This window comes from Orcinus orca, chromosome 8, assembly GCF_937001465.1.
Source record: "Orcinus orca chromosome 8, mOrcOrc1.1, whole genome shotgun sequence".
Classification (NCBI taxonomy): domain Eukaryota; kingdom Metazoa; phylum Chordata; class Mammalia; order Artiodactyla; family Delphinidae; genus Orcinus; species Orcinus orca.
In genome coordinates this window covers 33,625,922-33,747,817 of record NC_064566.1, presented here as the reverse complement: position 1 = coordinate 33,747,817, position 121,896 = coordinate 33,625,922, and the positions used below count along the sequence as shown (strand labels likewise).

The 121,896-nt window shown below is 37.8% G+C and overlaps 2 protein-coding genes and 1 pseudogene across 2 annotated transcripts; all 3 read right to left on the bottom strand.

Moving 5' to 3' along the window:
* Positions 1-7,539: 7,539 nt before the first annotated feature.
* On the bottom strand, positions 7,540-14,538 carry SVIP (small VCP interacting protein). Its single transcript, XM_012538305.3, has 4 exons — positions 14,342-14,538; positions 11,592-11,642; positions 10,941-11,054; positions 7,540-7,943 (listed from the first exon to the last, which is right to left on the bottom strand). Exons 1-4 carry the CDS (start codon positions 14,393-14,395, stop codon positions 7,929-7,931), a joined length of 234 nt encoding a protein of 77 aa, XP_012393759.1. The 5' UTR covers positions 14,396-14,538; the 3' UTR covers positions 7,540-7,928.
* A 7,471-nt stretch (positions 14,539-22,009) lies between these two features.
* On the bottom strand, positions 22,010-24,396 carry CCDC179 (coiled-coil domain containing 179). The gene is made up of 3 exons (XM_012536910.2): positions 24,269-24,396; positions 23,673-23,717; positions 22,010-22,153 (listed from the first exon to the last, which is right to left on the bottom strand). Exons 1-3 carry the CDS (start codon positions 24,311-24,313, stop codon positions 22,010-22,012), a joined length of 234 nt encoding a protein of 77 aa, XP_012392364.1. The 5' UTR covers positions 24,314-24,396.
* An 18,020-nt stretch (positions 24,397-42,416) lies between these two features.
* LOC101281631 (transmembrane protein 59-like) lies at positions 42,417-45,827 on the bottom strand (annotated as a pseudogene).
* Positions 45,828-121,896: the final 76,069 nt, after the last annotated feature.

Sequence of the window (121,896 nt, the reverse complement as noted above, 5' to 3'; positions counted from 1 at the left end):
TTATTGTCAATTTCCTCTTTTATAGCTGTTAGGCTTTGCCTTATGTGTTGTGGTGCTCCTATGTTGGGTGCATATATATTTAGAATTGTTATATCTTCTTCTTGGATTGATCCCTTGATCATTATGTAGTGTTCTTCCTTGTCTCTTGTAAAATTCTTTTTTTTTTTTTTTTGCCTTACGTGGGCCTCTCACTGTCGTGGCCTCTCCTGTTGCGGTGCACAGGCTCCGGACGTGCAGACTCAGTGGCCATGGCTCACGGGCCCAGCCACTCTGCAGCATGTGGGATCACCCCATTCTTTTATTTTAAAGTCTATTTTATCTGATATGAGTATTGCTACTCCAGCTTTCTTTTGATTTCCATTTGCATGGAATATCTTTTTCCATCCCCTCACTTTCAGTCTGTATGTGTCCCTAGGTCTGAAGTGGGTCTGTTGTAGACAGCATATATATGGGTCTTATTTTTGTATCCATTCAGCAAGCCTGTGTCTTTTGGTTGGAGCATTTAATCCATTCATATTTAAGGTAATTATCGATATGTATGTTTCTATGACCATTTTCTTAATTGTTTTGGGTTTGTTTTTGTAGGTCCTTTTCTTCTCTTGTGTTTCCCACTTATAGAAGTTCCTTTAGCATTTGTTGTAGAGCTGGTTTTGTGGTGCTGAATTCTCTTAGCTTTTGTTTGTCTGTAAAGCTTTTGATTTCTCTGTCAAATTTGAATGAGATCCTTGCCTGTAGAGCAATGTTTGTTGTAGGTTCTGCCCTTTCATCACTTTAAATATACTGTGCCACTCCCTTCTGTCTTGTAGAGTTTCTGCTGAGAAATCAGTTGTTAACCTTATGGGAGTTCCCTTGTATGTTATTTGTCATTTATCCCTGTTGCTTTTGATAATTTTTCTTTATCTTTAATTTTTGTCAACTTGATTACTATGTGTCTTGGCATATTTCTCCTTGGGTTTATCCTGTATGGGACTCTCTGTGCTTCCTGCATTTGGGTGGCTATTTCCTTTCCCATGTTAGGGAACTTTTTGACTATTATCCCTTCAAATATTTTCTCATGTCCTTTCTCCCTCTCTTCTCCTTCTGGGACCCCTATAATGCGAATGTTAGTGCTTTTAACATTGTCCCAGAGGTCTCTTAGGGTGTCTTCATTTATTTTCATTCTTTTTTCTTTATTCTGTTCTGTGGCAGTGAATTCCACCCTTCTCTCTTCCTGGTCACTTATCCGTTCTTCTGCCTCAGTTATTCTGCTATTGATTCCTTCTTGTGTATTTTTCATTTCAGTTATTGTATTGTTTATCTCTGTTTATTTGTTCTTTAATTCTTCTAGGTGTTTATTCTTTAATTCTTCTAGGTCTTTGTTAAACATTTCTTGCATCTTCTCCATCTTTGCCTCCATTCATTTTCCGAGGTCTTGGATCATATTCACTATCATTATTCTGAATTCTTTCTCTGGAAGGTTTCCTATCTCCACTTCATGGAGTTGTTTTTCTGGGGTTTTATTTTGTTCCTTCATCTGATACATAGTCCTCTGCCTCTTCATTTTATCTATCTTTCTGTGAATGTGTTTTTTGTTCCACAGGCTGAAGGATTGTAATTCTTCTTGCTTCTGCTGTCTGCCCTCTGGTGGATAAGGCTATCTAAGAGGCTTGTGCAAGTTTCCTGATGGGAGGGACTGGTGGTGGGTAGAGCTGGGTATTGCTCTGGTGGGCAGAGCTCAGTAAAACTTTAATCTTTTTGTCTCCTGATGGGTGGGGCTGAGTTCCCTCCCTGTTTGGTGTTTGGCCTGAGGCAACCCAGCACTGAAGGCTACGGGCTCTTTGGTGGGGCTAATGTCGGACTCTGGGAGGGCTCATGCCAAGGAGTACGTCCCAGAACTTCTGCTGCCAGTGTCCTTGTCCCCACAGTGAGCCACAACTGCCCCCACCTCTGCAGGAGACCCTCCAACACTAGCAGGTAGGTCTGGTTCAGTCTCCTATGGGGTCACTGTTCCTTTCCCCGGGTCCTGATGTGCACACTACTTTGTGTGTGCCCTCCAAGAGTGGAGTCTCTGTTTCCCCCAGTCCTGCCAAAATCCTGCAATCAAATCCTGCTAGCCTTCAAAGTCTGATTCTATGGGAATTCCTCCTACCATTGCCAGACCCCCAGGTTGGGAAGCCTGATGTTGTGCTCAGAACTTTCACTCCAGTGGGTGGGCTTCTGTGGTATAATTGTTCTCCAGTTTGTGAGTCACCCACCCAGCGGTTATGGGATTTGATTTTATTGTGATTGCGCCCCTCCTACCATCTCATTGCGGCTTCTCCTTTGTCTTTGGATGTGGGATATCTTTTTTGGTGAGTTCCAGTGTCTTCCTGTCAATGATTGTTCAGCAGTTAGTTGTGATTCCGGTGCTCTCACAAGGGAGTGAGTGCATGTCCTTCTACTCCATAATCTTGAACCAATCTCAGACATAACCTTTTAAAAACAACAGGCGTGGTATAATTTGGTGGTGCTGGAAGTCATGATAATCATTATGGAAAAAAACTAAAGTTTTGTAGAAAATAAAATCATCTTGGAATAGTGATTATTGTTATATCTTTTTATTTATTAATTTTATTTTTGGCTGCATTGGGTCTTTGTTGCTGTGCGCAGGCTTTCTCTAGTTGTGGCGAGCGGGGACTACTCTTCTTGTGGTGCACGGGCTTCTCATTGCAGTGGCTTCTCTTCTTGTGGAGCACAGGCTCTAGGCACGCAGGCTTCAGTAGTTGTGGCACGTGGGCTCAGTAGTTGTGGCTCGCGGGCTCTAGAGCGCACGCACAGTAGTTGTGGCGCACGGGCTTAGTTGCTCCTCGGCATGTGGGATCTTCCTGGACCACGGCTCAAACCCATGTCCCCTGCATTGGCAGGCAGATTCTTAACCACTGTGCCACTGGGGAAGCCCTATTGTTATATCTTTTAAAATACAAGTGATTTGATTTTTTTAAAAGATTTATTTATTTAATTTGTTTTTGGCTGCTTTGGGTCTTAGTTGCAGCTCATGGGATCTTTGTTGAGGCACATGGGATTTTCATTGTGGTGCGTGGGCTTGTCTCTAGTGGTGGCCTGTGGATTTCCTCTAGTTGTGGTGCACAGGCTCCAGGGTGCGTGGGCTCTGTAGTTGAGGCACATGAGCTTAGTAGTTGTGGCACGCAGTTGCCATGTGGGATCTTAGTTCCCTGACCAGGGATCGAACCCCATCCCGCATTGCAGTGTGGATTCTTTACCACTGTACCCCCAGGAAAGTCCCGAGTGATTTGACTTTTATGTTCCTCAACTAATATTAACACTGAATTTCTCTGTATAGTAATCAGCAGTATTTCCATCAAAACTTTTACTGTGCTTAAATTTTTCTCCTAAACATTTATGTCTTTAATAATTAAAGTTAATTTAATTAATTTAGTTACTATTTTAGTTTTCTATTCCTGATGTAACAACTTACCAGAAACTTAGTAGCTTAAACAACTCAAATTTATTATGTTATAGTTTTGTAGGTCAGAAGTTTGAGATGATCTCAATGGGGTAAAATCAATATGTCAGCAGGGCTATGTTCCCTTCTGAGGAGTCTAGGAGAGAATCCGTTCCTTTGCCTTTTCCACCTTCTAGAGGCTGTCTGATCTCCTTGGTACATGTCCTCCCTTCCTCTATCTTCAAAGCCAGCAATAGAGTACTGCAGTGATGCTGCTTCTTTGTTTACATTTCTTTGACCACAGGTTGGAAAGGTTCTTTGCTTTTAAAGATCCATATGGTTAGATTGGGTCCACCTGGATAATCCAGTATAATCTCCCCATTTTAATGTCATTAACTGAATCACATCTGCAAAATACCTTTTGCTGTGTTATATAACATATTTCCAGCATCCAGGGATTAGGATGGGACCACCTTTTGGGGAGGGTGGCGTTATTCTTTCTGCCTACACATCTTATGATGGTCTTTTTAAAATTTATTTATTTATTTATTACCTTTGGCTGTGTTGGGTCTTAGTTGCTGCGCATGGGCTTTCTCCAGTTGCAGCGAGCGGGGGCCACTCCCCGTTGTGGTGCACGGGCTTCTCACTGTGGTGGCCTCTCCCGTTGTGGTGCATGGGCCTACTTGCTCCGCGTCATGTGGGATCTGCCTGGACCAGGGCTCGAACCCATGTCCCCTGCATTGGCAGGCGGATTCTTAACCACTGCGCCACCAGGGAAGCCCTATGATGGCCTTTTTAAATGGAGCTAAGGACATGGTCACAATTGACATTGGGGTCTAGCTGCTAGCTGAATGGCACTGAAAAAGAATATGGAAAAGTGAGACTATATTCAGAAGGAAAGGACTAAGTGTAGATGGCTCTTACTCATTGACTTAGTGAAAATCACTAGGTTCTTTTTTCAAACTTGTTTTGGCTATCATAGATCTTGCATTTCCCATATAAATTTTAGATTGTTTTGTCAATTTCTCTGCCAGAGTTTGCTAGGATGTTTCATTTAATTTATTGATCAATTTGAGAATGCCATCTTGACAACACTGTGTCCACCAATCCATGAACATGAATGTCTCACCATTCATATATTTAAAAAAAATTTTTTTCTCAGCAGTTTTGTGGTTTTTACTTCAGATCTTTTACCTTTTTCTTTTTTCCTAAGTATTTTATCCTATGTGATGATACTGTATGATTGATATTGTTTTAATTTTCAGATTGTTCATTACTTGCATATAAAGACAGAAATGATTTTTTCCATATAATGATTTGGTATTCTGCAACCTTGCTAATCACCTTAGTTTCAAAGTCTGCTATATATGCAAATGGACGGTTTCAGTGGCTTTTGAGAAAGAGAAAACTACCACATCTCAATCAACTTAAAGTACATACAGTAATCATGGGCATTTGACATGCTTGCTTGGAGATGTTAAAGGAATACCTTAAATACCTTAAATATCAACCCAGATAGGTATACATATCTACCTACCTCTTACTGATCTGTTTATGCAGATATTATTCAAATCTAAAACTGACAAGGGTTACCTTTTCTTCTAAGGGCAGAGCATAATTCTTATCAGTGAAAATAAACAAGTTGAAATGTTGGAGCAGAAAAAGAAAATTCATATCTTATGCCAATTCTTCTGAGGTACCAAGGATGATAGTTAGAACCTTTACTATAGTATTTCTCTAAGAAAAATCCAGACTAATAATAGCATTTCTTTTTTTTTTTTTTTTTTTTTTTGCGGTACGCGGGCCTCTCACTGCTGTGGCCTCTCCCGCTGCGGAGCACAGGCACCGGACGTGCAGGCTCAGCGGCCATGGCTCACGGGCCCAGCCGCTCCGCGGCATGTGGGATCCTCCCAGACCAGGGGTGTCCCCTGCATCGGCAGGCGGACTCTCAACCACTGCGCCACCAAGGAAGCCCAATAGCATTTCTTTTTGGAAAAGAAACATGCTTACCTATAAATTATTTAAGATGTAGTAAAGATAAATTTTTGTTAAACAGATGGCCAAAGCCAATTTCTTATATAGGAAAATGTATATTTGTACCCTGTAAGGCAGTACAGCATTTATAACAAAACTATTAATTACATTCCAATCAGTGGAACAAAAGTATCACATACAGATGTTTTAAAAAACATGCAGCACGTTAGCAAAGGGGCTGTGTGGTAATATACAACTCTTTGTTACCATAGTAATAGTTTAATGATTAGAATGAAGACGTAGTGATTTAAGCATTTTATATCTCAACATGATAGTTACATATAAGCATTTTACTGTTTGGTTTTATTTTAGTAATTTGGTTGGGGAGTTTGGGTGACATATCAATCATTATAATGCTTTCCTATTTAAATTATGAATTATGGGAAACTGGCTCTAGGCTAAGTTTTCATCAGGAACTGATTCATAACTTTGAGGAAGATTCCTGGAATATGTGTATGTGTGTATACATTTTTTTTTTTAAGTAGTCACTTATTGGTTTCCTATCACGCATCCAGTCTCTCCTTTTTCCTTCCCCTTCCTAACACTATTCCTAACATTGAGTATCACCCCTTAGCCCATGCAACCCATGTGGTTTTGAGGAAACACGATCACACCCATGGAGGCAGGCCATGATTGGCGGGAATAGCGTATCCCACTGTTCCTAGAAAGCAATTCATCAGCACAGCATTCTTGGTTCAACAGTAAATAAGCATGGTATTTGGATATAAACTGCTATTAGAAATAGAGCATTATCCCCTAGATGTAAACCTTTTGTTTACACTAACCCAAGCTGTAATTCTCTAAGCTGTAATACAGATAAAATTGTTCTTTCCATACTAAAACAGAAGCAAGGACGTGCACAGTTCTAGGATAGTATGCTCTGGTTCTATATCCATTCATCTATTAATGTTCCTTTTCTTTTCTGCCTTGGAAAAATTAATCATGTTGAAAAAGTCAAAAATTATATTTCTAAAATATAATTCAATGGCTTCACTATCCTTTATGAACAAACATACCACTAATTCTCTAAAACTTAAAATTGAACCTGTCTATAACTACATATCTTACCTGGATAGTCACAGATATTTCATTCTGTAACAGAAGGAAGTGATTTTTCCAGTGAGGAGTCAAGAGATCTATATTCTAGTTCAAACTCTTTAAAATTAACATATATAACATACTGCAACATAACACAAGATTTGTGGGAAGGAAGAGCGAGATAGTGGTTCAGTTTCCTTTCTGTAAATCAAATGAGCTGGTCTATTTAATTTGCAGTCCCTATTGTACTTGATATTTGAAAATTCTAATTTAGGGCTCAGACTGTGGCCTTGTCATCCAAAAGAGCAACCAAATTAAAAGACACAGCAATTCTTCTATTTTATCTTATTATATATTAAAAAACTCAAAAAACCAAATATGTTATAATACATGTTACAAATGAACAAAAATCTACACAGTTTATGGCAATGTATCATATAGAATTACCTCACAATATTTTTATGTTTAAAGTAGACCTTTTTAAATACAGTACTTACATATTCCTCTTTCATATATTCATACTTGCCTTGGTAATTTGACATCTATATAAATCTTATGATCGTTCTTTAATAAATACAAAAGAATAAAAACACCTATGAAATGTGGACAAACACATTACCACTATACTTTGTTATATTTAACCCATCCAGATTCTTAGTTTAACTCATTCAATTACTGCAAAGATCTTTATAGAGCTGAATCTGATACTGTATAATAGTACATCACTGCCCTCTGATGGTACCACTAATATATAATTTTAAACTCAGCAAGCAAAAAAAATCCAAAAAGTATTATAATGTAAAACACAGTATGTTAATTTTATAAGCTACAGAAGTAGAAAATAAATTAGGGGAAATTCAATGTTTTCTACAAATATTAATTTCTTAGTAAGTTATAAAAATTTACAGTGTTCCTTCATATAAGCCCTTCAAATGATTTTTCAAGATTTTCCCTGATGATCAGTTTAAAGGCACTAAGTCCATAAGTTTAAGCAAAAGTCTTCACATATAATGAAATAAAGAGATATAAGGTTAATCGGCAAACTATAAATAGCTAGGTCATTTTATAAAGGAGGGAAAATACAAGTGCAAACTTTAATATCTGAGATGTATGCAGAATTTTTCCATGCAATATATAAATATATATTCACTATTTAGGCCCATGTTTTAACTACTAAAAAACGGCAAATCACCCACTGTCTGCAGAAGAGAAAATGTAGGGAAAATAAATATTTAATGAAAGGTCTGGCCATTTTCTAAGTCTAACAATCAAAAGCATTTTCAATATTCAATTTTGAAAAAGCACTGCATTTAAGAGCACTAAAATTACGAAGTCTGAATCTTCATTTATTCAAAGAGAAGAAATTAAATTGAGGATGTCCGCTTGACTGCAGATATTAATTATTGGCAGTAGACTCTTCCACTCGTGTTATGCTTTATGAAACTGTCCACTAGAAAAGATAAAAATATAGAGAAAAGTAAATTTTGTTTAAAGTTATGTTACTATACTCTAGTGAACAAACAGATAAGAGAGAAATATAGGCTATACAAATGTAAAATGATCTTTGTGAGTAGCAGTGATTAGTAAAATTTTACATTATAGTATGAAATAAGATACATGATGGTATAAAAATATAAAGAAATAAAACAAAATATCTGGGCAGATTAATGAGTGGTAGCTAGATTCCCAAATACCTGATAATCAGTAAAAGAAAAACAAAACATCACAAAACAAGAACAACAATGAAACTACAAAATAAAAATAAAGAAATTCTTGTTTGAGGCAGGGGAGCGAAGAAACGGTAGAAATTATTAAATAATGGTCTGGCAAAGTCTTTTCCTTGCTTAACTTGAGAAACTATTCCATTTGGTGTTCTGTTTATTAAGATTATCAAGTTTATTAAATCTGCAATAGTAAGTTCTGAAAAAGCCATTGGGATATTACCAGAGATATTTACCAGTCTCTAAAGCAGTGTTTTCCAAGTACATTCAAGGAATTTTTTTTTAACATATTTTTAAAAAATCTTTACTTAAAGTTTGAAAATTAAGGATTAATCCAAGTAAACTTGCTTTTCTTTATTTTAGAACTTCTTACAGACTTAAATAGTGTGCCTTTTTTAATCTCTAAGAAAGGAATTCAATATATAACACAATATTCAGGATTTTTAAACATTTTTACCATGGGATTCTATTTTCCACAAAATATCTCTTAGGACTAGTGTTACAAACACTACAGCAGTGATTCTCAATCTGGTTTGACATCAGACTCCTTGGGGAGCTTAAAAATCCTGATGGCTAAGTCCCACTCTCAGAGATTCTGATTGATATAAGGTCAGACCCAAGGTTCAGTCTTTTTTGAAAGCTCCTCATGAGCCACTGCTCTAGACATCTGCCACCACTCCTCTACTAGTATATCCTGAACTGATGCTACTTTGTGTCCTGATGCTATCATCACACTGACTTCGTAAAATAAGTTCTGCCTTTCCAGAACACAGTGAGCATGGCCAATGCCAAGTGTCCCAGGAAGAGGCAGCTAGTCAGGAGATGAATATGTGGAGGGCATGAACACAGGGAAGGACATGTTTTCCTCATACTATGAAGTCGGGTTAGGAAGAATCTAGCTATACCACAGAACACTCAAGGCCAGCCTGTAGAACAGGCCTGACAGCAGCCCCTAAAAGAGCCTAGGCCAAAGGGTTTGAGCATTAAAGTTACTCTTTAAAGTTACTCCAAAAATTTATTTTGAACTTCACTTTATGCTCTCAATGAGCAATGCAGGTGGTCAAAGAAAAAAGGTACTAAATTTAACACTGAGGTGTTTTTCATTTTGAGCACTTCTGAAGGGACAAGAAGAAATATAGGGCCTAATTTATTTTTAATCTATAGGCTTCAGGGCACAGAAGCTTTGGGTTTAATTAAGAAAGCCCCTTTCTCCCTTAAGAGTTCAAAAGCTGATGTTAAATTTGTTAGGTTACAACATGTTAAATAAGTACCTTCTGACTATACATAAAGTATCCCTTTTGTAACATTATATGTGACTTCAAGTCATTCAGAACTTCTTTTTCTTCTACTATGAAATAGTTGATCTCAGCATCATTTTCAGTTCCATAATTTAATTTTCACAAATTCTTTGTCTTTGAGAACTCTATATGAAGTAAACCTGGTGACACAGATCTTTATCTCAACAGAATATTGAAAGTAAGCATCTATACTTCTGATAAATATCTGACCTTGTATCTTCCAACTGTTTTACTTTACATTTATTCTATTCTATTATGGGGGTATATTAAAAAATAAATAAATAAACAAACAAACAAACACAATGGTCAGTTATTTACCTTAATATCAAAACCAATTATTTTATATATTGTTAAAAGTTAACTATAAAAAATTATTTTCTTTTAATTTCATTTATTAAATGAGATTAGATGAAGAAACATATAACGATAAAATGCACACAGATAAATCTTATTGCTATGTGATATTCCTGAGTCAGAATCATGTCTGCTCAGGATGCTCCTGAACTGCCTGCCCCACAACTTGGGGTGGTACGTACATATATGTATTTATACAGATAGTTTTGAGAGCAAAAACCAAACCAAATGGAGAAGACAGAGAATCAGCTAAACAAGTGCTCATAAATCACTGACAAATTAAATATAAATGAAACTCAGGACATTGTCCTTTTCACAAATACCCTTGAGAAATGTATTTCCTTTAAAAATGGAAGAAGAAAATCTTAATATCTGAACCATTTGCCTCCTGAGCTTTAACATGTAAAAGAAAACCTTTATAATCCTGCAAGACTGTAAAGATCCCCAAGTTCAGGGACGTTGTTTAACTTGTCCATCATTATATTTCTAGTGTCAAGAGCTACAACTGCTGCTATTGGGATGGGCATGTGTCAGACTCACCTGTGTACACCCTATTGTCCAAATTAACATTAACGTAACTATGATAATGAGTGACAATGGGAAGCTCAAAATCTCAAATCATTTAGTGAAAAAAACTCAAAGAGTTTGAAGTAGTTTACAGTATAATCCAATTTTCTAAGATTGAAGTATAAAATGAGATTAGAAATGATGTCTGTCAAAATGACACTGAATTTGGGTGATTTTTACTTTCTTCTTTGTGTCCTTCCATTTTGCTTAAGTTTTCTACACATTTAAGATTGCCATTAATCATATAAGTATGAAGTATTATGATATAGGGTTGAGATAAACAGGAAAAGTCTATTTTCATTTTGGGAAAAAGAAAGCAAATCTATTCCAATGAATGTTGGAATGTCCAAATAAGCTGACACTTCTTCCAATCTATATTGTTCATGCTTTTAAATTAATTCACAATTTTCTGACAATCCAGTTCCCGAGGAAATTATTGAACGGATTGCTACTGGAGTTTTGAAAAATTCCAGGTAAATCAAACCTTAAGTAAATTTTAATACTTACCCTAAGGCCACCTTCTGGTGGGGGTCCAGATGCAGCCATTTCTCTTTCTATTTTTTCCTTTTTCTTTCTCTTTTCTTCCACAGACTGAACGTTCAGAATGCCCCGAGATGCAGCCTTCAGGAAAATTATTAAGGAGTGTAGAAAAAGAATAAAAATTAATTTCCTGTTACCAAAAGGTGTTGTTTGTTTTCTGCCTTTTAGGTTTTTCTTTGGAGTTGGGGGGTAGGGGATGGAGTTGGTCTATTTTTGGTAACAAAGAATTAGACTATTTCTACAACAGCTTTACATACAACATATGATTTCTTCATTGGGTATTTTGCAACCATACACATTTCCCCCCTAAAGTTACTTCACATCTGTCAGTGTTTTATAAGGCACAGTCATTTCATCTCAAGGAAGAATGTTATTAAGATTCTTCCTTGGCATCTCCCATAACAGAAGACGTGTATAGAAATTTTCATACATTAAATGACATAAATGCATTAAACCAATTTATAGAAACAGAAATCATTTTGAAAATGTTTTCCTTTAATTTAAATTTCTAAGATATCAGATACCATTTTCATTAGAGAATACTAGTAGTAATAGATATCTATAGAGAACAAAACGCAAATTTAATTATCTAAGGTAGAATTTTATTTTTACTCTCACCTCCTTCTGTCTTCTTTCTGCAGCCTCTGCAAGCTTTGCTCTTTTTTCTTCCTAGGAAAAATGTGTAAGAAATATGGTTTAAAACAAAACTAAACATTATCCTTGATATTTTATACTTTTATCTTATAGGTAATATAACAGTTTACAAAAATAGTACTGGCCCCAAATGTCCTATTAAGAATGCCATTATTTATATCATTTATAAAATACTCAACTTTCTGAATTTCATTCTCCCAATCAATAAACCTTCAAGGACTTCCCTGGTGGCACATGGTTAAGAATCCGCCTGCCAATGCAGGGGACATGGGTTCAAGCCCTGGTCCAGGAAGATCACACACACCGCGGAGCAACAAAGCCCGTGCGCCACAACTACTGAGCCTGCGCTCTAGAGCCCGCGTGCCACAACTACTGAACCTGTATGCCACAACTACTGAAGCCCACATGCCTAGAGCCGGTGCTCTGCAATGAGAAGCCACCGCAATGAGAAGCCCGCATACCTCAACGAAGAGTAGCCCCTGCTCGCCGCAACTAGAGAAAGCCCGCGCACAGCAACGAAGACCCAACACAGCCAAAAATAAATAAAATAAATAAATTTATAAAAATTAAAAAAAAATTAAAAACACTCCAAATAAGCACATGATGAGACATACACCTACATCTATATCATATATATACATTATATATCTCATACACACATACATATACACACACAGAGTGGCCTATAAAATAATCTATTTGCTTTTTCAAAAAAAAAGAGCTTACAAGCTAGTCAGGGCAATAATAAAACAAATGACATTTAATAATACAAGCAGGGAAATACACGGTTTGGTACTGCCAATTAAAAAGGAGTTTGGGGCTTCCCTGGTGGCGCAGTGGTTGAGAGTCCGCCTGCCAACGCAGGGGACACGGGTTCATGCCCCGGTCCGGGAAGATCCCACATACCGCGGAGTGGCTGGGCCCGTGAGCCATGGCCGCTGAGCCTGCGCGTCCGGAGCCTGTGCTCCGCAACGGGAGAGGCCACAACAGTCAGAGGCCCGCGTACCGCAAAAAAAAAAAAAAAAAAAAAAGGAGTTTGAAGCAGGCTGGTATTTTCGGAAGAAGTTCATGAATGAAGTGAGTGAATCTTACTGAGTAGGACAGGAAGGACTAGAGGAAATTTATGAGATGTACTCTTCCATGTTGGGAAACCGTGAATATTATTTTTCTATATCTATATTATTCATAATAATAAGTTATAAATTATGTAAATATATGACAGTAAGTAGCATTCTCTTGGGAGCTGTGTTAATAATTCCCCCATTTTCCATACCACAATACATTCATTCATTCATTTCATCCATTGGATAAATACTTATTGAGCAACTGTCATGCCTCAGGAACTTTTCTAGATGCTGAAGATACAGCAGTGAAATAATACAGATAAATGTTTCCACCCACATGGAATTTACATTCCAATGAGGACAGTCACATATAATCAAATAAATATACATCTGTCAGACTGAAGTAAGTGCTTCAGGGAAATATAAAGAAAAGTATGGTCAATAAGAAACGGAAGGATGGGTGGATGGTAGCGTGGAGGATCTACTTTATGTAGGGTGGTGAAGAAAAGCCTCAAAGATAAAGTGACATTCAAGCAGTAAGCAATGTGGTTATCTGGGGCGGGGGAGAGGAGGAAGGGCTTAACAAATGCTGGCAGATTGGTATTTTATCAATAGCTAGATAAACAAAATTAAGAACATTTAAAAGCAACAGTAGCAAGAAAGACAAGGTGAACTTTCTCATATCAACTTCCAGGTCATTTTTAGTATTTATGATCAAATAGCTGAAGAGTTAATGTACTTCCCTAAACAACTCATTTCCTTCAACGAATTTTTAGCCAGATACAAGAGAGGAATTTAGGTGTTCCGTTATCAACTTCCTGTAAGGATTATTAAGGTAAAAATGCTGTTAAAAATTAGAAAGCTACAAAAAGTATAAATGTATTATACCAGAAACCACCTAGTTAAATCTGAAATTATCCAGATAAATAACGAATACTTTCTAGTACAAGTATGTCCCAAATATTGCATGGAACAAACCTACGTATCTTTTAAATATATTGTTTATCTGAAACTTCAAAGTTAACTGGGCGCCCTATATTTTTATTTGCTAAACGTGGCAACTTTACAAACTGTACACTCGGTACTACATAAAATACTTCAAAAAAAACCCTTAAAAGTGATAAAGACTAAAGGTAAATCATTAATACAATGTCCAATAAAGCGCAGAAATATACGAGACTTTATTGATCACCTTCTTTAAACAGCTGGTACAAACAGGAAGATGCACATCTCCTACAAGATTAAACACTTCAGTTCCCGGAGAAAGAAGGATTTCTTTTCGCACCCTAACTCCATCTACCGCATCGCCAGGAATGGCCGCCACAACGCACCGTCCACGTGCGCCTGCGTCCTACGAACTGCCAATTCTGCCACCCGGCTGAAGGTAAAGAGACGCTGGAGCCGCCTTTAGAAAGACACCGACGCGGCGGCAGCAGCCCAGGTCCGGCAGGCAGGACCTCAAGGTCCCTCGGAGCACGGCCACCATCTCCGCCACCAAGGTCCCCGTCGACGGGCTCCACGGCCCGTGCCGCCGCTTCCAACGGCCAGTCCTGGGGCCGCAGCTCGGGGCCTCCGGCGCGCCCCTCCGGGAACAGGTGCTCGCGGCGCCGGCGGGCGGACGCGGGGACGCTGGGAGGCGGTCTTACTTACCAGGTCCGGCGAAGGAGGCGCGGCCTCCGTGGGACAGGGAAAACACAGCCCCATGGGGATCGCGGCTGGGGGATTCTCCTCCTGGGTCCGCCCCAGACCAGGCCGTGCGAACTGCGCGATCAGACCCGAGTCCCAGTTATGCGGTGCTCGCTCCGCCCTCAGCGGGCGGCTTGGTGACTGGGCGGCTCGGCTCCGCCCCGCTCCTCTGCCGCAGCGCCCCACCAGCGCCCCGCGGCTCCACCCCCGCCCCACCATTCCTCTGGGGCTCGGCTCCGCCCCCCTGATGCCAGCCTCCACCCTGGTCGTGCCTGGACCCCACCCCTGAAGCTAGCCTCCGCCCCACTGAGGAGCCGCCCCACCCACACTTCCAGAGGCTCTGCTAGGACGCGGCCTTGATCCCAGGAAACACCTGCTGAGGGCGACATGCAGAGGAGAGGGAAAAGCTTGGCTATGGCCTCAAAGCTAGCCCAGTTGGCTAGCCCTATATAAGTGAGTGACAAGACTCTGGATAGTTTATGCTACCCCTTTTGTGAGAAGGGACTCTGACCTCCAAGAAATTAAAGCCAAGATTTCAAGTTGATGTCAGCCCCCTTTTTGTAAGTGCCACTCAGTACTACTTCAGTTAAGAGGGCAGAACGTGAAATCCATCACTGTGTTTTAGAATTGAGCCTCATGAATGCACCTTTAGTTGAGTTTCCTATTAGTTTCTGGTGCTTTGGATTCATTTATCCATTCAAGAGTAATAATAATGTTTGATATATTCAGAAATATTTACATTGAATGCTTCTTAAATTTTAATAGGCATAAGAATCACCTGGGCATCTACTTAAATGAATTAACATATGAGTTAACAAATTTCACAGCCAAATGGATGTATCATTGGAAAATTGATGCAAGCGTGCAGGGTTCTTGATCTTAATCTTCTGTTAACAGTTTTATGAAGCCACAAAGTTTTCCTTTAGAATTTTATAATTTCTTACCCAGTTCAGTGCTATGGTCTAAAAATTATCAGAAGCCTGCACCTGTCAAAAAAATCCTTTCTATGACTCCTCTTGAAGATGAAGCATTTTTTGCAAGAGCATGGGAGTGAAATAGTGACCATATGTAAATGACAAAGGACTTAAAAAGACATGATCGAAGATCTGATTACAGTGCAATTGACAAAAAAAACTTGGTTACTGCTGTGACATACAACAATTCAAGATAATTACTAACATTATGGCTGTTAACATTTTACTAAGACATAACCAGATTTTTAGGAGCTCCATATAATTTCCAGTATATCTATATTAATAACATTTACCCATACAATATAAAATAAGGTTTATCAGCACTCATTTGATAATGCTTCCCATGTAATTTAACATACCAAATAAGCCTAATTTGTTTAATATTTCTCTTTCTCAGATGCTTCGGGTATCCTCTCTGAAGCATCCTAGAGTTAGCTAGAAGTCAAAATAACTTCGATTAGAATTTGATATTTGGGAAGTTTTTCAAAAATATCGAAAAGGTTTCCAAATTCTTGGTCACATAGGATTGTATGTCACAGTAGAACAATACTTAATTACTTAACCAGTGACAATAAAACATTTCAAAAGCAAATGTCAAAAGTTGTAACAGATTACTGGTTAAAGGTAAAGAAACTTTGCAGTCAGTTATCCAAAGCAAATCAATATTTTAAGAAAACTTTGTCTTCTTAATAGAGAGAAAGCCAAATTCAGGTTTTGTACCACTTTACCTTTCATAATAAAATTAATTTACTCAATTAAATTGATTCTAATCTTTATCACTCCTGACCACACATAGAATGGCTTTCTAAAGATTCATTTTTTTTCCCCTCACAATCTTCTACAACTTTCTATATCCACATTAATTTGTCCCTTATTTTCTTTCCCATTTAGGAATAACCAGCTTTAGGACAAAATTACTTTCTTTTCCCTTAACAAAACGCATTTCCATTCTTTATACCTTCTTTTTCCCATACAAAGATGTTTTCCTTATTAATTTTTACTAGTTTTAATTACATATTTTAATTATTATAATTCTTAACCTCAAAAAACTTAGTTTCTAGTGAAAACTAAGGAGTAAGCAATTTATGAACTTGTACATTAGCATTTTGTAGATAGGCAAACTTGTGAATACTATTTGTAGTTTCTAAAAACAGGTGATTCCTTAAAGAAAATGTCTCAGTGTGACACCAAACATATTTATTTATTTATTGTGAATTTTATTTTATTTATTTGTTTATGCATCAGGTTCTTATTAGTTATCTATTTTATACACATCAGTGTATACATGTCAATCCCAATCTCCCAGTTCATCCCACCACCACCCCCACTACCCCCGCGCCACTTTCCCCCCTTGGTGTCCATACATTTGTTCTCTACATCTGTGTCTCTATTTCTGCCCTGCAAACTGGTTCATCTGTACCATTTTTCTAGGTTCCACATATATGCGTTAGTATACGATATTACATATTTATTACATATTTATCAATAGTCCTAAATATTTATCAATAGTCCTAAATATTACATATTTATCAATAGTCCTAAATATCTTTAGTTTCTCTGTAAAAGGAAACCTATGTTTGGTAATTAATATTTCAGTATCTTATTTGGAAATGATCTGGATATTCAATGAATTGCCATCATTGAACTTAATTTAGCAGTTTCAAGATACAAAAAAAAAAATCTGGAGGACCTATTTTCGATAGATATACTTAAAACATAATTATTCCTAAAGAGTTCGCTTAAAACTCTTATTTAATTTACTTAAAAGTTTCATCATATCAAGTTATTTTTCTTGCTGACAAATTTTGTAATGGGGATAAGATCTTATTTGATTTCTAGTAAACCTAGGTACAATAAAAATATTATACTTAATGTTGATGACCCTAAAGAAATGTCTGTATTAATTAAACCAACAAACTGAAACTTGTTTTCATTCATTTAAATTAAATCTATTTCATTTAATCTATTAATTCTAGATCATGTGATCCTAAAATTCATTTGGGTTACTTTCTTTTATATTTCTGAGTATTTATATAAGCACTTAATTTCCTTTAAGCCAATTAGAGTCCTTTTACAAATTAATATTGGCAATACCACACCTCTACAACACACATATATAAATATATACACACAGACACATAGTTTCCACTATGTGGACAGAGAATATAGGCAATATGTTATAGTAACTTTAAATGGAGTATAATCTTTAAAAATATTGAATCACTACATTGCACACCTGAAACTAATATTGTTAATCAACTATACTTCAATAAAAAACAGAACAGAACAAAAGAAAACTCTCTCCTAGGACTGTTTAAAGATTTTAAACATTTTGTTTAAACACAAGTCATTATAAATATACAGCAGAGGAAATTTATTTCCCCCTATTATTAAATCATAACTCTAAATCTCTAAATAAGTTGTAAATCCAATTGTAAAAATTTAAACATGAATACATCATTTTCAAAGGCTTATGCATATTATTATTTGTTGAAAAGAAGCAAATCTCAAATTACCACAGAAAAGAAAGTGGTAGTAAGATATGGTATTTAATAAAATTCTAGACCCTGTAGCTTGGATGTTAAATGGTTGCACTGTTTATTTTGCAGAAATGTCAGAGCATTGTCTTTATTTTTCAAACGAAGTCAAATCACAAAATGCCACTTGATGTTAGAAATCTGCATATTTTGTTCTGGCATGATTTCTTCCATACAGACTTCAGCTTTATGTCCACTAGAAGAGATTAAAATACACAAAGAAAAAGAAATTCAATCAAAATATACATAAGGAAAAGTTTATACAAACTGTAAGTCCTCTGGGAAAAGTCTCAGAGAGAGAAGCCTTTCTTATACAAAAAGAATTGTATAAAGAGCTAGAAATGCTATTCTAAATTAAAACAAGGTCACATTCAGATAGAAGCCAGATATGAGAAGCACTATTATCAAATAAATCATATCTGGGAATAAATATGACATAAACATTTTTTTCTACGAGTCAAGCAACAAATGCTACAAGTAAAAAGAATTTGCAGAAACCAAAACTAACAATCAGGAGAAAGAGTAAAGGCGTTTCTGAACATAATGAATTTGACAGAGATGTTAAGCATAAGGATTTTTCTTCCCAAGTCTTATGGTATGTGATTGACTGAGAAGGTATGTTGTACGCATCTATTGAGTGTTTGAAGTCTTGAAATGACCCAAAATGAAGTGAACAAGAGGGACAAATAAGTGAAAATGGAAAGATTATGTATATCACTATTAGGAAGAACTGAACCTTAAAATAATATTTCAGAATAATTTTAATATGCATGAATATTATAATTATATAATTAGGAGAAAACATTTGTTATAGAGATTTTAAACAGACAAAATGAAAACAAAAACTACTTTTTCAAACTTTTCACAACACAACTGAGTGCTCTAGCCTCATCCTGCATCTTCTGTTCTACTGGGCACAATCCATGTTAATAAAGGACTTGTACGTATGGACTCAGACCTTTATTTTCATCCCAAACCATTTAAGATGTATAAAGTAGTGTTATCCTGTGTGGTCTGGTTTTGGTGCTAATCTTACATTCATTACTACTTTGCAACAAGATTAGTAGAGAAATTGAGTAAACACTTATGTTTGTTTATAATAATTTGATATTGCCATAACATTTTGATTGTATGTTACAGAATGATCAGTCCACAATGGTTTGGAAATTAAACCAAACAAAATTTATCTTAGCCCACATTTGAGAAGCAGGGAGAGCCTGAGCTTAAATAGGAGGTATTATATATTTTGGTCAATATATAGAAGAAACACTAGGATAGTGTATACTTTGGACCTTTGAGCCCCTGACGTTCTTTTTTTCGGGAAAAGCGTGTATTTTTTCCTTTACAGAATATCAGAACTTTCATGACTGCCTAGTACTGCCAAAAGAAAATATGTGGATGTTCTGAAGATAACTCCAGAATTTTTGTATTAACGACAATGAATACTAAGTACCAGATTGAGCTCAGGCTTTTCATGGATCATGCATTTTATTTTTTATATTTGTATTTATTTGTGAGACATTTCAGTTGTCTCTGAAAGCTCAAGTGAGTTGGTGGGATAATTGATAAAGAACATTTTGTAGATATTTCTATAAGACACATCTGGTAGCTCAAGAAAGAAAAAGGAGCTTTTTAATGGAATGCCCTAAATGGTTTGGTATTGAGGGCAAGGCACAAAAGGAGGAGATCAATGGCACAAGATATCAGCACTGGAAAAGGGATAGAAAGATTAACCAAACTAGGGCTTCCCTGATGGCGCAGTGGTTGAGAGTCCGCCTGCCGATGCAGCGGACGCGGGTTCGTGCCCCGGTCCGGGAAGATCCCACATGCCGCGAAGCGGCTGGGCCCGTGAGCCATGGCCGCTGAGCCTGCGCGTCCGGAGCCTGTGCTCCGCAACGGGAGAGGCCACAGCAGTGAGAGGCCCGCGTACCGCAAAAAAAGAAAGAAAAAAAAAAAAAACACACAAAGCACAGATTGGGAGAAAATATTTGCAAAACACATAAAGAACTGGTATCCAAAATATACAAATGACTCAAAACTCAACAACAACAAAAAAAGTTAAAAAGTGGGCAAAAGGTCTGAACAGACACCTTTCCAAAAAAGTTATACAGATGCAGATAAACATATGAAAAGATTGTCAAGAGTACATATCATCAGGGAATTGCAAATTAAAACAATGAGATATCACTACACAACTGTCTAAATGGCTACAATCCCCAAACACTGATAACAAATGTTGCCAAGGATGAGAAGCCACAGAGAACTCTCATTCATTGCTGGTGGGAATGCAAAATGATACTGCTACTTTGGAAGACAGTTTTGCCAGTTTTTTTCCAAAGCTAAACACAGTTTTACCATATGAGCCAGCAATTGTGCTCCTAGGTACTTCCCCAAATGAGTTGAAAGCTTATGTCCACACAAAAACCTGCCCATGAAGGTTTATGGCAGCTTTATCGATGATTGCCAAAAATTGGAAGCAACCAAGATGTTTTTCAATAGGTGAATGAATCCATACAATGGATTAAAAAAAAGTTATCAAGTCATGAAAAGATATGAAGGAAACTTCAGTGCGTATTACTAAGTGAAAGAAGCCAGTCTGAAAGACTACATACTGTATGATTCCAACCATATGACATTCTGGGAAAAGCAAAACTATAGAGATAGCAAAAAGATCAGTGATTGCCAGGGGCTTGAGAGGGGTGAGGGAAGAGGGAAGGGATGAATGTATAGAGCACAGGAGATATTTAGGGCAGTAAACAATCTCCTGTATAATATTGTAATAGTATATAAAATGTGTGTGTATATATATATATATATATATATATATACACATATATATGTTTGTGCGGGGGAGTGTCTATCAGCTTTATTGAAGTATAGTTGACCTGCAATAAACTGCACATATTTATTTGAAGTGTACACTTTTAAATGTTCTGACACGTGTACACCCGTGAAACCATCACCACAAACAAGATAATACATACATACATATAAAGAGGCTATTTTCCTGATCAAAAAGAACCGATTCAGCAGGTGTATACTTTTCGCCCTTTGTCCTGTATCTTTTTCTTTTGGAATGTGGACACAATCTCTACCTATGTAGAAGCTTTTATGAGACAATGAGAATAAAAATCATGTGAAAAGTGTGAAGGATCAAAAAGACAGAAGGAACCTGAGACTTCTTCGATGAGTTTTGAAACCACCCTATCAACCCTAGACCACCTAGGTCAGGAGTTCTCCTTTGGAAGAAAAAATACTCCTATTTGGTTAAACCATTGCAGTTGAGTTTCTCTTATAAGGAGATGAAGTTAGAAATTCCAAACTGACATAGCTATCCATTAGCTGGGCTTATAAAATATTTTCTTTCAAAAAGAAAGCCAACAGAAAAAAAATCTTAATGATCAGAAATATAACTTTTCCCAAATCTTTCTGTAATCTTTCTATAATGAAATATAATCCTGATCCTGGAAGTTGCCTGAATAAGGCCAGGGCTCACTACTAAGGTGGAAGAGGAATGGATGAGGAAATTTGGGGATTTTCACCTTGAAGAAAAGTCTGCATATGAAGGGAAGTAACAGCTTTCTTCAAATATCTGAAGGACTTTCCAGTGGAAGGGCCATTGGATTTATGACTGGCTATTAGACGTGTAATTGGTACCACATGTAAAAGGCTCATGGAGGCAATATAACCATGTTATGTGGAAGAACTTTTAAATCCTTGTCAAAGGTATGCAAAGATGGAATATAAGCTAAGGTAGAGTTTTCTGATGTTGCCAAGGGTTCAAGCCTAGGCTGAAAACCTATTTGGCAGGAGATTTTGTGATTTATTGTCCAAATAATACAACCCAGAAGATTTAAGTGAATAACTTTAGGGAGTCAGATAATATACGCAAAGGAAAAACTGGAATCCAGAGCACTGAGGTTTCAAAGACCACACTCTTTCCATTAAACCACATCATCTCCAGGAGACAACTACAAAAGAGATTTAAATAACAGATGAGAAATTGATTAGAGGAGTTTTAAGGTATCTTCCCAGACTGCAGTTACTGATTTCTCAAAGGAAAGGAAAGAAACAAAATTTAGAGTGTTCCATAAATGAAAAATTGAGGATGCCTCTTGCATTTAAGGATCTGTTCGTTTTAGTGGAGTCTCTACATTTATTAGGAGTCCTGGTTCTGGAATAGGGGCAGGCCTTGAAAAACGTTTACTAAATTTCCTCTTCTGTTTCCTTAGGTTTTGCATACGCTCAATACGTTTATCTGTGGACTTTGGGAAAATTAAAAGGAAAGAAGACATTTACAATGTTAACAGCATAGCATGCTGACAACATTTTTGGTTTGTGTCCATAAAAAAAGATAAACACAATCAGTGCATACAGCTTACATAGAAATAGGAAAAAAACTTTTTGCAAATGTGTGATTTATAGATGAAGAAAACATTTTGGAGCCTCAGTATTCTTTTTTTTGTGGTCTTAGTTGGGGCACGTGGGATCTTCGTTGCGGCGTGCGGGATCATTCCTTGCGGCGCGTGAGCTTCTCTGTAGTAGTGGTGCGAGGGTTTTATCTCTTCTCTAAGTTGTGGCGTGTGGATTTTCTCTTCTCTAGTTGTGGCGCACGGGCTCCAGGACATGTGGGCTCTGTAGTTTGTGGCATGCAGGCTCTCTAGTTGAGATGCGTGGGCTCAGTGTCGTGGCGTGCGCGGGCTTAGTTGCCCTATGGCATGTGGGATCTTAGTTCCCCAACCGAGGATCGAACCCGCGTCCCTTGCATTGCAGAACAGATTCTTTACCACTGGACCACCAGGGAAGTCCCACCTCAGTAGAGTTTTCAAATGAAACTATTTACTCTTTATTTCCACTTCATTAACTGTGCACAATAGTGCACAATATGGACAATAGAAAACAATGTTAAGAAGAAAGAATAGGACTTCCCTGGTTGTGCAGTGGTTGAGAGTCCGCCTGCCAATGCAGGGGACACGGGTTCGAGCCCTGGTCCAGGAAGATCCCACATGCCGCGGAGCAACTAAGCCAGTGCGCCACAACTACTGAGCCTGCGCTCTAGAGCCCGCAAGCCACAACTACTGAGCCCACGTGCCACAACTACTGAAGCCCGAGCGCCTGGAGCCTGTGCTCCACAACAAGAGGAGCCACCGCGTGAGAAGCCCACGCACCGCAACAAAGAGTAGCCCCCGCTCGCCACAACTAGAGAAAGCCCGCACACAGTGACAAAGACCCAACGTAGCTAAAAATAAATAAATAAATTTATTTTTTAAAAAAAAGGAAGAATAAATCATACAATGAATTTTGTGTGATCTTATGTTTATAAAGTTCAAAACCAAGAAAAACAATATCCTTTTAGAAGCACGTATGTGATAAACTATTAAAGAAAGAGATTAGCTTGATAAAAATAAAATTCAGGGTAGTGGTTACCTCTGGGAGAGACACAGGGAGGTCGAGTAAGGAAGCGGCTCCTAGATGAGTTCAAGGATACTCATGTTTTCTTAAACTGGAGGTATATTTTGTTACCCTGCTGTAAAATTATGTATGCTACATATATCCTTGTGTATGTATCACATGTTACATTAAAAAAAGGAGAATATTAAACCATTTAGGTTATCCTAGTTAAGACTCATTCTGATAGTAGTCACAAGATCCTAGAGTCTCAAGAAAGATAACACAGAAGGGTCTAGCTGATAGAACTTTTGTCCTATTAGGGACGATCACACATAAAGGGACAAGATAAAGTCACACTTTTGAATTAACCATAATTATTTATTTAAACATTACCTGCCTTTCAGTGACGTCTGAAGGATAATGCCATTTTGAGCCTTCCTACATAACATGTAAAATTAAAAAATAAAATAAAACTCATGAGCAAACAGAAAAATCAGTTATTATAATAGGAAGCCTATGCTACTGTTTTCTATTTATGTAATAGATGCCTATTATCCCAACTGCAAGAGGCAGGATCAGAATAAGAGCATCAAAGTAAACATTGGGGTGGAAGATGAGATAGTATTTTGAGAAGAAAGAACCTGCTATGAACCACATTACCGGGACTACTGAGATTTATTCTGGAAGGAAAGGATGTACAAGAAATCCAAAAATTCATGTTTCTGTTGGTACTGAATATTGTCATGCTGGGTCAATAAGTCATTCAACAAACAGATGACTGCACGCGCCTGGCCCCCAGCAGGTGCGAGGTGGGGCTTTTCCTCCTCCCGGTGGGTCCTGCAGCCCAGAAATTAGTCTGCCTCCTTCACCCGGGATTTCCCAACCCCAAAGCACCAACCCCCGCGTAAAGGCCAGCAGCGCGAGCGGCCGAGGTGGCCTCCCACGGGGGAGGCCGGCGCCAGGGCGGCAGAGGGCCCGGGGGGACTCACGGGGTTGACTTGGACAGCGTCGTCCTCCCTGCAGCACAGGCACATTCTGCAGAGCCTCGCAGCGCCGCGGCGCCCACTGCCGGACCCCCGCCAAGTCCTCGCGTGTGCGCCACCTACGGCCCGCGAGCCCCACCCGGTCCCGTCACAATTCTCTTTATCCTGGCCGGGAGGGCCCCGCCCTTTCCCTTAGCTGTCTTCCAATCCCAGTGCCGGGTAGGTAGAGTTCCTAGCCTCGGAAGAGCATCTGTGGAACTAGGGATGTCAGGTCACCACAATCCCCTATCCTTCCGGCTCTGTCGCTCAAACACCCACATAACACCAATTTTCTATCTTCCAGTCCGGAACTCTCTACTCTCTCTCCAGGGAGTTCCCTTCCCTTCTAACACATCTAGCTTAGATTCCACGGTCCCTCACATTAGCTTATCCTCAGGGTTCTGAATTCCAACACCTCATTGTTCTTCCGTCACAGTTTCCAGTTGGATCCATCCAACTACTTGTCTTCAGGTCCATAACCGGGCTGAAGGGGGGGAAATCTTGAAGATGGCTACAATACATATTCATGATCTCCAGATTAAACTGGGTCCTCATCGCTGCTTACCACTTTCATGTTGCACTACCTCTTTCTTTTTAGTACTCCTCAGCATTTCCTTCAAACTTTCTTCCCTCTATTAAAATCTGAATCCACCATCTCCCCATCACTTTTAGCAGAAGTAGGACAGTTCTTGCTTCACACACTAATAATGGCTAACACTTCTGTAAGGCCAACTGGCCCGAGGCCGGGGAACACAATCAGATTCACAGGTTGCATCAGACCGAAATTCTCCGGACCACCCAGTTCCAGAAACTGCCCTGGAGACATTCCGGACCACCCAGTTCCAGGAACTGACCTGAGGACTTTGAACCCAGCCCAGCCTTCCCGCCTTTCGAGGGGCGGGACTAACGGTCCCCCAGGATACCCGAAAAGACCACCAAATAAGGAATACCCTGCGCCCTCCCAGATTCACCACACCCCTTTCCCTTCTTCCCCTATAAAATCTTGCCCAACCCTCGCCCGGGTGCGACTTCTCTGGCCCCTTTCTCTCGGACCAGTGAACCTCGCCCGGGAGCGCTCCCTAATAAAGCTCACTTGAAGCTTTCCTCTGTTTTGCGGTGCCGTTTGTTAAGATCCGACCTTACAACTTCTATAGAGTTTATGCTTAGCATATTAACTCATTAACTTCTTATAGCATCCCAACAGGGTAAATGTGTGATGATTACGGGCTGGAAAATAAGGGACTAGTATGTTAAATAACTTGCCCAATGTTATACAACTGGAGAATGAGCTGGGATTTAAATCCACAGTCTGCCTCCAGAGCCTGTGCTCTTAATACTGTGCTATGCAACCAACTGCTTTTAAAAGCGATAAAACTAATTCTGGGCATGCAGAAAGAATTTAGTAACTGGGAATAACTGCTGCTGGGGTCCATTGCTACTGCCAGGTGAAGTGTCATGGCTAGAGTGACACTGAGAGCAAGAGAACAGGTCTGAGTCCAATCCTTCTCCCTTCCACCTGCCTTCCAATCTTCCTTCAGCACCCACTATTGGCTAAATCTACAAGGACTCCAGCTGGCTAAATTTCCAGCTCTTTTATTTCTAAAGAGAAATAAAATACGCAGAGTCCCAGCCCTGGCTTCACAAAGTAGAATATGGAAGAGTGAGTTTAGAGCTGAAAGACAAAAGGTCAACAAGTGGCACAGCAACAATCGTGCCCTAAATCCCTTTGCAGTCCTTCAACTATACATCTTTGAGAATGGTTTCAAACGTCCCCACTACCCATATTGGTAACCTGGTATCACACTACAGTCAGCCAATGTCCTGCACCAGACACAAATTTCAAAATGTGATATGGCCAAGAGTAAGGGGCAAGGGTATTAACTTTCTGATTCTGGACAGTATGTTTGCATAAAAATTGCCTTTGCAGAAAAAAAAATGCACTTTAACTGTAAAATAAATTATGAAAACTCCTAAACACTAAATGTAAGCAGAATCAATATTCCTACTTATTCATGTTTGATTGGTATAGAGCTGCAATTCTCAAAGTAAACTCCAGAAAATACCACCATCCCAAAATGTTTTACATGAAATTTTACATGAAAAAACAAAACAAGTAAACAAGCCACACTTCCCTCCTACCTAAAAATGGGTACTGAGTTCAAATAAATTTTGGACATTATGGGTTAAACAAAGTTAAATAAGTATCTTTACTGTAGGACTACTCAAACCCTATTAATATGCTAAAGTGATTATGAATTTCCAAAAGGGTATATATTATACGTTTGTCTAATTTATTGCTTGTGGGACCCTTTTTCAGTGTCCCATTTGTAATCTCTCTCATTTACACGTGGAGAATTCTAGATTAAAGACAGAATCCTTTTACTGAATAACTAAATATTATTTTATATTACTTTAAGCATGACCTTGCAATGTCATAAACTACATCAATAATTTTTTTTTAAAAAATTATTTATTTTTGGCTGCGTTGGGTCTTCGTTGCTGCATGCGGGCTTTCTGTAGTTGCGGTGAGTGGGGGCTGCTCTTCGTTGCGGTGCGTGGGCTTCTCATTGCAGTGGCTTCTCTCGTTGCGGAGCACGGGCTCTTGGCACGCGGGCTTCAGTAGTTGTGGCGCACGGGCTTAGTTGCTCCGTGGCATGTGGTATCTTCCCGGACCAGGGTTCGAACCTGTGTCCCCTGTATTGGCAGGAGGATTCTTAACCACTATGCCACCAGGGAAACCCCATCAATGACTCTTAATATCAATATTTAAATCAGATTTTTCCCACATGCAATTGTTTTTCTCATTTTCTGTCTTAGCAAAATTTGCTGATCTTTGTTTTATATCTTAAGTGGCCGTTTCATAATGCAAGTAAGATTAGCTTGTTAGAGTGTTTCTGCACTGCAGCTGGTATTTTTATTATCTTTGTGTATTTGAAAAATATATACTGATGAAATCAGTTGAAGTAACATTGCACTAATAAATGCTATGTCTATATCTTGTAAAACAGGATAAGAATTATCAAATAGAATAGCTACACAATTTTCCTTAGTTTAAATATTAAGTATTTTCTTTCATTTTTTGCAAATGAAATCATTTTAGGTTTGTGTCTCTTCAGCTTTCTTTTCTATCATCCCTAGTATTTCAAAACTTGGTTATTTAGCAACTGAATTTATAAAAACATTTAGATATTTCATTCACATTTTTAAAAGCTTGTCATGTTTGACATTTCCATAATTAGATTTTATTTTGTAAGATTATACAAGTATAGTGCAAGTTCTTAAAAAACTAAACTGTAAGCTTTTCCACATAAATGAAACAACTTATGCAGAAATACAAATGGAATGTCAACATTGATCTGTCTTGTGCCATTATTTACAGATTTTCTGTTTTGTTAGTTTGTTTTCTGGGTTTCCAACAGGCCATGGAACCTATTTGGGGGCATTAAGGAACTTTACTTATTTACTTTGACTTCTATATAACTATTTTTCGATTTGAAACTATTTTCCACAGTACATAGGAGAATTTTGACAAATTCATATATTTAGAATTTTCCTATGATTTTATTTTTAAAAATAGCTTTGAGGGAGTAAAACTTTTTTAGATCCTAAGATTCTCTAAACACTGGAAATTTTTCTTACAATTAAAGTCTGTTCCCTTTCCAGGATAAAATGCTATTTGTCTACTTAGTAAATAAGATGTTGACAGATTCATCACTCTTTCTTTTTAGCCATTTTTTCATTCTACAAATATCTATATCCAGTGAATGACTCTTCTGTTCCAGTCTCTGTGGCTTGTGCTAGAGTCTTAGTACTGAATAAGCCAGATTCCTATATGAATGGGTACTGTGTAAAATAATACCAGTGTAGGGCTGACTCCATGGGTGTACAGTCTGTGTAATCACACTTAGAAAGATTGATGCTCTGCTCTTGCTGTCTTAAAACTCTTAATTTTTAAGCAAGTGGCTCTGAATTTTCATTTGGCACTGGGACCTGCAAATTGTGCAGGTTGTCTTGATCCTTCCCCACAACGTTTGTGAGAAACATTGTTCTATCTATCATCTATCTATCTATATCTATCATTATATCTCTGGGACACAGTAGCATTTCGTATCATTTTTTATTATTATTTTATGTAGGGAGTTTATAGCAGATTTTTCCTTTTCTGTACCCATGCAGTTAAATTGTGAAATCTAGGTTAGAGACTTTTAATATGTCTATATTAAGTTACATCTTTTTAAATTCAACCTATCATTTCATCCTGTCAAGAGCCCTTTTTGTTCTCTATAGCAGAGCACCTCCATGTCATCTGCTGACCAGATCAGCTTGTTATCATCATCCAAATTTGTGATGAAAATCTTGCACAGAACAGGACTGAGAAGAACGCTCTGTGTCTCAGCGCAGAAAGATGCACAGAAGTTTCATCCATAAGTATTTACCAGTACCTTTTGGCAGAATTGTTTATTCAGTTATAAATTCACTCAACTTTGATATCAGCTAGATCTGATTATATCCATCTTGTCCACATTAATATCATGAAATACTTTTTCAAATATATTATTGGAATCTGGATGTGCTTTAAGCTACTAGTCCACATTGAAGCTTGTTCAGTAAACTTCTCCCTAACTTAGAAATTGAGCTAGATAAAATTCTAGAGTTAATATTGCATAAAGAAAGCAATAAAGGAGTTAAACTAGGGAGGAAAAAAACCCAGCATTTTTGTTGGACTGTTTTATATTTATTTCGTGGGTTAGTGTATTAGTTTTCTATGGCTGCTGTAACAAATTACCACAAACTTGGTGGCTTAGAGCAATAGAAGTTTATTCTTTTACAGTTCTGGAGCCAGAAGTCTGAAATCAAGGTGTCAGCAGGGCTTTACTCTCTCAGGGGGCTCTCAGGTAGAATCTGTTCCTTGGCTTTTCCAGCTTCTGGTGTCTGCCTGCATTCATTGACTTGAAGCTACATCATCCCAATCTTTGTCTTCATCTTCACACATCTTTCTCTTCTATGTATGTGTAACCTCTCTGCCTTTTATAAAGGTGCTTGTGATGGTATTTAGGGCCCACCTAGATAACCCAGGATAATCTCATCTCAAAATCCTTAATTTAATCACATCTGCAAAGACCTCTTTTCCAAATAAGGCATCAGTCATTAGGTTCCAAGGATGAGGACATGGGCGTATCTTTGAGAACAGTTATTAACCTACCACAGATAATTTTGCCTTTTAATTTTGAATTACATATAGGAAGGGCATTGTACATTTTCATCCTTAGGGCTACTATATATCTTAACCTGGCCCTGGGTAGGGGTTAGTTTCACCTGCTTCTCATGAGAACCTGCTTGTTCTTTCCACCACCTAGGGCTGTAGCTCCTCACCTTTGTGTTGTAGAGCTAGGGCCACACTTAACGTGTCTCTAGGTTACTGGGCCATTGCAAGGAAAGCAGTTAATCAGCTGCTGCAGTTAGAATGCTAGAAGTAACAAGTGACATCTTTTGCCATTATTAACTGTGAGAAATTATTTTTGACAATTTATTTATGGCACTTTTAATCACATATCTCTATTGGTATGACATAGGTCATATGTCACTGTTTCTGGTCTCTGAATTCCTTCTGGACCAGCAGATAAGTCCGGTCTCTGAGACTGGGCACAGGAATGAGCTGGCAGAGTTAGTGAGCTGCTAGCTGGTGATGGTGCCGAATGAATCTTGGGCCTGGCAGAGACTGCTACCAGAAAAAACAAGGCAGAACAAGCACTTATAGGAGAGGAGATAAGGGGCTTGGACTAGAGAAATTCCACAAGGCACGGGAAATCAGAGGCCGGCATAGACCGTCTCCTAATTTACCTTTGTATTAATGGGTAGGTAATGAGTGAACAGAGGAGAGATAAGAGAGACGTCAGAATCCACACGACATGCCCTATAGGCAGGGAGGGACCATATAGGGAGTCACCTTCACATTAGCCTGGGTGATAAGAAAGCTATGGGTGCAATCTGGCAATGTTAAAAGGTGAGGTTAAACAAAGAGAGATGGAATTGAGAATTGAGGTTAGAAAAGGTGAAGTAAATCAACGGGAAGACCCCAAACCAGTGGGGGTCTCCAGCTTCTAGCGCTTTGGGGAGCTGATATGCCAGGAACCCTGCTTCCACCCAGTTAAACTTTCTCCTAAGTTGTTTTGCACTTGATCTGCAGTTCAGCCTCTTTACCTTTTTGCTGGTTCTCTGCATCTCTCATGCCTGCCCCAGTGTAAGGTCAGAAAAAATGAGTTACCTTATGTCAGAACGCCTATGAAGTCTCTATTTCAGAATTCTTTCTCAACAACTTTATTTTGAAAAACAGTTTCTCAGGAAAATGCATTAGTTGGAAATTGGCCTAAATGGATCCCAGCTTTGAGTACTTATTGAGGTCACCTAGATGAATCAGTAAAAACACAAAGAAATTTGGTAGTTATGTCTTGAAGTAGAACTTCATATTTGGAAGTACTGAAAGTCTTGTAAACAAGGCTTTTAAGAAATCACTTTAAAAACTAACTAAATAAATGGCTATGCTTTGGAGATTTCTAATTCACATATAAAGGACAAATGAAAATAATAACTGTTCTAATGTTATGTGAAAGAGTACCTAGGCTTTGGATAAATTTCCAGTAACATGTAATAGCATCAAAGTAAAATTTTAAAAGTGCTGTATTCTGAGGCACTGAGATGGAAGTGAAAATGAAAGTTGTTGAAAACTGCTCAAAAAAAGGCGCTTGTGACAATTAAGACAGTGATGTTGAAAATGCATGTGAAAAGGTTGAATAAAACTGTTTAATGAAATGTGGGTATGGAAATAAGCAATATTTCTAAACTAATATATTTTTATATAATGTGGTATTAAACATGGATGTATAAGAAAATAAGTTAAGTAATACAAGTAGACATTTAGCTATTACAGTTACCTCTCTAAACGTTTAAGGGCTCAAGTTGACGCCCCCCCAAAAAAAAACCTTGGGGATATTTGCCCTCCTAAATGGTCTCTTTCTTAATTGGAATGTTTGGAATGTTTTAACTTTTAATCAATTGTATATTACAAATTCAAAATGTTTAGAAAGGACTGCAAACACAATTCCTTACCCTAAAGAACCCAGTCTTACTATTAAGTCATCAGACGCACAAGCATGCACGCACACACGCACACTTCGAAGGATGGTGCTGTTAAATGGTAAACTGAGGCATATTGAAATTTTTATGAATTTATTTTAGCAAGAATTGATTCGAATGGGGCAGCACCAAACCAGAAGTGTTTGGGAACCCTGGCTGACAGGAGCCAGGGGCTAGGCTTATACAGAGAAAGTGCAGAAGCAAAGAAAGGTTATTTGTCTATAGTTTAAAGCCTAATTGGCTGTTTGAGAGTGGTTGTAATTAGCCTCGTGATTTCTTAACACTGAGATATTTACAAACTTAGATTTTCGGTTGCTTACATAGGCTACAGTGGCATTAGAGCCTCATCCATCTAATGGCATCCTTGTTTGATTAATTTAACAGTGCAAAACATTCTCTCAAGTCTCTGCGTTTCATTACATACAGTCAGCCTAGAGAAACATGTAGGGACCTGCTCTTCTCAGCTTCGCATTTATTTTCTGATTTATGGCCGTCTAGGTTATAGGATCCTTTGTTCTTGCTTCATCCTAAAAAGCAGATCTTCACACATAAGAGTATTCTGGATCTTCAGAGCATCAACAACATGAAAAATACTTACGCTGATGTGATCAACTTTCACAGCAAAACTTAAATGATTCTCTCCCCATCAGGGGTGACGTTCACAAACTGAGGGAAAAACTTCTGTTGCTGTCTCCCAGGCTACAGCTCTCAGTAAGATACGGAACAAAACTCAACTCACAGCCCTTATGTTGTGCGTTTATCTTTCGATTGACGTATTTATTAGAAAAAAGCACAATGCAATTTAATTTTAGAACAAAATTAATTAACACTTAAGTTTTACAGATGGAGGGAGCTCCTCTTAAGTACTTAAAAGTCTTAAAATCTCAAGTTGTGGGGAAGGTGGGATGGGAAAGATGAAAATGCTAAAACTGTCATCCCATGTAAGAGCAGACAGTTGTATTCATATTCATGGGGATTACAAATCTCTTCCTTCCTGTATTCTTTAGTTTTGACTATCATATAGTTTTCTACACCAAATTGATATTTTGAGAACACAAATAAAAACACATAGTATAGAAGTGGAGATTGAAAATTTATCCAAATAGCACAGAGATCTATTTGTTAAGTAAGAAAAAGAATTAAGACATAATTATTTTAAGACTTCTGATTCCATCTTATCTTAAATCTTTATTTAATTAGTCTACCAAAACTGCATTGGGTATTTAACATCATAGAAGTAAATATGAATTGTTCTTCTGATTCTTTTTTTTTTTTGGCTGCATTGGGTCTTCGTTGCTGTGCGCAGGCTTTCTCTAGTTGTGGTGAGCGGGGGCTGCTCTTCTTTGTGGTGCGCGGGCTTCTCATTGCGGTGGCTTCTTTTGTTGCATGCAGGCTTCAGTAGTTGTGGCAAGTAGGCTCAATAGTTGTGGCGCATGGGTTTTGTTCCTCCACAGCATGTGGTATCTTCCTGGACCAGGGCTCGAACCTGTGTCCCCTGCATTGGCAGGTGGATTCCTAACCACGGCGCCACCAGGGAAGTCCCTCTTCTGATACTTTATACAAGCATAGGATCATTAAGAGTTGGATCAGTATTTCACAGAAGACATTTTCCAGATACCAGGAACTGAAAAACCAGTGTGGGAAATAGCTCACTTTACCCTTACAGATATGATGACTTCGCTTTTTTACAAAAGACAAAAAAATTAAAAGTAATGTTGTTTCTTAAAAAGTATTGTCTTTCAAGCATATATTATATGACAAATATAAATGTCAGTGGATCATTATATTGATACTTAACTGACTGTCATAACATTAAGTTACAGTGTTGATTAAATAATAAAACCCTTGGAAAGTTCCTCTTTCCTACCTTTATGTAGAACTGACACAATGAAAAGGATGAAACTTTATTGAACCGATGCCATTTTTAAGGAGTACTATGCTGGTCACATGGACTGATTTGCTCAACAATATGGCAGGTTTGGATACCATGATTTTGACATTTATATAGCACTTTTACATACGTTTCTAAATCTTTCATTTATAAATCATTTATTTCATATGGTGTTCATTTCATTTGAACTCCATAAACCTTGGGAGGAAAGTAAAGTGCAAATAATTCCCTTTATTTTAAAATTAAATTTTAAAAACAGGTGAAGCTCAGAGAACTTAGGAGAACTAACCAAAGTGATTTCATTTAACATTTATTAAGTCAATAGGTATTTATTGAAAACTGTATTAGTTAGTATTCCTTTAGTTGCAAGAAGAGAAAAACTTATGAAAGTAACAAACTGAAAGATTTTATTATTTTGGTTTACCTGACTGGGAAATACAGGAGGAAATCTGTTTCAGTCAAATAATTATTCATCTCCATTAGCTTTGTTTCCCTCTACAGGTTGGCCTTACTTTGTCTTGCTGTGGATAGATTTTTCTGCAGATAAAAGGGACCTCTTCTACCTCCATCCTGCTGCATTTTGACCCACTATCTAATAGAGAGTCCTCACTGTTAGCTTTTGGGGAGGAGTCTAATGAGTATATAGGACCAGTTAAGAGAACTTTTAAAATACACCATTAAACAGCTCAGGTTAAATCACATTAAATATGATTAGTACTAATAAATTAATGGAGCATCTTTTCTTTAACTCAGAAGTTTCAGCATTCTCATTTTTAGGTTGAATCTAATCAACACTTTAGAACAGTGACAAATTATTATTCCTTTCTTTGGACTTTTCTGTCCAAGTATAAATGAGTGAAATCTGAATGTCATGGTTGGTTTTAGAGATACCCACGCAGAAAGAAGCCCAGGATGACAAATAGAAAGTGTGTCATTCAGCCTGTGGAAAACTACTAAAGGAAATAAAGTGAACTCGGCTAAGAACTGTAAAGTTCTGAGAAGGAAACGTATTAGTGGAGATTAGAAAATCTTTTTATTAGGTTTTAAAAATCGGATTTATATACAGTCCACATTTACTCAAACCCCATTAAGTAGCAATGAAAACAGGCAGGGTAGAAAAAGTAGACGCTTCACTGTAAAAAATATCTTGGCTCAAATTTTCTTTGCTCTGTTTCGGTATGAGCTACCTTAGGTGCAGCTAAACCACATCTCTGTTTTCCAGTCAGTAAGACAGAGCTAATCTATTTCTTAGAGTTGTAAGATTTAAGAAATACTGTAAAACATGCTTAAGTATGATTTTACTCTTCTTTAAAACTATCTGGGGATAATTTCTCATATGGCTGAAGTTTGCACAGGGACAGCAAAAGAAGAGCTAGGGAATGAGTTACTAAAGGGACATGTAGCCTCTTTCTCCATAAGGATCAAGACAATGCATAATAATTCTTTATAACATTAAAATATTATGTTGAATAACTTAGAATAATTCTTAGAATCAGGAGGTCTAGCTACTTTGCAAGTATTATTATTTTTTTCTAGAGTGGTTAGAAGTCATACCCATGAAGTGTAAGCAACTGATTTCCCAGCACAACTCTTCAGAATGTGTTCATTTTTAGAAAAATATCCAGCAGGTGGCACCACAATCATAATATTTACACAGTAACAAGTTTGTAGTGAGGGAGAAAAAAGAAAATTATTATGTAGCCAGAAGATGGTGCTAAGTGACCAATCTTTAAAAACCAACGTCTGTGTTTGAAATAGGCAACTTCCGTTTTAGTGAATTCCAGGATTTATAATCAGGATGCTGTTGACACCATTGTTTGAAATTCTTCAATTTTAAACTTCAAATTTATTATTTATACAATAAAAGATCCCCGACCAGCTCAAGAAAGCAAGAAATACTTTTCTACTCTACTTTTATAACTCACAGTGGTTGCAAAGAGAAAAGACTATATTTAAAATTTTTTATTTCACTGTTTCTCTAGTTTCATATGTTCAAGATTATACTTTTTTAAAAAATATAAGGACTTATTGTCCACCTCGAAATTCCTTATTCTTCTCCTTCTATTTTTTCACTAAGATTCTCTTAGGAAAATGAAACGCTGAATTGGAAGACCTAGAACCTGCAGATATGCTTTCTGACATGTCCAAATCAGAAAAAAAAGTTTTGAAACATTTCTTCTGTATATACTCTGTGGACTTTTCTAAAATACTGTTTAACGTCTTCGTATATTCTGTTATTAATGTTCAAGTCTTTAATCACTTTAAAATAATAGAAAATAAAAAATTAAACTGCTTTCAAAGTTTGCTTTAAACTTTCATCTAAACAAAAACTGTATTCTAGGGGCTTCCCTGGGGGCGCAATGCTTAAGAATCTGCCTGCCAATGCAAGGGACATGGGTTCGAGCCCTGGTCGGGGAAGATCTCACATGCCACGGAGCAACTAAGCCCGTGCACCACAACTACTGAGCCTGCACTCTAGAGCTCGCCAGCCACAACTACTGAGCCTGTGTGCCACAACAACTGACGCCCGTGCGCCTAGAGCCCGTGCTCCACAACAGGAGAAGCCACCACAATGAGAAGCCCACGCACCGCAACCAAGAGTAGCCCCTGATCGCCACCCCTAGAGAAAGCCCGCACGCAGCAATGAAGACCCAACGCAGCTAAAAATTAATTAATTAATTAAACAAAAAAAGAAATGTTAAAAAAAAAAAAAACTTCTAAAAATTTGTGGTGGTTCATTTGGAATTCTCAACACTTGCCTATTAAACATCTCTTAAATGCACCCATTTCTCACCAGTCACCCCATCTCCTTCATCCTCTAGCTTCAGCTACTGGACCATTCCAATAGCCTCTTAGTAATTGACTTACATTTCCTCCTTCTCCCCCTCCAACCTGTTTTCTCTCATGAGGTCAAAGCGACATATTGTAAATGCAAATTTGATCATTTCACTCTTGTTCTTAAAACTCTTCAATAATCTTTGTAAACAACCAAACCTCAAACATGCCCCAAATTCACTTCTCCAGGTCAATCTCTTAGGAAGTCATTCTTCCCATTCATTTTCTATGCCTTTGCTACACGACCTTTTTCAGACAATGCTCCCTCCTCCTACAGGTCTTGTCTTCTTTCAATTAGCAAATCTGTTCTCCTATGTCTCCATCTAGATGTCTCATATGCATTCTTTGGATCACAACTCAAATCATCGCTTTCTCAAGAAACCTTACCCTATCACTCAGGGTATCAGAGCTTTCTATTACTTGTCCCACAGGACTGGCTAACTCTCCTCTGTGGCACTCCCCTCTGTAATTGACATGGTTTATGGGAGGTAAATTGATCAATGTCTCTTTTTGCCCTAACTCTACCATAAGCTTCATGAGGACAGAGGGGTGTTCACTTTTCTTACTGGTGAGTTTGAAAGTGCCATACTTGACATGTGGAAAGCTCTCAATAAATATTAGTCAATTGATGGAATGAATGATTTAAAAAAAAATCAGAAGTCTCTGGAAAGTGTAGTTGACCTTATGGGTTCAGAATATCTTCCACTGGCAAGATGTTTACCCTTAAAAGAAACCTCAGGATGCAGATGAGAGCTGTCTTCAGATATCTACAAGGCTGTCATGAGACAGAAGGGTGAAGCTTATTCTTTGTGTATCCAGAGGGTTGATCTAATACCGAACACTTACAGAAAGAAAGAAATCCAAGATTTAAAAAATCTGAGTATCTGACAAATTTCTGCATTCAGTGGAGAAATGCCTATAACTGAGATATTTGAACGTAAATTAGTAGTCCATCTGGTGAGAGGCAGAAAGGGGAATTCAAGAACCAGCAGGGCAATTAAGTGACCTTTGAAGTCCCTGTGAGCTTTGAGATTCTATGGAGGTATGATTGGTTAAAAAGATTATCTCTGTCTTTGCCATGCTGATTGCATTCTGAGATGAATGCTGAATGGAGTATGGCTTCTTCCTTAGAGTTTTGGAGAATAAGTTTCACTGTGTTTAGGACTTAAAAGAACATGTGATTTCCTAACATGATCTGTACCACTAATTTCAGCTTAGGTTTACATTGTCAACCTCTTCTTGGGATACACCTGAAACAAAATGTAACTAGAACTTGCTTCAGATATATTATTTTCTCTGATAACTGAAATTACATTTTTTAATGTAACTTTTACGGCATCACTGATAACATTTACTGATAAACTTTTGAGAATACATTTGATTTTGGGAACAATGAAATTTGTTTAATTTGTTTTTTGGGGATATTCTAAATTCTGCATTTCACACATCTCAATTCCATCCATAAATGTAAGTGGTTAATGAGTTCTTTGTTCTGTGAATCTAGTTTCAGACTACTGCAGGAAAAAGGGTTAAGATCTTTACACTTAATATATAAGCTCCTAACTTTTATGCCTCAACCCAGATTTTATATTAAACTACAAACAAAAATATTAATTTACCCTCAGGCTCATGATACTATATAAACTAAGTAGTTCTTAACTGTTTTTGGTAGATTGAAAACAAAACTTTCATTTGAAGACCTTCATATCAATTTAATTCCAAGTACAGTGAGATATACATTGTACCATTTTCATGAACAAAAATGAGGGAGTAATCTCAAAGTTGATTGATAGGATAAAGGTTAAATAAACTACATATGTAAAGTAAGCCACAATACAGCCTTTTAAAAGAATGAAGTTGTGTAATGAATACTGACATGGAAATATGTCCATGATATACTATTAAGAAAAAGTATCAATTAGCAAACAGTATGGACAGTGTGTTCCCACTTTTAAAAATGATGTAAATATATCAAAAGATGTCAGAAAGTTTTTATCTAATCTGGTAGCACTGGTTATCTCTGGGCAGTGGGATTGCATATTGGAATGGCTGCAAACATGAAAATTAGAATCTCCCTTTTTATACATTTGATACACTTTGTTGTGGGTAAAATTTTTTCCCACATGCATTTACCTTTAAAAAGAAAACCTAAGAAGGACACGAACTAATACAATCTATTGTTCACTTTCATCTGTAAGAATAAAGAGGAGGAAATGAATCATAGCCAGAGACTAAGATGATATTCACTTCCAGTGTACACTGTCAAAATTCAGAGTTCTTTTGTGAGAAGAATAATAATGAAATCACACATAGGGATCAGAATAACTAAATATATACTTCCAAATCATCCTTGCTCTTGCCCTTACCAGCGCAAGGAGAAACTCTAGCTTTCTGCAAAATCTCTTTCTACCCCAAATTTTCTTTAGGCCCAGGGGATTTCTCACAGCTCCATCTCACTACATTTTTGTCCTACCATGTTGGACGCCACCATTTCCCCACAGGACTGCTGTTGCTTTACTGGGCACAGTGGATATGGCAGAAATGTTAGAACTCTTAGCTATTACAGATATGCCATGGTTTCTCTCAGTAGGCTTGAGTAGACAGAAGGGAGCATACGTATAGTGGTGAGCAAAGGGCATTTCTGGGAATTGTAAAGAGACCAGCTAATTTAAATAAGAATTTGTGTTGGTGAGAAATGGCATGAGATTTAAAAGGAGTATTTATGTTACACAAGATATAAGATTTACAGTCACAATATAATAAAATATAGGTGAATCAGTAAGGCTGAGTGCAGAAAACAGAAATTACTATAAGTATTTTCAGCAGAAAAGAATTTAATACAAGATATTAGGTGCTTACACAATTGTTGGAAGGACTGAAAAAACAGGTCCTGGGCTAGACATTCTGAATGGGTTACTAGAATAACGCAGAGCTGAACCACAAGGGGAGCTACCATCTCAGAGGCAGCCACTGTTCCTTGCTGTGACAACTTCCTCTCACTCCGGAGGATGAGCAAACTGAAGCTGTGACACGGCTATCAGAAATCCAGGCTAGGAAGTCACTCCGTGTTTTCACAACATTCTGTGTGTTCCACCAAACTTGAGCACGAGGACTGGAGTGCAGCTGTGTGAAAGTCTCACATTTCTAAATTGTCTGCAGCAAAAGCCAAAGGGGGTAGGGAAATGGCTGTTTCTTCAATCTGCCTTCCAGATCTCTCCTAAGTACTGGCAGTATGTAATTCGCATCCAGAATGCTAGCTGCATGAGTATTGGCGGGGGGTGGGGGGGGGTGGGGTGGATTTAGGTGATAACTTTCTAAACCCTCCAAAGTGAAGAATTGAGGTTGAGAATCAAAATATCCACCACATATAGGGAAGTTCCAAGCAGGAAAATCAACTATTAATAATATGGCCATCCAGAAAAAGTGCTATTAACATTCTGTCACAAAACTATTTTCTTTCCATGTGTTAGCCTGCCTATCTATCTATCTATCTCATCTATCTCTATCTCATTTACTCAATTGGAAAGAGTTATTATTTTTCTAGCTTGTTCAGCAGACCTTTATACCCTTCTTCAAGTAAAAACAGTATTTGTTCTCCTTTAAGGAAGCTCTATCTCAACCCATATCCATGTTGTCCGGGCTAACAAAGTTTATCCCCTTCAACCCTAATATCCCAAAGTGCCACTTATAGGTTATATGAAAAAAAGTTCATTTTTTTCCCTAATCATTTTTGACTTCAGTTTTTATCAGTGGTTTCTGGATTGTAGACTGGGAAATACTTTATAACCTTTGATTTTCCTTGATCAACATGGACTGAGACACACAGAGAGAGAGAAAGAGAAATGTTTATTCTGAAGAATTGGCTCACATGATGAAGGAAGCTGAGAAGTTGCATGATCTGTGGTCTACAGCCGTAAACCCAGGAAAGTCAGTGGTATAAATCAGTCTAGGTCTGAAGGCCTAAGAACCAGGGGAGTGATGGTTTAAATCCCAGCCCAAGGGCCAGATGAGATGTGATGAGATGTTCTAAGTGAAGCAAGCAGGCAGGAAGCAAGAAAGGGTGAATTCCAACCTCCTCTACTTCTATTGTATTCAGCCCTCAGCAGATTGGATGATACCCATCTGCACTGGGAGGCCAATCTACTCTACTGGGTCCATGGATTCAAACGTTAATCTCATCTGAAAACACCCTTACAGACACGTCCAGAAGTGTTTTAAAGATATTTCTACTAGTTAATTGGATTGAGGAAAAGTTCAAAATTCAGTGCAATGCTATGAATCATGTTATGAATGTTGCCAATGTTAAGATTCAGCAGCAAAATTATTAGATGCTGTTTTAATTCCCTTGATTTACTTTTTCCCACTATTTGGAGCAGAATTTCTCAATGGTTAATCCTCATGTTATGGAGGCAACTTTTTATCAGCCTTTTGCCCCATCCCTTTCTGTGCCTTTCATGAGACAAGATGAAACTCATCTTCTTTGTGGTTCTTCCCTCTATCCTTATTCCTCACGCTTGGCATTTTTAGATGGGCTGAAGTATAATTGGTTTTATGGGAAAGACTAGGACGTATCAAACAGTGTATTAGGAAATATCAGATATAAGGGCTTTAGAGTCAGACAAACTTGGGTTTGAAGACTACCTCTATCTCTTATCAATTGCATAGTCCTGGAAAAATCACTTGGAGCCTCAGATAAGTTATTTCTAAGGTAAGATTTTTATAACCATTAGAGATAAAGCATAAAAGCAAGGTGTTTAGCACACAAGAGGCTAATGTTCAAGAAAGTAATGATCAACATTATTATTATCTATTTTATGCAGTCTGATGAATAAAACATTAATGAAAGTGTTTCCTGTACATTTTTACATTATTACAATTGTCATCCTTATCTATTTAAAAAAACAATCACTACTAACAGCGCTGTGCTCTTTTTTTAACATCAAGATTTGTAAAATGAACTTACTTGAGATGAAATAAGGCTGATGACTCAGGTTCAAGACTGTTTTCTTGAGCAGATGTTACCAAGAAAGTAAAACTTCACAGAGAAGTTTCTCTGATGTGAGGCTTATTTCAGCCCAACCCAGTCCATTCACACAGGCAATTGCAAAGTATGTTATACGGCCACGAGTATTGACTGAAGGCTTTGTGTGCTGTGATAAATTCTGCTTTAGATGTCTATCCTAAAGCCTTCTATTTTAGCAAATATCCCAGCAAGTCAACAGCGTTTTCTGTGGTGCAGTCAGAACAGTTTTCAGCTGAATCCCTTGCTTTTCTAACATTTATCACCGCGGCTCCTCGGGGCTACATAACTCATACGAAACAAGGTTTCCATCTGCCTGTGTCTCATTCCTCTCCACATGCAGCGCTCACCCCAACATGTGCTATGCTCCAGGGTCCTGCAGAAAAAAGCACTGGTGTGATACATCTTCATGTGGACGCTTCAGCTCTGCTGCTGCTGCCGTCACTCCTGCCTTATATTGCGGCACAAATATGATGAAAGGAAACAAGAGCAGAGATGTTGGTCTTAGTAGCTAAAGATGATTTCTCGTGGGACTTTAACCAAAGGCATGCTCTTACAAACAGGAGATTCCAGTTTGGGACTGCATACTACAATTTACACAGGTACTAATACTGAAGAGCCTTCTTTGAATAAAACTCAAATTCTGTTTCCAAACTTCTGATTCTTTTCTGGTTATTTTTTGAGAAAAAGGTACAAAGAACAAGGATAGCACAGGCACTGCCATGCCTTTCTCTACTCCTGCTCAAGGCAAGGCTGGCAGGCATTTTTTGGTTGCACATCTAAACACATCTCTTCCTTTCTTGCTAACAGGATTCCAAACGGGTTTGGGTGATAAGATGCCCAGCCACATGATATTTATTGGTCTGGGAGTTGGAGATGTAGGCAAGTTTGAGAGGGATATGCTGAGAATAATTTCCCTTCCTGATCAAAGGGAGCATGTAAGTAGAAACCCATTTTGCCCATGCCTTTTATTTGTTTATTTTTTGGTGAGAATGCTGTTGTGTCTCCAGCTGTGGCACCAATCTCACAACCACATGGAGAGTAGTTGCCAACCCAGCAATGGTGACAGAAAAGTTGGGAGAAGTCTTTGGTAGCACTGCTGAATGGCCACTTCAATGCTGGCCCGTCCTACCTCTAGACTTCTGATTTGGTGAGATGGTAAGTACCTGTTTTTTGGTTTTTTTTTTTTAAGTTTATTTGCATTTAATAGTGATTTTTAAGCCCTATATCCAAGGAAACCATTTTAAAAAGCACTATGTGGAATGGAAATTTAGATGTCTATTACACTTTTCTTTTAAAAAAAAAACCCTTAAATTTCTGAATGAGCAAGATTCATTTTTGCAGGTAGAGGCCCTGCTTCTTCGTGATCTTCATCTTTAGATCTAACAACCACAAGAGAAGAAGCTGGATATCTGCTTAGCTTTTGTTCATTCACAAATTCCAAGTCACCACAGATACTCAGCTCCTCAGAGGGAACGTACTGCTCCGCAGCTGTAGCCACAGTTGCACAACAAATCCAGAGCAATAGCATCAAGGAGAGGACAAGAGTCACGGTTAAAATCCACCCGGAATAAGAGAGAGACATCTTAAAAAGTCATCACTTTCTCCGTCTTCAAGATAGCTCCTATGTGCTTGTGAACTTCTCGTTTGAAGATCTGAGGACATTTTGCTTAGTGACGGTTCTTTCGAAATTTTAGGCCTCCTGCTCCAACTGTGGTGCATACTGGACTTCTGGCTTCAACTGGAATATAACTGTTTTTCCATCATCAGCTTGAAAACAGAAAGTCCACGAAGAGGTTATGAAGCTCTGTGCAGAGCCTTTTACTATTTATTTATTTTTAAAAACAACAGAAACTTATTTCTCACAATTCTGGAGGCTGGAAGTCTGAGATTAGGGTGCCAGCATTGTCAAATGAGGGCTCTCTTCTAGGTCGCAGACTTCTCACTGTATCTTTACATGGTGGGAGGGGAGTTCTGTGAGGTCTCATAAGAATACTAATCCCATTCATGAGGGCCCTACCCTCAAGACTAAAGCACCTATCAAAGGCCCTACCTCCTAATACCATCACATTGGACATTCTTTTTTTTTTTAACTTTGTATTTTATATCGGAGTATAGTTCATTAACAATGTTGTGTTAGTTTCATGTGAACAGCAAAGTGATTATTGAAGATCTTGTTTTTTCAGGAACAGGCCTTCTCACGGGTAAACTTGGAGTACCTTTTTGATTTTGGGGGTGGGCTGGGGCATCATTTTGGTGGATTTGTGCCAGCATGTAGTGAGATAGAGCTGGACTAAGGAGAGGTGGGCATCTGAAGCCTCCAGATGAGAAAAAATTCTCTGCATGAGGGCAAGTTAATTTTCAGGAAGCTTAGGGATTCAAAGTCAAGGAAAAACCATAACCTTCAAGTAGGCTGAGAATGAAAGATAAAACACAAAAGATCAGAAGTTTCTTATGGGAGAGCAGAAGCAAGAGTATGGGTCAAGTGAGAGAATTAAGTGTATTTCCATGAAAAGAATAGGGTGTCCAAGGCTGGTAGCTATTGGATCCCTTCCTGCCCCCTAAGGAGTGTGTGATCCTGGCTTAAAAGCACAACATCATAGAGATAAATGAGTCCTTTTTCTAATGTCCCAGCATCTTTTCAATTCCCCTTTCCCTAAGCTCTGAACCACGGAAGGCATCTTGTGTTAAGAAGTGGATTTGTGGGCCTCTGAATAAAAAGTTGTGGTTTTCTACAGAATAGTTCCTATTCTAAAATCACCAGCCAAAGCAACATTCTGTTCAGAAAGTGGTAAAAATATGATTAGGGGCTTTTCATAAATGTTGCTCTGTATAGTCAAGTTAAGAAGCCTTTTCTGAGAGCCTTTTAAGAGCTTGGCACTGGACCAGTTATCATCTTTCAGGAATAACAGTGTCATATTGTACAAGAACCTTGTAAAATCCATGCAAAAATATAGCAAAGGGCACACTTTCTCTTTCTTTCCAGCTAGCTTTTCTCTTTAAAAGCAACTTCTATCTATCAAAATCAGTAACATCTCTTTCTCTAATATATCATGAAATACCTATCTATGATGTTTCTCTTCCAACATGCAGACATCAATAAAGGGTTGGCCAACCTCTCTCAAGGAGAGTATTAAAACATTCACTTGGAAACAATTATATATATACATATTTCGTAGTCATTTGTCAAAGCTTCCTAAAACATCTGAATTTATGCAATAGCTACTGTATCAGTCAGGATTATTAAGTGGAAGCAACAGTAATAACTCTCATTTGAGCAGAACATTTGTTGAAAGGTTATTGAGCAGCTCTCAGAATCTCTGAAAATGGTTAGAATCTATGTAGCCAAGGACAATGCCTTAAATGACACTGAAGAACTTGTCTGGTCTAGACATCACTGCACTCTCTTGGTCATGGGCACCACAGTATACTATGCAGACACCATCAACACTGGTCCATGACACTAGCTTTGGATACATGGTGTAGGTTACTACTGATTCAGCCTTACCACTGACGCCACCCTCTGGAGAATAGACTCTACGCAGTTACCATCTTTTGCATTACTAACATATGATTCAAAGAGCAGCTTGGGTGCCTGTGATTGGAGGAGATTGGATTACATCCCTGAGCCTCAACTGCAAGGAAAGCCAGGAAAATGAGAATTTGGAATTTTCTATTTATTTAGTAGGAAATTATATTTGTCTCATTGGCTAGGAATTTCTGAAATGAGTATAGAGGGAAGCATTTGGTCATGTCTGTAGAAATTTTTTTACTGTTATTCTCTGGCTGGAGTGTGAGGTTTCAGTTGACATACAGTGGGTAGAGGCCAGAGATGCTGCTAAACATCCTACAGTGCACAGGACAGGTCATGACAACAGAGAATTATCAGTAGTGTCTTTGTTGAGGAATACTGCCCTTAATAGAAAAGGATTGCACATACACATGGTCAAATGAATGACAAATAATCAGGCAGTAGATGGTTTGCCACCTTGGGAGTTTGGTTCAAAACCTGGGTAAAATTTGCAACTGACCCCTGTACAGAGAGGGAAAGGAGAGGTCGAAAAAAGAGGCAGACCACTCCATATTGGTAGGTGGCACATTTAATAAGCAAGGAAAGTTACATACAAGACTTGTCTTGGAGGGCCACAAAATGAGTAGATCTCTGCATCTACCCACTAGAATCTTGAAAGTTTATATAGCAGCCTTGATAAGTTCAGTCACGTATTCAGTCCAGATGGTCTCAACTAGACATTGCTCTCTCAAGGCTGTATCTTTAAAATTGCTCCCACTATGAGAACAGTGGGCAGAACATACATTTCAAGGAAAGGAGAGGAGATAAAGAGCTTCTGATTGCCCAGGTCTAGCTTGTGGGTCAACCAGCGACCACGTCCTCTGGATGAACTCCTTCAACAGCAGTGACCAAAGCTCTTTTCTTTTCTTCTTTATTTGGCTTGTTTTTACAGTTTCCATGCTTTGCTTCAATTATACTTTTCTATATTTTGTGAGAGAAGACACATATGAAGCAGATGCAACAGATTCACTATCAACAAGGAAACATTTCAGAGAAGTCAATAACTTACCTGAGATAACACAGATAGTACGTGACAGAATCGTGACTGAAACCCATAAAGGATTTCAAAGCTCATGTCCGTTCCACTCTGCCATGCTTTTTTCTATTGTTATCTGGGACCACAGACAACACATTTATGACAAGATTTTTACGCTTTTGTAGAAAGTATAGATATAGCACACAACAAAATGGGAGTAAGTCCTAATTTCATTGATGTGCTATAACCATCTGAGTTGATAGTGTACTCAACCTCCATCCCACTCCTCCAGATTACTTAGGGATCTTACCAACCTGTTTCCAGAAGAACTTAAGACAAATGGAACTGGCAGTGATATATGTCTAATTAAATGAGTAGTTTTTACTCTCTCCTTAAGACAGGGCCCAGAAAGTAGAAGGATGCTAAAGCAGCAGTGACATTCCTGAATGGGGGTGTAGGAATATTATCCTCTCTCCTCTTTCCTCTCTCCACATTATGCTGTATCCGCTCCACACTTGCCTCCAAGGCAATAATATTTTCTGCTGAGCACAGCACTGCGGGTAGAGGATGTTCTCTCCAGCTCCAGAGAAATCCACTGCAGCCTGAGGCAAGCACTTGCATCAGCCCTAGTTGCAAGGTCTGGAGCAGGTGACTCAGATCTAGCCACGCACTTCAGATGTGCCTGCAGAAACAAGCAGAGGATCCCTTTGGAAACCCTTGTCATATATAATTTGTGTCAATTAGCCTTTGGCTTTGACAGTAGCTATGAAGTCCATATAACATAGTGTATTGTTTTGGAGCAACCATCTTCAGGTGGCAGAAGAAATTTTCCAATCCTCCAGCCTCCAGGGAGCATATCTGAGCTCTGGCTCCAGAGACAAGGAGAGAGAACACAATCTTTGGACAAGAGTAAGCACTTGGATTTCTGGTCATATCTGGGGAAGCCTTCAGTAAGTTACAGACACTAGACTTTTTGATAAGATGAGAATGTGTGAATGCAAAGGTTGTGTTTCAGGAAATTTATTTACATACTATATTATACAGCAGGTTATTTCAGTTCTTATATGTTAATGCACCTAATTATCCAAAAAGTCCTATGAGAAAGATACTGTGTCATTCTGATTTCCAGTTTACAGAAGATATGGCTGAGGACTGGAGATATTAAATTATATGGCATTATTACATAGTAAGTAGTAGAGTTGTACCCAGGTCCATATAACTCCAAATCCTGGAGTCTCCAATACAACATTTATGCTGCAAATCAGCCTTTGCTTTTCTTCTTACAGGTGAGAGTATCACCAAGTTTTGTCTTTCCACGTTTTGCCATTTCACCTATGCATTATGGAAATGATCAATAATAACATGGGCTTCGCAGCTTCTCCAACTACAAGGGGGCACCCTTAAAACTCTGGGAAAGGACCTAATATATTAATAGAGGGAGAAAATCCAGACTCCCAATCCTCCATCCTCCATCCTCCTCACTCCCACCAAAACTAGTGTTTTTTCAAAGTAAAGGTCATGACCTTTTAAAGGATCTTTAAACCAATTTAGTGATCCAAAACCAGCCTTAAAAAAGGAACTGGCTAAAACACAAGATATGAGAGCACATCATTCACATCCAGTGAGGGTAATATTATGTGAAAAGCTTTTCCATTTTTGTAATATATAATGAGGGTTATTGTAAATATAAGTTGTATTTCTTACTGTGGGCCACGTGGGCAACAAGCCACCGGATGTGCTTGGAAGCTACAGTGAGACCCACAAATCATTACAACATTACCTGAGCTGAGGAGGGTGGGATGGATGGAGTGAAGAAACTTTGTCATGGAGTCCAATACCTCAAAAGTACAGTGGTTGGGAAAAATAAACACACACATGCACACTCCTTCTCATCTAGTTCTTCTTGTCCTTTATCAGCTCTTCCCAGGACTTGGAGGAAGGGCTCTATAACTTGAGGAACCTAATATTTATTTAGCATCTATAGTGTTCCAGTTGCTTCACATGCATTACTCAACTTATCCTTTATAAGCCAATAGGGTGACTAGAATCGTCTGATCTCGGATAACAGCCTTAGTCTCTGTGGTAACTATGGTTTTCATCTACTTGGTAAATTCTCATTATTACCATTCTTCCGGTGATAGGCCTCCCCATCTGGAAACAGGAGTGTACCTCCTTGGTCACAGTGACTGGGTGACTGGATAGGAAGGGAGGGAAGTGGTCCACCTTGGGGCAATTGGAGTCACTCACCTGGATTTTGTGCTGGAGCTGGCAGTGAAAACTCCTCCTTTATCATTGACTTTGAGTACTATGAATGTAATCCCAGAGCTGAGGGCAGTACTGGAAGAATGCAGGGAAAACATAAAAGGAGAACAAAGTTCTTTTGGTAGTGAGTTCTCTGTCCCAATCCTTGAGGTTTCTTTGCTGGCCTTGTTCTAGATTATGTGAGTCATCCAATATCTTTCCAATCAGTCACTAAATCCTTATGCCAGTAAAAAGTTGAGTTTTTATCAATTTCCACCTTGAAAGTCCTAACAGAGAATATGCAGCCACTTGCATTTGAACCAGGTTTGCCTGACTTTAAAGTTTATGACTTTGCATTGGAATAATTCATAGTATCTTACATGTATCTAGGCTCCTGGAAATATTTTTCGGCCACCATCGTTTGTTCCTAGATAGCTATCTTTTCAAGTCTTTTATAGCCAGTCCATATCCTGTTTTAGACAATGAGGTGAATGATGTAATCCTTCCTTTCAAAACACTATGGAGAAAGAGGAATTTGGGGTCTGTAGAGAATGACTTATACTCAGAAAGACAGGCTAGTTGTGGGGCTAAGTGTGTGGGCTCTGGTGCTGGTATTCCTGGTTCCAGGTCCTGGCGCTTCAGGTTATTAGGTGCGTAGACTTGATCAAATTACATCACTTCTCTGTGCCTCATTTTGCTCTTCTATAAAGTGTAGGTAATTGTACCTATCAAGAATGTGCTGTGAAAATTAAATAATTAGTGCACAGAGACCATTCAGAATAGTGCCTACATATACTTAAGGAATGTTTGTTATTATTACTTTCTTGAAGTATTAATTTTCATCATTTTTTCTTTTACAAAGTGAAAAACTCTCTTCAGATAGAATCTTACCTAAAGTCCCAAAACAGAAATTAGATAACAGAGATGCTTTGGGAGGTAGGATGGGGTTCCTGGATGTCACTCAGTCTCAGCTCTCCTTTTATAGCATCTCTAACAGACAATATTTGAATTTATTGAACTTTTACTCAGTGCCACATTTTGTGCTGTTTGCCTGAATTTTTTCATGTAATAAGTACAATGACCCTGTGAGGTAGGTATTATTGTCTCCATATAGAGATTTACTTATTTACAGGTGATGAAACTGAGGTTTTTTGAGGGTAACTTGCCACGGGTCACAGAGTCAGTAACTGTCAAGACTGGAGCCAGATATGCCTGATATCCCTGAACCAAATGTTCTTAACCATCCCATCATACTGCTTACCCTCAGGGCTCAGGAACTTGACTTTAAAATAATCCACTTTTTTAGATGACTTGGGTCATCCTTGTATCTTGAAATGATGAATTGGTTGTACTCCTGGATTTTACCCAGGAATTAGTTTTAGAACACTTATTTTTTTATGTGAGTTCGGGAATTAAATTGAATCATATATTTATAGCATTAAATTATATTTAATTATAATTAAATGACTCAAATGACTCAGCATTAAATTATATAAGGTGTGAATCCAAAGAACCTGGATCCATTGGGATGAGTATAAATATTAGGCCATGGAAGCCAGACTAACACAAGCACAATTATAAAAAAGACTTAATTAACAAAGAAGCAATAAAATGCTCAGACTAAGTTAGAAGACTATAATTTTATTGAATACTTATATTCTTTGGTTCAATGTTCAGCATCATAAAAATCACAGGAAGCTCCTGGAAAATCTTATATAAGAAAATTTCTACTTTCCTGAAAGCCAAAACCTTTGTGATATTTGATGTTGGGCAACCCTCTTCTCAGAGTAGATGTTTTCATGGCATTCCCCTTGATAATAATTTATCTCCTTTTTATAATGAATTCTTCAGCAGGAAGGAACTCCCTTAATCCCAGGGGCTGCCATCTTGTAGTCTCTTTCCCATTGACATCTGGAAACTTGTCAGAGGGAAGGCTCTGTTTTTTTCCTTTATGTATCCTTCCACTGCTACTTAGGTGGCAATAAAAAACTTCCAGACTTTGTGCATTTTAAAGATCACAAACCATATGACTATCTCCCATCTCCCTGACCAAGGCCTGAAAGGATAAAAGAAATTATTACAGGACCACGGACAGAGTCAAATAAGATCCTTAGCTCGATTGGAACAAATGCCTTTGACCAAGAGACATAGATTACTTGAAAAGAGACAGCTAGTGAAATCAACACCATGATCTTATGTCCTTGCTCCTTTTGAGAAACTGCTGGGGCTGCCCCTTGGGTGAATCCAAATGGAAGCCAGAGGGTGCTGAAAGCTCTGATTTAGTCCATACAAATCAGCTTATAAAGGCAGAGATCAAGAAGGAGATGGGTGGAGAGTAGACTGGATGAAGAAATGGTGACTGTCTAGTGTGGATGTGACTGCACACACACACATATACACATGCATACAAACTTAATGAAAATTCACTCCCTGCCAGTCATTAGTGCAAAATTGACTCCTTGGCTGCAATAAGGGAATTTTTAAATTATTAGTGGAGCTAGGCTAGGTGAAAAGTTTCTTTTATTAAAATTTAGACTCATTGCAATTAGTTATAGCTCTAAATCAGCCAGGTAGAAAAATTGATACGTAAGCTAATTTACTTCTAGAAATTTGCAAATAATTGTATCAGATGAGATTGCAGAACAAAAATCCCACTAGTCTCCCAGGAGACAATTTTTTTTTTTTTTTTTTTTGCGGTACGCAGGCCTCTCACTGTTGTGGCCTCTCCCTCTGCGGAGCACAGGTTCGGGACGCGCAAGCTCAGCGGCCATGGCTCACGGGCCCGGCCCAGCCGCTCCGCGACATGTGGGATCCTCCCGGACCAGGGCACGAACCTGTGTCCCCTGCATCGCCAGGCAGACTTCTCAACCACTGCGCCACGAGGGAAGCCCCAGGAGACAATTTTTGTAATGACATTATTAAGGCTGGCAGTCACTGGGAACAAGGGACTAGAGGAAATGATCAGAAATATAATAGCTCTCTAGCCCTTCCGCACAGATTATTTTCACAGCAAACCATACCTTTTGCAGAGGCTGACACTACATTTCTATTCCACGTATTAACTTTACTGATCTACAGTGGGTCTAGCTGTATAGTGGACCCTTGAATTCTTATCATGAGGAGCAGTCCAGCTAATATAAATGCACTTCCAAGGGATTCAAGCACGTAATCCCTAAGGCTGAGAAAAATGTGTTCCTTTGTGGATAACGTGTATATATAGCTTCAGGTTTGCATTGGAGTAGGTTTTCAAGGTTTTTGCTAAAGGGACCTAAGTTTCAGAAGTTACATAAAGTGAATTTGATTTCATCCCTGAAGGTTTTAACATTCTCAAATTAATAGATGTGCAAATAACAAGGGGATTGTGCAAGAAGTGAAATAACTGACATTGCCCCTGTCTTTTAGGATGTTAGGGTCAGCTTGGTGGCTTGTTTGTTTGAGGTGGCTGAAACCATGCCCCGGGAATCTCCTGGGCGGACGCTGCACCTAGGAGAAAAAGAAATTTCAGCTCTGCCTTCTAGTACAGACTCCCAGCTCTCAGGTAATAGGAACATCTCTCCTGACTCCAGTCCCTGAAGGACATAACCCTTTTTGTTAAAACCAACAGCACAATACCTAGTCAGAGACAGGGAAGGAATTGTTTGACCCTAGAGGACCTGATAGGAAAGTTCAAAAGAGAGGAAACAGGCATATGTTAGAATAGCACCCCAGCTTCCCAAGATCAACTTTCTTAGTCCATTCAGGCTGATATAACAAAATACCACAGACTGGATAGCTTCGAAACAACACAAATTTATTTCTCACAGTTTTGGAAGCTGGAAGTCTGAGATCAAACATCTATTATGTTAAGTCATTATTTGTTGGGGTTTCAGCTGTTTATAGCTAAATAAATTCTTAACTTTCCATCAGTCTCTTAAGAGAGAAGGATCATTCTTCAAGTGATTAGAGGATTTAAAAAATCACAAAAGGATGATCATACACCCAAAATGGTCACTTCTACTAACTGTAAGAAACATTTCATTGATAAATATCAATGCAATTGACAATTCCTATTAAAGATTGTGCATGTGTGTGTGCACACACATTGAACGCTGTCTCAACCTCTCCCAGTTGATAAAAGATGACTATAGTAAGATCCTTGCCCAGGTATATTTTGGAAATTTCATTGATATGTGCATTTTTTGAATTAATGAGATGGTAATAAATAGAACTAGAATTTACTGAAACGAGTTAGAAATATCCAAGAAACCAATTGGATCCTTGATGAGGAAGTAAGTAGAGGCATAATCCCTGAGTTTCTGGGAATGGAGAGAGAAAATCTAAAAATAATCTAATACTAGCCATGGATTTGAGGGTTACTTGTTTGTATACCCGTGTATCATGCCCTTGGCCGTTGTGATACATAACACAGTGAGGGACTTAGTCTGCTTGGGCTATAGAGTCATTTGAGTAATATAATTTTAATTAATTATATGTAAAAGTATATAATTTAATTAATTATGCCATTTCATTGACCTGTGCTAATGGCAAAAGCACCATTTCCCAAATAATAAATTAGTAATATAATGAATTATTGGACTATTTCTTTTTTTAATTTTTATTTTTAAATTATATATATTTGATTTACAATGTGTGATTAGACTATTTCAATCATTAGTGTATTTCAAATTATTTCTCTAACTTTTATTTACATTTTTGTTTTTTAATTAACAAATAACGAATGGCATATCTGCCAAGGATGTCTTAACTCTGTGTAGCTCAGATATTGCTAAGAATAACTGGGAATATGGGGAGAGGAATGATTCTCTTTAGGTACGGTTTGTGCCTTTTGTTTTGCCTTCTGTCTCCAAACGTGAGTATGTTCACAGGTAAGTATGCTTTTTCTACAGAATGAGTATGTGAAACCTACATCCCATGGCTCATGCCATCTTTACTTTGCCATTGTCTACCAAAGCTGTACTGTAAGGCTACTTTTTTGGTTTTGCCCAGTAGAAACTCAGGTATAGTATTCTGGTATTTATTGGTATTCTGGTAACAAATGACTAATGGAAATTGAACACTTGAATGATAGTATTCTATTCCTTTAAGTGGTTTTAGTTGTTCACATCTTCAGTGTTTTAATGTAAAGCAGGAGAACAAAAAAAAAAAAAAACTGGAAAGAGGGAGAGAAAAATGAATTAATCAGGAGGGGAGAGCCAGTTTTATTCCTTCATGAGTAAGTAAACTTGGGAAACATAAGAAACTGAGCTTCAATATCCTCATCTGAGAAATGGAGAATATAGTACTTCAGAGAGAATCGTTGTTTAGAAGAATTAATATCATGTGCGCAAGATGGAAAACTCACAATGGGTACTCAATAATTATTCATGTCCTTTCTCTTATGAGAGGATCAAAGCTAACACAGGCAGACAGTACTTAATCTCCTTTGGTTTTAGCTTCCTCAGCTACAGGAGGGCATATTCTAGATGACCTAAAGTGACCCCATGCTCAGATTCGCCAGGCAGTATACGACCAGGCCTGAGACTATGGGGTTACTTCTATTCCAGATCTAAAGTTTCTTTTAACGCTTTACCATTTCTTGGTTTGCATGACTAATACAACTTCTGGGAATATAAATGATTAACGTGTAAGTCATGGTGATAACCTATGTCAGCATCTACAGCAGTGATAACTAGAGAAAGAGAGGGAGAGAGGGAAAGAAAATGAGTAACACTGGACAATTAGAAAGGGGATTCGGAAATTTTCACTGAGTTCTCATGTTCTTTCTTCATGAATATACAGATATATTTAATTGCAATCTTCTCTGTATTTTAATCTTTTTATTTCAGAAACCTTGGCTAATCTTTGTATATCACTTTCTATTTCCATAGGTGTAAGAGTCTCTTCACAAAGTTGTGGGAATGGATATTCTTTTTTTTTTTTTTTTGCCTCTCACTGTTGTGGGCCTCTCACTGTTGTGGCCTCTCCCGTTGCGGAGCACAGGCTCCGGACGCGCAGGCTCAGCGGCCATGGCTCACAGGCCCAGCCGCTCCGCGGCATGTGGGATCTTCCTGGACCGGGGCATGAACCCGTGTCCCTTGCATTGGCAGGCGGACTCTCAACCACTGAGCCACCAGGGAAGCCCACTATGCAATCTTTTAAAAGCTGTTTTTTTGCCAAAGCTCAACTGTAAAAATAGATTATTCAGATTTGCAATGTATGCTGATGTGTTTAAATGATTCAAGCCTTCAGCCCAGCCTTGTAAGCCATTAGCAAGTTTATTTTACATTATATAACTATATCTATATGTCTTTAAGCGTTTAAATTTCTAACTCTTCTGAACTTAATAGTCTTGTGGGCAGCTAGACTTCTGCAGATTATTATGTCTCTGTCTTCAAAACAGAAAATGTCTATATATTTCAAACTAAACTCCAGCTTTTTCAAAATGCCATCAGCCAAAGATCACATCCACAGCACATTAAAATACAAAGGTCTATAAAGCTGAGATAGATTCATTTGGGACAAAGGATCTATTTCTCACACCAAGGGTTAACTTGAATTTAATTCCTACAATATATGAAAATTTAATCTTTCAAAGATTCATAAAACATTTAAACATATACTTTTTAAAATAAATTTATTTATTTTTTTATTTTTGGCTGCACTGAGTCTTCGTTGCTGCACATGGGCTTTCTCTAGTTGCAGAGAGCAGGAGCTCTTTGTTGCAGTGCACAGGCTTCTCATTACGGTGGCTTCTCTTGTGGCGGAGCACGGGCTCTAGGCTCATGGGCTTCAGTAGTTGTGGTGCACGGGCTTAGTTGCTCCGCAGCATGTGGGATCTTCCCAGACCAGGGCTCGAACCCATGGCCCCTGCATTGGCAGGTGGATTCTCAACCAGTGCACCACCAGGGAAGTCCTAAACATATACTTTTTAAATTTTAACTTTTTTGGCATCTTGAGACTTAAAATAGCTCCCAAATTTTCAGTTTTGTGTTGCATAATGTTTCAGGTTAGAATGGAATCAACATTTGACATTATCCTATTAAAAAAAAAGAAATCACTGTTCTTATTTGTAATAACATGTCCCCCAAAAGATGTTTTTTTTCTTGTTGTTTTGTTTCTGTTTTACCTGAATGGATCAAGCCATTGACTTGACGACTTCAGGAAAGAGACCATAGAAGCTATAACTGATGTTCTGTATGTACAAATCTCTGTTAGGAATAACACACACACACACACACACACACACACACACAAGATATTTAATAATTTTGTTTTTCTTTAACTGAAAAAAGTTACATGACAGGAATAGAGTTAGCAGATTAGAGTATGACAAATATTTGAAACATCTGGGACATACTTAAACTAAAAAATTATTCATTGTTAACTTTATTTGCTGAATCTGACAACCCTAGTCAAAAAGAAATTTGTGATCTTGAAATTAGTGAATGAACAATCTCTTCCAGTAAACTCAGATATTTGAAATTTAAGTACACAAATTAAACCAGCCTTTCTATGTTTTAATTATAATTTCTTACAATTCTTCCTGCCTTCCCCCTACTGCTCAGTGAAGAGTTTTAAAAAAAAAAATTGTATTCAAGAAGAGCATTTATTTTGTAAGAGTATTTAATAGTTAAGAAAAGGCAAATAATTTGAGACCACATGGCATTTACAATGTAAAAATTAAACATCTGGGGTTTCCCTGGTGGCGCAGTGGTTGAGAGTCCACCTGCCGATGCAGGGGACACGGGTTTGTGCCCCGGTCCGGGAAGATCCCACATGCCGCGGAGCGGCTAGGCCCGTGAGCCATGGCCGCTGAGCCTGCGCGTCTGGAGCCTTTGCTCCGCAACAGGAGAGGCCACAACAGTGAGAGGCCTGCGTACTGAAAAAAAAAAAAAAATTAAACATCTGTTGCAGTCCAGTGAATAGCAAATTATAGAATGTGTCTCTAAAACTATGAAAAATACTGTCTTTTCTCTCAACTTTATTTTAAATATATGCATTTTCAGAAGTAATATCATGCCATCATCTTTAATTTCATTCTGTAATTTTGTAAATATGAAGTATATTTACACTTCCTTTAGAATGTGTCTCTTCATAGCTACTTCCTTTATTTTCCCTCATTGCTCTAATCATGAATCCTTTTCCTTTACAGTAATTCCCCTATGAACAAATGAGTTCCATTCTGAGAGCAAGTTCATAAGTCCAATTTGTTTGTAAGTCCAACAAAGTTAGCCTAGGTACCCAACTAACACAATCGGCTATAGAGTACTGTACTGTTATAGGTTTATAATACTTTTCACACAAATAATACATAAAAAACAAACAAAAAATAAAGAAAACATTTTTAATCTTATAGTACAGTACCTTGAAAAGTACAGTAGTACAGTACAACAGCTGGCATACAGGGGCTGGCATCGAGTGAACAGGCAAGAAGAGAGTTACTGACTGGAGGAGGGAGAAGAGGTGGGAGATGGTAGAGCTGAGGGATCCTCAGCAATAGGAGACGGAGGGCAAGCTGCAATTTCACTCACACCTGACACTGATGGCACAGGGTCTGGTTCCTTGCTGGATTCAATTCTCTCTACTCCCTTGGACAAATGATTCAGTGATGTCTGGGTAGCAGCTCTTTTTTTCTCATCATAGATGACACGGTAGCACTGGATTGTGTTCTGAACGGCTGCTGCAACCTTCGTGTACCGTTCTGTGTTTGCATCCTGTGCCTCAAAAACTAGCAGTGCCTCCTCAAATAAAGAAAATCCTCTTGCCATTTCTTGCATCGTGAATTTCTCTGGTTCTTCAGTTACTTCTTCCTCTTGTCCCTCTTCATCCTTTCTCTGGGCCTCCAATTCCATCAGGTCTTCATTAGTAAGCTCCTCGTGTTGCACAGCAAGGAGTTCAATGAAGTCGTCCTCTTGCAGATCTACCTCCAGCTTCTCGCTGAGGATCACTAAGTTGCTGAAGATCTCTTTGGACTCCTCATCCACCTTCTCAAATCCACAAAAATCGTGAACAAACTGTGGCTAAATGTTCTTCCAAACCCCATTCATGGTGACAGCCATAACCTCACACTAAGCAAAGTCAATGTTTTTATGGCCTTGTAGATGTTATAGTCCTTCCAAAATTGTTGTAAGGTTGTTCCTGATTCATCACTCGCTTTTACTGCCTGAGGAAAAGTGTGATGTAAATAATATTTCTTGAAAGCCGCTATAACTCCCTGGTCCATAGGTTAGATGAGCAACGTAGTATTTGGTGGCAGATGCACTACTCTGACACTGGGATGAAAGTCGTCCATGAATCGGGGGTGGCCCAGAGCATTGTAGAGCAGCAAAAGAATGTTGAATGGGACATCCTTCTCTCCAAGCAATATTTCTCTACCTCTAGGATAAAGTGGTGGAGAAACCAGTCCTGGAAAATGGCCTGTGTAACCCAGGCTTTGGGGTTACTCTTCCACACAACAGGAAGAGAGCCCTTGGCTATGTTTTTAAGGGCTCTTGGGTTCTCTGAATGATAAACTAAGAGAGGCTTCAGCTTCATCGCCGGAAGCATTGCCACCAAACAACAGAGTTAGCCTATCCTTTGCTGCTTGATAGCTTGGCATCAACTTTTCCTCCTTACTGATGTAACTTCGGTCTGGCGTCCTCTTCCAGTACGGTTCTGTCTCATCCACATTAAAAACCTGCTCAGGTAAATACCTGCTGCCTCCCTGCTTACTTTTACATTGTGAAGTTTGGCTGTAGCCTTGAACCAATGAAACCAGCTATGGCTGGCATTAAAAATGTGCCCTCTGATTCTTCACCGTGTTTCTTCTTCAAGTCTTCATAAAGCCTTTTGGCTTTCTCTTGAATCAGCATTAAGCTGAGCGGGACTCGACACCAATGTGGATCCTGCATCCACACATTGAGGCGTTTCTCCATCTCCTCCGTCACTTTTCCATGCTTCTTCCATATTATTATTGACATCATCAGCACAACAGACTTCACATGTTCCATGATTTTGTCCTTGTCCTTTAGAATCATGCCGATGGTTGATTCATGTTATAAGAACGTCTACCATCTTTTCGCCTCACTCCACTCTCTCAATTATTTTCACTTTTGTTCCATCGTAATCACACGTGCTTCTTAGCAGCACCAGCTGCATCACCGCTGCTTTTACGCTTGCTTCCAGACATCCTGGGCTTGAAATAAACATACTGTACTACTGTACTCTATACAGTACTGTACAGTAAAGTACACAAAAGCACAAGGACTCGTAGAGGATGCATGTATGTGACAATGTACACCAGACACATGAACTAACTTATGTTGATTGGACACGTGAATGTACATTTGCATCTTTGAAAGTTCACAACTTGAAGGTTCGTATGTAGGGGACTTAGTGTATTTGGATCAGCCTTCCTTCCTACCTTTATGTTTGTAGCCTCTTCTTTCTCAAGTATATTCTTTTAAATTACCGTAGTTAATCTTCCTGAAGACATATTTATCATTCTCCTTCTCCAACTCATAATCTTCAGTGGTTTCCTAGGTCCTTCTTAGCTTCTCTTCAAATTATACCATCTTCCAAACAATTTTGACTTTTCAGTACTCGAGCAATATTATTTCCAGTTGCTCCACAAGACACATTATTCTCTTCCTTCCTGCAGTGCTGGTTTTAATCTCCATTCAGTTCCATATCTAGTGTAGGTGTCATGGTTCAGGAACCCCTTGCTGAAGGACTGTTTGAGATCTTGCAGCATCTGCTGAAGAACATGAATAAACAAACAACATTAGGAATTAGCAGGAAGGTATGAGAATAGAATCTACTTGTGATATTTTTAGTCTACTTACTTCAGGTAAATTGACTTGTCTTTTTGTCTTCACTCAGGATTTTGTTCATTTCTTCCATGACCACTCTTCCCACCTTTCTAGACTCTACTGATAATATCCTAGAACAAAGTTTGAATTTTAATTTTTCCTTTCCTAGCACTCCTCCCTTTTCAGTAAATTCTAACAAGGCTTTCAATTTGTAACAATCAACTCAAAGTTTAATAATGTTAAATATTTCCCTCTCCTCTGTCTCCACCTACTCTATCCCTTGATAGTTTCGTTTGTCCTTAGTTCCAGCTCTTTCCACTTTTCTTGCTGTCATCCTAAACAGAACAGCACTTTTTTGTTTGTTTGTATGGAATCACTCTACAAAACTTAAAGAAAAACATTACAATTATATGACACTCTCAGTACATAGAGTTGTGCTGTGGTCCCTGATGCAGTGTTTTGAGATGTCTGAGATGGTAACTAGAAGGTAACTAGGTAACTGACCTTCCAGTGACAAACACTTTTATTTATTCTTTAAGAAATATTTATTAATGATCTTTTTTTCCATTTAGATCTTCTTTATTTTCTCTTTGCAATCTTTTTTAGTGAGCAGGTCATTCACATCTATCATTAAATATATTCATAAATATTTTGATGTTATTGTAAATGAGGATGTTTTAACATTTCACCTTCTAATTGCCCATTGCTAGTATAGAGATATAATTGAAATAAAATGCAAAATGATTGGAAAGAAAAAATTTAGTCATTATTGCAGATGACATGATCATGTATAGAAAACCCAAGAGGATCTTCAAAAGGCCACAAAATACTGGAACTAGTAAGTGAATTTCATAAGGATACAGGATATAAGGTCAATATAAAAATTAATTATTAATGATCTTCTGTTGTCAGGCTTTTTGGATTTATCAGTGAAGAAAACAGACAACCATATGTGCACTTTGGTAATTAAAGGTAATGTAGCTCACCTACCAGCTGTGGCTCTCCCTGGAGTACTCTCATCTCCAAGTAGCAACATTTACTTGCTCAGGGAATGCAATCAGAGCCCTGTTGATACAAATAGACTTGTGTATCTGAAGGTCACAAGCATGGGTGATATCAATTTACCCTGCCTTACTCCCTACACATCAATGCTCAATATGTATTTTAAGATAGAGTCCAGTGAGATGCAGTAGTAACATTATCTTTTTTGTATCAAAGTGGAAACTACGTACTCAGAGAGGTTAATTAGCCCAAGTTCATTTTGCCACTTCTGTCATATTGGACATTTAGACCCAGCTCTGCTAACTCAAAATTGCATACACTTTTTCCTCAGTTGTTTACCCTTTGCAAACAACTATGTTTTCAGCTGTTCATTTTTTGATTTAGCTATTTAGTTTTATCTTTCTAAATATGTTATGAAGCTGGCAAGGACAGGGATTGTGTCACATATTTTTACACGATTCATAGATACTTTTTGACAGATGAGAATATAGCAGCTCCTCATGAGTACATATGATTATCCTGATCTCGGAGAGACAGCAGTGAGTGGTGGCATGAAGCGAGATCTTGATTCCCTGCCCAGGAATTGAACCTGGGTAGCCTAGATGAAAACCAGGAATCCTAGCCACCATACCCCCTCGCTCTTGCCCCAGTGAAAAACGCATTTATCACAGACGCAAAAGCTGTAAAAACAAGTATGAAATTTATTATTAGGGACATAGCACAACAATAAGTGGGAGAGTTCACAAAGGACAGTTTGTTCAGTTAAGATAGAAGCAAGGCAGAGATGCATACCTGGAGAGAAAGGGTGTGGGCGTCCTCCCCAATGAGAAGGACTGCAGTAAAGAGGCGGTTGAATCATTTATATAGGGCAGTTCTTCCAGGTCTTTGTTTACCTTTGGTCAATTATCGTTTCTTTTTCCACACCTGACCTGCCCTAGGACCCTGCCCAACATGCGTGCGCAACTTTTTTCAAGATGGATTACAGCCCAGAGGTCTACGGGACAGCCTTAGCATCACATACTATGGGGTGGTGCCCCCTCCTCTTGACCCCCAGGAGCCTTTCTGCACATGTGCAATGTTTTCCTTGTCCCAAGGATGGGAAATGTATGACCTCTTGATCTTTTAACAGGGTTTAACCCCTCTCTGTCCCTGCCATAAGTGTCCAATGTCCGGTTATCTACCCTATTCCTGTTGTTTCTTATATCGAAGTGCAGATCTTGAAATATAGACAGGAGTCTGGTCATAAATATGTAGTCCAGAGATCATTTGTCTCTTGCCTCAGGAAATGTAAACAGGGGGCTGGTAATGAATGTCTGGCCTGGATCCCATCTTCTTCTCCCCTCAGGAAGTGTGAACAGGAGGCAAGTTGTAAATGTCTAGCCTGGAGCCCATCTATCTCTTTAAAAATCTTTCTGAATTTTTAAAACAGAGAATGTTTTTAGGGCATAGAAATTATGCTTAGGTGACAGTGGAAGTTTGTGTATTGTGTGTTAAATATCAAAGGTAAATCTTCAAAAGACAGATGCTACCATTGCTCTGCTATCTCCCTTTCCATTAACCAGCACATTTGGATTGCACACAGATGTTCACTGAACAAAAAGCTACTCACATATACAATTACCAATTCTGTATGCACCAGTGAATGCTCCAACTACACAAAATGTTGGCTAAATATGTTCAATTTCATTGAACTGTATTTTCTCTAAGGGGCTGGATACCTTGATCTTGCTGGTATGTAGTAAGTAGATAAAGTGCTTCTAATTTGTCTCTTGGATTGACCTAAAACTGTAACCTATTTGCAAAAATAGAGGATAAATCTGCTGAACACTCATGGACATACGTTCACTGCATCTCATAGGTAGACACAGAACTTCCTCTCTATATTAGGGAGAGAGTACAGTTGTAGCCAGGAATTTCATTTGCACCTCCTACCTACTATGGTGTTTTTCCTTAATGAATAGAACAGTTTTAGGACACTAGGGGCAGAAAATGGAAAGCATCAATTCACCTATTAATTCTGAGTCTCTTAACCTAGCCAAAGAGTCACTGGAAAACAATTAGTCTTGGCAGTCATTTCACAGCTTTTGTGTAAGACCTAAAATTTAACATAAATTATAATGTTTAACCATTTCTTATAAAATTTTGGATTTTAACAATTTAGAGAAAACCCAGTTATAACAATATACATTAGTAAGCTTTAGGGAAGAAGTGAGCCTAAATTCAATAGTTTAAAATTTGGACTCATGTCTGTTAGTATTAAATTAATATATATTTAACAATTAAAAAAATACAAAAGATTTTATTCAGAGCTGACTAACTGTAGGCAGACACGAAATACTCTCAAAGCACCTAGACTGAAAACAGTTGAACATAGACATGTTTTTGGAGTCAGTTTTGATATTGACTTGGTATTTTTGAACCAATTTGCATATGACAGTGTGCCAGAATGTTACAACCTTTCAGAAAGAAAAGTAAGGCATTTCCCCGACATTCAGTGAATGAACTAATCAATTTTGTTAGTTGCAATAATTCCAAAGTTATTACCTGAAAATAGCCAATTACTGTAAACGTTAAGTTCTCAGAAAATATTAAGTTTTGGTTGTATTTTAGTTTGACACAAAACAATACACAGCCTGGTTGGTAATTGATAAGATCTAGAGAACAGTTTGGAATGTTCTGAAAAAGGAATTGGCTAGTAGACCCATAGCTGCTTTAAATAGAACCTCTGATAGAGTAGAGTGGTGGTTATCAGAGGCTGAGGAGCAGGGCAAATGGGGAGATGTTGGTCAAAGAGTATAAACTTTCAGTTAGAAGGTGAATCAGTTTTGGGAATCTAATGCACAGCATGGTGACCATAGTTAACAATACTGTTATATACTTGAAACTATATATATATATACACACATATATATATATACACACTATATATACATATATATATATATAACTGTATCTACTGTTATACATTTGAAAGTTGCTAAAAGAGTAGATTTCAAATATTCTCACCACAAAAAAATGGTAATTATGTGAAGTGACAGAGACATTAGATAATGCTATGGTGGTCATCAATTCATAGTATGTAAGTGTATCAAAGTAACATGCTGTCTACCTTGCAATAAATGAATGAATGAAGAAAGAAAACCACTGATAAAAATGGTTTTTTTTCCTTAGAAATGATAACACTAAGAAAAGAAATTTACCTATGAGATCATTACTTTTGTTTGGAAATATAGATTCAAATACCTCCCTTTAAAAAAAGAACACTATTATAGAAATGTTTTGTATTTAGAGAAAAATTGCAAAGACAGTACAGAGAGTTCCTATGTACCACACCTAGTTTCTCTTATTATTAAGACTTTATATATGGTACATACTATGAACCATAATATGAAACATACTATATACCATAATGTGGTACATTTGCTGAAATTAATGAACCAATTTGACACATTACTATTAACTAAAGTCTATATATTATTTATATTTCTTTAGTGTTTACCTAATGTCTCTTTTATGTCTCAGGATGCTATCCAGGATACCACATTACATTTAGTTTTCATTCCTTCTTAGGCTCCTCTTGACTGTGACAGTTTCTCAGACTTTCCTTGCTTTTAATGACCTTGATAATATTGAGGAGTACTGGCCAGGTATATTGCAGAATGTCCACATTTGGAATTTGTTCACTGTTCCTCTCATGGTTAGACGGGTTATATATTTTGGGGAGGAAGACCACGGGGTAAAGTGCCTTTCTCATCACATCATGTCAAGGGTATATGCTCTCAAAATGATGTATCACTATTGATATTAACCTTAATCATCTGGCTGAGGTAGTTTGTATCAGGTTTCTTCCCTTTCCATTCTGTAATCTTTGGGAGGAATCCTTTCTGCATAACCCACACTTTGAGAGAGGGGAGTTATGCTATATCTCTTTGAGGGTGGAGGATCTACATGAATTATTTGGAATTCTTATGCACAGGAGATTTGTCTATTCTCACCTACATATTTAGTTACTTAATCATTGTCAAAATCTGTAGGGCAGGTCAGCAGGCTGGAGACCTAGGGAAGTGTTGATGTAGCTTGAGTCTGGATGTAGTATTCCCTCTTCTTGAGGGGACCTCAGTCTCTTTCCCTTAAGGCCTTCAACTGATTGTATAATACCCACCCACATTATGGAGGGTAATCTGCTTTGCTCAGTGTACTGATTTAAACGTTAATCTCATCTAAAAAAACATCACCTTCATAGCAACATCTACACTTCTCCCTGACCCAGGAGATACTCACTCTCGTGCTAGTTCACACTCAGCCTCCAGCAGTTTCTCAAAATCACCCTTTAAGTGATCCTACCTGTTTAGGATTCCAGTAGCTTCTGCTCCATTTAAATAGATATTGGTTTTGTCCCCGTGGATGAACTCATCTCTCCATATTTTAGGTGACAATTTGCCCCATAACTCACTTCTCTGATGAGTCCAAGAAACATCACTAATTTCTAGTTTGTTCAGATTTGTTGTTGTTATTAAGAACAGTAATAATAACTGTTAAACACATTATAAGTTGAAAATTAAATTGAATGCATAAGGCCATTTTTTTCTCTGCAAAACCCTTCAAATAGTTTGTAGTCACAGTTACAAAAATAAATTATGTTTTCATATTACTTGATTCTTCAGAATGCCATGTTATTTGCAGAAATAAAGTAGAAAAAAAAAGGAAATAAAAAAGTTGTTGGGTTGTGTAAAACAGACATCCATGCTTGAAGTTGGGAGTAAAAACATTATTGAATATCTCTGTCAATACATAAATTAAATACAAAAACAACAGCAGCAATAGAAATCTTTGAGAATGTAAATCTCATAACAAAACAAAACAAATAAAAATGCATTTGTAGGGCTTCCCTGGTGGCGCAGTGGTTGAGAGTCCGCCTGCCGATGCAGGGGACGTGGGTTCGTGCCCCGGTCTGGGAAGATCCCACATGCCACGGAACGGCTGGGCCCATGAGCCATGGCCGCTGAGCCTGCGCGTCCGGAGGCTGTGCTCCACAATGGGAGAGGCCACAACAGTGAGAGGCCTGCGTACCGCAAAAAAAAAAAAAAAAATGCATTTGTATTTTGATCAGACAAAACAGAACTTAAGGCAAAAAGCATAATTAGGGATAAAGAAGAATGCTGCATAATGGTAAAACAGAAAAATAATAGTTTGAAACTGCATTTTATAAGCATACACCAAGCCCTGTGGGTGAGGGACAAGCAGGACTGGAAGCTCAAGATCAAGGCCAGCTTTATGGATTTATGATCTGTGCAATTGCCCAAGGTCCCACATTCAGAAGAGCAGCATGCTTGATTTAATGCTCTGTTGTCACCATTTTGAAATTCTTATAATTTTTGAACTAAGGGTTTCCTGTAGCCGTTTAGCACTGGGCCCTGCACATTGTGTAGCCAGTCCTGCTCAGAATGCCTGGCCCAGGATCAAGGATATCTTCTTCTTCTTCAGTGGGCGGGATTGTACTGAACTTAATTTCTCAAGGAACCTGGTAATAGCTTTTCCCTAACAGCCTAAGTCAATTTTCTTTCCAAGTTACCAGCTGCGGTTACTGGTATTCTCATTCATTCTCTGCTTAATTGTCTTCCATACTCATGCCGCTTGGAACCTTACTCCTGTCTGTTTATATCTCACATCCAAGTCTGCTTCTCACCTACATTGTACAAAGGTAGAGTAAGAGAGGGGCAAGATACTTCGTGTAGAGAATGTCTGCTTCATGTGTCCAGCAGCACACTGACCCTCACATCCCTCTTGAAGGAAAGATGAGAAATATGGGTACCACATGCCTCTTCATGCTGACCCTTGGATTTCACACTTTCCCAGTGGAGCTTACTTCTATACTTATTTCATGAGATGTCATGAAATTCACTGTCTGATACCTCCCAACAGTCTTGGAAGTCCATAAAGTAAACATGGACAGAATTATAAGAAGAAAATTAGAAACCCACATCAGATAAGATATATATTACCTCTCCCATTAATGAATGGGTATAGCAGATTGAACATTTGTTAATTGAACAACCTAATTAACAAAACTTATCTATTGTACACTCACACAGCATTTCCCTAAAACAATCAATTTATCTGCTCTTCTTTACAGAAAAAAAAGTACTTTTTCTAAAACTTGTCTATTTATACTTCCTTCTGTCCCCATTTTTCATTCTCTCTTCAATCCAATTCATTATATCTTCTCTACATTCCACTAAAATGCTCTTTTCACCGTCAAACAATAAACAACTGTGTTGTCAAGCCTAATAGATTCCTTTCCTGTCTCCATTTATCTGGACCTCAGAGTTGACCATACCTTCCTTCTTGATATACTCTCTACTCACGGCTTCACTAATAGAGTTGGATCCTCAGCCCTCTTTTCTTCTCTATCCATATTCTCTGCCAAAGGGATCTAATTAATTCTTATAGTTTTAAAACCTGGCCATTTGGCATCTCTATAATAATTAAGTATGGAAGTCAAAAAGAAAAGATATGGAGCTGGATTGAGATCCCAGTACTGTCACTTAAAGCCCATTTGACCTTGGACAAGTTATTTCACCTCTTATCTCAGGTTCCTCATCTGTAAAATGGGAATAATATTAACTACCTTATTGTATTATTAAAATGATTAAACTCAGTAATAGATGTAAAGTGCTAAAAATAGGGCCCAAAATATAATGAAGGATATTTTTAAAGATATTTTCATTGTAAAATTATAATTCTAATACAAATAGAAAGTGAACATGTATCAAACACTTTATTCAACTCATCAGTCAATGAAAGAACTAGTTGGATGTCATAATGATTCAAAGAATTCAAAGACAAAGAAGATATTTAAGCCAACTAATTAGTAGACCAGTAAAAATATCTCTCTGAAATCTAAATATTCAGAAGGAACCAGCCATTTGAATATCCAAGAAAGTGATGTCTTCCAGGCACAGGGAACAGCAAATGTAAAAGACCTGAGTGGGGAATGAGTTTAGAGGATTCTATGATCAGAAAAAAAGGTAGTATAGTTAGAGTGTAGTAAGTGATGAGAGAATGGGAAGGAGATAATGTCAGATATAGTAAGCAATAGACCACTCAGATCCTTAAATACCTTGGTGAGGGAGTCTAGGTTTTATTCAGAAAGCAATGGCAAAATATTGGAAAATTTTAAGGGGGGTGGGGTGTGTGTGATGATTTTGAGAAAATAGACACTGTTATTTTAATTGCCTAGTTGTGACACCTAAAAATTAATTATTGACATGATTTAAAGGCATTTTTATACATATACATATACATATTAATGGAATGTGAAGAGATAGCATATATACACTAGTACCCAAGATCAGTGGTTCAAAGGAAAATATGTCTGTCTGTGGCTTAGAAGATCCTAGGTTAACTTACCTGGAATACTTTTGTGGGCTAGAGAGGCAGTAGGTACCATGATTAGGAGTTCCTGCTTTAAAGCAAAAAGACCTGTGTTCAAGTTTCTGCTCTAATCCTTTTGGAGCAGGTTACTTAACCTCTTGAAGCTTCACTTTTTTAACCTTTAAATAATAGTAATAACATCTATCCTAGAATGTTTTGTCAGCATTAAATTGAGGGCTGAGTGACAAATATTCTGGGCTTAACACGGTAATTAACATGTTAAAAGACCTCAGTAAAAGTAGGCTATTATTCTCGAAACCCAGTCCTCACTGAGGTTACTTGTGTTTTAAACACCAGCCCAGACCACGTAATAAAGGCAATATCTGTCTAAATTATTCTAGGGAAAATTAAAGTGGCTTGCATTTCTCCTTGTCACCTTGGATGCCAAGGTACTGGTTCTACTGACTGAATGCAGTTTATGGATGATTTTGCCATCTCAGTGGTACTCTGGTTGTTCCACCTGCTAGCACTTTAATCCCACAGGGTGTATTTACAGCACTAATCAAGCAGGGCAGGTAATGATGCATTAACAAATACACCCTGAAGTCACAGTGTTTTCATACAATGAAGACTTAAAGACAATTGTGGTTCAAGTAGCTCCTCTTTCCTGCAGCAACACTGTCTGGATCACATGGTTTCCAGAGCTGCTGTGTAATTGGGAATGGTAACTGGGGTATTTGTATTGCCTGTTTCAAAGAGTTAAGCCTTAAACTCATATTGTATCTCTACAACATAAGAACATAAAATTGGATATGGGATATCCAAGTTCTTAAATGGCCTTCCTTATTCATATTGAGATTCCCTACACCAATCCCATCCTTAGCTTCTGCCAAGATACTTGTCTCTTCTCTTGTCTCTCCATCCAGGGTTCCTAATATTCTTACTCTTCTCCAACATACAAACATCCTTACATCCTTTAAAAAAGAACAAAAAACCTCACATCTCTGCCTTACTGGCCATGCCTTGAGGTCTGCATATGTGTTTTGCTTAAAAAAGGAAGCTATCTGTACTATGGAGTATATTAGCCATTATTTCAGCGGTAGAAGGAGATGCAATTAGATGGATTGTCTTATTTTCTCTTCCAAATGTACTAATATTTTAGAACCTCTTTTGCTTATGTAGGAATATAAAACTGAAGTCAATTATTACTTTGATAAATCCAGTTTCAACTGTGTAATATTTTTTTCAGGGACATTATGCAATTCAAGATATGCTAAATAAGGATTCTGAAAGCAAAATATAATAAATATAATAAATGTTACAGTTGAGGTAAATTCTTGTTTATTCAGTAGCAAATATATTCAAACATTTCACCCACTGTAAAGTTATGATTAGTCACAGATTCATTAACTAAGCTAATTTTGAATGTGTTAAAATAACTACAAATGAATGGAAATGAAGTAATTAAAATGTAAAGTAAAAAAGCAAGAAGCAATTCTGAAATCTAATTATGTTAACGTTCATAATGTTATACATTCGTACCTAAAATCTACATATAGAAAAGTTTACACAGATAGGTGGTGAATAAATGTCCAAGTTATCCACACCTAATGTTACTTCCCTGGAAGGAAAGAATGAGAGGACTCATTTCATTCACAGCTGCTGTTATTTTAGGCCAGAGAAATCTGTAAATACCAAGATAAACACAAAAACAACAAAGAAGCACAGTGTCTTTGCTTATAAGCCAAGGACGATAGATCTGTCTCAAAACATAGGGGTGTATCTGAAATCTACAGAGTCAGTGGGAAAAGAAATGATGGTATTAGCAGAGTGAGGTTAAGGAGTGGGAGAAGAGCAACGCCTTGAGCTCTGTGGCTTTTAAGTCACATGATTAGGCAAGGTCCAGACCCTTTCCTGGTGGAATCAGAGCCAGAGTTAAGTAGTAATATTAATGGCAGGACGTCGACTCTACCTTACCAGCTCCCATTCATTGTTGGTTCTTAGCGCCAGCTCCTCCCTTAGCCTCCAGCAGGGAGGTTGAGGGTCAAATCTTACAGGACTTATGCCTTAAACACTGATTTTCATGGAGCTCTGCAGGAAGTAATCTCTGCTTCTGGGAGACCAGACTTCAGGAAATCAATCTTGGTAAGTTAAACCTACCTCTCATCCTGTGAAATTTTATGAACTATAAATTAGGTAGATCTCTTCACCCATTCATAACATTTTTTGAGGTGCATGACATAGATTTAAGATTTTATTAATATAAAACACAATATTTAGCAGCATCGATTCAATGGTTTCTAGATAAAACTGACAAGACATTTTACTTAGGCTGTCAATTACCATGTTGCTTGAAGATGACTCTCAATTTTTGCTATTTTGTCTTCGGGTCAGGTTCTTCTTATGAGGCAGAGCTGGGACCTGGGACCCTTTGCTGCAGTGTTGAAATGCTTGCACCTGGACAAATGTTTCCTCCAGCTACAAAATACAAAGAAACTATAAGAGGCTAAAAATAACTGTGTGCAAGTACAGTTGGGGCAAATTCTGTACAAAAGATACAAAAAGACCAAAAAAAGCCCAACTGCCAGTTCTGAAGAGCGGGGAGCAAAAGCAGGGTACTGCACATGCCCCTGCACACAGCACCACAAAGGGGTGGGCAAAACACCTAAGCCACCCCTACAGCCTGACCTCTGGATACACCCTTGGGGAGTGAGTAAGCAATGGAAACTATGGTTTGTTCTAGCTCCCCCTGCTGCGGCCGGGGCCCCAGTAAAGCCTTGCCTGGATTTCTAGTCTGGCTTCTTATCAGTTTATATTGATTAAGGAGGCCAAGAGCCCTGGTCAGTAACACTTATAACCGATGTTCTAACCACACAGAGGGTCAAAATTATATTCTCTACCTATTCCCATTCTTGACCACAGTTGATTTTGGTTATTTTTCAGTTTCACTTAGTTTTTCCCTAATTCTCAATAACATAAAGAACATACACAAATTTTCTATATTTACCTACTGGGAAAGTTGGGAGCCTTATTTCTTTTCTCTGATTGTGATCATCTTCTTTCTTCTTTCTCAGGTGTCCTCTCTGTTGCCTGTGGACAGGCAGAAAGGCACTTCTTGCCTCCTTACAGCTTGGCTCCCTCCACACAGGTGCACCTGTGTACCCTGACACTTTCCAGAGTGACCCAAATCACTCACAGGTATGTGGGGCTGTGTCTGCACGAAAATATGGTAGATGTGAGTTTTGGAATGGACTAAACAGAAATTCTGAAATCCATTTATTATGTGATCTCGAACAAATCCCTTCACTGTTTTGTAACATAATTTCCTTTCATATAAAATAGAGATAATAAAATGTATTTGGGGGGATTGCTGTGGGAATTATATGAGCTACATAATACACAGATTTTCCTACTACAGTGCTTGGCCCATAGTAGATACTGAGAAAATGTGAATTCCTTCCTTATATTCACATTATAAATTTACCAGTATGATTATCTTTACGTTTTCTGCAATGTACACAGCAAAGACATAGTGAATGAAAGATTGTTAAGATAAGCGCAGGAATATAGAGAGCCACAGTTGGAATTCCAAGAAACAATGGAAGTTTTTATTTTATGCTTATCATACCTTCCCAGCTAGTCCTTAACAAATAATAGTCAAATTCAAGATATCCATGAAACCACAGTTTTAGAAAAGTATTTAAAAGAATTCATTTGTAACATGAATTTTAAACACATCAAAAACAGACAAGAGGGCTTCCCTGGTGGCGCAGTGGTTGAGAGTCCGCCTGCCGATGCAGGGGACACGGGTTTGTGCCCCGGTCCGGGAAGATCCCACATGCAGCGGAGCAGCTGGGCCCGTGAGCCATGGCCGCTGAGCCTGCGCATCCGGAGCCTGTGCTCCGCAACGGGAGAGGCCACAACAGTGAGAGGCCCGCGTACCGCAAAAAAAACAAAAAACAAAAAAACCTGACAAGAGTTTATTCTAATTTTTCATATAAAAAAAAAAAGGCATTTTAAAGTTTAAACTCTTCAAGAGCAGGGACTATGTCATATTCACCTTTATTCCCTGAGTAAATATGTCTGAAAGAATATATGACTCTCTGCTGATGTCTTTTATGTTCAGAAACTACTAGAGATAGAAAGTAAAAAAGAAAGTAAATGGTCCCCAGTCTCTATTGCTGGTGTTCTGGAGAATCATTACAACATCTCTTTTCTTCTTCAGTTAAAAGAAAGCAAAGCCTCTGAAACCTGAGTTTTTTCTTTTTTAATCATTTTATCTCTTTTGAATCTTTTTTAGAATGTTCATGCCATCAATAAACTAGAGAGTACATCACTGGGAAAAAGTCGAGGTTTAAATGATAATTACATTATCAATTTTTGATATTTGCATTTTGGTGAACAATATTTTGAGAAATGGTAGTTGCTATTTAGAAATACAATAACTGGGGCTTCCCTGGTGGTGCAGTGGTTGAGAGTCCGCCTGCCGATGCAGGGGACGCGGGTTCGTGCCCAGGTCCGGGAAGATCCCACATGCCGCGGAGCGGCTGGGCCCGTGAGCCATGGCCGCTGAGCCTGCGCGTCCGGAGCCTGTGCTCCACAACGGGAGAGGCTGCAAGAGTGAGAGGCCCTTGTACAGCAAAAAAAAAAAAAAAAAAAAAAGAAATACAATAATTATTAGATATAAATTAGATATAAATTATAATAATATTTAGAAAAAATAGTGTTTACTGTGATTCCTCAGTCATTATGTATAATGCTTACATAACTAACATATATTGAGTGAAGAGTTAAAATCCCATTTTACACCTCGCTTCTCCTGCTAGTACCTTAGAGAAATAGAACATACTGGAGAGACAGTGTATGGTCTTGTGCCTGGGGTGTGAGTTGTCCTGATACTATTATGCAAGAAATTAGTCATTTTTCCCTTTTATGCCAAAAGACTTCACTTGAAAAATATTTAGGCCACTCCAACTGTGATAAAAACCTTATATGAAAATATCTCCTGACAGAGATGACACTAGGGTGAGGCCAGTGAGACACTTGCCTCAGGCATGAGATTTAGGGGAGCCAAAAAACTCAGTAACTGAGATAATATTTTAATGTACAATTTTAAAAAATAAAAATGAATGAGAAAACTTCATGATAAATACTGGTACTTCTGATTTGTCTTTTTACCTCAGGCTTCAGTGTGGCCCTTATTTATCATGTCTTTATTTAAATTTTTGATATTTTGTTCATCATGGAGCTTTTGCATTCATTTTTGGTTTTTAGAAATAGTGCATTAAAATACTGCTTGTCTTGACTGAATTTTTTGGTGCTCCCTACATTTCTTTTCCCCTAGGTGAGTGCCCCACTTGCCTCACCCTTTTTCCAGCTCTCTTACCTCTGACAATGTGCAGAAAACTCTGAACATGAATGTCGCCAGCATAAAAATTGAGTGAAGCACAAAGGAAACAAACTCAGATTTCCACGAGCCTGTCACAGAGGCAGGAAGTTGCTAGAGATTCCACAGCTAAAAAAAGAACTTAATTTAATTTGAAGTAATCCATGAAAATGTATAGAATATACTAGATGCATTGTAAGCTTCTTATACTTTATAGAAGTTCTTATTAGCTATTAATATTATCATCTTTACTATTGTTATTAGTGGTTATGGCTGATTTATAAATTCCTGTTTATTACTAAACCTTCATTCTTTCTAACATGTCCAATAATTTGCGGCTGGACCAAATGATAACAGTTCAGTGTTTTTAATATTTATTTTACAAAATTGCTTACACAATTTATTTTGAAAATTATTTCATGAGTTGCTTTAAAGAGAATTTTGTCAAAATAGTTCATCCTTCTCATTCCATATCCAATGTTCAATTCGTCCTTTGGAGAATGGCTAGTATCTGCATTTCAGTAACTTCCATGAAATTTAAGAATTATCAAAACTAAATATCTTAAAGGGATATAGTTTTGCTTTTCTTCTGAATGTTTAAAATACAGAGTAAATACTTAGGAAAATAAAATGAAAAGGTTGTTTGTCAAAACAACTCGACAAAGTTGTTGTAAATTTAAACTAAAGGCTAGATTAAGTTAAATTTAAAATGATCAGAATTTGTATTTAATAATTAAAAGCATACATTTTTAACATTATGCTTTTTTTCCCTATACATTAGAACTTTTTTTACTGCTGTACAGAATAATAGTTCTAGTACTATTACACTTTCTGAAACTCACCTTTAAACTTGTGTTATCTGCAAAATTGGGATCCTGGTCCAGAGACAGGTGACTGTGACAGAAAATCTATAAGAGAAGAGAATTCATCCAACCTTACCAACCTTTGAGCAGGTTTTTCTTAGATGATTAAAGATCAGCCAGAAAAAGTAGACACTAAATTGTCTATTAATTAACCTCAGAGCATAAACTTAGAGTGGGTCAATAAATCAATTTTTCTTCTTCTTCCAATATCGTCTCCTTTGGAAGGCCCAACACAATATCCAATTTCCATGAATAAATAAAAAATAAAAATATTTTGTTGATACTGGACAATGTACAGTCACTTGTCACCATCAGAAGGGCTAAGTACTTTCGTGGCAGAACACTGAGGTGGGTGGTGTATCCCCAGATACATTTTTATCAAACTTCGGGGATTAAAAATATGCTACATGTCTTATCCAAGATAGTAAATAATAGAGGAGAAATTTAAACCTAGGTATCTGAAGTTCATGCTTTCTTCCAATGGGATCATGACCCAACTGAACCTAATTAATTCTCATTACTTGTTCTCAAGTAATTGTTTGTTCTCAAAACCTTTATTTAACCCGCTTTGCATTAAAGCCAACAATTTGCACATAATAATACTCAATGCAGGGCAGTAAGTACATCCTGATAATAGTCTAAATTTCCAGTACATATTTCACAGTGTCCTGTGTGTGCTAAGTTCACAATAAATACCCATTTTTGGAACAAATCCTTAAAAAGAGAATTGTATCATAAAGGTAAATTTAGAAATCCTTTCTGTTAGCAGTCAGCATTTTCATACAGAATGGTTTTCTTCTTGGATCCAAAGGTGGTCTCAACCTCGCTCCCCACTAGGCATAAAACTAACTCAACCCATGATGACTTCCTGACAACACCAAAAACAATAGCAGTGCACTCTTGACCCTTCTCAACAGTTCCTCTTATATCAATCCTTCTCCCATCCCAGTAAAAAATTACTTTTTTGAACTTACATTAACGATCTGGAAGTGCATTTTGAAAATTCATACTCCTGCTATGTCATCCTCATCCTTTCCCTTCTTTTCTTCCCAAACTCTAAATAAATGGCCCAGCTGAAAACTTAATATCATATCCAAATAACAAAATTTACTTCAATTTATGCTAAAACTAATGTATGAAGAGATCTGCTTTTGCCTAAATATTAAGATAAATCTGTTTTAATATACAGGGGGTGAGCTATGCTGTCCTTTGAAGTGAATCAGATTTTTTTCAGGTTTATTCTTCAACGATAATAGACCTTGGATAGTACTTATTGATAACCCCAGGTTTCAAATATTATTTCAAAAGAAGGACTTATGACTCATCATCTATTATGATGATTATAATTTTGATGTAATAATAGTTATTATTGTAAAGGACTGGCATTGCTAACCTATTACTTATATGAGTTACCGTGAGTCATTTTTAAGTTCAAAAACTTTTATAGTATGATATATTTTACATCCTGACTATGAAAATCTAATTAAATAGGTCATGCCTCTCTTTTAAGTAACTTATTTAAATTCATTTTAAAATTGTGGAAATTTGTCCCTTTACTTTCTTTTTAAAAAAGAGGGAGGTTGTAATTAGAAAGAATAGACATATAATCACCTCTCTATACTTCAAAGTAAAAGGTTCCTTTGCCACTAAAATAGTTGATGAAAGTTTTTCTCTGCATTTAAATAAGCTTTTTGGCAGGTAATGGAATTAATTTGATTGATCAGATGAAGAAAAGTAATTATTTCATGAATAGCAAAGTGGACATCTAAAATTACTTGGAACTGGATTTCCCGGGTGGCACAGTGGTTGAGAATCAGCCTGTCAATGCAGGGGACACGTGTTCAAGCCCTGGTCTGGGAAGATCCCACATGCCACAGAGCAGCTAAGCCCGTGCACCACAGCTACTGAGCTTGCGCTCTAGAGGCCGCGAGCCACAACTACTGAGCCCACATGCCACAACTACTGAAGCCTGCGCCCCTAGAGCCCATGCTCTGCAACAAGAGAAACCACCACAAAGAAAAGCCCACGCACCGCAACAAAGAGTAACCCCCGCTCGCCGCAACTAGAGAAAGCCTGTGCACCTCAACGAAGACCCAATGCAGACAAAAATAAATAAATAAACAAATTAATTAATTAATAAAAATAAATAAATAAAATTACTCTGAACTGACAAAACTTTTTACAAGGAAATGTCCTTTTCAAACTTATTATTTCTTTTAGGGCTTACATTTCTTCACTACAAGCATGGAAATATATGAAGTAAAAATAATGCCCTTGAAATTCCCTTTTAGATTAAGCTATTTAGGTACTATGGTCTATTTTACCTCATAAGCTAACAAAAGGATACCCATTTAAGTGAAAGAAACTTAGTTGCATATGTCTGATTTAAAACTATATTCATTTACTAAATACATTATTTGCTTGAAATCTCTTTACTTGTGGAGGTATTAAAAACGTTAATATTTTTAAATGGCTGAAAATTTTAAATCATCAGACTAATATTTTTGAATTGTCAGTTTCAATAAAAACCTATGAACTGAACCACAATGTTTTCTTTTTCTTTGTATTTTGACTTTGCCCGTAAAAATTGACATTGAAAAATATTATAGAAGGAATTCAGTTAGTTCTAGAAAATATACCTGTGATTACTTTCAGAAACTGCCAATTAAATGATGTGAGGAAATGGATATTTTATAGAGAAATATAAAACATTTTATTTTGTTTATAAAGAAGGAAAAATGAAGAGACGGCCATGATGAAAATATGTAGCAGTATAGAGGTGTCTTTTTCTTACTCTTTAGAATTCTCACAATAGACTACTCTTCTCTAGTTCTTGATAATCTTCCAAAGAGAAAACTGCCTCCTTATACAAAATGTAACAGGCTTTTCTGTAGTTAGACATACTGAACCCCACACAAAAATACCAGTTAATTAAGAAACTTAAAAATAAACCTTTAATTTTGAAAAATACTAACTTCTAAAAAATCTAAAAAAATTCTTCCTTTCTGAACTCATAGACTTTTAAAGATATTTATAATTTTCCATGTCTTGAATTATTTTTTGTACTTGAGAACTTTTGATCTTACATGAGCCTTAATGCACGTTGGAATAAATGCAGGCCTCTGAAAGATAAAAACAAAAGGAAAAATCTTGAAGACATATAGATATAATGTATTATTATTATTTTAAAATATTATCATTTCTTATCGTAAAACAAGATAAGTAGTGGTTAACAGCAAGTATTTTCAGTCAGATGAACCTTATTTCAAATCTCAGCTTCTCCATTTACCTAAGCTTAAGATCTGGGGAAAGTTATTTAACTTATCTATGCCTCTGTTTCTTTACAATTTAAAATGGAGATAATAAAACCTACCTGACAGGTATTTGTAAAGATTGAGAGGCTATATGTACAAATAGACACTGGCCAGACCGTATATGATGATAGGACTTAGATCAACAACCTCTGTAGCAATCAGCCCAGGATGATCAGGACTTTGTCCATAATTGACAGCTTCCCTATTTTCTTTGCCCCTATTCCCAATGCAAGATCAATCATACAAAGCCAAATATGCTCCCCAAACCAGTCATTGCTTCTAGTTATTCCTCCCCTAGTTGCCCACCTCCCTGCCCCCCTCTGCCCAATGACTTCGCTCCAATCAGAGGACAATAGAAACCAGAAATCTTCCATTTTATTATTTTTCTTCACTATAGTTTCCCATTTCCCTGCCTACCTTTGGGTCTCTGCCAAAGGCAAGTGGAAGTGGCTTGGTAAATAACAAACTCTGCATAAATCTCTGTTTGTTCTCATTTGGGTAGTCTTCATTTAGTTCTGCAAAATTCAATGAGAGAATGAATGTAAAGATCCCAGTCCCGTGTTAGGTACAAGTGCTCAAAAAATGGACAGAAACTCCTGTTGCATGGTTGGGTCTATATTCTCCTTAATTCTGCTGAAGGTGATGTTTCAAACATGTCTAACATTTTATATTGTGTTTGGAATAATTTAACGCACAGATATCCTTGCTTTTTGTCAGCATGCATACTGTCCAGAACTAGTAAAATAATCATTTTAATTTAAAAGTACATGATTTTCAAGAGTAGTGAGTCTCCTGTCATAGAAATCAAGCAAATGATGGCAAATGACCTCTCCAAGACACTGATGAATAGGAGGGGAGGTTGAGCTAAAAGAGGCACATCAGAATTTCTCAGTGAGCATTTAAAGACTACAGATTACTTGGCCCCAATTATAATCTAATGAATCTGAATACATAGGGGGTGGGATCCAAGATTAGGATCATTAAAAATCACTCCAGGTGCTTCCAGTGAGACTGGTTTATACACAACAGTGACAGACACCTAAATTAGATGATTTTTCCATTTTTTAAGATTAGAAACACAAAAAAACCCTCTTCATATTACTCTGTTAAAAAACTAGGCAAATTTCAGTAATATCTTTTAATTAGAGAATTTTGTATTATTAAGATTAACATCAAAATGTAGTTTCTCCATTCCAATCTTACATCTTCTGGACTGGAGAGGCAATTTAGATCCCAGCTGTCAGGCAGACAACTTTCAATTTGAGTTCAGGTGGCGACTATGTTTTTATCCACACATACACTAAAAATTATGGACAACTTAGTGGGAGCCAGGGACTCCCACTCTAGAGTTAATGCTCTATAAATTCTGCCTCTTACTTTTAGAATCTCCTAAACTCTTCCTATTCCCTGGCACTCAGCCTAGGGAAGAGTAGACTATTTCCAAAACTCTTATGATTCAAAAGCTCCCTTTTTTTATAACAATAAAAAATACAGGTGAGGAGAACAACCTATACAGGAGTAAGAACTCTGCCTCTCTGGGGATATCCCTGAGCTTGACATGTGGCCTGAGCCTTTGCCTGGGTCACAGCACAGCAGGCAGGAAATGGATACAGAAGGTGCTCTCAGGCCTGATTTTGTATAGCATCTATTTTTCTATATCTGCGAAAATGATTTCCGAACACTTCACTGTTTAAGGATATCTGTGAGGGAAATTCAGGATCTGTGTGCCAAACACACAGAGATACTAAATGGAGTGGAAAGAATTGCCAGTGGCTGGTACAGCTTTTTAAAGACAGAGAGAGAGAGACAGAGAGAGAGAGAGAGAGAGAAAAGTGAAGATGTGGGTAATGTAAAATTTAACAGATATCTCACTGAAAATATAGTAAGCAACTTCTCATTTAGCCATCTGTGCTCCAACTTGCTTTGTAGGAAACTAGCATTTACAAAATGATTTCATTCATTTACTAAGGACTGGTCTCAGGGTGCTTGCATTTATGGTGTCATATTTGTCTCAGGGTTCTAGTTGTTATTCATTCAGGTAGCATGGTCAAAATCACTTGGTCTGAAATAGGTTGAGAGAGGATCAGATAGGGAGTCTATGCTGCCGCAACTGTCTCCATCCATGTAATAAGAAGCTCTTGTTAATTGCATACAGCCTCAGTTCACATGCCAACTCCAAATGATGCAGCCTGGACCACAGTGTTAAGAAAGAGTGTGAGACCAAGTCATGACTCAGCAGAAAAGAGCTTCATGCAAGATTGATGCCTTCTGTGGGCCTGGGTTCAGCATGATCGCATCTTCTTACAATTATCTGTTAACATGTCTATCACCCCACAAGTATAAGCTTCTGTAACACAGAAATAATACTTTATTTATTACAGTATCATCATTTACAAACACAATGCCTGGCCTCCAGTAGTTAGTTTATACATGAACGACTATTCTTTACTACCTAATGGGCAGCATCACAGAGTGGCAAGAACTATAAGTGGTAATTAGAGTATATTTCTGTTCATTCAGAAAGTAATGTCTACTGTAATAATTGGAATACCACACCTAGTCATCACCATGTTCAACTCCATCCAATATTCTGCCTCTGAATGGAAACTAAAGGCTATTTTAATTCCTTCATCAAGTTCATATTTTTCTAAAAGACCTATTACAAATTCTTACCAAGAACTAATGTATCTATATTTCCAGTCTTTTAGCTTCTCTTAGAGTAACACATTATAGAAAATAAGAAAATAACTCTATTGCTTGATTTTTAAAATCCTCCTGCAAGCCTCAAATGGATTACATAACTTTGTAACTTAATAGTAGTTCAAATACTACACAATATTAATAAGCAAATAAAAACTAATTCATAGTTTAAATAAAATACATGTATTTATATATTTTATGTGTATATGCATACATTTATATATATGATTAGAGTACCTTAGTAAACACCCATTTATTTACAGTGTGTTCATCATAAGATGTTAGTAAATTTAGAATATAATTTTCATTTATATAAACTGTTTCTTGAATTTTTCTCCTCCTAATACCCGCATACATTTTGATTTTTTTTCAGTTTGCCACTATTAAGAAAAAAACAAAAACTAAGTCAGTCATTTTGGCTTTTTAAACAACCATGAGATGGAAATAAAATGACTAAAATAAAGATGTGAGAGTCTTTGAAAGCTTGTTAAAATAACTCTATTCACTGTGAGAGTGAGTCTTGGTATTATTTAATGGGATTGAACTGATTAGCTAATAGCAAAAGACGCTACTGATCCCTGGCAGACCTCATTCACCTCAATTGTATTTTTCTCTACAAGCATTTACTCCTTCATTAAGCATTTATGGAGTGCCTGTTTTACATACAGAGCATTTTGTTGGATTTAAATAATTCTACACAATTGTCTGTGAGTTTAAGTAACTTCCAAACCATTTGAGAGAATAGGGCATCCAATAGAAAAAGGGAGATAATAAGAAAAATTATTAAAAAGAGTTGCCATCCAACAACTGGCTTGATCTATAAACCCTGGGGTCTTCATTTACACTGTCCTTTCCTTTATCTATTACATCTCCATCCATTCAATCGCCAAGTCTTGTCAACTCTCCCACTTATAAATTTCATAAATCCATCCACATTTCTTCCATTGCCCTATCCTTATGTTCTTTACAATGCACATTTTTGAGGAGAGCAACATGGTCTTTTTTGTACATCCCTTACAAAGTTTTTGCTATACATAGTGCACAGTAGGTGTTCAAGAAATTTTTTTTTTTAATTGAGGCAAGATAGAAGTAAGGTTTGAAAATGAGGCTAAGGAAATGTAGGAAACACTTATTTTGCACCTAGTGTTTCCCAGGAACTAGACACGCATTAACTTAAACTTTCTCAATACCTTTGAAATGAGTCAATTTTATCAAAAAAGAAACTAACTTTAATGGACTCACAATAGCCTTCAAATTAAAAAAAAAAAAAAGCAAAGTAATAGACTAGGGATACAAACTCATGTCTCTACGAATTACTTTCCCGTTAATATTGTCTAAGATATTTTACTTTTATCCCGAGGAAATGGGTGACAAGTTAAAGATTTTTGAGCCAGAAAAAAACATGATAACAGCTGTATTTTAGAAAATTTAATATGGCAATAGAGTGCATTATTTTGAAGAGATACTAAATTCAGGGAGCCACAAGACTAATTCAATGACCAAGGAGATTATAAATAGTGTCCTGGTTAGAATAGAGCAAGTGGAAATTAAAAGAAGGAATAACTTTTGCCATAAATTACAATGCAGTTTATGGTACTGTTTATGAGAAACCAGTAGTTCTTTTTCCACTGCAGAAAAAACATATTTTTTAAAGAAAAGAATCACCTTCTGGAAAACAGGTCACTTGCAACCTTGAGGGTATTCCAAAAAATTCATGGTGCTTTTCTTCTAGTTTAGGAAATGTGCTGCAATGCCAGGCTAGTTTCTGACAGTGCTGTAGTTCTTCTTCTACATCCTGGAGTAATTCATCAAAGTAACTGTAGGCAAAAGAACTTAAAGATTTGGCGTTTCCAATTTCATCAGCTGACAACAAGCCCCACAGCAAACTCTAAGGAAATGCAAGTCAAAAAACTGAAAGGAATGGCTCCTTGACAAGATGCTCTGTAGGTATCCATGAAGAACTACTGAGTAGGCAAAGCTGGGAGGCAGTTTTTGTAAGGTTTAAAAAACATGACAAATAAAAGATTCATAAAACCTGATCTGATTCATTGTTCCACACTTCTTAAGCGATGTTTTTAAGCCAGTCATCTTCCCTTGAGTTCAAGCACTTTTTTTTTTTTTTTTTTTTTCTGGCGGTACACTGGCCTCTCACTGCCGTGGCCTCTCCCGTTGCGGAGCACAGGCTCCGGATGCGCAGGCTCAGCAGCCATGGCTCACGGGCCCAGCCGCTCCGCGGCATATGGGATCTTCCCGGACCGGGACACTAACCCGTGTCCCCTGCATCGGCAGGCGGACTCTCAACCACTGCGCCACCAGGGAAGCCCTCAAGCACTTTTTAAAAGGAAGAGTGCTCATTGCTAGGCTGTAGATCATCTTAATAAGAATGAGAGACAAAAAGCTAAGAATGAGATGATTTAATCTGACTACTGTAATGATAAAAAAGGACTTAAAATTCCAGGAAGAAGAGTTATAATCATTAGTATAATCAAAGCACCTTTGAAAAGAACAGAAGAAATACTTTTTGTAATGTTGCATGCCAGAGTTGAGTGAATGCTACAATTTACCATTTTTGGCATCCTAGGATCACTAAAATTAAATAATGAAATTTTGTCCCTAGTTTGCATTACTAGAAGCTCTTTTTAATATAAAAGCATAACTGTAAATATACTAAAAGCCATTGAAATATGGTTTCAAATGCATAAACTTTGTGGTATATAACATATATCAATAAAACTATTTAAAAAACAAACAGAACTGATACAGACCAAAAAAATTATATAAAAGAAATAGGACAACTAAAGCCCTAAAAACCCCCAACATTCAGTTTGTGAGAAAACTCTGTGTTACAAGGAGAAATTTTCATGTGTGAATTAGTTTCATGGGAAGTAAAAGAAGTACATATTTATAGCCAAGAAGAGACAAATTATTTGCATTGAAATATTTATTTCAGGATTACTCCTAACAGCAGATAATTAGGAATAACCTAAATGACTAAAACTGACAGATTAAAGATGATATTGTAATGTACACTGAGTGACTACCCAGAGTTAATCCCCAAGACTATCCCCGTGTCTGATGCTAACTGTAAATTCCAGGGGTTCCCCAAACTACCCTTGGGTTCAGTAATTCACTAGACATACAGAATTTACTGAAAGCTGTTATACTCATAGTTACAGTTTACTACAAGGGAAGGATTAGGTAAAATCAGCCAAAGGAAGAGATGCTGAGAAGGGTCTGTGAAGGTTAAAAACATGGAGCTTTTGTTGTCTTTAGGATGTGTTGAACCTCCTGGCATTGATCTGTGATAATACACATGGATCATTATTGCCACCCAGGGAAGCACATCTGAGCTTCAAGCCCTGGTTCAAGCCCTGGTCCGGGAACCCATTATCACATTATTGCTTCCCAGCCAATCTGCATTGGCAGGCGGATTCTTAACCACTGCGCCACCAGGGAAGTCCCATACTTTTGTTATCAATATTTGTCACATGGTCAGTTCCATTACTAATCTATTTGGGCTTTGAAGTCATGACTATATCTTAATCACCTCTCTATTTGTAGCTCCTAGCAGAGTTTATGGTGCTGTATTCAATAAAGATCTAATAAATTGTTTTGTGCACATTAAACGCTCAAAAACACTTCATTATACATGCATGGAATTGATTTAGCATTTGTTTAAGGTCAGTATTTGAATCAAAAACTCTAATTTAATACAAAATGATGAACCAATAAAGTCAACAGGTGTAAGGGAAACTACATCAGTGCATATGACTCAGAATAATTGTTTCTTTGTTATAGGGATATTATTTGTGCCTTTAAAGCATGCTTTATACATATTTCTACCTTTACATGCAACATATTACTATGAAAAATTAATAAAGAATTAGAAAATGAAGATAATATTCTATGCTTGGAACAGACTAAGAGGATATTTATTTGGATACTTTCTCCTGCTAACTCTTTGTGTTTTATATTCCACACCTCAGCTTCAAGAATGTCTTCTGTCACACCCCAACTATCAACCTACTGTTCTATGAAGAAAACCAAAGGATTGCTAAAGTTTTCAGTGTGGCAACTGACATTTATCGATCTAAAATTCTATGGCTTTGAATAAACCACAACAGTACATTTAAAGTAAGAGTGAGGGCAGAAACCATAACTTATTCACCTGTACACCTCCCAGAAAGCTAAGTTCACTGCTCTGTCAACAGGAGGTCTCAACAAATGTTCATTCAGTTGAATTAAACTGCACATCAGATTATTTTGGATTTTCATGTGTTAGGGGTCTTTATGTCAACAATTCCAATATTTCAAGGCACATGAGAGGAATAATCAATATCAATTTTTGTGGCAAATCTAAAATTAAGCTGTTAGACTCAGCTTGTTACAGACCACATAAGAATTAAGGCACCACCAATATTTTTTTCATTTGAAAATTAATTCCAGGGTCTGATTCCAGGCAATTTTGTGAAATAGGCCACTTTGATTTTGATTCCCTTCTTTTTGTTGCTAAGTCCCTAATCCTTTTGGTGGATTCTCTCTGCAACCTTTTTGCCAGTGCCCTTTGGAACTCAACCCCTTCCCTGTCATGCTTCACTTAAAGGCTCCCAGTTGAAAATTTGCACCTCCTTTCCTGCCATTAAGTTTTATTTTTGGCATGTGGGATCTTAGTTCCATGACCAGGTATGGAACTCGTGCCACATGCAGTGGAAGCGTGGAGTTTTAACCACTGGACCACCAGGGAAGTCCAGCCATTAAAAATTTTTCATGAGATATAACATTCCCCCAAGACTTGGGAGCACCAAGTGTTGAGGATCATTCTACTTAAATATTGTATTACCATGAAAGCATAGTAAGGAAAATTCAAGAAATCTGGAGGGGCAAATAGAATATCTATATGAAGGAGATTTTTATAGGGATTAAGAACTTTCATTTGTTCACTACTTGTAGCTGATGTATATTGGACACTAACTATATTACAGCACTGTTCTATCTATGTACTTCACATGTACCACATATTTCACCTTTACAGCAACCCTGTGATGTAGGCTTTGTTATTATACCCATTTCACAGATGAGAAACTCAAAGTGCAGAGAGATTAAGAAACTTGCCCAATGTTGTGCAGTTTGTAACTGGAAAAGCTAAATCAAATTCAGCTGGTCTGAACCCAGAGTTCATCCTCTTAACCACTTTATTATCTAACAAAATTAGTGGTAAGCAACTTTTGTTTGGGGGGCACATTAGGTAATAGGGATACTGAGATGAATTAGACATCATCCCTGCTCTCAAGGAGCTCACAGTGGAGCAGTGAAAACTGTTATTTAAACTAGTAATAGTAAAGGTAAACACTTTATACAAAAGACTTTTATTATTTTATGGTATTCATATATTTTTATTTTTAAACATTCAAAGCAATTAAAGTATTTACTGTAAGAGCAACATAGCAAAAGTACAAATTAAAATTATGATGAAAGAAAAAGAAGTTCTCAAACCCATTACAAACAATTTTTTTCCTTTTTTTCTATACCTTCTCAAATACTTTAGAATCATTTCATATTTTACTTTTCCCTACCTACTCACCTAATTTGCCACTGTGTAGTAAAGAATTTGTCCTTAGCAAAGAGAGATTACTCTTGCCTTTGCCTTCAGCTTCTGGTAGATAATCTATGTCATACCTGATAGGAGTGTCTTTGTTTAGTGTGGAAGCTGATCACACTGGATCTTAGAGTGGAACTAGCCATATCATAGGGTGGATACTGGCCATTTGAGAAACACCAACCATGTGATTTAGGGTGGGAGTTTTGGGTCATGCAGTATCAGTTGACCTGGAGGCTGAGATAAAGTTCTTGGGCACTCAGTTAATCAATGATGCTTATGCAATGAAGCCCTAATAAAAACTCTGGACACAGATGCTCAGACGTGCTTCCCTGGGTTGCCAAAATGATCCATGTGTATTATCACATGGATAATGGGATAACAGGTTCAAGCCCTGGTCCAGGAAGATCCCACATGCCGCACAGCAACTAAGCTTGTGCACCACAACTACTGAGGCTGCGCTCTAGAGCCCACAAACCACAACTACTGAGCCTGCGTGCCACAAGTACTGAAGACTGAGCACCTAGAGCCCGTGCTCTGCAGCAAGAGAAGCCACTGCAGTGAGAAGCCCACACACCGCAATGAAGAGTAGCCCCTGCTCGCCACAACTAGAGAAAGACCATGCACAGCAACGAAGACGTAAAGCAGCCAAAAATAAATAAGTAAATAAATAAATAAAGTTTAAATGATACTTAAAAAAAAAAAGTATGCCATAGACAGAGTAATGGTAAAAGGATAAATGTATCAGCTCTGGGCCCACCCACCTCTGCAACCAAGTCTTTTTCACTGGTCCATGCTCCCAGCATACCCCTCATATACAAGAATTGCAGTAGCATTAATGAGGAATGCTTTCACTCCTCAGTGCCTTTGCACATGCTGCTTCTTGTTGGAAAATCTCTCTTGTTTCTTACTTTCTTAACCTGATTTAACCCCTGTTCATTCATCAAGAATTGGTTTTGGTCTCATTTCTTAGGGGAGCATTCTCTGATAATCCCAGATTGCTTTAGCTGCTCCTCTGATGTGTTTCTAGCATCTTATGTGCTTTCCTCTACCCAGGCAATATCAAACTTCTTTATAATTGTCTATTTATGTTTCTTTCTCTGAAAGTTGAAAGTACCTTAGAAGCAAACTCTGATTCTTATTCAACAGTGTGTACATAGTAACTAGCATAGTTCCTGGTGGCTTGTAGATGATCAAAATTTGTTTACTGAGTAAATGTACCAATGGGTGGATGAAATTAGGAATAAACCTTTGCAGGAAGTTCAGGAACGATTATTCAATGATTTAATAATCTGTTACTACCAATTATTGTCAGGCCATATGTTAAATAATGAGAAGCTAAACAGGTAAGACTTAGTAGACTCTATCCTTAAATAAAGAGAACAATTTAGAGAGATGATGGATAAATAAAGAGAGGCTAAAGTGTTGGATTTAGGGCTCAGGGTATGACTGCTCTTTTAGAGGAAGACACTAGGGGCTACTTCATCAGATGAATTGGGATTGGGGTAGCTTAAGAATTTCTCTTGGAGGAGTTTTCTTTTGAGCTGGGTCCTGGGGGTCAAGATGGTAATGGTGGAGCCATTCAATCAAATAACAAACAGAGAATGAGGAAGAGGTTTGTGGCTGGGGAAGCTGATGAGTTCATATTGAGTGTGAAGTACACGTGGGACATCAAGATGAAAGGTTCAAGAAAGCATGAGGGGCCGGCAAGGTGTATGCACATTAGGACTCACATCTTAAATAACTGGGCATCTTCATTAAGAAAAAGAATACAAAATTAGCAACAAAAATAAATGCTTATTTCCTTATTCTTATAAAAATGAAATTACCTTGAAATACAAATTTTAAAAGGTTTACAAGCACCAGAACATCACAGGTCCTTTCAGCAAAACTATTATCATTTTTAGTACTTTTAGTTAACTGTCAGAGATACTTCTGTAATATTTTTGTTCTTAGATTTTTAAATTCATATTTCTTGACTATCACTTCATATGATCAACATTTTGTAATAACATTTCATAGAGAGAAATAGAAACATAAATCCATCTTTCCTCTGGCAGAGCTGTGTCCTTTTATTACCATAATTTAGACTAACATAGTTACACCCTTATTGGTCATGTCTTGTCTAGAACTTCCTCTGTAGTTGTTTATACAAGCAGAGCTTCTTGCTTATGGAACATCAGCTTTGACATGGACCCCATTCTGCTCAGTCACTTTTTCAACATTCTCCCATGTCACTCATGTCCCCAGCCCCCCATGCCAGTCAAAACACATTCTTTGTGAAGAGTAAAGTGTCCATGAAACCTGGGTTCTAGAGCTATCTAAGTTGGAAGTGGAGAAGTAATTCATTCAGATCTTCTTGGAGACAAAATGGGGTCCAGATGCACAAGGAGGCCACCAGGGCAAGTTGCCCTGCCAACTCTTATAATCATCCACAGCCCCAGGGTCACCACAAAACAGAGAGTGATCTCAGGCTGCAACAGCTCTCTCAGTCTCAAACCCATGACTCAGCCTTCTATTTTTCCCTTTTGTCCCAAGTGGGGAACACTCAGAGCTTTAGAAGGGGCCCTTTGTCAGTGAGCAAGTCTGCAGTTTAAGGATATTCAGCTACACCATAAACACACCTTTGGGTTCCAGAGCATGGAGAAATAAAGTGCCAGTGTCCTGTGACATACACTCAAAGTGTAATCATACTCCATGATTCTGTCTTGGAGGAGCTGACAACTCATCCTGAGAGTTTAACATGTCCCCTTGCATATAAAATAGCCAGCTGTGATTTTTCCCAGGCAGCGAGTCATAAACATTAGATAAATATCACAATCTATGCTGTAGAGAGGACAGAGAGATTATTTCAAATTTAGGTGAACCCAGAAGGCTTTGTGAAGAGGGTAGAACTTGGATAAAATCTAGATCCACAAATAGAATTTGTATACATTTATGTAGGGGAAAATAATTCCAAATATGGGAAACAATGTGAGCAAGGAAGTGAACGTAAGAATCAGGGTGATACAGTTAATTTGAAGTAAGTACACATAATTTCTGGAAGTCATAAAAGCAACAACACAAAATAGTGCTGTGTGGATGTTGCCAATATTTATCAGGAAGTAGTCCGCTATCCCACAGTCATATGTGAAATAGAGGTCATTAAACTTTCATCTTCAGGTCGCATCAAAACACAAAGAGAATGATTCCGTTTTCTGGATAGTCAATCCAAACGACTGAGTTTATGGAAGGAGAAGAAAGAAGTACAAAATTGGACTTCCCTGTACTAAATCCATCTTGACTATCTTGGCTGTGAAAAGTTATCACTATTTTTTGTGGGTAGGATTTATAAATTTGATCCCCTAGGACATTCTGCAAAAGAAAGGCAATTTGGCATATCTCTTTTGGGGCCTGCAATGGAAATGAAGTAGAAAAAACAAGTTTTTTGCTCTCTGGCTACCTAGCGAAATTAAATTGCAAAATAAAAACCTGGAACCTTATTAACTCATTATGTGCATTTTCAAGCGGTTCACGCAGAGCCACTGAATGATATGTATCTTCACATTCAGTACAGTTGGTTTAAAAGAAGAATAATACCTATTCAAATTTATAGGGATTATATTCTCTCACAGCATAATTTTCCACCAGAAAACCAAAAATCTAAATAATTTTGGTGGGGGGAGAGGGAAAAAGAGCAAAGTGTCAATATGAGCTTTGTTTTCCAATCACTCCCAAATTATATTATTCAAATTCTATCAAATCATTTAGAACTGCAACCTGAAGATTCATTTTTATTTCCCCACTCATCAAATTTGTCTATGTAGAAAATGTGGTCTATCTGAAAGTGTCATAGATCTATCTTAAGTAGAAAAAGTGATCCACCTCAAAGGGAAAGAACCTTATGTGTGTCCTATTAAAATTCTTCAGACTTCTCTCCAACTGTTAAAACTTTAAATATGGAATTGTTCCTCAGCCCATATTTGATTTCACTCATCTATGTGAATCAGGCTATTATTACTGTTTTTTCTCTTCTCCTCTACTCCTACATTCATTCTAATTGCCTAGGCTCAGAGAAAAGAGGTTTGTACATGTTTCTAATACTTTATTAAAATTTTTACTTTTCAAGTATTAATATAAATAGAAGCACTTCTTAACTTCTCCAACAGTTGCTTTCTGCCAGATGAATCCTTAAATAGCATCTCTTTAATATGCATTTTCTTTTTATAATCATTATAGCTAACATTTATTGGGTATTTACTATGTCAAATATTGACTAAATGTAGCATGTGAATTGCTTTAATTCTCACAGAAAACAAATGGACTAGATATTGTTATTATCTTCTTTTTTATGAGAAACTGAGGACAGTGGTTTATTATTTGAAACCCAGGCAATCTGACTCCAGAGTCTATATTCTTAATTACTACATTATCTCCACACATATAGCATAGTGATATATACAGAGAGGATTCTTGCTAGAAGCATGGTGAAGTTAAATTGAAATTCAAGGATAGCTAAAAACACTTTTCTTTTGGAGACCCACTTTTCCATAGGACAACGAGAAAAAAGTAGTTTGTCATTTCACTCATGGGCATCATTTATTACTTTTGGGAAGACTAGAATTTACCCAACCAATATTTACTGAATACCTACCAGGTGAAAATTGTACAGTCTTAGAGAATATTTAAATCTCATGATTACTGACCGAAAGAGGCTGGCTCAGAAGTTTCAGAATTCTCCTAAATTTGCATACAAAAATTTGACTTCAGGTAGGTATGTGTATTTTTCTGAGTAGGGTGTTCAAAGCTGTCATCAGAGTTCCCAAGAATTAATGACATTCTCCAAAATATTAATAACCACTGTCCTGGGGATAATGGGCTAAAGAAGACTGGTTTTGGACCTGGTCACTTAGTTCTAAGTGAGGAAAGTCCTCTCAACACATATGCTCCAAGACAGCTCATTTTTTTTTTTAATACAGCAGGTTCTTATTAGTTATCTATTTTATACATATTAGTGTATACATGTCAATCCCAATCTCCCAGTTCATCCCACCACCACCCCCTCCCCGCGCTTTCTCCCCTTGGTGTCCATACATTTGTTCTCTACATCTGTGTCTCTATTTCTGCCCTGCAAACCGGTTCATCTGTACCATTTTTCTAGGTTCCACACGTATGCGTTAATATACCATATTGTTTTTCTCTTTCTGACTTATTTCAGTCTGTATGACAGTCTCTAGATCCATCCATGTCTCTCCAAAGACCCAATTTCGTTCCTTTTTATGCAAGCCAGGTCATTAATACCAAGGGTCCACATGGGGATGGGAGTTTCAATTTCAATGGTGTTGTAAAGTGTGAGTTTTGCCCAGATCCCTTTTGAACAAATGAAGATACCAGAGATTCCATCTCTCTAATTCTTTCCACTGTGAAGATCCGTCTAGCTGTACAACTACTTCCCCGGATTTGATCAAGTGACTCAAATCCACCGGCATCAGCACAGTTAGCACTGATGAGACCATTGTTTTATTTTACATTTTTATTGTGACAGAAACTTGTTCCATGTGTTGAGGAAAAATGAAAATAAAATTCCTGTCAACCTAGAAAATCCTTTCCTCAAATATAGAGAAGAAAGAAAAGAGTTTTATTATTGAATAAACATTAAATCAAACAGGGCTGTTCATCACAGGTAATCTTCTAATGATATTAGAAAGACACAAAGAAATTCCATCCTTTGAATACCAACAAGCAGATATAATCTATTACATGTTCTCAAGATTAATGATAATTTGTTTGGAAGAAGACTTGGGCAGAACTGTTTGCTATGTATTCTTTCATAGTTTACTTCAAATTCACCTGGTAATTGGGGTAGCCAGCTGGACTAGCTAATTGCTTTTATCTCAAGCAATAATAAAACTTCTGTATCTCTGTGATAAGCCAGCGGTTACAGCTTGGAACAAGGCCTCTGGGCTAAAATTCTGATGACAAGGAGGTAGGGACTCCCTGGAGCCTAGACAGATGGATTCTCTTTGATATTTACATTTCAAAGCCACGGCTCCCAGGTCTTTAAGAAAAATTTTCCTGGTTTTTCCTACCTTATTTACCCTTTATAAAGATTTACATACATATCAAAGTGACAGAGAAAGGATTTATGAATAAGAGGTTTCTCAAGGAAATGCGGGTGGAGAAAAGTTTTTGACTTTTGAAATCAGGGAAATTGAATAAAAAAATTTCCCTTCCAAGGGTAAAATAGCTCCTTTCTAGAATTACAATGTTAAGAAAAAGATGTGGCATTGGCTTCACATATGATCTTTAGAATAGAATTTCCCCCCATCTACCCCATCCATCGAGATAACAGTTTTAGGGGCAAACAAACTTAATATGTGTTTCTGGTCCTGCTCTCCAGAAAGCAGACTCTGAGATGGAAATTCATGCTCAGGGTGTGTAATGGGGAATTATTAGGATCAACACTGTGGAAGAGTGATGGTCACAGGATTTGTTAAAGTAGGCAGGTAGCTAGATTATAGCAGAGAAAGGGGGCCATAGGCCAGATGGCAGGAAACCACACATCTTGGAGATAGTGGGGGTCTTTGCGCAGACAAAGAAAAGCAGGAACCTCCAGACTGACAGGAAACCACACATTTTGGGATGAAAAGTGTCCTGGAGGCAGACAAAAAAAAGCCTGTGCAGTCAGGAGTCTCCTATGTTTCCAAATGGCTGCATGTGCAAGTAACACCAAAAATGCATACTTAGAATCTGTACAGATTGATCCTCTTGTCTTTTCCTAGCCTTAGAGCTCGAGCTAGGGCTATAATCTTGGCTTTTTGTGCTGACGTCTGAGGGGGCAGGGCATCAGCCTCTATGACCTTACGTAAATCTACTATGGCATACCTTGGTTTCTGGACACTGTCATGTATGTAGTCACTTCCATCAGTAAACCAGCATCAAGGGGCTAGTCCCTAAGGTCAGATCTGCTAGAATATACCTGTTCGATGGTCTCTGTACAAGAATGAGACAATTCCTCTGGGCTTTCTACTGGCATGAGGGTGGCTGGATTTAAGGTCTGACATACTTTAAGGGTTAATTCAGGAGAGTCAAGAAGGAGGGCCTAGTATTTTGTAAGGCAGCCTCCAGTCAGCCATTGATACACTTTAATTTCTAATATTCCCTGTATCTGGTGTATACGTTTAATACTTCCAGGGGTTGACCCATGGTGAGTTTTTGTGGCCTCTTCAACTAGCAGGGCTGTGGCTGCCACAGCTCTCAGACAGCCTGGCCATCCTGAGGCCACTGAGTCCAATTGCTTTGAGAGATATGTCACTGGTCATGGAATTGGCCCTACTTTTTGGGTGAGAGCTCCCAGGGCTATTCCCTGTTTTTCTGAGGTAAATACAGTAAAGAGCTTGTTAAGATCTGGAATCCCTAGGGCTGGGGCGCTAGTCAGGATGGTCTTAATCGGGTCAAATGCTCTTTGTAAATTCCCTGTCCACTCTAGTGGTTCCATGTCCAGTCCTTTCAAGGCCTCATACAATGGTTTTGCCATGACACCAAACCTGGGGATCCAAATCCTATAAAACCCAGTCATTCCTAAGAAGGTTCAGAGCAATTTTCTTTGTATGTGGTGGTTGTTAGTGGAGGATTGCTTCCTTATGCTGAGTTGTAAGGGAGCTCTTCCCTGGGCTTAGAACATGTTCCAGTTAGGTGACTCTCTGGAAGGCAATTTGGGCTTTCTGTGGGGATACTTTATACCCCCTGGAGCCCAGGAAATTGAGGACCTGCACAGTACTTTAGTCTGAAGCTTCCTTTGAGCGGCTGCAGATAAGGAAGTCATCTATATATTGTAATAATGCCCCTGTCTCTAATTTTAGTTTCCTTAATTCCTTAGCTAGGGCATTGCCAAACAGGTGTGAGCTGTCCTGGAATCCCTGAGGAAGGACAGTCCAGATATATTGTTGGTTTTCATTAGTGTCTGGGCCAGTCCATTCAACAGCAAAAAGGTATTGGGGGGGCTTCCCTGGTGGCGCAGTGGTTGAGAGTCCGCCTGCCGATGCAGGGGACATGGGTTCGTGCCCCAGTCCGGGAAGATCCCACATGCCGCGGAGCGGCTGGGCCCGTGAGCCATGGCCACTGAGCCTGCGCGTCCGGAGCCTGTGCTCCGCAACGGGAGAGGCCACAGCAGTGAGAGGTCCGCGTACCGCAAAAAAAAAAAAAAAAAGGTATTGGGAATCAGGGTGAACAGGTACACAGAAGAAGGCATCTTTAAGATCGAGGACTGTGTTTAAACCAGGCTGTGTCCTCGGGATCTGAGTAAGGATTGTGTATGGGTTTGGAACAATTGGATGAAGAGGAATTACAGCTTCATTTATGATTCGGAGATCTTGGACCATTCTATGTTCCCCATTTGGTTGGAGGACAGGTAGGATTGGAGTACTGCAGGGAGATTGGCATGGAGCCGAAGGCCCCAGCTTTTATTTTTATTTTTTCTAACAAGATGGTAAGTTTCTGAAAACAGGCACTAGCCATAAAAGGAGGTGGTCTGTGAAAAAGTCTCTCTTTTCCCTTCCCTTTTGTGGTGGGTGCACCTCAGGCCTTGGTGCTGCCCTGCCCCAACCCCTTCCTACAGAAGCTCCGTCCAGCTGGTGGTGGGCCAGGCGCAGGGGGGATATGGCGGCCCAAGGCGGAGGCACTGTGGCGGAGGGCCCGCCGGCCCTGCGGAGACGCTCCCAATCCCTAGACCCGGGTAGGCAAGTACCACAAACGCGGGTCACTCCCCGCCCCCTCCATCTATCCAGGGGGCGTGGCCATATGTGCCCTGACGCACAGCGTGAGGTCAGAGGGCGGTGCTGCCGATAGACCCCAGACCTGTGGCGGACCCTGGACCGGGGCGGCAGAAGGCCAAGGGCAAGCGGAGGCGGGCGGCGAGGGATGGCAGCCCGGACACAGTCCCACCACCATGGGTCTCAGCTGCTTGGGGCAGGACCGTCCCCTTTCCCAATGCTCGGCGTTACGGGGCACAGACCATCCAAGGCCGGAGGGAGCTCCTAAAGGGACTGCAGCAGCAACCATGGCTGGAACTCTGTGTAAGTAAAGTTGCATTTTGTATTTTCACACAGTTGGACCTGATGACAGTTAATTAAATGGTGGATAAGGCAAACCCAGAGGGCAAAGGTCCAGACGCTAGCTGCTTGTGAGAACAGCGGGAAACTTTCCTGACTTGCCCTGCGCATATTAACAGTGAAAGGGGAAGGCCTAGCTGCAAGGTTGGAAAATGCTGGCAGAATAGGTGGACCAATAATAAGTCTATAAGGGTAGCCGTGGGGAGGGGGCAGTGTTATGTTTTTGTTTTTGGTTTTTTTTTTAATGCGGTACGCGGGCCTCCCACCGCTGCGGCCTCTCCCGCCGCGGAGCACAGGCCCCGGACGCGCAGGCCCAGCAGCCACGGCCCACGGGCCCAGCCGCACCGCGGCATGTGGGATCTTCCCGGACCGCACGAACCCGCATCCCCCGCATCGGCAGGCGGACTCTCAACCACTGCGCCGCCAGGGAAACCCATGTTTTTAAGTGTGTTTCTAAAAGCTTTGCGTGGAAATTGCCTTCAGGTGAGCGGACAAGCCTATCATCTCTCTAGTCCGTTCCATGACCCACTCCTCCTCTCTCGTGGGAGATTTCTCTTGGCAAGCACCCAGCGGCTTTTAAATGCTTAACTGGCAGTCACATCTCTGAGGCAATAGGTCCAAAAATGGGACAGATGATTTGAAAGCAGGAGTGAAATGGTGGGAAGTAAGGCAGCCCCTCTCAAGCGCGAGGGAGGAGAGAGGCTTCTCCTTGTGGCTCCGCCAAAGATGTTTCTTCCTGGAGGGTAGGTCCTTGTGTCCTCACAGAAAGAATTCAGAGACTAGACAGGAAGTCAAGAAAGAAAAGCAAGGATTTATATAAGCGATAGTTGGCTCTCAAGGGGGGAGAGGGCAGTCTTAGGTGAGTAGCTGCCCTGAGTTTCTTTGGCAAGCTGGTTATGTGGCGTGTAAGAAATAAAGGGGCAGAATATTCACTGGGGAGGGAGGAGGTAGGGGGTCATAGTCCCTGATTTCACCCCAGCTGCACCTTCCAGAGGGGAGGAGGGATTTTTGTCCTTGTTTAGTCTTGATCTGAAGTGTCATGGCATCAGTGCAGGATGGGAACTTCTTATCTGCAAGGCTAATTTTATTGTAATGATGGCCTAATGAACAAAAGGTTGCATTTGGATGCCTGAGATTCCTGCCTTTTCCCAACTTTCTTTTTTTAAAAATTAATTAATTAATTAATTTTTGGCTGTGTTGGGTCTTCGTTTCTGTGCGAGGGCTTTCTCTGGTTGCGGCGAGCGGGGGCACTGTTCATCACAGTGCGCGGGCCTCTCATTGTCGCTGCCTCTCTTGTTGTGGAGCACAGGCTCTGGACGCGCAGGCTCAGTAGTTGTGGCGCACGGGCCTAGTTGCTCAGCGGCATGTGGGATCTTCCCAGACCAGGGCTCGAACCCGTGTCCCCTGCATTGGCAGGCAGATTCTCAACCACTGCGCCACCAGGGAAGCCCTCCCAACTTTCTTTGTCGGCCTCCAGGACACTTATCATCCCAAAATGCGTGGTTTCCTGTCAGTCTGGAGGTTCCTGGTTTTCTCTGTCTGCCCAAGGACCCCTGCTATTTCCAAGATATGTGGTTTCCTGCTGTGTGGCCCCTGTCCCCCTTTCTCTGCTCATATCTAGCTACCTGCCTGCTGTAACAGACCTAGCAACGGCAGAGAGTGAACTGTGACATGATCAGTCCTGTTGCTGAGAAGGCCCTGCGTGGTGGGCATGCACTGGGGCAAGGAGGATGGACCTTTAGAAGGGGATGTGCGTTGACTAATAGCATGTTGAGTTGCCCTGGGAAGGAGGTGAAACCCTGGCAAAGGCAGTTCTCTTCTGAAAAGGGTGATTCCCAGAGAGGGACTCAGCCACCAGCCACCTGGGGATCTGGGTGGCACACCACAACACCCACTCTAGTGTGTGACATTTTCTTTTTTGAAATTTAAACTCTACTATGTTTCAACACCATTCTTAAATTGAACGAGTCATTGTGTGGGCGAACAATTTTAAAGCAAAGAATTGCTAGAGGATTTGTGGACGGTCTCTGTGTACTTAAAGAATAAATGCAGAAAAATAGGGTTGGGCTGTTTGAAATCCAGGTTGCTCGGATTCACTTCCCAAGTCTGCATCTTTTGAATGGGGTCTCTTTCCTTTCTCCCATACCTACTCCGCAGTCTATGAGGCTCAGCCTAGACATTTACGAACCTCCTTTGTGGGAAGTCGATTACTCTCAGTGCTCAGAGTAACCATTATCAGGATTAAATCCACAGTGTGGCATAGTTTCTGAGGGGTTTTTAAATAATAAAGCATTACACGTGATAAATAGCAATGTATACTTTATGTAGTTTGCCAATTTTAATTATATCTATTGTACAGTGCCTTAAAAAATGAGTCCTTTCAAAGAAGGTTACAATATCTATATAGCATTACTTTACCCTGAAAAGAAAATGTTCCTATCTGTGACCTTCACTAATTTGTAGATATGCAAACAATAAAACTTATCTAAGACATTCACTACTGAAAGGACTTCAGTGCTTCTCTTTAGGCTGCAGAAAAAGTCCAAACTCTTTTTTGTTTGTTTGTTTAAACATCTATATAGTCCAAACTCTTATGCAGAGCTCATAAGGCTGCCAGTCCCAGATTCAAGCAAGCGGCACCCATGCCCATGTCACTGGGCTTTAGAGGGTACCATATGGCCCTCCCTAGCTACACCAGTCTTTGGAGCCAGGGAGATATGTAGTCCTTGCTTCTGCATCTCCCACCTTTCAGATCTCGCTTTAGAATTTCTTGCCCAATGGTGACCTGTTTTCAGGAGCTAGGTAGGCTTATAACATATGACCTGTAAATTTTCATTTATATTCTTCCCTCATGCTTCACAAATACTGAAGAGAGGACTACTTCTGCTTCATGAATAAACCCCTAATTTTCTCTTGAGCCCCATCTTTTTTCCAACCCTGTCTCTTCCCTTGTAACATGTACCTAGAACATAGTTTATGTAACTATTGACAGTTTCTTAAACAAATCATTGTTTCTTATCTTTCTATGTTTGCATTTCCCTCTGTGAGTGATTTTCTCTGCATAGACTGACTGCCCCCGGCCTCAAAACCGATTCTGCCTTGTCCATCAGGCCAATTTTCATTTAAGAGGCAGTTTAAATATTGCTCCTTGGTGAATCTTTTCTTAGTCCTTGTCCTCCGTTCACCCTCACCTGGGTTCACTTACATACTCGTTTTTCTCTATTCTCGATGGAAAATACTGACATTGATTTAAGTATATTCCAGTTAGTTGAGGGCAGGTACTATTTCTTAGACATCTTTCTAACAGCAGAGTCTATCACAGTACCTCATAAAAGAGTAAACAAACACTTCAAAAACATCTGCTGATTGAACAAATATATAAACTATTCAGTAATGTGATGTTAGCATTTTTAGGATCAGAAAAAAATCGGTCAAGTAAGTGTTATCATGTGTTATCAAGTGTTATCATGTTTGAATGTGAAATATGTCCTCTCTGTTATTTTAATAGTCTTAGGTTGAAGAGTATTTGGATTTTACGTATACAATTTATATGCTTGAGTAGCTACCAGGGCACAGAGAATTAAATTGCCAAATCCAGAGAGATAAAATTTATAGCAGTGAATCAAAGAAAGGGTTAGTGTTTATTTCATTCTGTGAATAGAACTTAGAAACTAAGAGGTTCAGGGTTATTTATTAATTTAAAAATACACGATCTTCATTACTTTTTTAACAGTGTGAGGGATAAAGTACTAAGAGAGTGTTGCAAATAGAGTTTGGGGGAGATACCATCCAACTGGAATTGAATGATATTTATTTTATGGCTGCCAAAGATAATGCTTAAAACTTCATATGTTTAGAGAATGCTGTCTACCTTTATTCTACAACCTTATATCATTTCCTTAGAGAAATTGCAAGCTTATTGCCCCAGACTTAGCTATTACAAAGTAGGTATACAGTGCTCGCAATCAATACGGACAATTCCCATGCTTAAATAGTTTATGTTCCTGGAAAAAAAAAAATGCTTGCAGTAAAAATGGTGTCATTATGTTTCTTATACAAAAAAAAAAAAAGATGCAATAAAGGTATAATGCCAAAGTTTTTATAGACATATAATTTAATCTCCTAAATTATAACTTATATAAAGGTTTTCTCAATTATATTTAAATTTAAGAAACAGGACAACACAGTAACAGTCACCAACCACACACACCATATCCATATCAATCTATGATTCGAGCAATAGATATTGATTAAACAGTGGTATGCTGCTCATTACTCCTATTTTCAGTTCACTATACAAAACATACAGTGATTTAAAAAATCCATTAAAATCATGTATTTCAGAAGGACTTTAGTTTTTATATTTCCACTGGCTCCTCTGAAAAATAAACCTTTGGTGAAACGATACATGGCAATTTTTGAAATAGGAGACTGTTTAGCTAGCTGCCTTCCTTTACTTTCTATCATTTTATATTTTAAAGATGAAAACACCTATGACTTGAAGAGATTAGTAACTTGTCCAAATTCACAGTAAGAAGCTTTAGATCCAGGAATTGAACCTGGCAGGCCGGCTTGAGACCTTGCACTTTGAACCACTATGATATATACACACTACAGATTTAATGTTTAAGTCATTGATAAAATGCAAAAAGATGCTCACGAGTAATGGTTAACAATCCAGGATTATAAAGTAAAATTCAGCATGTGCTTTGGAGGTGTAGAGACGTTCTGACTTTAAGGACTGAAGATTAAACAAATTTCAAGGTCCCTTAATTTGCTCCTTAATTTAAGTCAAAGTCTGTGGGTGAGATCAGAGTACAGGAAGCCAGTACATACAGGCAGGTGTTGCACCTTGCTTTCCCAATTTGTAAAACGTGAGATCATAATTGGATCTATTTCAATAGTAGGGGTATCAGATTAGCTAATCCATTTAAAGTACTTAAAACAGTATCAGGCTCATGAAGAGCACTTGGTAAATGAAGATGATGATGTTGTTGTTATTATTACTATTATCATGCAGTGATGCTGATTTTTAGAGGTAGCACAGTTAAGTGATAAAAAACACAGAAGACTGGCATTTGTTTCTATGTTTTGCCCCTACTTGTGTGGAATTTTGAATGTCTTAGTTTCTCTGAACTTAAGTTTTCTCACCTGTAAATTGGAATAATGAAAGCAAGCCTGGCCACTTTTTAGAAAGGATATTAAAATAAAAATATTAAAAAGTAAAAAGAAATAGGTGATATTAATTTTAATAATATTATTTAAACCATTATATCCAAAATATAATTACAACATGAAAATATATAAACTATATAGAAAATTGTTAACACAATATTTTGTATTCTTTTTTCAAACTAAATCTTGAAAATCCAGGGTGTATTTTACAATTATAGCACATCTCAAGTTGGACTGGCCACATTTTAAATTTTCAATAACCACAAGTGGGTAGTGGCTGCCCTATGGGACAGTGCAATATCATATCATATAATCCTCAGTATAACCAGTGAGGTAGATATTATTGTTGTCCTTATTTGCAAATGAAAATACTAAGGCTCACAGAGGTAAAGTAACTTGATTGAACAAATATGTAGCATCACCAAGTTTCAAATAAGGATTTCCTGGCTCCAAAGCCCATGTTCCTAATCCGCACACTGTCTTTCAAAGCTTTCTCCTCTATGTTGGCCTTATCTATCTCTAGTCTCTTCATTTTTAACTTCAGTGGAAATCTTGCTGCTAGCAGGGGATGATGGACTTTGGAGGGAAAATGGAGGGTGTGGCCAGGCTGAAGTTTGTAGCCCCCCGAAAGACATCACAAACATTATCTCAAGCATATAGTCTCATACCCTTGCTTTCGAATCATGATTTCAAATGTTTTTACCAGAGTCATACCAATGGCACAAGAGGAAACTGGTATTCATAGGAAAATGAAGAGCAAAGCCAAATAACCAGCTGTGAAGAGGGAGTGAAATTTATTTAAAGTCTAATGATTTTTCTTCCCTTTTTTGTGGGGAGGAAAGGTTATGCTGCTCCATTATAGCCGTGTTTCTTTTAATGTAAAATTAATGTTTAAAATGGTTCAACGTTGAGGAAAATGTGATTTTTGAATACACCTGCACACTTCCACATCTTCAGGTGTCTTCTTAACACGATTTGAAAAGCACACCTTCCAAATGGTCTGAATTTTATCTCTGAAGCATTCAGATCTTCAAAAAGCTGCACATGCAGAAATCACTATTCTGGTGCTTCCTAAAATTACACTAGCTGGATTGTTCATGAGTCAGAAATAACTTTAGGAGCATCATTATTATATTTATTGTATTGTATTCCACTACAAAACATGATGCCTTCTTTTAAAGAGAGAAAGGGGCATTTTTCTCAGGCTTCATTATTCGGAATACTTCCTGGTCTTATCGAACACTGAGGCATTGATATCAGTTTCCTCTTTGCACTTGTCAAAAGTCACATTTTTGGCTCACTCCTAGAAACTACATGGGGCTTTATGGAATGTATTTGAGGAGTATACTTGAAATTTTATTTTTCTTCAGCTTACTTTTTTTTTTTTTTTGCGGTACGCGGGCCTCTCACTGCTGTGGCCTCTCCCGTTGCGGAGCACAGGCTCCGGACGCGCAGGCTCAGCGGCCATGGCTCACGGGCCCAGCCGCTCCGCGGCATGTGGGATCTTCCCGGACCTGGGCACGAACCCGCGTCCGCTGCATCGGCAGGCGGACTCTCAACCACTGCGCCACCAGGGAAGCCCAGCTTACTTTTTTTTTTTCAATTTTTAAACACATTTTTTAAGAGAAGTTTTAGGGTCACAGCAAAATTGAGCAGAAGATAAAAGATTTCCCATGTGCTCTCTTCTTCCACACACATACAACCTCCCCCATTACCAAAATCTCTCACCCAATGCTACATTTGTTACAAGCAATGAACCTACATTAGCATGCCATTATCAGCAAAAGTCCATAGTTTACATTAGGGTTCACTCTTGGTGTTGTACATTCTATGTGTTTGGACAAATGTATAGTGATATGTATGTACCATTATGGTATTATATAGAGTAGTTTCACCATACTAAAAATCTCTGTGCTCTCCATATTACTTTTCTACAGTATAAATTCCTTTGTTTTCTTTTTTATCATATGTATCATGTATACAGTCACATTTAAATGAGGCAAGATATAAATAGAAAGGAGCAATCATTTCAGTTATTATTCAGTCCCTGCAAGGGACTAGGTGGCCCCTTGCAGTCTGACCACAAGTTTTCGGTGAGTGGCTGTCATCAGAGCTTCTCTACGGCGGTTTTTCAAACAGGACCCTTTAGCAGGATCAATAGTTCTATAGTTTTTGTTTGTGCTTTTTCTAAGAATACAAACTACGCGACTGAATCCAAGGTCTGTCATGACTGCCTGGCTCCATTTTATTTTGCATCTCTGTTAGCCACACCAGGTCCATTGACTATGTTCTGTTCCTAGGGGATTTATCTTATTTTTACTTTTACTTAGAGGATGTTATTTTATGTGTACAATAGTCACCTAACCTTTATAATAATATCCTAATTTCCTTTCTATATTGTAAGCTCTTTGGTGCCACCATCCATGCTGTTTTCACCTTGACATCTGTGTCTGTGCCTGTCAAGGGCCATGGCACACAGTTGGTGGTCAGTATTTTCAAAATGAGAGTAATTTGCCACTAAACGGAGTCTAGGAACTGTGTGATTTCCCGATTTGTGGGCTTCACAATGTCACAAATACATAGTAAACACTCCATAAATTGTCATTAAAGTAAATCTGGAAACTTACATCAAAAACATATGTATTAGTTTTATCATCTATTATTACTTGTATGGACTAGGATATAAGTATATCAGTATTTAAAGGATCTTGTGTATAGGTACTGCAATCACATTTGCCAATTCATGTCTAAATTGAATTAGAATAACTCCTGTAATTCCTCAACTAGACAGAAAACAACTAGAAAATACTCAGTATTAATTTTTACAGTAAGGGGATTTTCTGATTTTTATTAAAGGTTGAAAACCAAGGCTAGGCTGACAAATGCATCTGTCTAAAAATTTCAATAGCTTACATAATCACCACTTATCTGAAAGATTGTCTAGGATTCATTACGTATTTTCAAAAGGTTTTTAAAAATGAAGGTGAATGTGACACATTTTACGATTCAAAAAATCTTTGAACCTTCAAACAGATTTTTTTTCTCTTCCCTAGAAGCAAAGGGTTATTAATTTCCATTCTAAATTTTACTTCCTTTTTTTAATGCATAAAGGCAAAGCCTATTAACTATAAATTATCAGCCTCATTGACACGCTCTTATCCTGTTTACAAAGTTTGAAATATCATTAATTTAAGATCTGATAGCAAAAACTGAAACTAACTTATATGGCAAATGCCAAAATCCATATTAATTTTATGTTCTTTAAAAAGCTCTGATAGCTAGTGGGAAGCAGCCGCATAGCACAGGGAGATCAGCTCCGTGCTTTGTGACCACCTAGAGGGATGGGATAGGGAGGGTGGGAGGGAGGGAGACGCAAGAGGGAAGAGATATGGGGATAATGTATATGTATAGCTGATTCACTTTGTTATAAAGCAGAAACTAACACACCACTGTAAAGCAATTATACTCCAATAACGATGTTAAAAAAAAAAAAAGCTCTGTGACTTCTACTTAAAAAAAGATAAATTAATAAACGTGTTAATGGGAATATTTCTGTGGAAGATAGTAAGATAATACTGAACAGAGCTCATTCTCGTTCTTTCTTAAGTTGTCATTCTTTTGAATAACAATGTGAAGGAGAAATTCAGGAGCAAATGCATTTATATATTTATATCTATATATTTACATGTCACTTTTAACCAAATTATAGGTAATAATGGCCAATCTTTTACAGAAAAAGAAATTACTTAATATCAAGTTACATTCATTGAACCTTTCAAATGTCCCTTCCTAAGAGAAGCCTACACTTAACTCCAAATCTAAATTAGCTGCCCCTACTGTGTGTTTAGCCTGTACTGTTCTTTTTCATAGCAATGATCAGATCTGTAATTATGGGCTTATTTGCTCAATTGCTGTTTATTAATGTCTGTCTGCCTCATGATATTATAAATTCTAACAGAGGCAAAGCCTTGTTGTTTTTTTTTCCCCCTGCTGAATCCCCACTACCAGGAGGAGATGTACAGTGAATATTTATAAAATTAATCAATTAATAAGTAACTGATCTAAATGAGGCTGGGGTATTCATACATAGCCACCCAGATGTTTCTTTCTCTTAACATTTTCAGTAAAGGCCTAGTCAATATGTTTGTACAGTGTTTGCATTGTAATGAATTAGGAAAGATTATGGTTAGAATTTTGAGAAATCTTCCTCTTTCTTCCCTCTCATTGGCAATCAATCCATTACAGATGTGTAAATCTGGATGCAAAGAACTTACCAGTTCTTTCCTTCCCTACTCTAAAGTTCAAAGACCCATCAACAAATCCAGAATGATAGATTACTTTATATCAAGGGGGGAAATACCTCATATTCTTTGTTCATATAGTATCTTTTTAAAGGTATTACAATCAAATAATATTATTGAAAAGTTTTTTAAATTTATATATGTGCCAGGTGAGAAAAAAATACACGGAAAATTTTGGAAAAGTATTTTCTCGACATTTACTAATTTTAGTGATGTTAATGAAATAATTTTTGTGTGTCAATCATTGACATTCTATTATTTCATGAAATATGCTTTGGGAAATACTCATCGAAGTAAATTTTTTTTTTTTGCGTTACGCGGGCCTCTCACTGTTGTGGCCTCTCCCGTTGCGGAGCACAGGCTCTGGACGCGCAGGCTCAGCGGGCATGGCTCATGGGCCTAGCCGCTCCACGGCATGTGGGATCTTCCCAGACCGGGGCACAAACCCGTGTCCCCTGCATTGGCAGGCGGACTCTCAACCACTGCGCCACCAGGGACGCCCGAAGTAACTATTTTTAATCAATCAGTCAACACATGTTTATTAAGCATCAGTATGTGCAAGAATAAGAAAATCATGACGTCTGCACTCCTAGACTTTTCTTTTCTAGGGGCACAGAAAATAAATCAATAACCAAGTAAAATAAGTTTGATGTAAATCCTCTGAAGAAATTTAACAGGGTAATATAGCAAAATAAGGAGAAGGGATGACCTCTTTCTGACAGGGAATTAGGGGAAGACCTCACTGAGAAGGGGATATTAAAGCTGAAATCTGAAGTTCAAGATGAATCCAGCTCTGGGAAGAGCCAGAAAAGACCAGGACAGACACAGAGAATGGAAAGTGAAAAGTTCTTTAGATAGGAACCATGTTATATTTGAAGAGCTGGAGAATCCAAGTGTCTGTACTATATATATTAAATGCCATCAGAGTACTAGATGCCATTGAAGAAAAAGATGGGCAGTTCATAAAGAGCCTTATAGACCCATGGTGAGTGATTTGTTCTTTATTCTGTGGAAATGCACCAAAGGATTCTAAGCCTCATGATAATATTATCTGATTCACATTTATGAAGGATGTTCTGCCTGCTTGCTGTCAGGAGAATGGAAGGGAGAGGGACAAGAATAGAAAAAGGGAGAAGACTTTCAAGGTTATTAAAGTTGTCAACTAGGAGATAAAAATGGTTTGAACACGGATGGTGACAATGGAGAGGGGCAAGAGTAAATGAATCAAAATGCAGTTTGGAGGAAGAGCACGGTGGATTTCATGTGGAGTCTGATGGAATAAAGAGCCTAGTATGACGCCTGAGGTTTCTGGGTTTGAGTCATTGGTTGGATAGTGATGTCATTTACTGTGTTAGTGAAAAGTAAAGAAGAAACAGGTTCGGTGAAGAAAATCAGTGAATTCTTGTATGTTAAGTTCGAGATGCCTTTTAGACATTGTAGAGATGTCTGGTAGGTAGTAAATGAGTCAGAATACAGAAAAAATGTTGACTTGAGATTTCTAAGTCATTAAAATATAACTTATATGACACCAACTATCTATGACACATATAGTGTTAGGAAAAATTGTGAAAGGTTTTGAAAACAAATAGACCAAGATTACTGGGTGTAATCAATGGAAAACTATTTCTCATCTTTAGCACAGCCTTCTGGGTTATTTGACTTTATAGGAATTGGTCTTTCATTGTCTTTGAGCTGTTGTGCAACTATGTAAGTTGTAGATAACTGTTTGCAATGAAATGATTCTCGTCTGGAGATATGCAAATAAATTTTATCTGGTGAAGGGACAGTTGCGTCTCCCATCCACAAAGCCAGTTTTGCATATGTTTATAAATTTTGGTCCACCTCCAGCTACTCCCTTCAAATAACCCATCATTTTCTTCATGATTCCTATTCTTTGAAACAGTCTTGCTTATTTAATGGTTTAATTATGCATTCCCTGCCTCGTCTAACAGAAGGTGAAGTCCAGAAAGGCAGAGTCATTACCTATCTTTAGTTCATCACTACATCCCAAGCAGCTAGAAAATGCCTGCTATTAAAATAAAGGCTAATAAATCTTTTTTATATAAGTGAGTAATAACATTTTTGCTACCTCTTGGAAAACAATCTGCAAAGAAAAAGAAGAGAGCGTAGTCTAGTTGTTATGCTCTGTTATGGACCCACAGTTTCTGTCGCCTGATAATATATGTAACTTTCTGCAAGTTAACGATGTACCTTAGTTTTCTCATTAGAGAAATGGTGATAATAACTGTACCTACCTCTTAAGATTGTTATAACAATTAAATGAGTTGCAGCTTGTTAAGTACTTAGAAAAGTATATACCTTGTATTTAGTAGGTATTACACGTGTTTTTTGGACAAATAACAACAGAGTAGATGACTCAAATTATAATTTAAAGATTCAAGATGTTTTCCCCATGTTTACTTCATTCCTATTTACTGGCAAGTTCTTTCAATAAAGAAGTATGCAATTGGATGAAAGCATTTAGTAAATTTTTTTCTATTTTAATTTTCTCTTTATCATATTCCCAGCTGCCATTTTCAAGGCTATTCTAAAGTGCAGTGTTTGGTGGGGTGATGAGGGTGGGGGATTGCATCCTTCAGCTGCAGATTATTTGGGTTCTAAATTATTCATAATGTTTATTGCTCAACCATCATTTATTAAGTAGCTGGTACCTGCATTTAATTTTTTCTGTAGATGGAGTCTTCCCTTTTCATTCATTTCAACTGGGAGAAGGCTTCTTTTCATTTCATTTCAACTGGGAGAAGGCTTCCATTTCAACTGGGAGAAGGCTTCTTTTCATTTCATTTCATTTCAACTGGGAGAAGGCTTCCATTTCAACTGGGAGAAGGCTTCCCTTCCATTTCAACTGGGAGAAGGCTTCCCATTTCATTTCAACTGGGAGAAGGCTTCCATTTCAACTGGGAGAAGGCTTCTTTTTAGGATTTCATTTTAGCTTGTCATTCTCTGAGGGGTATTTTAAATCCTCTCTCTGCACATTGTATTTTCCCAAAGAATTTTGCACTGGAGTAATTTAGATTTTGCAGTATTGTGAACATGCTTGTCCAAATCCTTTATCATGACATTTCAAGTCTTGGGAAGCTGCGCTCAAAAACATAGCCATTTGAGAAGATGCAAACATCTTTAATGAATCGATAACTTCTTCCTCTTTTTCCCATAGTTATGTTGTCTCTTCTGGGTTAAAAAAAAAAAAAGAAAAGTTAGCCTATGGCAGGCGCTGCGCAAAAAAGCTAAATTCAAAACCTCAGCCTTACTTTAAAAACTCTTCAGATTTTGTTCTTTCTCTACCTTTCTAATCATCTCTGATTACTTTCCCCATGCACCTGGTGTTTTAGTCTTATTGACTTATAAGCTATCCTCCGCAACCCTGATTCCTCTTCTTGTCTCTAGCTCTTTGCTCAAGCTGTTCTCTTCTGTCTAGAATATTCTTTGCCACTATGTAAACCTAATAAAAAACTTTGTTTGAAGCCCACTCAGATTTCACACTCTCCAAGATGCCTCCCAGATACACCCAGGGTTTTTATATGCCTTTCTTTCTCCTCCAGTATGTTTGTAACTCCATCAGAGCACTTATTACGATCTGCCTGGAATCAAATTTTCTCCATTTATTTCTCTGTGATTATTCATTTAATCGTAAGCTCCTGAAGCTCAATTTAATTTTTGTCATTATGGACTACAGGAACCTGTAGAATGTGTTGCCAGGGTGAGTTTTAACTGCATGCGTGCTAAAAGAATCATTCTGCGCTGCCCATGGAATCTAAAGTTGAGGCTGCATTCAGATTTTGCTTATATTCCTAACATGGGCAAACCAACCTCTAGTGTTCCTTCATCTGTAAAATAAGAATGCAATCAGCTTCTTTATAGAACTGTTGTGGAGATTAAATAAGATAATATTGTGAAAATGGTATGTAAACCATAAAGAGCAATATAAGTACTGATTCTGTGATCTCTTCTTTCTTTTCAGGCATTTTCTCTCTGTCCTGTGCTTTCTGAGTAGCATTTCACATGCCAAACTTTTTCTTCCCTTCATACACCCCCATTGAGCAACTTTGCCTGGTCTGTTTCTTAATTTAGTAATGCATATCTTCATTTCTAACTTATATATATTTAACATTTAGAAATTCAATGATACTACTGCTCATACTTGCTTCTTTTAATCGATGTAACACCAGTGTAATGATAAGGGGAATTGTGTAATGGTTACACACGATAGTGATCAGAACAGTGGAGAGATGCTTACAGGGCAACGGGTATATGCTGGTGATAGCTACAGAAGCTGAGTTTTTCTAGTCCAGGTCTTGAAGACATAGTTGTGATTTTAAGAAGAGAAAGATATTAAGCATACATAAATACTGTTGCGATTAGAATATATAAAGATTAGTGCATTTTTCATTTTACTATTTTTAGCACTGCTCCAAAGAAAAAAATAGGCAGAGGAAGAAAAATAAGAGAAAAATAATAAAATGTAGATTAGTTTTTTCCTTGCTTATTATATAATTTAGCAAAAAACCAAAACAGATCACACAAGCAGATATATATGTAATATATAGCTGGGCAATGATGAGGAGATAAGAAATAAATTGTTAAAAAGGATGATGGTTAAGAGTAGATTGTAGTTCTCCAGGCTAGGCTTGTTTCCTTTCAAGTTCTCTTAGCTTTCACTGAGACCAAAGGCATCTTGCTCTTTTGAATATCACAGAGTACTTGTGCTTCACAGATCATAGCTCTATCTGGTTCCCATTACCCCATTTTCATGGAAACCTGAAATCTCATACTGCTCTTGTCTGAACTGTTTTCCAGGGAAGCTTGTCATTATCCTCAGTTGTTGGATATCAACTGCCAGGCTCTTGTTTAATACTGCCTCCAAGCCCCACCTCTTTCTTCCTCCTTGTTCTTCTACGTGCTAGCTCTCTTTTACTTTTTCTCTGTCTCAGATTGTTCAAATAATCATCCTGCTTAATACCTAAATGTTATAATATTTTTACATACAATGTCATATTACCCAAACACCTCCTTGTAATCATTGCCCAAATCTCAACTGTGCATCTGCAAATATCCAGGAAGAATATGAGACTTCATAATTCAGCAGAATCTCTGATTCAGTTGGTTTCACCTGCTGTGGAAGAAATGCACTGGGGTTTAGGATCTACATTCTTAGCAGATTTTGCAAATTAAATAAATTCTCCTTTTTAAGTTTCCCCAACCATACTTCCATTGTAATATCCTGGTTCTTGTGTGAGTTATGAATATTCAATATATTGCCTTAATATACAGGCTGTTAGCAAAGTGAAATTAAGATTACTTTACTGAGGCAATGAGATAGCAATAAAGGAGCCCCAGATGTTTACTTTAGTGTCGACAAAGTGCTGTTGAAGCAGTGGCCTCTAGCAATATTTATATATTTTTGTAAAGCAACACTCACTGAACCTTCTAAGAAGTTGCTAAGTTGAAGATCTGCAGCAAATTTTGGCATCAAACTTTTTATTTCTGCACATATATTCTTCCCACTGACTCCAAGATGTCACTGAGAAAAAAGGGGATAAACAACTTTTTATTTTTTCCTTTTAGAATTGTTAATAATTGGATCAAAAATTAGATATTGAGGCAATTACCAAGTATTTGGCATTCTAAGGTGTATGTCTTTAGAGACCGATTATCAACAGGTAAATTGATGAAAGCAAAATCTAACTACATTTATGAAATCTATACTATGGAGCAGAGCAGAGAGAACTAAGACTGTCACTGGCAGTTTTATCAAGTGATAGTGTTGCTTCAGAGGTCTTGTAGAGAATGAATCAAGACAAAATACTTCTGGAGAAAAAATAAGTTCTACCAAATTAAAAGGAAAAAAAATTGTATTGTCAGGCAATATTAAACTATCTTGGTCTATATTGTCTGAAAGCATATTATCTTGATCTCTATTATATTACTCAGCATATTGCTCCCACAATAAATAAAGTGTCAGCCGTAATTATAAGAAATTCTCAGTGGGATGAATTCTTTTGTGAAACCCTTCAGTGCTCTTTGAAACCACGAAAAAAGTTGGACTTTTGTCCTGTAAATCTCTTAAGAGATGTTGGGATGTCTTAGAGATACTGCAGAATTAATCCAGAGACGAAAATTGTTGGGAAAGGCAGTCCTTGTGCCTGTAGTCTTTTCACCCCGACTCAGCCACACGAAAATGGTTATTGGGCTTGGAGCACTATCCTACCTAGAGATAAAATCCTCCACATCCTGTGCCAAGCTTATCACCTAGTCTTTTCTTGAAGCATGTGAGTCATAGGGCACAATCCCACTGCAGGGCGGGAATGGGGCGGAGACAGAACCTTTTGGCCACTGGAGAGCACCACCAGCTATTGAAGCTGATCTTGTTTGTCTCTTCTCCATGTAAGTAAATCATTATTCCATCCAGTGCTTGACTGTATTGTTTTCTTCTTGGCCACTCCGATAGCAAGATGCAGTGGGTAGAAGCATTTGGACTTCTATCCCTGGTGGCTGGCATTGTGATGATCTTTCCTCTCCTCCATGTAGTTGGAGTCCTCCCCTGGGATTGGCAACCCGTGCATGGTAATCTGCCCCTACAAAAACCGCCATGACTTTTCAAGTACATATGTCCTATGAAGGAGAGAGAACTGGACTCTGTTTACCTATTTTCATAAATGATACCTGTTGTTGAGATAAGAATGACATCTGCTGAAAATGAAATAATAAAAAGAGAAAAACGTGGTATTTTTTCTTTTAATAAAATCTCATACAAATCTTCTTTCATTACCCCAAATTTTGCTCTTATCCTTATGTCAAAGGACGGACTTGATAGACAATGAAAATGAAACATGTAAATGTTTTCTTATTCTACAGTCATGAGTAACTGATAAAGTATCTTCTCTGAGAGAAGCAGTTATTCAAAGTTATTGCTTTAATACCAACAAACTGTGTATCATGCATCTCATTTTGGCCTAAAATGTTTCTTTATGCAAAGAAATCATTATATAACTGCATCTCCTTTTTTTTTTTTAACACTGTGGTTTTTATACAGCTAAGTTTACCATTTACTAGATTAGTCAATGACAAATACTCAGTGTTTATGCTTTTTTGACTTTCTCTGGCATTTGAAATATAAACTCTGTTTCTCTATCTCAACTTCATTAATTCAGACTCTTATTATCTTCTGTCTGAAATATTTTTCCTCAGTAAATTTTGGAAACATTATAATTATCAAGAGTTAAACCCTGAAGTCAGTTTTTTTTTTTTTTTTTTGTCACTTGCTACAGAGGTTACTAACCTTTATAAGAACCACTTTTGCTCATACATAAAATTAGAGGATTTTGCTTCTCCTCTCCCTTTCCTGGTAGTAAGATGTTCCATATTCCAAATTAGTCAGATTATTCTTTCTTTCATTAACTATAACATATATATTTTAACTTTGAACCTTATTTACATAATATCTTAAAAAATATGTTTGAAATCACTAGGTAATTTGAAATACTGTAATTGTAGAAAACGTGAATACTTTGTGCTTATGATTCATGCTAAAATATAACAAAATTAATAATGATTTCGAGACAGTTGGATTGTATAACAAAATAGTATATTTACATCAACTAAAAAATTAATAATATAATTTTAAAATTCAAAATACATGTGAGTATATATTCACACACAAACACAGTCAAGCTTTGAGATCTTGTGCTAGTTTTTTAAATTCTCTGTGCCTCAATCTGACTCTTTATAAAATGTGTTATTAGTAGAACCTACCACATACTTCTCTGTTGTGAGTTAAATGAAGGAATGCAAGTAAAATGCTTTAAAGAGTGAATAACATATAGTGAGGAAACATTATTTATTATTATCATGTGGGTTTTTCTCTCCTGATTCTCAGTGTGGCGTACAATATGCCTCAATGATAAACATATTTACAAGGAAAAGCAGAACTTTAGAGAGTGGCTAAATGTCATCTTATTGAAACAAGCATTCAAGGACTGTTCTGTAGAAGAATTTTAAGTATGATACCATTTCTCCAAACTTATTACAGCTAGCTTACTTTGCATTATTTATTACTACTACTATTATTATTATTGTCAAACCAGAGAAATATATCTATTTTGAGGTTTAATCTTTCAGCTGTTAAACCAAGAGAAGATTATCTAACATATTAATATTACATTGGAAGTTCTTGTTATTTGCTTACATTTATATTTTAAACTTAATTTTTTATAAAATTTTAAGAGGTATAAATTTAAAGAATTTAAATTTGCAGATATTTAAAAGACTTCATGCTTATGGCACTTTAAATCAACACGGAATATCTCTGATATACTTTTTTATTGTTATTAAATGAAATCCATAGTTGAATTTGAGAAACACTGGCATTGACGGCAAATATAAGGAAAGGGAAATGAGGCATCATCAAGAAGTGTAGGAACGGAGGATGACTGCAAAGTACTTTGGGGAGCATCTGTTGTGGGCATGGAGATTCACCACCTAGATCCTCCTTCAAGAGAATTCTTGTTGCCTCTGCTTCTGGGAGTGCTGTCAGTGGACAGCATTCAGCTCGCAGCCTCTCCAGGGATTGCTGCCTTGCCCAAGCTCATGACCTTTCATGCATGGCTAACATCCAATGACTGATCAAGATGGAAGTATATTAACCTGGCTGTTTCTGCCACCCATGGGACAACGTTGATGGGGCCATTGCGGCTCCAGATTCCCTGTGGAGTCCACTGAAATAGTCAAGCCTGTATCTCAACTGTACCCTCTACCTGGTGCTGCTTCCTTCTACTCCCTTCCATATATATTGATCCCAAAGACAATCCCTAATAAATATAGTGAACCCTCAACTCCATTTAAGGTTTGCTTCCTAAAGTAGTCATACTGCAATAGCATCCATTTCAAATATTTCATTTTATGAATGAAGTTTTTCTCTATCATATATTGGGAATTGAACTGCGATTGATTTTCATTTTACTTTCTCCCATTCAATCTGTTCACCTTTTTAGAAGTGGTACCAATGTGACACTAGAAAGTCTATGAAAGAAAGGAATCCAGTGATTAATTCTTAAACTGAATAAATTCTCTCTGGACATATAATAATTGATTAAAACCATTCCTCAATGAGTAGAGTCTGAGTAAGATATTCATAAGCTCAAGGTATCCAAAATAAAGAAAAACTATATTAAAAAGAACAAAACTTATCACCCCCAAAGTTGCTAAGATGTGATATGAAGTATAAATACACCACAAAGTCTTGCTATAGCACAAGAAATACTTGTGAAGTAGATCATTAATGAAGTTCTTTCTCTTAAGATCTTTTTTTGCACGTGTTTACACAAAGAAAGAGAGAGAGAGAGATCTTGCAGAAATTTTTCTCTTTAAAACTCTCAAACCATTTATCCATGGGGCACTCCACTAACGTGTTCTCTTTTTTTCTTATTTGCTCTCTTAGTAATTGACCTGTGTTTAGTTGCTTTTGGAAGATGTACTCAGGCAGCTCCAGATTGGTGAGGAGGATTTGTTGCTGGGCAGCCTTACCTATAATGATGGTTGGTGGCTGGGCCTTTGACCTGTCTTGGGGAGGACCTGAGGCAAAGCTACTTCTAACTTTTGTGTCTTTAAGCCAAAGAAAACATAGATTATGGGAACAAACTTTTAAGTTACTTAAAGAGCACTATAAAACAGAAAACTGCAGAGAATATCTGTGTTTTATTCTTAGGCTTTAGGTAATTTAATTAAAAAAAAAGACTTGGTTGACAAATTTTAAGCATCAGATCAGTGTTTTATTAAGATTTAAAACACAGTGGTTATTTATTTCACATAAATAGCATTATAGTTACTGTTGTTTTCTTTATAGCAAGCTATAACCATTAGATAAGTATTGATCATTTTTAAGCCATGGGAAGATGATGAAAGCTTGCCATTAAGTTTTGGAGTCATGAAGGTAGTAGCTTATATTCTTGGTTAGCAGTTAAATCTCTGCCTTATGTCCTTTAAATCAAAGGTATTTTCTCTAGGGAATACGAAGGCATTTTCAACCCCTATTTTGTCATCTCACTGAACATGGGGGCAGAAATAGATCAGAAACATGACACATTTTGTTAAATGTGGTCTGCACTCAAGGGCAATTAGCATGCTGTTTAGTAATTCTGTTCATTAGCTTGTGTCTTCCTGAAACCTGAGGAGGTAATGAAAGGCAGACATGTACAAAATAGAAAAATAACCAGAAACTGTTGTCAAACATTATGCTTCAATTTCTTTTTTCTTTTTGCAGAGCCATTTGGAACAGATAATTTAAAAAATCTTAAGGTACATGTTTTGTTGGGCTTTCATATATTTTCATCCTCAGTTAATCACTTTTGTTCTTAGGTATTTATGATTGCAGATGAATGGCAAATGCTTTGCCCATTGTGGAATGGTTATGTTACGACTTTAGAATGAATAATTGCCATGAAGAAATGACGAACTAGTTTGGAAAATAACCTAAGAATATGCCTGAATATGAGTTTTCTGTTTGGTAAAAGAGGTCTAATTAGTGAATGTGTGTATGCAATCAAGGCCAGTTGGAAGGATATGGTATTGGCTACCCATTTGAGACCAACCTTTCTTTTAAATGTTATGTTCCTACAAAACCCTCTGAAGAAGACCAAAGATAAACATGGGGAACAAAAGTTCTACTTTGGCAGGCTGAGGTCTCCTGGGTAATAAGAATTGCAAGTACTACAGATAAACTTTAAATGTAATAAGTTAGATTATATCTGAGACATAGTCCTGAAATTTAATGGGTTGCTAAAAGAAAATACTCTGCAATTTTCTTAGCTCTTTAAGTGCATTAACAATTACTGCCTTGGAGAGAAGACCACCCTTTATGTTGTTTATTTGTAGCCAAGACTTTTATACTAGAAGTGGCCAAGCATTTATAGGCTTGGCTTCCCATGTACAAGTGAAACTTTATTTCTTTCAAATTATATCACCAAAAGTCTGTTACATGTTTACAGTTCAAACACAGCATTTACACCTATATTTGAACTACTGTATTATAAAAGTGGCATTGTTGTGGTTATAATTTAAAACCTACTGATAAAAAAGGGAAAACTCTGTCAAAGGCTAGCATTGGCTTGAAGGGTTCAGATCTTGCACATAGAGGATTTTCCTAGGGACCCCTGCTGATGCACATGAGAAGGATAACAACAATAAAAGCAAGATTGCAGAACCATAGTGTTCTCACACCAACTTCTCTGTTTTCTAATGTATTACCTTATTTCACTCATTGAGTTTACTCATTTGCTCTGCAATTCTTAGGAGAAAGGAGAACCCATGATATAAATAGTACCCTAGAAAAAACAATTATCAACAGCAGGGTCTCAAGCCTCTGAGAGTGTGGTAAACCTTTGGTCAAATATATCTTTACCTTTTCATATTAGAAAATACAAAACATTCACTCACATTTAAGCAGTTGTTATTTACTCTCATTAATTAATGCTTGCTTACATGAATATATATATGATTTTTTTCACAATAATCCATGTAGGAGGATAATTCTTATGATAAATCACTAAATGTGATTTGAATCAGTGGGATTTCTACATTCACGGTGGTTTTCCCATTGTCTCTCCAGGCTCTTTGAACAGCAGATGGGGCCAAGGTAGCTAGTTGCTTACTGCTGTTTGTAATAACTGATTCCTAAGTAACTCTGAAGGAGTTTTCCCCAAGTTATTTCTGAGCAGCTTGAACTACACCCTAGTAGGTTGAACTAGTAGTTCTTGGGCACTAATGTACCTCAGTAGACTGGTGTGATACACATGCGCTAGGGGTGCGCCATATATTGAGCTCTTCAGTCTTTGGATTGAGCAAGCAGGACCTGGGGCAGCCAGAGCTCTTATGGCTTGGTGCTGGTTGCGTTCCCAAGGAAAAAGATTCTAAAATGGAAATTGAAGATCAGTTCTTTATTAGGGAGTGATCTTGGCGGCAATATCTATGCATGGGGTGGAAAGGAAACAGGATTGAGAAGATGGAGAATTCCAGTAAAGTCCTCAGCTGACCTTAAAGGTAGATTTAGAGCTAGAAAATCTTTCATATTTGTCCAAAATTGGATGGAGGGGGCTGGACCTTTATACACTTGAAACACTGAATATGCAAATGGCAATAGCTACACCATACATAACGATAGAATAATGACCAACAGTCTGCAACAGTCAGCCCAAGAAGCCAACCCACTATTTGTAGCAACTAGTCCAGGGAGTCAAATAACCTCTGTAGCAACCTCTATAGAAAGGGGTCTCTGTAACAGTTAACAAGAAGTTGATTCTTGTCGGACAGAAAAATGGAACACATTAATAATATTCATTGTTTGTTATGATGTAAATTTTTCCCTAGACTGAATGTTGAAAAGCTAGAAGCTAAATAAAGATGAAAAGAACTATCCCTATACTAAATATTTTATCTTTGATCATTCATTCACTTTTTTTCTTGCTATTTTCTGAATAGTCTCCTCCCAACACACATTCTAGATTAGTTCTCTTCCCATTCTGCACCCACTTTTCTCTTGGGTGATTTGCATAGTTATGTTTGGGATTGAGGACAAACATGGTATACAGATGTGTGGGAATACTGTATATGTATTTTACGTCACATTTGATCTGATTTTAAGCAGGTTTTAGAATTTAATTTATTGGGAGAACATTCATATTGTGATACTAGTTCAAAAAATTGTCATCTGACTGTCAGGAGGAGGAGAAGTATGAATTTTTTCCCATGATTTCCCCTTTTCGTTGAGCCTGGAAGTATGAAACAAGAATATTGAATACTTGAATACAATTCTAAAAAACATGTGGTTTCTTCATTTAATTTTTACAATTCAAAACAAAATTGCCAGAGGTAAAGCTCTGACTTACAGTCTATCACTTTAACCTATTCTTTGTGAAGTATTCCCAACTCACAAGTTATTATTTTACATGCGGATCCCCTGCTAATGTAATGGAAATTATTTGAATAGAATACCTTTTGGGAAATTTATGCATCCTAAAAGCTTTATCCTCTTATTGTCCTGATTATTAAAGAAAATTTATACTGGAGAAAAGGAATTAATGGGGAGGTGTATAGGCAGTGATTAAAATAGGAATTGGAATGCCAGACCTTCTGGATTCATATCTTTGCTCAACCAATTTTAGCTGTGTGACTCTGGGCAGGTTATTCAATCAATCTCTGTTTCTTCATCTGTAAAATGGAGATAACAAGCATTTCAGAGTTTTCAAGTAATAAGTAAATTAATATGGATTAAATCCTAAGAAAATTGCCTGGCTTGGAATAAGGACCAAGGACCACCACACTACACAGCTCCAGGGGCGCTATTCACAATGATTTCTATGTGATTGGTGCCCTCTGGAACACAACATAATATGGGTAATGTGCCCTTTGCAGTTGTGTTCCACACAAGTGTTGGTAAGCTTGAGGAAAGTATAGCTTTTATATTATTGTGATTCATGCCAGGAGGACCAGATGTCGTGGTTCACTCGGAACAATACTGGTTTCTGTCTGTCATCCTTGCGTTACTGGTGCCACTTTTCTATCCTGGAAGTGTTCTCATTTGAACAATAAATTGTATGGTCACTGTATTCATGGCTGTTTAGGTAAATCTTGTTAGTATATCTCTTGAGCTTTCATGATCTATTCAAATCTCAAAGTCTATTCCAGCAGACTCAGATAATCTACTTGGCTGAAAAGATCAATTTCTTTTTTGAAAAGAAGGTCTTCGCTTTAGTTCTGAAGAAGCACAAAGACTTCCTTTCATTGTTGTTTTGTGTTAGTTTTTCCAATGATTTATATTCTTATTTTATTCAACTCTGTAAAATAGTATTTTTAGCATGGTTTCTTAATGTTATTGCCTGCAGTTTATTTATTTGACTGAGGTTTTAGCTTTCCTGTGTTACCTAGTCATCTGTGGAATCAGATCTGCTTCTGTTTTCCAGACAATCCAAGAACAATCTTTGATTTCCATGTCATAGTCTATATAGAAAATTATATTTGCATTTAAACTTAGGCCAAAAGAAGGTTTGGGTGAGTCTACATGGAGTCTGTTAAAATAAGCCACCACATTTTATTTAGATTCTAAAATTATAAGGAAAAGAACTTTTCCCATTTTTGAAAATGAGCTTGCTTCTGTGGCTTCTTTTATAAATCAGATATTATGCTCAAAATGGTTATTCATAATCCTTAATTTTTGATAGTTGCCATCTGTGATGAACGTGGTATGAGTAGGTGGTAAGAAATGGCAGAAGAATATCACTTTGTTTTTTATTGGCTGGAACATCTTTCTTGCCACTAACAAAAATTCAGATAATTTAAATTCTTTAAATTGTATTTCCAAGGGTGCAATTTTTTTTTTAAACTGAAAGACCTCTTTTCTTTAAATGACAAATATTATATTGAAATTTCTTTTTTTTTTTTTTTTTTTTGCGGTACGTGGGCCTCTCACTTTTGTGGTCTCTCCCGTTGCGGAGCACAGGCTCCAGACGCGCAGGCTCAGCAGCCATGGCTCACGGGCCCAGCTGCTCTGTGGCATGTGGGATCTTCCCGGACCGGGGCACGAACCCGTGTCCCCTGCATTGGCAGGCGGACTCTCAACCACTGCGCCACCAGTGCATTTTGATAAATGAATTTTGATTCAACTTAGAATTTTTGATGTAAAAATTATTCAAAAGTATTGAGTAAAATTTCCTTAAAATTCATTGATGCTGCTCAACTAGTTCAATGTTTTGTTTTGTTGTAATTTAATTTTTTACGTTTATTTAGCCCAGTCTTCTTCCCAATACTTCCCACTAGGCCCTCCTTACCTACCACTCAATATATGTTTAACATTTTAAAGTAACACTTTCTATATTTTCTTCTGTCAGCACAACATCATCTCTACTTGCTTGCCTTAACCAAAACCATCTTCTAAGATGGTAACTTCCCATATATCTCTTTTACATAGAAGCTCTTTACTGGTTTCTCTGGCTTTATTGAGAATTTTATGATTCATTTTATCTATTCTTTTAGCATATCAATTATACTTTTCAGAAGTTTTTTTTTTTTTTGCATTGTTGTGCTGGAGTTTACAATATTCATTTTAAATTACTCTAAGTCCATTTTCCAGTAGTATTGTACCACTTCATGTGTAGTGAAGGTACCTTATAACAGTGTCCCCAGTTCCTTTCTCTGGTCCCTTATGATATTACTGTCATTCATTTCTTCTATTCATATAATATAATGACCTAATACAGGGGTCCCCAACATTTTTGGCACCAGGGACCGGTTTCATGGAAGACAGTTTTTCCACGGACGGTGGGCGGATGGTACAGGTGAAAATGCAAGCAATGGGGATCGATGGGGAGCGGCAGATGAAGCTTCACTTGCTTGCCCACTGCTCACCTCCTGCTGTGAGGCCCAATTCCTAACAGGCTGTGGATTGGGCCCGGGGGTTGGAGACCCCGGACCTAATGCATTGCTACTCTTATTGCTTTAAAAAATGGTTCTATTTTCAATCAATTAAGGGTAAGAAAAATGAAATATTTTTTACCTCATTTATTCATTTCTCAGCACTCTTCCTTTCTTCATGTAGATCTAATTTTTTGACTTACGTCAGAACTGCTTTTAAAATTTCTTTTGGGGTAGATCTGCTGGCAATGAATTCCCTCAGTTTTTGTTTTTCTGAGAAAGTATTGCTCTTTCACTTTTGAAGGATAATTTCACTGAGTGGAATTCTAGATGGACTTTCTTTCCCTCATTCAGTCCCTTGTATATGTCGTTCTCTCTTTTTAATTTCATGATTTCTTAGAAGAAGTCAACTGTAATTTTTATAATTATGCTTTTTAGGTGCTATTTCTCCCTTCTCTGGCTTCTTTCAACATTTTCACGTTGTCTTTGGATTTCATAAGTTTGAAGATGATATATGTGTATGTGTGTGGAGAGGACAGTAATGGTGGTGTAATTTTTTTCCTTGGCTTTCTTTGAGCTTCCTGTGCCTGTGGGTTGGTTTTCATAATTATTTTGGAAAATTCTTAGCTGTTAATACTTTACATACAGATATTTTTTGCTCCACACTCTCTTTTTTCTTCTCCTGGTATCCTAATTAATTGTATGTTATACTATTTGAAATTGTCCCACAGTTCTTGGATGTTCTGTTCTAGTTTTTTTTAATTCTTTTTCTCTTTGTATTTCCATTGAGAAGTTTGTACTGACTGAACTATTTTCAAGCTCAGTAATTCTTTCCTCAGCTATATCTAGTCTACTAAAGAGCTCATCAAAGGCATTCTTAATTTCTGTTACAATGTTTTTAATTGCTAGATTTTATCTTTGTTACTTTCTTAGAGTTTCCACATATCTGCTTACATAACTCATCTATTCTTTTATATTATCTACTTTTCCATTAGAGCTCTTAACATATTAATCATAGTTAAATGCTTGTCAGATAATTCCAACATCTGTTTCATATCTGATACTAGTTCTGATGCTTTCTTTGTCTCTTCAGATTGTTTTTTCTTGCGTTTTCACATGCCTGGTAATTTTTTGCTGAAGTGCAGACATATTGCATTGAGTATCAGTAATTGAGTATATAGGTCTTCAGTGTGAGGATTTATGTTAATTAAGCTGGGAATTGAACTATGCTTAATATTTAACATAGCTATAGGTCACTTAGGTTTCAGAGTTTTCAGGTGTCCTTGTTTTTGTCTTCTATATTGACTTTGAGCTTCCCTAAGTATTCCTCCTCAAAGAAACTGTGTGTCTTATAGCTCTTCTAGCTGTAATCCACTGTTATTATGTAAGCCTTGTTGGTGTGGTACAGAGTAGGCTTTTGTCATGCAGAAGGTTCTGGGTGTATATCATAAATATCAATAAGTGCTCTTCATCTTTCCCAACCAGAGTCATGAAAGGCTTTCTTACATCTTTGCTTAGAGAACCCAGTGGATTGAGTGTAAAGTCCACAAAGTATGGGATTACCCCTAAAATTATGGCCCCTCGGAGTTTCTCACTCTCATTCTGGTCTGCACTTAGCCACCATCAACCAGTCTAAATTAACATTTGAGTATTCATATCAGTTTATTGCCCCAGGGACGTGTGTTACAATAATTAGAACATGACTCTGATTCTCTGCATGTTTGTCTCTCCAGATATCAGGCTTGTTCTTTGTCTTGCAACCTCAGTTCTCTTATAGATTCGGGAAAATCTATTTATTTTCATTTTGTTCTGTTTTTTCTGTTGTAAGCATGGGGATGACAACTTACAAGTTCTTTACATGGAGGAACTTAAACTAGAGGCTGAGGCTATTACTTATCACTTTCTTGAAACAAACAAATTTTAAAAACCTCTCTTCATTAGCCCTCTTGACCTTTCCCCATACTTCTGTGTTATTGCCTCTTTTTGTATAATTTTTTATATAAGCCTCTGTGTTATTGTCACAGAAGACCTTGGAAGATTTTGGCAATTGAATCATAGATTATTTCTATACCTCAAATTCTGTCACTGTCAGGGTGATTTTATTGTCCATGTGGTTGGATGTTAACTATAAGATAAATGTCTTGGATCAATGTCATTGAAGGCAACAATCTTTGACCCAATTTTTCTTATCTTAAATATACAGCTCTCTTTGCCACACACTACAACTCTCTAGTTATTGTGCTGTAGCAAATGTTAATATTTACACAGAAGCCAATTAAGTAAAATTGTAATTGGAAATCAACTGAGAAGGAAAGCAGTAAATCCACCATCTTTCCGTGATATCTATAAGAACTTTTCAAAGTAGGGAGGCTTTGTGAGACTTTTAATAAATGTTGTTAATGAGCAAGGATGAAGGAAACTGAAATATGGGCCAATAAACATAAATACAGACGTTGTGTATAAGGTCCAAATGATTTCATTAGCTTCATCAACTGCCTTATATAGAAAGTGTTTACTTCTGGGATGGATGTCTATTTATGGATAATGTTCATGAGTTAACATACTGGTAAATATGTTACGTTTTATCAGTGACCCGTTTGGGGCTGTACCATCCTCTCAGGGAAGAGCGTGCCTTTTCCCGCTCGGCTGTGCACGCGGCCTGCATCCGTCTGAGCTTGCTGCCTTTAAAAACAGCCGCCCAGGGAAGAGGATGGAGCCTCTGCGGTGGCCCCTGACGGGGCTTCAGCACTGGGCTCAGCATCTGGCAGAGAGCGAACAGGCTGTCCCCGCCCTCAGTGGGGGTCGCGGTTAGGCTGCAGTGGCACCGGGTCGAGCAGCCCAGGCGGCCGCTAGTGCAGCAGTTCCTTCCCTTTCAGGGTCTTAGTTAATTCTGCTTTATTTTACTTCCACTTGAATATCGATTTTACTATGAACAAAA

Excerpts from the sequence above, each read along its gene's own strand:
- CCDC179 (XM_012536910.2), bottom strand. The coding sequence starts at position 24,313 with ATGTGCCTGTGCTGCAGGGAGGACGACGCTGTCCAAGTCAACCCC. Across the intron at positions 23,718-24,268 it reads ACGCTGTCCAAGTCAACCCC|GAAGGCTCAAAATGGCATTA; the intron begins GTGAGTCCCCCC and ends CATGTTATGTAG. Across the intron at positions 22,154-23,672 it reads CAGACGTCACTGAAAGGCAG|TCCACAGATAAACGTATTGA; the intron begins GTAATGTTTAAA and ends ATTTTCCCAAAG.
- SVIP (XM_012538305.3), bottom strand. The coding sequence starts at position 14,395 with ATGGGGCTGTGTTTTCCCTGTCCCACGGAGGCCGCGCCTCCTTCGCCG. Across the intron at positions 11,643-14,341 it reads CGCCTCCTTCGCCGGACCTG|GAAGAAAAAAGAGCAAAGCT; the intron begins GTAAGTAAGACC and ends CATTTTTCCTAG. Across the intron at positions 11,055-11,591 it reads CAGAAAGAAGACAGAAGGAG|GCTGCATCTCGGGGCATTCT; the intron begins GTGAGAGTAAAA and ends ATTTTCCTGAAG.